Genomic DNA, 121896 nt, shown 5'->3' with positions numbered 1-121896 from the left:
ACTCATTGCATTGGCTTCCAATAGTGTAACAATTTAGCTGAATCTGGCCCTTACTACTGAAAATGACGGACCCTTTTGTTTGATCTGGCAGGGCACTCAATTTTTAATATGTCCCTTTGCCCACAATGAGCTCTTCTCCAGACTAGTTAATACTCCATGAAGCAGTCCGCCTTGTGGGATGCCCTCCTTTGTCACTTCTTACCATTTCAGCTTCAGTTCTGGGGTGAACATTCTGAGAATTTTATTATGGGTCTTGTCATTGTAATCATGAATAGGCAACAGGCATGGCGTGCTAAAGGGACGCGGGTAGTGCTGTGGGTTAAACCACAGAGCCTAGGACTTGCCGATCAGAAGGTCGGAGAGCTCCCGTTGCTTGGTCCCTGCTCCTGCCAACCTAGCAGTTCAAAAGCACATCAAAGTGCAAGTAGATAAATAGGTACCGCTCCGGAGGGAAGGTAAACGGTGTTTCCGTGCGCTGCTCTGGTTCACCACAAGTGGCTTAGTCATGCTGGCCACATGACCCGGAAGCTGTATGCCGGCTTCCTCGGCCAATAAAGCGAGATGAGCGCCGCAACCCCAGAATTGTCTGCAACTGGACCTAATGGTCAGGGGTCCCTTTACCTTTGCTTTATGGTGTGCTAAACCTTTAGCTAGCAATCAGTGTGCAGCACTATACACAACTTCTGGGATAAACTTTCTCCTTTCCACTATCTTGGGCATATTTCATCTCTGGAGGCAAGGTTGCCAGGAGGGGGGGAAGAGAGAGAGAGAGAGGGAGAGATGGAGGGAGAGAGATGCCCACAATAATCAGAAGAATACAGATCCAAAAGTCAGTGAGCATTATGTGTAAGCAAACCTGGAATGCAAGCTGACAGGAAAACTCTCTCGTCTGAGCACCAGCGTTCCTCTTGGGAGTGTGTGTTGAGCTCAGGTTTTACATTTGCCTTATCTGATGCACAAGTTGTGCTCGTCTTTTTCCAGTCCTCTCAGGTGTGTGTTGCAAAAACGGCTCTAACAAGTTTTGAAATAGCTACATTAGATGTTTAATTAAACTATCCAGACCTAGGCTATGTGACTGATGCTTTACAAATGAAACAGTGCCAAACCATTCTTCTTATGCCATAAGTAAAAACATTATGTCTGAAATGTAGCCATAAGGAGGCACTGAACATCAGGGGAGAGAAGACGCAATGGAGAGGCAAGACCTGGGAACTGAAATTTCCAAGGGATCAGAGATCACAGCAAGGAATTTACATAGGGCCCTTCCAGACCAGTGCTTTTTTTGGCAAATGCATTCTGCAACATGTCACTGGCGCAATATAGTCGTGGATTTATTTATACTGCACCATCCACACATCATTCTGCTCTGTTAATTGTTTTGTGATGCTTCCACGATGCTACTGCATTATTGCTGTCTGAAAGAGCACTTTTATGCTATATATCACAACAAAAGCAGGACACACACACACACACACACACACACACACACACACACAGAACATTTGTGGTGTAAAAAGTTGCAAGAGCTGAGCGGGAAGTTATGGGGCCTGCAGTGATTGGAAAGAAAGCTGTATGTCTGCACCAAAATCTTTGCAGGCATAAACAGTATTGAAAACTGGATCCCATATAACTACCCTGAGTCCCTCATGATGAGCACAAGTCATCATGAATGCAGAATAAAAAGGATGACTGGAGGGGCCCATACTATGAATTTTATGTACATTTCCTGAGAGCAGCTCAGGCATTCCCCGCTCAGGTGGCATATGAAGGTATCTTCATGCTTTGGCATATTGATTGTGCAGAACACGCAGCTCAGTTGTCACTTGCATTTGATGCTCCTTGACCTGTATTTTGTTTTACTTTTTAATCAATCAATCAATCAATCAATCAATCACAGCTCACCCAGTAGAGTACGGTCTACAGAGAGCTAAAAAAAGAGCATGGATTTTCTAAAGCACAACTGGATCGCTTGAGGCAGAAGCTCAAGACAAAGCCACTGAATCTGCCAAAAAAGGAAAAAGAAAGGGGAAAGAAGGTGGTTGGACTCTCTCGTCTAAAGTCATTTGCTGTCAGGAATGTCTATCCATCAGTCTCAAGCAGATCAACACACAGAATCCAGCCCCAAAGTATGCCACAAACAGAGAGCTGTGACCCAGAAAGTTTGACATGTTCACACACACACAGTACAAATCTGAAAGAGCCCTCTAAAAAATACCCAGGCTGGGATACAGACCACTACACAGCTAATACCATGCAAGTATAAGGATCCTTTGAGTTTCTATTTTTCAGATGGATTGCTTGTTAAATGTCAGGGATGTCTATTGTTCAAAGAGGTGGAAGGAGTCAGATTCCAAGAGCTATGCAGCTATCTTAGCCACTTGGCTACTGGCACCCATTATTCTTACTACTTTATCTGAAGCAATTTTTATCTCACTCGTCAGCTGAAAAAGGTTCCCACAGAGGCTTTCAAACGCAAGCAATAAAGAAGCCCTTGCCCTCAGCTTTACAATCTAAAAGACACAACACGAAAGGAAAAATGATTGGGAGAGAGGAGGAAAAACAAGCAAACTAGGCACCTTTTCTCAGTTTATGTAATGACAGAAGGAATGGAAAGTTTTCAGAGAGAGAGGAGCCAAAAGTTGCTGCTCTTTCAGCAGAGTGGATGGAGATCCCTCTCCTATAACATGATGGAAAGTTGCTATATATGACTAGCAGTCATTGGCCACTCCCAGGTGACCTCTTCCTCCAAAAAGATCTCTGCAGGAACTGGTCAGACAGAATCCTGATCCCTTCCCCTATTAGCACTGAGCCATGCCCATATCCAAATTTATATTCATTGGCAACCTATCATTTCCCTGCAAAAGATTTTCTGTCTTCTCTCACACACCAATATTACAAAGGCCCAACATGTTATCATTTAATTCTTAGAGAATGTCTCCTCTTAAAGATGCACCTGCTGCTACTGTGGAACATGTTATATTGACTTTACAAAGGACAATCAAATAAACTTCCATTTAGGAAAGGCAGCAAAGTCAACAGCACTGAGGAGCGTAGCAGCTGTTATGGCGGAGGCGCTGTCAAATATTGCATACTAAAGTTAACTAGTAACAAGCTTAGTCATCCAGGATCTTATCTCCACTTATAAAACATAAATGGGGAATCTGCCGCAGCACTTTCTCCATTTGAATTTAGCTCCAAAAAGTGCTGTAAGTTTGTCAAGCAGTCTGTTACATCTGAGGTGTTGGAGCCTCATGCCTATTACTAATTTGCGTGTGGCCTCTTTCAGATACCTGTCTGCACAATGCATCCCCCCAATGTCCTGCTGGCTACAGTTGCTCTTCTTTTTCTGATCCCTGTGACAAGCTCACTGAATGAGGAAAAACTGAGGAAACAACTCAGCGAAATTGTCAACCTAGACTTGGTCAAGAATGTCACTCAAATTCGGAACTGGAGAATTATTGTGCAAAGAAAAGGTAATTTATGTTTAATGATTTGTGAAGTCACACTGTTGTTTATTGCGCCTATGTGTTGCTGTTAAGTATTAAGGAGTGTGTGTTTGAGATGTAAAATCACTTTTTTAAAAAAGAAAAAAGATTAAGAACAACTCCAGCATTCTGAACTCTAGCATCTATGGAAAGAACAGACAAGAAAATCACTCATTCCCGATATAATTAGGATTCTGGAAAGCAAAAACAGGTAATTTGTGGACCTTCAGATGTTATGGGACTCCAGCTCCTATCATTCGTGACCGTTGGTCAGGCTGGCTTTGGCTGATGAGATTTGGAGTCCAGCAACATTTGGAGGGGCACATTTTTGTCATGTTGTTCTAAATATCTCACTGACTGGCTAATATGAGAGATAATTCTTCCCCCATAATAACTCTACTAGATTTATTTCTTCCTCCTTTCTAAAGTGGTGAATTCCAGTGAATGCAGACTGAATACGGGGATGACTTTGAACACCCAGTCTCAGTTCTGTTGGATTCCTCCTCACAAAAGTGTTTTCCATGCCCCCATCAAAAGCAGGTCTTCCAATAATTATTTTCAAGATGCTGTGTTTAAATTTCAGTTTGGGTTTTTTTCTTAATTTTATTATTAGTTTCCAAATGATGTTGCTTGAATTCACGTTTTCTGAGCCACTTGAAAATACAATCTCTGAAGAAACATTTAAATAACCTATTGGATTATTGGTCTTCCATTTTTCGATAACATTTCCCTCCTAACTCCTGAGTATCTAACAAATGTCCAAATATTAGAATGTGTGGCAATGCTTTAAATGGATAAAATTGTTGACCTTCATTAATGAGGAGTTATAAGAGTCTGGCAAGACTGGCAGGGGTACCTTTACCTTTACCTTTTATAAGGCACACTTTAAATGGTACACTCAGATTTCAGCAGCTTCACTGTATAAAATACTCCATACTTCGTTGGTATCCACTGAGAATTATATAACGTGTTTTATAACATCATCACAGAGAGGTTCATGTCACTGAAGATCAAGAATTATGAGGTTACAAACTACTCTTTCTAAAGAAGAATTCTTCCTCTATTCTTGTTTTAAAATATTTATATAGGTCTCTGGTTTTGTGACTGGATGAAAAAGCATTCCAAAGCTATTATGATTAAAATAAGGCACCATCGAATAGCCTCTTATGTAGTTAGGAGTAGAGGCAGAGGGAGAATTGATGGATTATGACAGCCTTCCTCAACCTGGTGCCCTCCAGATAGTTTGGGCTACAACTCCCATCAATCCTACACCTGCTAGTATGGTGAATGATCTGGGATTATAGGAATTGGGCCATAAAACAGAACAGGGATCTGGTTGATGCAACGCCCACCCCACTGCCCAGCAGCTTCCCTGGCAAAGGTAGTCTCAGACATGGTGCTGGAATACTGTTACAAATATATGTTCACTGAGAGAAGCTATGAACATTGTTATTATTTGCTTAATTTTTGTACATTGAGTGTCCCTGGTAGGTTTTTGCTTCTCTCTCTCTCTCTCTCTCTCTCTCACCCCCCCTCACATACTACAGATTTCTTTGCAATGTTTATGGGTGGCATTCAACTGAACCCAATCAGCAGAAGCTTCCACTTACACAACAGGTCTTTGTTGTGGTCCTTCCCCTCTTTCCCTTTGCACCCCTTGAAATTGGCTTTGGGGCAGATTAGAAGAACCCCCTGGGTATCAGCATGCAAAGGGAGAAAATGGGGGGGGGTCATTCTATGCTCACCCTGTTGGAACGGTTGTCTTTGTGTGACATTTGCATTTCTCCACATGCCTTTAAATGCAGAGTGAGGCAATTCACGAGATGTCGTTTCTGAAAATGTCGATCACATGCAGTAGTGTAAATCTGAATGAAACTGAGGCTTGCTTAGCAAATATGGCTCAGTCCTAACGAGCTGGTACCACACTTTGTTAAAAGAGTGTTCAAAGTGTCCCTGTCATGGAGTTCCTGGAAAACTAGGAGCGCCACTGAAGTGAATGGCGAGTACCCCTCCCTGCCAAAGAGATCTTCTGAAGGCGCAGCATGGATTTCAAGAGCTTGTATTTAGGAGGCCAAGTTAGCTGCAGAAGGGAAGCTTGTTAGAATGGCCTAAGCGGCACAAGTCAGTAGACAGTGGAGGTGATTTGCACAGTACAGTAAGAAGAGATGCGAAGGAAGCACGAGAACAGCTTTTCCATTCCCACCGGTGAGCCACTCCGACAGATGATAAGAATACATGTTGGCAGGAGGCATTGGGCCCATGCGAAGGAATGCTTCTCTGGAAATCCAGCACTAGAGAGTCATTAAAGGCATCCTTATACCATCAGCCTTAATGATTTGCTCTTCTCACGGCAGATAGAAAACGCTGTGTGCATTCAGTTCATTGGTTTTTGCTGCTATAACAGGCAGCGAACAATGGTATTTGTCACATTTTTAGATACATGAATAAATGCAGATGAGTAATAGCTGCTGCTTCACTGGCTGTTTTGGCAACTCAATCGCACACTGGCTGAGTTTTCACTTCACCTCACGTCAAGACCCTCTGCTGCCTAACTCAGTTTGCTAATCTCCCTGCCTTACCTCATTCTCACAACCGCCCTTCACTCTTTCCCCATAACCCTTTATAATTAAGACCCTTCATTGCAAGTACGCTTTCTTATACCACTGATTTTCTATATAAAACAACAACAACATACAGCTACGCTCTGCCTCCATTGTCAGAGGCTGTAATGCTTCATAATACTCATTGCTGGAAACAACAGCAGGGAAGAGTGCCCTTGTGGGCAGGTGGCGTTTGCACATTTCCCGAAAGGCACCTGCTTGGCTGCTGTGAGAACATGTTGCTGGACTGGACAAGAAAAACTTGAGTCCAATCCCAATGTCTTATATAACTTCCATCTATCACAGATTAGCAATTATTATGAGGGCGATCGGGACGCGGGCAGCGCTGTGGGTTAAACCACAGAGCCTAGGACTTGCCGATCAGAAGGTTGGCGGTTCGAATCCCCACGATGGGGTGAGCTCTCGTTGCTCAGTCCCTGCTCCTGCCAACCTAGCAGTTCGAAAGCACATCAAAGTTCAAGTAGATAAATAGGTACTGGTCTGGCGGGAAGGTAAACGGCGTTTCCATGCGCTGCTCTGGTTTGCCAGAAGCGGCTTAGTCATGCAGGCCACATGGCCCAGAAGCTGTCTGCAGACAAACGCCGGCGCCCCCGGCCTATAGAGCGCGATGAGCACGCAACCCCAGAGTCAGTCACGACTGGACCTAATGGTCAAGGGTCCCTTTACCTTTACGAGGGCGATAAAATATTTCAACATGTCAGATGTTTGTTTGACTAGGAATTCAAACTCACAAGGCTTGCACACATTTCTACAAGGATGCTGCAGAGAACTTGGCTGTGTGTTGAAACTCACCATCCAATCTTTTGTTCCCTAGCGATCCCTTACATGCGGGACTGTGACGAAATGTTCCAGGCAGGCCACACAGAGAGCGGCCTCTATATATTACGTCCCGAGAACGCCATCAAGCTCGTAGCCTGGTGCCACATGGACGGATGCAATGGGTGGACAGTTATCCAACACAACACCCACAACACTGAACTCACCTGGTCAGAGACCTGGACAACTTATAAATATGGGTTTGGCAACTTGGTGGGAGATCACTGGTTGGGCACCGAGTACATTTCCTTAATAAGCCAGCAGAAATGGTACAAAGTCAGAATAAATTTAGTAGATGCAGGTGGACACCATAGATATGCAGAATACGATAGCTTTGTCCTGAGAAATGAGAACGATGAATATATGCTCAAGTTAGGGACCTACGAGGGTAATGCAGGTGACTCTCTCACTTCTTCCAAGGCCAAAAACATGCACGACAACATGAGGTTTTCTTGTAAAGACAAGGACAATGACAGATCTACCAAACAAAACTGTGCAGACGTCCACGGTGGGGGCTGGTGGTACGACTCCTGCTTTGATGCACAGCTCAACCGCAAAGGTGGGCTTCACTGGGGCACATTATGCGATGAGAATTGCAGGAGCTCAGTTATAATGCTGAAGCCCATCCACATGTATTGCAGCAGGGTGTAGAAATGCACTCAGCCTCTCATGTCGCAAACTGCTGTAATGGGATGCAGGGGGTGCAACAAAACTGCAGATTCCTTTGCTTCCAGACCTTTCTATATAAATATATGAATAGTGGTTTCTTCTGCTACCTCTCACTGACATGGGAATGTATTTCTGACAGAATTGCAAGCCAATATTCCTGTATAACCTTTTCACTGATTGCAACACACTGAAGTCTTCCAGTTCTTTATTAAAATAGCTTTTCAGCCGCAACAGAGAGGTGTCTTTTTTTAAGAACAAAAAACCACAACCCTTAATTTTATTCTCACGTCAATCAAAGACTCACAGGAAAGGCCAAGTAAAGTACAGTGGTACCTCGGGTTAAGTACTTAATTCGTTCCGGAGGTCCTTTCTTAACCTAAAACTGTTCTTAACCTGAAGCACCACTTTAGCTAATGGGGCCTCCTGCTGCCGCCAGAGCACGATTTCTGTTCTTATCCTGAAGCAATGTTCTTAACCTGAGATACTATTTCTGGGTGCAGTCATGGGATTGTTGTCTATCACTTGATGGTGTATGTTTTCATTCCACAGAGTGGGAAGTGACAGAGACAGGATGTTTTGGTATTACTGTGTTCTGGAAAGTGGGACTATTGTCCTTTGCTTTTTCTCTCTGCTGTCTGATGAGAAAGAGGAAGGAGCTAAGTCAGAATGCTCTGAGTATATTATATGTAAATAAATGTAGATTAGCCAAAATGCTGACCTACTGAGTTCTGTTACGCAAACTGTGAATAGTCTGTGGATCCCTAAGTGTGCTGATGCTTCTTGGTATCAGTTGCTGTGATGTTTGGGCTGAAGAAAGCTTTTGAAGCTCCTGAACAACCGACCAGGAGGGAGAGAACATGCCAGTCGGGCATGTGTCTCTGCCAGGGCCCTACACGAGAGTAGGACGATCCTAACAGTGCAATGGGTCAGTGCATCTGACTGTTAATGTTAAGATTGTGGTTAGGATAACAACTGGCATTAAGGAATCAGAATGGGGGAACAGCATTTACACTAGATGCAGGTTTACACTGGGGAATAACATGGAACCATACAGGGCACCAGTAGCCTCATAGGCTCTGCTGTAAGTTTCAGCGTTCTCAACACATGGACCCAATATTTAGCTAAACTTTCCTCCATAATCCACGAGGACTAGAAACTTGCTTCCTCCATCTTTTCTTTAGATGTTCCTAAAGACACCAAGTTACATGGCAGTTCTGCACCTGCCCACAGCTCTGCACACCACCCGCTCTTTACATTAACAAGAGCACATCATGCTGCCCTCTGCATTTTATGTTCATTCAAAATAATATGCAAAATAAAGAAAATGCTAGCTCTTCCAGCTCTGTGCTTGGCAAGTAACACTCCCTCAGAGTTTTAAGAAGGAATTTAGAGGCATGTAGGACACAGAACCTTTGAAGCGAGGCTTTAATTTTTAAAGACAACCAGTGCATCCAGGACAGGGAGGAAAAATAAAATCAAGCCCCTTCTCCTCCCCACCCCCCAAATAATAATAATTGAAATGCTAATGAAATCATATGAAAAGTGAAACCAGGCTGCAGTGTTCCAAAGAGAATACATAATCTACAAGCTCAAAATTCAACAGTCTCTCTACTCCTATGCCTGGGGCATGCTTAAAATATTGATAATCAAGTCTCTTCTGGAAGTGTATGATGCGTGTTTTAATCTGAACCAGTATCTTGGGAAAAGATTGCCACTTGGGGCATATATCCGCTCTCCTTTCTTGCCCATGAGCGTGCGGAAAATCTTGTTCTGGGACAGAATTTTATTATAGAACTCCACTCCACCTCGAGCAAAGCTGGTGGAAACGGTGGCTGTATTTCTGTCTGTCCTGTAATCCATTGCCTGACTCACAGCGTCGTATGAGAGACAATAGCCTACAAATCCAATCGCCATTACAGCCACATTGTAAAGGCCTCGTAAGAGCACTGGACCCGAATACAAGCCCAGGAGCTGCTTTATGGCTACCCCAGAAATCCAAGTCCCAGCTAAACAAACGGGGGCAACAGCAGCACATATGAAGGGTCCATTGCTTTGCAAGTACATGAGCTCTCTTGCAATGGCAAACTTCTGAGCCTCCGGAGAAAGGGTCAGGGCCTCCTTCAAGGCCAGGCCTTCTGTGCTGTCCCAGTCCACTTCTTTGCCTTCAATCATAACAACGTGGCTGGCAGTCCTGTTATCATCAGTGGCTGCACCACTGAAATGGGCAGGAATGCCCACGACACAGCCTGCAGGCAACCATGGAAGCCCAGCGCTCACCGGGTGGAAGCTGTAGGCCACGAAGGCTTGGTAACGATTTGCTGATTTTACTCTGACGTCACTGATGATGTCACGGAACAGGATCTGTAATTTTCCTGAGAGCTCCATTGGTTTCCCCTTGGCCCAAGCCTGATACAATGGTCTGAATGTCTCCTCAGGAAAGATGTGAAAAGTCAGGTTAGCACCAAAGAGTCCAGCACAGGAAACTGCCAGGAAACCAGTCCTGTGCCTCTCCACCATGGCCACTGTCTTCCAAAGGAACCGAACTGCCATATTCAGCTGCTAGCCTGTTCAATTTCAAGACAAGTGATGAATTAGCATACTTACACATAAGCTCCGTTTACGCTATACAGTCATACTACGGGTTAAAGATGCTTTGGGTTAAATATTTTCAGGTTGCGTCCCGCGGCGACCCGGAAGTAAAGGAACGGGTTACTTCTGGGTTTCGCTGCTCGCGCATGCTCAGATGCTCAGAATGACGTCACGTGCATGTGCAGATGCGGCGAATCGCGACCCGCGCAGGTTGCGTTCTGCTCATGCTGCGAACGGGGCTCCGGAACGGATCCTGTTCACATCCAGAGGTATCACTGTACATTTAAAACAGTATCATGCCACTTTAAATGGTCATGGCTTTTCCCAAATCGTGCTGGGAAGTATAGTTTCTTAGGGGAGCTAAGAGTTGTTAGTAAAGGTAAAAGGACGCCTGACCATTAGGTCTAGTTGCGGACTCTGGGGTTGCGGCGCTCATCTTGTTTTATTGGCCGAGGGAGCTGGCATACAGCTTCCAGGTCATGTGGCCAGCATGACTAAGCCGCTTCTGGCGAAACCAGAGCAGCGCACGGAAACACCGTTTACCTTCCCGCCAGAGCGGTACCTATTTATCTATCTGCACTTTGATGTGCTTTTGAACTGCTAGGTTGGCAGAGTTGTTAGCACACCCCTATTCTCCTTACAGAGCTACAGTTCTCAGAATGGTTTAACAGTCAATACCTCTGAGAATTGTGAGGGGAATGGGGACTCCTAACAACACTCCGACAGTTCCCAGGAATCTTGGGGGGGGGGGGACGGGGACGGGGACGGACCATGACTGGTTAATCACAAAATGATGACAGCAGGAGCCTGGCTAATCAGAAAGGACAAAGGAACTTGTTCAAGCAGCTGAATACAAGGCAGAGTTTGGGTTCGAAACCACTCCTTTGGTCCCACAGTTTTCTGCTGCAAACTGAAAACCCATTTCAAAGGTGGTAAAAGTGAAATAAAACTTGTCCAAAAAATTGTGCACAGGGCAAAGCTGGAGCCCAGAACACAAAATCGAGTGTTCGGATGCTAAATACATTTTCCAAGGTTAACTTTTTGTCCTGAAATCAGAGTTCCCATTTCACAGGTAGGGATGTGAGCACTCACAAAAAAATCAGCATTAGTATTTATCTTCTTGGTCCCAGATGTTGTAGTGTAGTGTATATAACGAAATACTTTGTTGCTAGTTAGTCTCAGGCAGTAGATATAAAGAGAGTGGATATCAAGCTAGGACTTGCGAGACCCAGGTTCAAATCTCTATTCAGCTCACTGGTTTACTTTGGGTTAGTCATTATATCTCAGCCTAATCTACCATGCAGGGTTCTTGTGAAGATAAAAATGACAGAGAGACAGCTATGACATATGCATAATATGTTAAGGGTGCTTCTGGACTGCCTCTGTTTTGGGGGGTGGGATTCAATCACATACAAATTTGGGTTACAGTCTGGCACTATTGCACTACTCCTCCCCACCCCATCAGACTCTTTGCAATCAGGGAAGTGATAGGAAGATGGAATAATGCGACACTGTGGAAACCTCCTGCAAACAAATAATTTTGAATTCCCAAGACTGGTCATCTGAAAGCAACCTAAGTAACAATAATACATGCTTACAAGCAGTGCTATTTTTTTTTCTAGAAAAAGAGGTGCTGGAACTTGTCATTAATACCTCCCTTGTTCTCTTAAAATGGCAATGGTGTCCATCTGAGAGGTGCCGGAACTGAGTTCTGGTGAGTTCCAGCTGAAAAAAATCCTTGCCTACAAGGCCAGTATTATGCCCTTGCAGTGTAAGTATAAATGTCATGCTTTTTATAGCATACCACAGGCATAGCATAAAACAGATGCCACCCTAAACACTAATTTGCCAAAATAGCAGGTCATGCAACAAGCTACTAATTGCAGATCGCAGAATTTAGCTGGGGGGGGGGTGTGTGTGTGTGAAAGAACTCCTCTAATTTTAACTAATTTTGCATCTAACTGCAACTGCTTGTATCCATGCTTCGTTCTGTTTTTTGCCCCTTCCATTTACAAAGGCAATTCTGAAACACAATTAAACGCGCATAAAGGCATTCCGTTTTAAACCACTGGAAATGGGCACGCGCTAAGGATAAGGACCTGATCTCCTACCAGCAGAAAGGGCCAATACCTCTTTTAGCAACGCGGTGTTAAATCCCAACTCATTTCTACCTACCCACACTCCACCCGCAGCAGCAGCAGCAGCAGCTTGAATTAATATACCGGAAAGGGAAAACGCACGTGGGTGCCGTAAAGAAAGTCATCTGCTGAGAAAGCGGCGTGCTCAAGCTTAGCAGGAGAAAATAGCCGGCGGGAGTTCCGGGTTGCCTTGGCGACGAGGAACCCCTGCTGTTGCAAAAGGCATTGGCGCCCCCCCTCCCCACCGCCGGGCTATAATTGGACCTTTCCGCTGTCGTCTTCTTGTGGTTCTCGATTTTGCCTTAGCCCGCCCCGTTTTCCTGTCCAGGAGGATGGAGCGGGGAGGAAGACGCATATAATATATCCCACAAGGCAGCCAACCCGAAGAGGTTTATTGAGCAAAGCTGAAATGCAAATCCGGGGAGTTTGCAAATGCAAACTGAAATGCAAACGGAGAGAGAAAAGAAAGGGGGTTCCCTCGAAGTAATATATATGTGCAAATCATCCTTTGCAAGGGCGCGTTGCTCGGGCCAGTTACCCACGAGCCAGCTCCTTGGAGGGGCTTCTTTGCGAGCAGGGCTGCGCTGCTCATCTCCTCCCTGCAGCGAGGAGGGCCTGCCTGACTCATAGCTCCCCCGACCCCGACCCCTCTCGTTTCCGCCAAGCTGCAGGCATATAGGCAGCGTTTGGCTTCGCCCTGCCGCCCCAGAGGCGCGGAGAAAAAGCGCAGACTGGGCAGCTGCCGAGCTGGCTTGCCATGCCTGCTGCCCTCGCCTACTTACCGCGGACAGCTGCGCAGCCCGCCAGGAGCCTCGGAGGAACAGAGCAGCCATTGATCGTGGCCGGGCTGGGAGAGATCTCTCACAGGAGAGGCATTCTGCGAGAAGCGTCCCGCTCTCTCTCAAGCCCTTCTGCTTTGTTGCACCGCCTTGTTAGGGGGTTAAGGTTTTTAAAAGGAAGTGTGTATATGTGTGTGGCGGGTAGGCGGGGGTGATAAAGGCTACTCGCCTCTCAAAATAATCGCAATTACGTTCCCTTAATCGCAGTCAAGAGGGTCGTTGTTGGGGGCTTCTTCCCCCCTTTTCTTTTGCACAACAAATGCACGATTGTTATTTCTTGGGCCATGCAATTTCCTTGGAACTTGTGCTTCTGTTGTCATGATGATGTGGCCGAGTGTGTTACAACTAACTTTCCTCCCCAGGAATGCACTGGTTTTTGGAGAGAGCTATGAAGCGCGCTAATGTCTGGGAAGGCTATACAGTACTGATTTGCAAACTTCCGTTGTATAATATTAGCCGTGAAAATGATACAAAAAACCTGTTGGTGTGATACACACCGCAAAAGAGCAGCAAAATAAACCCACCTCTCTCTCAGCCACTCTTTTGTAGATCTTCTTTTAGAATAAATATATATTAAATTGTTTACAAATTGTATGCACTTTTCTGTGATTTGTCGTGTCTGACTTTGTGACTCCCATGGACCAGAGCATGCCAGGCACTCCTGTCTTCCTCTGCCTCCCGCAGCTTGGTCAAACTCATGTGCGTAGCTTCGAGAACACTGTTCAACCATCTCATCGTCTCTTCTGTGATAGAGTTTATGATTTCTCTAACGTGGATCATGCTAGCCTTTTATGGTCATTACGAGACTTGCACTTTGAGCCTGGAAGGATAAACACCCATCGTTTATGACACAATGCCTTGAGGACCATCCTGGCTACATTGGAAGATACTCATAGACATCTGTTTCATGTGGATACCCATATAAACAACTTATATATTAAACCAGAAGTAGCTAATGTGGTAACCACCTGCTATTGTTGGCCTGCAACTCCCATCATCCCTTACCATTTACCATACTGGCTGGGGCTGATGGGAGTTGGAGTGCAAAAACATCTGTAGGGCACCATATTGATTCCCCATGTACAGTGGTACCTCGGATTACAGACGTTTCAGGTTACAGACGCTTCAGGTTACAGATTCCGCTAACCCAGAAATAGTACCTCGGGTTAAGAACTTTGCTTCAGGATGAGAACAGAAATCGTGCGGTGGTGGCGGGAGGCCTCATTAGCTGAAGTGGTACCTCAGGTTAAGAACAGTTTCAGGTTAAGAACGGACCTCCAGAATAAATTAAGTTCTTAACCTGAGGTATCCCTGTATTAATGTTTAAGTTCAGATGGATGCATTGGTGGTTATTGTAGCCTTAATATGAGCCGTTGATGGTTTTTAATAAATTTGTTATTTTTCATATATTATTTCTTTTTCTTTCATAAAAAGGTGTTTATATTCCCTTAATATTTTTCCTCCCTCAGTTAAATTTGCAAATAAAAAATTAGTGTATGTTTTAATTTTTGATCAGTAGCAAGTTTCTTGCTATCATCCAAGTTTCTCACTACACTCATGAACAAAAGTGATGGCTAAAGATCCTGGTTTTTAAAGATTCTTTTATTTGCATTGTTGTATTTATTAGCAGTGCTACTCTTAGAAGTGGTGATGGGCTGCTTGTGGGCCAATGTATTAAAACTGAATCCTGATAAGACAGAAGTGTTGCATGTCTGAGGACTTGGGAATGAGAGGTGGAATAAGCAGGCCCGTAGATTAAGAATGCTCCTTGACCCAACATTGTCACTGAAGGCTTCAGGGGCCACAGTGGCTAGGAGTGCCTATTTCCAGCTATAGCTGGTTTGCTAGGTATGGCACCCTTTGGACAGAGATTACTTGGCCACTATGTTCCATGCTGTGTTAACTTTCAGATTGCTTCTAAAGTTATTACTAAAGCTTTGTGTTTGTTTTGTGTCACAAATACCCCCTTTTTTGCTTCCACACAGTGTGTATTGATACAATAATTAATTTCATAGTTAACATCTTAAACACAACACTCTCAAATTACCTCCAAACATGTATCAAAGTTCTGTCCTGAGTTTTTGATGCAACTCCCAGCAGTATCACTTTTTTTAAGCTCTCTTTTTAGATGTGCTGATAAAAACATAGGTACTGATTTAAAACTTTATAGGTTATTTCATACTGTTGGATTGCAGCTTGAAATTATTTGCTGTTGCCAGCTGCTTTGGACTTCCATTTGGATGGAAAAGTGAGGTAATCACTGAAATGAAATAAATAAACTATGCACAGTCTTCCAAATGCAGCTGTACCATAGATTTACATAAACAAACTGATATGTTAAATCTAACAGTGCTTCTTAATGGTACTGTACTGATTTTTGTTCAGACTGGCGTAACTTTTTCAGTCAGTCTGCTAGGTGGTGCTAGAGGACATGCTCTAAGCTAGTCATTTAGTGTGGAAAAAAATATATATATTGATGTATTAACTGAAAGCAAATCCGTGTAGGATTATGCCTGATCTTCTGTCTGCACTATTCTGCATAAGGCTTTGTTGACTGCTGCCACAATAATTAAGGTGTTGGCTCTTATGAATGATGAGGTAGGAAAACTCTGGCTGCATGAGTCCCTTTTTGGATAGTGAACGCCATTTGTTTATTTGGAATAGTTTTAATTGTCAAGCACTTGGTGCTCTTTATGGAGACATTTATTTGTTCTATTTTTTGAATGTACCCCCAAACACCTCCCCACATGGTTCTTTTCTTCCCACCTTCCCTATTTACTAAGGAATAAAAACCACCTGTGCCAAACCTTGATATTTGAAAACTGACAAATCTATAGAATGAGCAGCTGCTGTAATGCATTGGCTGTTTGATGGAAGAATTCAGGGTCATTGCTAGCACGAAGCCAGACCAATGTACCCAAAATATGAAGAGAAATTTGTCCTGTCATTCACACAATAATGCTTATTTTTCATACATGGAGATGCTTTGTGTAGGGAGGTTGTAGTGTAAAACAATCACTAGGTGACAAGTTTCATTTGCTTATGAATAGCAAGTTGCAAATGCTAGCATGCTATTGTAAGACATGTCAACACGTCATGCATGCCTATTTGTCATAAAGCTCAATGATCCTTGTGATGGCTGTCCACATATCACAAGGGTCTGAACATGGGAACATAGAAAGCTGTCAGACACCTGGTCGATTTAGTACTGTCTACACTGACTGGTGGCGCTGTGGGTTAAACCACAGAGCCTAGGAATTGCCGATCAGAAGGTCGGCGGTTTGAATACCCACAAGGGGGTGAGCTCCCGTTGCTTGGTCCCTGCTCCTGCCAACCTAGCAATTCGAAAGCACGTCAAAGTATAAGTAGATAAATAGGTACTGCTCCGGCAGGAAGGTAAACGGCATTTCCGTGCACTGCTCTGGTTCGCCAGAAGTGGCTTAGTCATGCTGGCCACATCACCCGGAAGCTGTACGCTGGCTCCCTCAGCCAATAAAGCGAGATGAGCGCCGCAACCCCAGAGTCGGCCACGACTGGACCTAATGGCCAGGGGTCCCTTTACCTTTACAATGACTGGTGGTGGCACTCCAGGAGAGTGCAGAAAGGTTTTAAAATCAGAAATGCAATGCAATGGCTAGCAAACCTACTGAATTAGCAAGTGTGTCAGTTCCTGCAGTTCATATACAGTACCTTGCAGTTTCACATCTGCCTTCAGGGATTAGGCAACTGATCTGCAGCACTGTTTAGGCTGTGAACACACCATACACTTAAAGTACATGGGAGAAAATATTGGGAACCATAGCCTACCCCCCTCACAGAGCTACAGTTCCCTGCACCAACTCTGGTGGTTCCCTCATTGTGAGAAGTGAGGTTACAGGGAACCAGACAGAGGGCCTTCTCAGTAGTGGCGCCCACCCTGTGGAACACCCTCCCTTCAGGTGTGAAGGAAATAAGCAGCTATCCTATCTTTAAAAGACATCTGAAGGCAGCCCTGTTCAGGGAAGTTTTTAATATTTAACGCCGTACTGTTTTTAACACTTGATTGGGAGCCGCCCAGAGTAGCTTGGGAAACTCAGCCAGATGGGTGGGGTATAAATAATAAATTATTGTTATTATTATTAACAAACTACAGTTTAGGGAAAGTCACATACTTCAAATAGAGTATACATTTCATTATGCCTCAGCAGTGTAGAAACCACTGCAAACTCCTGCCTTGGCAGCATAAGCCTAGCTGTCTTTTTCCTTCTAAGACGGCATTCCTCTTCCACCCCTGGCTCATGTTTTATTTGATTCCACAGGCCTTCCTGAAATGCAGCGTGTATAATAAATCTGTTGTTTTGAGTATTATGCGTTAAGTATTAGAAGAAAAACAGCCCTGAGTCTAAATTAAGAAGCTCCTTATTCCTGTTTCTCATTCCAGCTGGTTTTCAGAGAATGAATTAATGCCCATAAAAATCAGAAATAAAACTACGTTGGAGCACATAAATACGTTTAATTTGTACATGTACCATTTGCCACTACAGGAGCCCATCTAGTAAAGTGGCATTTGTAATAAACGCCAGTAAAGAATTAAAGAAAAGACGCTTTCGTTCAATCCTTCCCAGGAGTAATGTATATAAACGGACAAGAGCGAGGACCTGTAATGCTTCCTGAATACAGGTCACTTGTGATGCAAGCCATGGGTATTACAGTCTCCAATGTGCTGTGCTGCTTGCCATCTGCAGTTCACCATGCTGTTATGAGTCATTGTAACACCATCAGCAGCAGTCCTGACCCTCACATGGTATTGATCTCATACACATTTCTCATGGCAATCTGAGTCTACCAGTGTTCTGACACTTGTTTCCTGAGGGAGGAGGAAGCATCCTTTCCCAAATAGCCTGCGACAGCTGTGCATAAGAAAACAATCACATGCATCTCCCTATTGGCATGCCCATTATGTGTGAGGAAATTTCCCTCTCCACACTATGGCAAACACTGGTGGATTCAGTATACGGCGGAAAGAAGCGTCTCTTAGGCCTACACACCCACACCCACCCACATGCACACCCCGTGCTTTGGGGGTGAGGATGCTTTCCTGAGGTATTGTCTCATAAGGTTAATGGTATTCATGCAGCCAAGTGGAATAGACCCTTGGGTCAAAAATGGAATCTTTCATAGGTGGGCACAAGCTAGGGGCCCACAGGGATCTAAAGTTATGGTTAGAACTGGTGGAGAATTGTAGCCCTCAACTTGAACAGTGCAGTGTAAGAGGAAGGATTTAAACCAGAATTGGGGGACTTCTGGCCCTTGGCCATGCTAGCTGGGGCAGATGGTAGCTGGAGCCCAGCAACACCTGGAGGGCCACAGGTTCCCCACCCCTGGCTTAAACCCTTCCACTTCAAACCCTAAACCTGAGCACAGTTGTGCTGCAGCACTGTGGAGGTTTTTATGGGGTTGGCTGAATGGTACAGCTCCTGGTTTTGTGACATTTCACACACTGCATGATCACCTTAAGAAGCCCTCTGAGAGAAGCAGGTGGTCATGGATGAAGCCTGAATGTCCTATCAGCAGTGCGGGAAAATTGTGCACCAGCTACCCTAAAATGAGATCAATCAGAACCTGTCTGTTAATCCTCAGAAATCCTTTAAGAAAATATAATCTTAGCTAAAAAAATGTTCACAGGGGCTATTTACCCTAACTTGTTTTGCATCCCTTCCCTTTCTTTGTTTAACAACTACTGGCTCTATCACCAACACTTCTGTGCTTTAATCTGATTGGGTGTTTCCAGATGACCTTCTTATTGAGTATTCAACTTGTTTTGTTTGCAGGGAGATTAAATGATGTTGCACCACAGCAAGTGTTACCTCACACCTTCCAGTGCATTTTCCCTTTAGTCTCCTTATCTCAAAATGTCCAGTCTTTTGGAGAAGCAGATTTGTTGTGCAGGGCCGTTCAATTGACGTTAATTTCACAACTTGAATTTGCCAGTGTGTGACTGAATCCCACCTGAAAAAACAGTGACAGTGTGGAAGCGCTCCAATATTCAATTCACTTCTTGCACCAACACAGCTTCAGCAAGTTTGTAGTACCAGACTGCCTGCCGAATGCCATCTTGCAGATAAACCACTGGATTTTAAAAAAATAAAAATAAATAGATTTTATTTATCATTTAAAAATATATCACAAAATCCAGAAGAGAACAACAACAACAACAAAACCTCTTCACAGATCAATATTACTTAAATTTCAGTGCATATTACAGTGGTACCTCAGGTTACATACGCTTCAGGTTACAGACTCCGCTAACCCAGAAATAGTGCTTCAGGTTAAGAACTTTGCTTCAGGATGAAAACAGAAATCGTGCTCTGGCAGCACGGCGGCAGCAGGAGGCCCCATTGGCTAAAGTGGTGCTTCAGGTTAAGAACAGTTTCAGGTTAAGAACGCACCTCCGGAACGAATTAAGTACTTAACCCGAGGTACCACTGTACTTATACCCCATACCCAATGTTTAATTTACCTATTGTCATGGATAGATGGATGGAATGAAAGATAGATAAATAGATTGACAGATAGATATATAAATTTGGGACAGTTCCCCAAAAGACATTATCATTTTATGTTCTTTCTGACATTTGTGTTCACCTCATCCATCAGCTTTTACTGTCATCTGCTGGTCACCTTTTCCATTCATTCCAAATGCAAAATGGCTGCCTGTAACTCATCAGTCACTCCCAAACCTTCCATTTTAATTTCCAAACACAATGAACTAGGGCTGGTTATCTTTCAGCTTTGAAAAGCAATCAGTCAGGCCCTCTGTCTGAAATACTAAGGGAAAGACTAATCCCTCCCTTTGGCACTGGATTCAGCCTGTAATCACTGTCACTTCCCAGGGTCAAATTCTGAATTCCATTAGGGTAGGACATAACTACAGAGAAAATCCATTGAAAGAAGCACTTGTGGGAGAGCTGCACAGTCCTTTCCCTTAATTTTATCTCTCCAATGCATCCAAAAGTGACAATTTTCCTGAGCTGATTCGAAGTAGGAGACTGAGTAGTACCAGACACAACAAACCGCCTGACTTTCACCAGCAGGAAGAATGCATCAGTGATGAATTTCTGGCTTTTATTGGAAGAAATAATTGAACCCACTTCCTAATCCAAACTCGCTTAAAAAAATCAATTGACTCACATGCAAAATGTATGTTTATGAAACTGAAATCTCTGAAAATGTTTGTTACTGATCTCTCCCCCACTCATTGGCACTGTGGTGCAAACCACTGAGCCTTGGGCTTGCCGATCAGAAGGTCGGTGCTTCGAATCCCCGTGATGGGGTGAGCTCCCATTGTTTGGTCCCTGCTCTTGCCAACCTAGCAGTTCGAAAGCACGTCAAAGTGCAAGTAGATAAATAGGTGGCGGGAAGGTAAATGCCGTTTCCATGCGCTGCTCTGGTTTTGCCAGAAGTGGCTTAGGTCATGCTGGCCACATGACCCAGAAGTGTTGCTGTGCAATGCCAGGTCAATGATGAATAAAACCACTGCCATCCACGACCTGATTGTGGATGGAGGATTTGACCTGGCATGTGTAACAGAGACCTGGTTGGATGAAGCAGATGGGCCTGTCCTTGCCGCTGCTTGTCCACCAGGTTTCTCTTACGCACAGCAACCCAGGCCTTGTGGGCGGGGAGGGGGGGTTGCAGTGATTTTTAGGAAGTCATTAGTTTGCACCAGGCGTCCTACTGGAAAGACCCAGTTCTCTGAGTGCATGTTCTGGAAGTTGGGCAATAGGGGCAGTACAGGATTCCTATTGGTGTACCGACCTCCCCGCTGCACCAAGGATTCCCTGCCCGAGCTGCTTCAGGTCGTGGCGGATGTCCTCCTGGAGACACCTAGTTTGGTTGTCCTAGGGGATTTTAACATCCATGCCGACACGACCTTACAAGGGGCCGCTCGGGACTTCGTGGAAAGCATGGCCTCCATGGTGCTGTCCCTGAATAAGTCTGGCCCAACTCATAGCCACGGGCATGCCTTAGACCTGGTGTTCACCTCTATGGATGTTGGTGATCTGACACTAAGTAAAAGCGAAACCAAAGAAGTGCCATGGTCAGATCACTTCCTGGTGCAACTGGACTTCTCCGCGACCCTTCCCCTCTGCAGGGAGGCAGGACCGATTCAGATGGTCCGCCCCCGCCACTTAATGGATCCAAATGGTTTCCAGAGAGTGGTAGGGGATGTTTTATCCCATGTTGATGGCCTTTCAGCTGATTCCCTGGTGGCCTGCTGGAATGTGGAGTTAACCAGGGCTATTGACTGTTTGGCTCCAAAGCGCCCTCTCCGATTGCATGGAGCCCGGACAGCCCCGTGGTTTTCCACAGATCTGAGGGCAATGAAACAATCATTGAGATGTCTAGAGCGCCGGTGGCGGATAACCCATTCTGAATCTGACCGGACACGGGTTAGAGCTCAATGTCGAGCCTACCAAGTGGCGATAGCGACGGCGAAGAAGACTTTCTTCACCGCCTCTATTGCATCTGCGGAAAACAGCAGCAGGAGACTCTTTCAGGTGGTTCGCAATTTAGCGGAACCACCTGCTCCATCAGGGCCCAGTAGGGGCCACATGATCTCCTGCAATGACTTTGCAAAGTTTTTTGCAGATAAAATCGCTCAGATTCGATAAGAGGTAGACTCCACCGTGGGAGCAGGGCCGGGGCGGGAGAGTGCTAGAGTCCTGTCTAGTCAAGTTGTGTGGGATCAATTCCAATCTGTTACCCCAGAGGATGTGGACAGGCTGCTTTGACGAGTGAAACCAACCACTTGTCTCCTTGATCCTTGCCCATCCTGGCTTATAAAAGCTAGCCGGGAAGGACTGGGCGATGGGCTTCGTGGGCTGGTGAATGCTTTCCTCCGTGACGGAGCCTTCCCAGACTCGCTGAAAGAGGCGGTTATTAAACCGCTTCTTAAAAAAACATCTTTAGATGCGGCCACGATAGCCAACTATCGCCCAACCTCAAATCTTCCATTCGTGGGCAAGGTGATTGAGCGAGTGGTTGCTGAACAACTCCAGGCACGCCTGGAAGAAGCGGACCATTTGGATCCCTTCCAATCGGGACTCAGGCCTCACCATGGGACTGAAACTGCCTTGGTCGCACTGGTTGATGATCTCCGGCGGGCTAGGGACAAAGGTGAGAGCTGTTTCCTAGTTCTGCTGGATCTCTCAGCGGCGTTTGATACCATCGACCATAACATCCTTCTGGACCGTCTTGAGGGGCTGGGAGCTGGGGGCACTGTTATACAGTGGTTCCGCTCCTTCCTCCTGGGCCGTGTTCAGAAAATGGTGGTGGGGGATGAGTGTTCAGACCCCATGGCCCTCACTTGTGGGGTGCCTCAGGGTTCTGTCCTCTCCCCCATGCTTTTCAACATCTACATGAAGCCACTGGGAGAGATCATTGGGGGATTTGGGCTGGGTGTTCATCAGTATGCGGATGATACCCAGCTCTACCTCTCTTTCAAATCAGAACCAGTGAAGGCAGTGAAGGTCCTGTGTGAGTGCCTGGAGGCGGTTGGAGGTTGGATAGCGGCTAACAGATTGAGGTTGAATCCTGACAAGACAGTAGTACTGTTTTTGGGGGACAGGAGGCGGGCAGGTGTGGAGGATTCCCTGGTCCTGAATGGGGTAACTGTGCCCCTGAAGAACCAGGTGCGCAGCCCGGGAGTCATTTTGGACTCACAGCTGTCCATGGAGGCACAGGTCAAATCTGTGTCCAGGGCAGCTGTTTACCAGCTCCATCTGGTACGCAGGCTGAGACCCTATCTGCCTGCGGACTGTCTCGCCAGAGTGGTGCATGCTCTGGTTATCTCCCACTTGGATTACTGCAATGCGCTCTATGTGGGGCTACCTTTGAAGGTGACCCGGAAACTACAACTAATCCAGAACGCGGCAGCTAGACTGGTGACTGGGAGCGGCCGCAGAGACCACATAACACCAGTCTTGAAAGACCTACATTGGCTCCCAGTACGTTTCCGAGCACAATTCAAAGTGTTGGTGCTGACCTTTAAAGCCCTAAACGGCCTTGGTCCAGTATATCTGAAGGAGCGTCTCCACCCCCATCGTTCTACCCGGACACTGAGGTCCAGCACCGAGCACCTTCTGGCGGTTCCCTCACTGCGAGAAGCCAAGTTACAGGGAACCAGGCAGAGGGCCTTCTCGGTAGTGCCGCCTTCCCTGTGGAACACCCTCCCACCAGATGTCAAAGAGAACAACAACTACCAGGCTTTTAGAAGACATCTGAAGGCAGCCCTGTTTCGGGAAGCTTTTAATGTTTGATGTATTGTAGTATTTTAATATTCTTTTGGAAGCTGCCCAGAGTGGCTGGGGAAGCCCAGCCAGATGGGCGGGGTATAAATAATAAATTATTATTATTATTATTATAGAAAAACTGTCTGTGGACAAACGTCTGCTCCCTTGGCCAGTAAAGCGAGATGAGCGCTGCAACCCCAGAGTCGTTTGCGACTAGACTTAACTGTCAGGAGTCCTTTACCTTTTTACCCGACTCATAATATTTCCCGAGGAGAAGGCAGAGTAGAGCAAAAGGGCCATAGCTCAGTAGGAAGGCTCATTCTTTGCTTGCAGAAGTTTCCAGGTTCATCTCCTCCTGCCTGAAACAATGGAGAGCCTCTCCCAGTCAGTCAGTGTTGAGCATACTAAGCTACATGACCAATGGAATAAGGCAGCTTCCTATATATTACTATATTAAACTGTTTTAAATCTGTAGTGCTAATATACCCATAGATTAATCTATGGCCTAGTCTTCTGTTGTAAAGCAGTATCCTTGAAAATAGAGCCCCTACAAGTTGTCTAATACAAAGCTGATGCCTTTCTAGCCTGTCTGTGCAATGGTTTTGATGAAGAGCCATATATTGGTTTTTTAAATTCCTATTCTGGCTGTCTGGAGGCATGACACATGTGTGCATGATTTCATTGCTGCAATAAAGAAAAGAAGGAGTCAGAAGAGAATTAATTTATGGATAGCTCAGAAAGAGATGGATGCGGGTAGCGAAGGGAGAAGTGGAGCCAGAGATTATGCCGTTTTATCTTAATAGTGCTGGAGAACAGAACCAGCAAATGAGATTACAGTCCTATCTTTACATGCAAATACGATTCAGTTTCTTTGCATCTCTTAGTCATGATGCATTTGCTAGAGATGTGCATGTTTCTGATTGAAATGGACGGCATCCAGAGGTTAATATGAGCCAGAGCTCAGCTCCAGCATTTATTTTGAATGCTTGCCTTAGAACATAGGAAATATAGAAGAGAATGCTTCAGAGCATGAGCAGAGAGCCTTTCTTCAACTGCTGGATTTTTCAATCCATTTTTTTGGATTATGAGTATGCAGGGGCATTCCAAGGCGGAGGGTGTTAGTGGTGGTTTGCCCCAGGTGCCATTCCAAAGGGGGGGGGGACGACCAAAATGCTGCCCCCCAATTGGTGGCTCCACCCCTTTCGTACCTCTTCAGGTTCTGGAAGACCAGGGGGCAGGGGAGCTGGTCACAGCAGGAGCAGGAGACTCCCTGGCTTCTTCAGCAGCCTGACTCATTGCTGCCTCTCGGCCCCGCTCCTCTCCAGCCTCTGGACTGCTCTCTGCCACAGTCTCTTCTGCTTCTGGACTGCTCTCTGCCACAGTCTCTTCCTGCTCACTAAACTCTGCTACCTCTTCAGTTTCCAGCACCTTCTGTGATGGCCTGGGAATCTGATTCAGAGGATGAACCTGAGGAATCCCAGCCTGCACAGGAGTCTCCACTTCCAGGGTCGGCTGAGCTGGGGCAGGGGCTTGAACCTGAAGGGCCCTCACCTGTGCCGGATCCTCAGGAGCAGACACCAGCTGAATCCGCTCTGGCTCCGGAGGTGATCGAGGACACATTGCCTGCAGGTGCTCCTCTCCCAGCCCTGTCAGGGGAAGGTGAGGTTGCCTTTGGGTCCAGTAACCCTCCAGCCTCTCCTGAGCTGCAGAGGCTCAGGGCAGAGAGGCGGAGGGAACTAAGTTCTTGTAGGAGGAGTGCTCGCCTCCAGGCTAGGAGAGGCGAGTCACCTGTGGACCGGGGCCGCCCTATGCCTCAGAGGAGATAAAGGCTAGTCAGGCAACATCGTTGGTTACTTGTTCCTGCCGGCACCCTGTCCTGCTTTCTGCCAGAGTTCCTGACCACGCCCGACTCCCTGCCTTAAACCCCGCTTCAGCCTCAGACTACGCCGCATGGTAACCTCCCCCCCCCCCGGGACCAGCACACCTTCTCTTCCCAGTCTGCTCCCTCTTCTTCCTCTGATCACTTATCGTTGTCCCACCTCCAATCTCATGGCTCTGAGCCTTCTTGCCTTGGGATTTCCCTTGGGGATTCCCCAGCTGATGCCTCCCACCACTCTTCTGTATCCAGCCAGTTTCATGAACTCGGTCATGATAGAAAAGGATGAGCAGCTACTCTGCTCAGCAATGAAGTTTCCTCCTTAAGAAAGGTCTACATATAGACAGATGCATTGAGATTTCAGATGGTAAAGATAAATTTGACTAATTTATTTGTTTGCTAAATGTAAATACCACCCTTCCTCCCAAAGGAGTTCAGGAAGATATACTGGGCAACATAATTATAGAGAAAGATGATGCACAGGTTTATGTGCTTCTGGCATTGGTAATATCCTGGTATTGAATACATAAATTATCTTTCAGGTTAAATATTAACATTATACCAGTAAGCTCGCAGGAGACAAACTATCAACTCAGAGAACAGTTATTAAAGGTTGTTGATTGATTCTTTGGGAAAGAAGTGTACGCATGGTATATTGACAAGACCATCATAAACGATCAGTGAACTCAATTCTCTGAACGCCAATCCTTAGGTAGATGAACAGGCATGATTCATGCACAAGAGGAAGAGATCAGCAGGATTGGGGGAACACAAATATTTTCAGATGTACAAAAGATGGGAGGAGGCTTTAAAGGGGTGGTGGTGAGAAATCCAAACCAGCCCAATGAGGACTGTGCATGCTCAGTTAAAATGCTGACTGTTAGGGGGGTGGGATGGGACAGATTGTCCTGGAAAAAGGCATTGTTGTGTGGAGCACAAAACAGGAGCATTCCATGCTGCAACCTTCTGCTGAAGGTCCAGCTCAAATCCACTTAAACCACTCCTATCACTTTAATGGTCATGATAACCCCCCCCCCCGCACTAAGAATCCTGAGAACTGTATTTTGTTAAGGCTGCTGAGTGTTGTAGCTTCACAATGCTGCAATTCCCGTCACTCAGGAAGATTGTGGACCTTTGCTGTACAATGTTTTAAAGCACTGAATGCTTAATTCAATTAAACATATATTCACCCCACCTTCTTTTTTTGAAAAATAAAGGCCTAATTTGTTTTTTGAATGCTGAAAAACTGCCAGGGTGGTTCATGATATTACCAGTACAGTGGTACCTCGGGTTAAGAACTTAATTCATTCTGGAGGTCCATTCTTAACCTGAAACTGTTCTTAACCTGAGGTACCACTTTAGCTAATGGGGCCTCCCGCTGCCACCGTGCCGCCGGAGCACAATTTCTGTTCTCATCCTGAAGCAAAGTTCTTAACCTGAGGTAATATTTCTGGGTTAGCGGAGTCTGTAACCTGAAGCGTCTGTAACCCGAGGTACCACTGTACTATCCAGTCAGCTTTGCACTGGATACAGCTAGGGATACAGCTAGGTTCTCTTCTGTATGGATAGGCTCACAATAGCGTTGTACTCACTTTTATGAAGAATACACCATTGAAATGAATGAACCTACATTAGTCATGGTAATTACTTTCAATAGGTCCACCCTGAGTAAAAGTTAAATGAATAAAACTGATAGTATACTAGGTGGCACTTGACTTAAGAGTCATAGAATTGCAGAGTTGTGAGGGGTCCCAAGGGTCATCGACCCCCTGTGATGCCTCTTTAAGGCACTACACATTTAAAGCACATCCAAAGCACACACCCTGCTCACTGAGTTTTGGGAACTGCAGTTTGATAAGAATGTGAATATCTAGAGCCCTGTGAGGAAAACTACAGTTCCCATGATTATTGGGGTGTGTTTGGAAATGTACCTGTGTGAGTTTCATGTTGCTATTCTGTTCTTGAGATAATAAAGTTCCTGTCTAACTTTTTGGCAGAGATGCCCTCTAAGTCTTGAAAGGACAAAGGGAAGATTTGTCATGTGAACAAAATGGAGGATGTGCGCTTTCCATTGCTGAAATTATGTACATCTGTATGCATAACAAATATGGGCTTTAAACTGCTTCTTTGTCTTCATCTCATTGCATTCTCCCACTTTGTGTTCTGGCAGCTACTCACGTGCCTAGCAAACTCAGAGAATTTAGAAAAGAGGATGCCTTCGATTCCTCCCTCTCCAGACCCCACCATTTATCTGTTTTCCTTTACTTAAACTCCCTTTTCTGTCAAGCAAAAGAATACTGCTACCTTCCCATCTGCCAACTCTTACTAGAGACGATCGGCTGCTACACATTCCCTCTGAGCACAGCGTTGTCACTGCAAATGTGAGCCCAGAAGGCAGTTTCTGAAATGAAAGGAAATATGTATTTAAGGAGGGGGGGGGGAGAGAAAAGCTTTTAAGTTAAGCAATGCTCCCACTTCACAGAGACCCAGGGGCACAGTGGCAGCTGGTACAAACACTCCTGCTTGAAGTGAAATACTACCTGAGGCAGTTTCATGCACTAGATTTTCCTGACTTTGTTTAAAGTAGCCTGAATAAAACCTGGTGTCTTTGAGATGCATCTGTGACAACTGAGAGCTTTGCATTTGTTTGTTTGTTTATTCATACATATATACATACATACTCACAGCCTATCCGCATCATTCTATTGTGATATGAAGAGCCCATTTTGGACTCAATTCTGCTTTTTAACATCTATATGAAAGCACCAGGAGAGATCATCAGCGGGTTTGGGTTGGGTGTTCACCAATATGCAGATGATACCCAGCTCTAGCTCTTGTTTAAATTGGAATCAGTGAAGGTGGTGAACGTCCTGTGTCTGGAAGTGGTTGGGGGAATGGCAGTCAATGGATTGAGGTGGAATCCTGACAAGACAGAAGTAATATTTCTGGGGGACAAGTGGTAGGGAGGTGTGGAGGATTCTCTGGTCCTGAATGGGGTAACTGTTCCCCTGAAGGACCAGGTGTGCAGCCTGGGAGTCATTTTGGACTCACAGCTGTCCATGGAGGCACAGGTCAATTCTGTGTCCAAGGCAGCTGTCTACCAGCTCCATCTGGTACAATGGCTGAGACCCTATGAGCCTGCACACGGTTGCACCAAGGTGGTACATGCTTTGGTTACCTCCCGCTTAGACTACTGCAATGTGCTCTACATGGGGCTAACTTTAAAGGTGACTTGGAAACTACAACTAATCCAGAATGCAGCTGCCAGACTGGTGACTGGGAGGGGCCGCAGAGATCATATAACACTGGTCCTAAGAGATCTACACTGGCCCTCAGTATGTTTCTGACCGCAATTCAAAGACCTTTAAAAACAAACCTAGACATATGTTTTGTCAAAACTGCATGGCTTCCTTAGACCCTGAAACCATCTGTGTAAGGGCACCAGTAAACAACCCAGCATATAGACATACAGATCTTTAACTTGCACATTTCCACATAGATCAACTTTTGTAAATTTAAACTGAACAATGTATTCCTTTAAGAAAAAGACAATGTGTAAGAAGGAGGTGGAGAAGAGTGGGTGGTTAGTTATTTCTTTACTGCAGATTGACAGGCTGGCAGATTCAGAAAGAGAAAAAGGGCTTTTGTTCAGTTTCATATATACTACAATACAGGCAGCTGACATTTCCCCCCCCCCCCCCGACACCCACAACCTAGATAATCACACTGCATATTTTAGTTACTGTATGCAATGCAGCAAGAGAAACTTTAAGAGAAAGCATAAACACTTGAGAAAAGCTGTACACTTGATACTGATTAGCCAAGTAGTCAAACTATTAAACGATGAAACCAGCATTCATAAAAGACCAGTGGATCTTCTCTAAGGGTTCCAAAGAAGATACCCATATAGAATGAGTATGAAAAAAGTGCTTGTATGCATATAACATTACCTTTAATTATTGTTATTTTCAAAAATACTGTGGCAACTTAAAAACAGGCAGATTTATTGTGACATAAACCTCTGTAGGCTAGAGGACACTTTGTCAATATGCATCTTGTGTTTTCTACAGTTGGCAGATACATGTATTAGAACATAAATATATACAGCACGGGCTCGCTGAAATGCCCTATGCATTAATATTAGGCAGGTACCTTTACTATACTGCTTTCGGCATCTGCTAAAAAACTTTTTTGTTATGGCAAGCCTACCCAGGCATGGAATTTTTGGTATATAATTTGATTATTTGGAACTGTTTTGAAATTGCTGGTTTTATTTACATTTAAAAGATTTGCATTAACTTGCTTTTCATGTTTCTTTTTAACAGTAATTTTTAATTTCTGTTTTAGATTGCTCTAAAGAAAGAAATGAAACAAGTTCTTTGTAAAGCACAGAGGAAGGCCTTTTGTCAGGTCATTTCAGAGAAGAATCCCTGTTATCTCCTGGCAGGGCTAGGGAAGTCCCTTGTCTGAAACCCTGGACAGCTCCTGTCAGTCAGTGTTGACAACCCTCAGCTTGATGAGCTAATAATGGCTTCCTATTTTTCCATGTCTCAGATTGTTTCTGAGGTTCCTGCAGCACAGCGAACACCATCAAGTTCAAAGATAGAGTCTTATATAGTAGATTACTATATATCTACCAGTTTTCAGGTGTAAAGTTATAACTTTCCTATACTGCTGCTCTGTGTTTTATTTGCAGTTTTGTCCTCCGGAATTTCGCGTTTGCTTACATTTTCTTTTAAAGAGAAAGGAGTACTCCAGAGAGCTCTTTTACATTGCTAATAAGCCGTGAACACACTCAAGAAAGAAATGAGAGGGCTTTGTATACTTATTTGGAATACAAGTTGTAATTTAAGGGAATGCCTATTACTGGAAAATAATTAGGCTGGTCCCATTGAGGCACTAGACATCCTCCTCCAGTGTGTGTTTACACTTTTTAAATGTCAGCTTTAGTCATCATCCTCTTGCCTGGCTGCTGCAGAAAATCAAGCAGAGCAAGGCTGAGTCTGGGCCTGCAGATTGTCCAAGTATCAGCCCTGTGCTTACTTGAAGAACAATACTCCCTCTCTCCTTGCTTCCATAGGGAGGCCTGGCTTCAATATGATACTCTGCAGATGGATCTTTGGACTCCAGCTCATCACTCATAACCACTGTAAATAGATGTCACTGTGCAGAGCTCATTTATAAAGGCGGATCTATGGCTTTGCTCCTAAAATCTGTACGTCAGGTTTATCCTGAGTAATGCTTTAGTTACTGGGGAATATCTTTAAGAATTACCCAGTGCTGTCAAGGGACCTACTTTTCTTTGGCCCTTATCTTTCTCTAGAAATCAGGGGACCACTTAATCACGATGAGATATACGTTGCCTGTAATGGCCTCTTTGATTTATGTCCCGGTCCCTGCTCTTTATTTTGAACCCTCCAGCATTATTAGCTGGCAGAAGCAGGAAAGGACCCCGCGAAATGGGGAGACTTTGTGCTGAATTAGCTCTATAGTGGTGTGAATTATTCATGGCTCTGGGATGGCTCTACAGCTAAAGGACTGGTGAACCCCATGGCAATTGACAGTGATCGATCAGGAAGATGGGTAGCCACAATTAATCAGCCAAAGGTAGGTTGATGCACACCTGGCTACTAGAAGAGGGTCCTTGAGACAATACAGGGTAAGGAGCTGGTGGAATGATGACTTCTGGGTAAAGGAGATGAACTGGCAGGCAGACATTGAGTAAGGACAAAAACCAACAACAGTCTTGGTGTGTTCATTTAGTAATAAACCACTTAAAATCACTGAGAGGTTTTCCCTCCCTTTTAGTGAATATACAGATCCATGACTCTTACAGAGACGTTTGATGGGATTTGCTTGTCCTGCAGGTGTTTTCTTGGTAATTTGAGGCTGCAATTTCCTTGGTCAGTGCGTCCACGCAGCTTGAGAGTACATGACTGAGAGGTGAGGCTGCCAAATCCAATGTTCCAGCAAAAAGATCCAGTTGTACAAAACGTCTGGCAGGAACAGAAAAACTCTCAGTTTGACCTCATCATTCTGGTTATCTGTAGCTTGACTTTGCCAGAATGCAGTCCACTTTTTTCTCTTTCCATATTTACATATGGATAACACAAAGTCCTCTTGAGGGTTGTGTGGGTGTGTGTTTATGTATGATACCCTTAATTTCTAAAATGAAAACTGCTGAGTGTGGGTTTTTGTGGGGTGTGTCTATAAACAAGGACTGATAAAAAAGAAAGCTGTAATCTGTACATTGGTCCAGAAGACTCAAGCCTTCTTGCCTCCTAACAGTCTCATGTGACTTTAGGCGATTCCCTGCAATACCCTTTACTTAACATGGTTATTTAGTGTCTCATAGAAAGGAATCTCTCTGAATTATAAACCACAGTGAAGTTCCACCTGGAAGTCCTTCTCTGACAGTGTCTCCCACTGTTGGCTAATGCCCACTGGGACTGGGAGGATGGAAGACAAGGAGACAGACAGTAAGCAGAGCCAATGACAGCCAGAGCTAATTCTAGTTTTGCCCTATCTTCCTCCCTGGCAGAGTTCTATGCAAGAGCAACACTGAGGAAGCTGGCAGGCAATTCCACCCATTGGACTGGTTGTCAATATGAAAGCAGACACAGAGGCTGGCTAAGGGCGGGCTGATGTTGGTGGGGTCTTAAACAACTATTGCCCAGTGGCAAATACCACCTTTTAATGCGCAAGGTGCTTGAGAAGTTGAGCTTTAGGTATGCTCAAAGGAACTGATTATTTGCATCCATTCCAGTCCAGCTTCAGGTCTGGCCATGACATTGAAACTGCCTTGGTTGTTGTCCTGGTTGATAACATTTGCCAGAAGAGATAGGGGGAGCATGAGCCTGCTCGTTCTCCTTGATACCTCAGCGACTTGCAATACTGGTGACAACAATATCATTCTGGAGCATCTCAGAGAGGCGGGAACACTGTGCTTCTGTGCTTCCACATCCATCTCTGGGGCCTTTTCTGGTAAGCAGTTGTGCAAGGCTACTGTTTGGCACCATGGGAGTTGTCGCAGGGTTCTGTCTTGTTCCCCTTGCTGTATGAAGCCTCTGGAACTGTTGATCTGGAGTAGGGGTCAGGAAACTTTTTCAGCAGGGGGCCGGTCCACTGTCCCTCAGACCATGTGGGGGGCTGGACTACATTTTTTGGGGGAAAAAAAGAATGAATTCCTATGCCCCACAAATAACCCAAAGATGCATTTAAAATAAAAGTACACATTCTACTTGTGTAAAAACACACTGATTCCCGGACCATCTGCAGGCCGGATTGAGAAGGTGATTGGGCCGGATCTGGTCCCCGGGCCTTAGTTTGCCTACCCATGATCTGGAGTAAAGTGTCATCAATAGGCAGAGAACACCCAGCTTTGACCTGGGAGAGGTGACTGAGGTGTTAGTGGCTGGAGGTGGTGAAACGAAGAGGTGTTATAACACACAACTCGTGTGCCTCAGTCTCACATCCAGGAGGTGGGGAGATGGCTTCTCATAGTGAGTTTGCACTCCTCTGGAAGGAGAAGGTTCATAGCTTGGGGGTTGCTTCTGGATTCAGCATGGTCAGGCGGTCTCAGTGGCTAGGAATGCCTTTCTCTAGCTACAACTGGTTCACTAGATATGCCCCTTTTTGGACAGAGATGAGCAGGCCATTGTATTCCATGCTCTGGTAACTTCCAGATTGGATCATTACAATGCACCATGCTTAGGGCCAGTGCTTTTTCCCTAGGAAAACAGGTGCCTATACTCACCAAGAAGTTGTTACAGTAAGTGTAGCACCTTTTAACAACAACAAAAAAGAGGTGCTGGTACCCTGAAAAAAAGCACTACTTTGGGCTACTCTTGAATATGATTTAGAAACTTCAGTTGTTCCGAAATGCAGCAGCCAGATTGCTGGTCAGGGTTCCATTTAGCTGCTGTTTTAAAACAGCTGCATTTGTTCATTTCTGGGCCTGATTCGAAGTCTGCACATTAGTGTTTAAATATCTAAGTGACTCAGGCCCCAAATATCTGAGACTCCTTCTCTGTGGCCCCCTCCAGATATCATGAGACTCTATTTCCCACAGGCCCCAGCCAGCATGGCCAGATGCTATGGATGATGGGATTTGTAGTCCAGCAACACCTGAAGGTTCACAGTTTTCCCCATCCTCGCGTTCCATGGAGAAAATGGGGAATAAATGCAGAACCTCCCTGTTGTGTTTCAGCAGGAGGCAAATGGCATATAGGAACCTTCTCCTGCCTCCCCCATGCTTTTAATGACACAAAGTTATCCCACTTGGCCTTTTCATCGGCATCGCAGCCTTTGTTTCCAGTGGAAAAATACGATTACGCCATCACTGTCATTAGGGCTGAGCATGTGTCAGGTTGCACTTAACCTTGATGCCCTCTTGAGTATACGTATTTTTTAAAAATCACTTTCAAGCATATGCTAATGGAAACGGCTCCTGGAGCTGAGTACAGTGTATAGTGTAAGTTCCTCCTGCTCACGAGTTCATAAAAGCTAACTGAAATATTATTTGTATATACTTCTTCTGCTAATTTTGCTGCTAATGTCAAGCTGATGCATGCTTAACATTTCATGTATTGGGTGTTCATGATGGGTTATTTATTTAATGCCAGCAACTAATCCTCTTAAGTACAAATGAATGCACACTTAACTGCATGTGAAGGATGTGCCTGCGTATATAGTGGTTTTATTATGGCATGAGGTCAAGCCGATAATCTCCTGTTTTCCTCCCTGAATTAAAGCAGAACTGAATTTTCTTGTGCCCTTTGGGCAAACTGGGGGTGGGACTGCGTAGTTTCTGGAGTCTAAAAAAGCAGACTAGGGAGGAAAAATAGATGAGCTGGAGGAGACAGTACAAAACAGAAGGAAACATCTAGAAAAAAACAACAACAGCAGAGGTGGGCTTTTTGTGTATAAAAGCCAAAGCAAGAAGACTGATGCACCTCAGCACTCTCAGTCAATCGACAAGAATGTTAATGTGACCTTTGCAACCTTTCCATTAGGTCATTTTTGCCTTCATGCAACAGAAGCCCAGCACTGCAATAGATAGCCTGCAACACACACACACACAGCACAAAGAAAACCATAGATGCTGGCTGTGGTACATGTCATAGCCCTCATTTTAGAACCTTTTCATCTGGCTGGGTGGAGAGGAGAGGAGAGGAGAGGAGAGGAGAGAAGAGAAGAGAAGAGAAGAGAAGAGAAGAGAAGAGAAGAGAAGAGAAGGACACACTCATTGCCTCAGGGACCATCTCTCCCTGCAACCTTAATCTGAGCCCTTCTTCATGTGCTTCCTATGTGAGAGGTCTGGAGGGCAGCAACACGAGAATGGGCTTTTTATGGCTCCCCATTTGTGGAATGCTCTCACCAGGGAGACTCACTTGGCGCCTTCATTACATATCTTTAGTTGCCAGGCAAAAACATTGCTCTTCTCCCAGGCTTATTAAACCATCTATGACCTTTTAAACTGGGGTTGGGTTGTTGTTGTTTGTGGCATGTTGCTACGTTATGTATTTTTGTGCTTTTATATTGTAAATTGCCCTGTGCTCTTTGGATGAAAGGTGCTCTAGGAATTTAATTAATTAATTAATAATTGCAGTTGAAGTGGGTGAAGAAGAGCAGGCAGGGAGAGAAAGAGAGAGAGAGAGAGATGGCAAAAAGTTGAAGAGGACTATGTAGGTCAACAATGTGTGCATAATGTTCTTGTAGGAGGAATTTTCTTATGGCTGCAGCAGGATTTGTCACGTGCCACACCCGCTCTTGATAAAACACCCACTCTTTCAGCAGGGCTGCTGTGAAAAAGCACATCCAGCAATATTTTCATCTCCAGACAAAAATTAAAAGAAAATGTTAGCATCTTATTTGAAATTCCAGAGTGTGTCAATGCTTCCTGCATCCAGATCATGTTCAGTGAAGAATGGGGCATGTGATAAAAGGAACTTCGTTTTCTGACATGATGTTTGGCTCAAGCAGCCAAAAAGGCATTCTCTCTTTCGCCTGCTGACTACAATTTAGAATTCAAACTCAATTTAGGCAGAAGACATGTCATTCTTTTACAGCAGGCTTCCTCAAACTTGGCTGCCAGATGTTTTTGGCCTCCAGCTCCCATGATCCCTAGCTAGCAGGACCAGTGGTCAGGGATGATGGGAATTGTAGTCTCAAAACATCTGGAGGGTCGAGTTTGAGGAAGCCTGTTTTACAGGGACACACTGCCCAACTACTTTAGTAACTTAGAGCCAGCACAACTTCACCCTTGCATTTGTGGAGCTTATGGATCCCAAAGGCTTGTACCATACCATGCCAGGGCACATTTCATGCGGCTCATAGTGGAGAAATGGATCATGTTCTTAGAGCTGAATAGGGGGCACTTGTCCATCCTACCACAAAAGGAAACATGGGCATTCCAACATGCTCTGCTGCATATGGGGATGAGGGAGGGACAATCCAGGCATACTAGTGGATACCCAGTTTCACTGTGGACACCACACATGCACTGTTTCAGAGTCCAGTCCTGATCCACTCAGACCCAAACTTCATGCTAGGTGGAGACACACAGATGCTGCTGACCTGTATTTGCTCTGCCATGAAGGTGTGGAGTTTATGGGCAGAGGGAAGCAGTGGCATAACATGGGTTGCCAGTGCCCGGGGCCGTGTGGAGGGGGGTGGGAGGGAAATGGACAGAGCACACATGCACATTCAACTGCCTAATGGTGTCTGCAGAAGGGTGATTCCATTGTCTGGAGAGGTCACCTCCTGGTTTGCATGGAGAAGCTGTTTTCAACAGAGCCCAGCGACGGAAGCACACAGCACTGGGTGTTGAAATTCTGCGCCCGGGACAACCGCCCCTGTGGTCTCCTCATGCTATGCCACTGAGGGGAAGCAAGATGTGACATCCTCACATTTCCCTGAACTCTGCAAGCAGCAACTAATAAAGTAAAGCAGGGGAATACTCAAAATTGGTGTCAATACCTGACATCTTTATACAGCTGTTGGGTAGGCCACAGACTCTGGCAGCTGATCTGTGGCAACCAAATGTGCCAACAGATTCTGATTTATTCTGGAATCGGGCAACAATAGGGGTGCTTTCCTGTGTTGTCAATACACATGGATGGCACAATATTATTATTAATAATAATAAAGTTACCTATCCCTAGTGTGCAAACATACTGAGAATCACTTTTCAGCAATAAAACCTGGGAATGAAGAAATAGCCAGTTCTATCTGGGATGCTGCACAAACTACTTTCCCCATTATAAATATCAGCAGTAAATAAATTGCTGCTACAGACACACCCTTTCAACCTGTGGCTCTCTACATGCTGTTTGACACAATTTTCATTATCCCTGACTCTTGGCTGTGCTGGGTTTGGTGGCAGCTGATATCCAGCACCATCTGAAGGATCGCAGGCTCCTCACCTCTGCTCTCTCCTTTGCCTATTAGGTTATTAAATGCCTACCTATATTTTATTCTAAAAAGAGTCCATTTGTTACAGATCTGTCTATCTCTCAACAAAGTATCTTTGCACAGGACTCAGGATTCTTTTAACTGAACAAGAGGATGGTCAGAAATGAAAATACCCTCCACCAGGAATTTTTGTTGGCATCCATCTTTCTCAAAGACAATGGATTGTGCCTCTGGGGGCAAAGTCAAACCAGGAATTGTGGGCACATATATATGAGAGCATCAACCTCGAATGTACAGCAGTGAGGAGCATTCAGCTCAGAAACTAGGTCTTGGAAGTCAGCAGTGATGGAAGGCAGGAAGTTCAGAAAGGAAAGGGAGGATCCTGCTGGGTGCCCAATTCACACCATTGTGTTTTCTTCCCTCTTCACAATGGTGTGAGCTGGAACAGGGTGCAGTGGCCCTCATTTTGGATTTCCTGCTTTTTTGTTGCTGCTGGTCTTGTGTTGCATCCTTAACGCTGTCTTTGTTTGGAAAAAGTCAGTTTTCAGTCTAAAGTAGGCAAGAAAAGAGTGTGTGCTGTGCCAGAAGTGTATGCCCAGACTCTTTGGCTGGTTCCCACAGTTCAGGCGCTGGGGCTGCCGAGAGCAGAAAAGGCACTCATGCTATTAAGATGCAAAATGTGCACAGAAGACCCTCACTCTGTCTTAGAAATGCCTTGCCCTAATTGTTAAAGGCCAAAAACATACAGCCACTGCATGTTAATTGCTCCTTTGGCTGGAGGATTAGCGGTTTTAACTGGGCAGCAAGAGAAGGAAACCTGGAATGGGTCACCTCCACACCGTATATTTTGCACACCTTAAAAGCACATGGTTCCCCTCTTGGGAACGGTAGTTTATCTGCCACTGAGCTGCAATTTCCAGTACCCTGAACCAACAACAGTTCCCAGGATTCTTCGGGTCATGTCAACCCGCTACAAATCCACCTAAGAATATCATGGGGGACTTTGTCAAAAGCCTTACTGAAATTAAGATACACTATGTCCACAGCATTCCCCTGATCCACCACGCTTGTTACTCTATAAAATAAGAAATGAGCTTAGTCAGGCATGAATTGTTTTTGAGAAACCCATGCTGGGTCTTCGTAATCACAGCATCCTTTTGTAAGTGCTCATTGACTGTTTAATTATCTGTTCTAGGACCTTTCCTAGTACTGATGTCAAGCTGACTGGCTAGTAGCTACCTGGGTCTCCCCCCCCCCCCATTTTTGAAGATAGGGACAACATTTGCTCCCTCCAATCCACAGGGACCTCACCTGTTCTCCAAGAATTCTCAAAGATTTTAGAGAGAGGTTCTAAGTTCCTATAGTACTCTTGGGTGTAGCTCATCAGGCCCTGGAGATTTGAATTTATTTAATGTAGCTAGGTATACTCTTACTATCTCTTTTCCTATATTGGCCAGCAGCTCCCTCCTTGTATCATTTATTCTGCTATCACCAGGTTGGGCATTGCTTTCCCTTTGGGTGAAGACAGAGGCAAAGTAGGTATTGAGCAGTTTCACTGGTTTTTTCCTGCCACCCCAACAGCATTTCTCTGTCTTCTCCACACAAAGCACCTACCACTTGCTTGTTCTTCCTCTTGCTCTGAACATAGCCAAATAAACATTAATATATATATATATATATATATATATATATATATATATATATATGCTTTCGTAGATTTTCACGGGTACAGGAATGCAGGTTTTGGTGTCTTCGGGTGTCTTCCCGTGTAAGAGTTGGGGTGTATGTAATATATATATTGTTCACACGAGCAGGGCCTCATCATTCTCAGATTTGTTCCTGTTCGTTTCTGCACTTTGGGGGTTGACAGGACAGGGATGTCTCTATCCTATGCAAAGCTGTTCACACCTTGGCTGAAGACAAAATAGGAACTGCTTAAAGGGCTCCAGTTGGTGTGAAGTTGGAATAAGAAACAATCTGCAGAACAGCAGTATTTTGTACCAAAATACATATGCATTTGGGATAGCATTGTGTGACCACAGATTAAAAACTCAGCACTGGAAATGCAGTTAATGGGAGTGTAAACAAAGCCAATCTCTCTCTCTTACCTTACAGGGTTCTTGGAAAGATAAAAATAGGAAGAAGAACCCTGTGTGTTACTTGGACCTCCTTGGAGGAACGCTGGTATGTAAACATTCATTAAATGTCATAAAACTCATAAAACTCAAAACTATTTGACTTCATAAATGAAAGGCAAGGCAAAGGAATTAATAATCTGAACTGAGCCTCACCCTTACCTTTCAACACCAAAATGCATAGGCACACAACTGTATTCAATTTGAATCAGTATAAATTTTCTCTCTTAAAACCAATTGTACTCTTATTATTTTGTAAATAATGTTTTAATTTAAATATTGTCAGGATTAGCAAAATGGCTGCTTTTCTCTTTTTCCCCCCTCATGGCAGTTTGCTAACAGAAATACAGCCCCCCTCCCCAAACTGGGATTAACAAGAAGGACAATGACAACAAACAAACAAACAAACCCCTCCGTCCTCTTTCGCTGGCATTTTACAGACGGAGAGCTGGCTGCCCTCCAGGATCTGACACAATGTCTGGAGTCCCCAGAGCAGCTGGAAATCATTTTCTCCCTTCAAATCTATGCAATTTCATATGAAACTACAGTTTGGCTGCATAGCCAAGTACTTCTGGGAGTGTACAGTGCAAGAACACACACACACACACACACACACACACACACACACACACACCCCTCTGCTGTTTCTTCCTTACTCCACACTTGCTGAGCAAGGAAGTTCCGACTGCCAGTCACCTCCCCCCACCCCAAACAACTGTACAAAATGGAATCATTCATGACTGTATAGAAACAGGCTGTGCCCAGAAATGTGTGCAAGTATAACCGAGAACACTGTGTCTCCATTACAAAACAAAAGATTGCCGAGATGGTGAATATTCACAAATACTCCCAAGTCCTAGTAGTTTGCCCCCTGCTTTGGGGGCGCTTTCTTTTCTTCCTTTTCCTTTTTTTTAATAAAACCACCCTGTGCCGTTTGTCAAGCAGCCTTTTGGCTGAGCTTCAAAAATGCCTTTGAGGTTCTGCTCCCTGCCGAGTCCTTCCGTGCAAGGATTGCTGTTCTCAAAACATTACGTTGCAGTTAGGTGGCACAGGGCTTCAAGGCTGGATTCTTCCCTCCTGCTTCCTCCTTTTGGGTTTCAAATTAGGTTCAAGTTGGAATGGATTGAGAGAAAGATGGGAGAGACAGTCACAAAATCACACACTGCAGTTTGTGGGAGGTGGTTGCTCGGTCCCCACGCCACTTGGTCTTCCTCTTCTTCTTCTGACTTTTCTCTGGGACCTGTTGCCTGGACAGAAAAGAAAAGAAACAGGCTTTCAGGACATAAGGATTTCTTTCCCAAAAAGTTACATGTGTTTGGATCTGCGCTATTGGCATAGCAATTGGGTGTGGGTTTAGATCAGTGAATTGTAAGTTTCTTTGAGTTTACAGTTCATCAAAAAGACTCATTGGTCCTAATGATGATGATGATGATAAGAAGAAGTGGTGAATGTAGAAAAAGATAAGCAACTCACACATCCCTCCTGCTTCCCTGATCTCTCTTGAAGAAGGGTACATACAGATCATATATTTAATGAATACTTCCAACTCCCCCACCCTAAGAATCCTGGGAATGGTAGTTTGCTCAAGATGCTGGGCGCTGTAGTTCTGTGAGATGTAAACTACAGCTCCCAGGGATTCTTTGTTTGAAGGGGCAGAATTTGCCTTGAATGCACTTTAGATGTATGGTGTGGTCACAGCTGAAGCTTTCCCCCCTCTTTTAAAAAAAGTGGTTGACAGGGTTTCGCTACGCATACCTGTATGTGTGTGTACATTGAGTTAGGTCTTGAGCTTTCTGAGCTGGAGTCAATTAACAGGGTGTGCAAACAGTAGGGCTCACACTAGTCCGATAGCACTTTTCTCCTCCTCCAAATCCACTCTGGAGGGTTAAGAGTGTGGGTAATTGCAGTCAAACATAACTATGTGTAAGTGCTATTTTGTGCATGAAGTGGTTAACAAAGAGAAGCCTCTTCCTAGACACGACTAGGTTATGCCCCCTTACCTCCATGAAGGAGGAAGTAAAGCTGCTTCTCTTCCCTTACTCTCTTTCTCTCTCTGTACCATGTAATCAATCAACGTTTAGACCACATGTCTGAAAGTATATTGTGTATTTTGCGCCCAAGAGCAATCTACCACTGTTCTTCTTGCTGCAGCATGGAACAATGCTTGAATTGGATTTAGTAAGTAAAGTTTTTGGATTTAGTAAGTAAAGTTTTTAAACTTACTTAACAGGGTGTGGTGTATTCATTGCTAGAGTGGTAGAGAGAGGGGGCAAGCATTTTATTTTTTTTTTATAAAATTTTTATTGGTTTTACAACATTTTTGAGAAAAACAGACAAACATTAAAAATGACAAACATACACGTATAGTTTCAAACATATTTTCATAAACCTCCTTTCTAGGACTTCCCCATACCCCCCCTCTCTGCATCCCAATGTCCATAATTCAACTAGCAACTCCCAGTTATTACTTTCCAATCTCTATCATCTTAGTCCTCTCTTGCAATCTGACCTTATGTCCCTGTACCCCTTTGTTTCTGGAAACTACGACATTTTAACATTCATTAAGTTTATAGTAGTCCTTAAGATAGCTTTTAAATTTTCTCCATTCTTCTTCTACCGTCTCTTTTCGTTGGTCACGGATTCTGCCTGTCATCTCGGCCAATGTCATGTAGTCCATCACTTTCATCTGCCATTCTTCCAAAGTGGGTAGGTCCTGTGTCTTCCAATACTTTGCGATGAGTATTCTTGCTGCTGTTGTGGCATACATGAAAAAAGCTCTATCTTTCTTTGTCACCAATTGGCCGACAATGCCCAAGAGGAAGGCCTCTGGTTTTTTAGAAAAGGTACATTTAAGCACCTTTTTCATTTCATTATAGATCATTTCCCAGAAGGCCTTAATCTTCGGGCATGTCCACCAAAGGTGGTAAAAAGTACCTTCAGTCTCTTTACACTTCCAACATTTGTTATCGGGCAAATGATAGATTTTTGCCAGCTTGACTGGGGTCATGTACCACCTGTATACCATTTTCATAATGTTTTCCTTTAAGGCATTACATGCCGTAAATTTTATACCGGTGTTCCATAACCATTCCCAGTCAGCTGACATAATGTTATGTCCAACATCCTGAGCCCACTTAATCATAGCCGATTTAACTGTTTCATCCTGTGTATTCCATTTCAACAACAAGTTGTACATTCTAGATAAATTCTTAGTATTGGGTTCTAACAATTCGGTTTCTAATTTTGATTTTTCCACCTGGAAGCCGACTTTCCTGTCCTGTTTAAAAAATTCCATTATTTGACGATATTGGAACCAATTTTCCACTTTGTGCTTCAATTTCTCCTGACTTTGTAATTTGAACTTATCTCCATCCTGTTCTAAAATTTCCCAATACTTCGGCCATCCGACCTCCATATTGAGTTTCTTCACTGCATTAGCCTCCACTGGTGACACCCATCTAGGGGTTTTATTTTCCAATAAATCTTTATATCTTATCCAAACATTAAACAATGCTTTTCTGACAATGTGATTTTTGAAGACACTGTTAACTTTATCATACCAAAGATATGCATGCCAACCAAAAGCGTTATTGAAACCTTCCAGATCCAAGATGTCTGTATTCTCGAGGAGCATCCATTCTTTGAGCCAGCAAAAAGCTGCTGCCTCATAATACAATTTTAGGTCCGGCAGGGCAAAGCCCCCTCTTTCTTTAGCATCTGTCAATATTTTAAATTTAATTCGGGGCTTTTTGCCCTGCCAGACAAATTTCGAAATATCTTTGTGCCACCTCTTAAAACATTCCATCTTATCAATAATCTGCAAGGTCTGAAACAAAAATAGCATTCTAGGCAATACATTCATTTTAATTACTGCAATTCGGCCTAGCATTGACAGTTTCAAATTTGACCATATTTCTAAATCTTTTTTAATTTCTGACCAACATTTTTCATAATTGTCCTTATACAAATTCTGATTCTTGGATGTTAGATAAACCCCTAGATATTTGACCTTCTTGACCACAGTCAAACCTGTTTCCTCTTGAAATTTCTCCTTTTCCATATCTGTTAGATTTTTCCCTAAAACTTTGGTTTTTAACTTGTTCAACTTAAATCCAGCTACCTGGCCAAACTGTTGTATTATTTCTAATACCTTTTTCGTGCTAGTGTTTGGCTCTTGCAAAGTCAATACTAAGTCATCTGCGAACGCTCTTAACTTGTAATGTTTAGCTCCGACCTGCACACCTTTAACCTGCTGGTCATTTCTTATCATATTCAGCAACACCTCCAGAACTGAAATAAAGAGTAATGGGGAAATCGGGCACCCCTGTCGTGTTCCTTTTTCTATCTTAAGTTCCTCAGTCACAACATTATTTACAATCAGTTTGGCTTTTTGTTCAGAGTATATTGCAGCCATACCATTCTCAAAACCCCGGCCTACCCCCATCCTATGAAGGTTCTTCTTCATAAAACTCCAAGAAATATTGTCGAAGGCTTTCTCCGCGTCCACAAAGATCAATACTGCTTTAGTGTTTATATTCACCTCTAGCTTTTCCAGAATGTCTATAACATTCCTTACATTGTCTGCCAGGTGTCTTTTAGGGAGAAAGCCTGCTTGATCCCTATGAATCATCTCCATCAAAACTCTTTTGAGTCTTTTTGCCAAAATGTCTGCAAAAATTTTGTAATCCACATTGAGCAATGATATTGGGCGGTAGTTCTTGAGTTGGGTCTTTTCAGTCTCTGACTTTGGTATGAGTGAAATATATGCCTCTTTCCACGATTCAGGTGCCCTTTTTCCTTCAAGGATCTCATTACAAACTTCTCTTAATGGTTGAATCAACCATTCCTTCAGCGATTTGTAGTATCTAGAAGTCAGTCCATCTGGTCCCGGAGATTTACCCAGTTGCATATTCTGAATGGCAGCCTCTATCTCTTGTTCTGAGATTCTCTGGTTCAAGTCCATCTTACTTTGCTGAGAGATGTTTTGTAGTCCATATCTTCCAAGGAATTTGTCTATATCTTCTTCATTTTGCGGGCCTTGAGTGTAGAGTTTTTTGAAATAACTTAAAAAGCAATTTCTGATTTCATTGGGTTTAGATATGTTCTTTCCATCCACCTCTAGGCTTGTAACTGTATTTAGTTTCTGCCTTTTCTTCAATTGCCATGCCAAAAGTTTACCACATTTATTTGCTGATTCAAAAGTTTTTTGCTTCATTTGCTTTATCTTCCATTCAATCTCTTGGTTCATCAATTCCATATATTGAGTTTGATATAACTTGATCTCTCTTAAAATGTCCTGAGACTTTGGTTTTGTTCTTAATTTCCTCTCTCCTTCCTTTATCATTTCCAAGATCTTCTCTTTTTTCTCATTTTGTTTTTTCCTCTTTATTGAATTTTGTTGAATCAAAAATCCTCTCATAACCGCTTTACTTGCATCCCAGATCACTCTTTTCTCCACGTCGGTCCTCAAATTTATTTCAAAATAGTCTTTTAGGGTCTTTTGGGCCTTCGTGAGAATCTCCTTATCTCGAAAGAGGGCGTCATTCATTCTCCATCTAAATTGACCAGTTATTGTGAGTTTCATCTCCATCTTCACGGCGTTATGGTCGGAGCAAGTTTTTGGGCAGATTTCCACTTTCTTGATCTTTGGAGCCAGTCCACTAGTAACCCAGATTTGGTCAATTCTGGTCCAGGTCATCATTGCTTGGGAGAAAAAGGTTCCCTCTCTCTCCAGAGGGTTCCTTGTTCTCCAGATGTCTATCAAGTCCATATTTTCTGTCATTTCGAAAAAAGTCTTAGGGAGTCTCCCTTCTTTAGTAACTGTTAGTCTTTGTGCCTTGTCCATATTAGTGGAGACCACGCCATTCATGTCTCCCATAATTATCATATTGTAATCCAAATAGTCCGTCAAAGTTTCATGAAGTCTCTTAAAGAAGTCAGATTTGCCTTCATTTGGTGCATAAATTCCAACAACTAAGAATTTTTCTCCTTGTACTTTTATCTCCACAGCCAGATATCTCCCTTGTTCATCTTTGAATATCATTTTTGGAGCCCATTTCTCCTTCACATATATTACAACTCCTCTCTTCTTAACTTTGTCTGATGAAATAAATTCTTGTCCTAGCCTTTTATTTGAAAGTAATCTCCTGTGGGCTCTGGTTATGTGAGTTTCTTGTAAGCATATCAAGTCCAATTGTTCTTTATTCAATATATGAAATACTTGTCTTCTCTTCAAAGGCCCATTGAGCCCATTACAATTCCAACTAAGGAATTGCAGAGCCATCTTGTTATTTTCTTAAGGCTCCTCCAACAGCTCCAAGTTGTTGCTCTTCTTCTGATGGTGGTGGTTTTTGTCCAAACGAGAGATTCAGGATGTCCAGTGCTCTCCTCTGTTCTGCAAGTACGTCCACAGTCCCCTTCTGTAAATCCTCCTGGTATCTTGCCAAAAATTTGTCTTTATCTTGAATTGTCTTTATTTTCACTTTCTTTGCCTTGAAGTCAAATGACAGTCCTTGTGGGAACTCCCACCTAAATCGAATAGTGTTCTTCTTTAGCAAGAGAACCAAGTCCTTGTAAAAGTTTCTTAAATCCAAAATGTATTTTGGGATATCTTTAAAGATCTGTACAGCTGAATTTCCAATTTGCAGGGCCTTTTCAAAGTGTAATCCTAATATTTTGTCTCTTTCCTCCTTGGATCTGAGTGTAATCAAGCAGTCTCTCGGTGTCTTTCTATCTTGCTTTTTACCCAATCTGAAGGCAGTCGTAATTTTAAATTCGTCTTCCTCAAGGTCCCAACAATCCGCAAACTCCCGTGTCAAGTATTCCACAAGGCTGTCACTTTCGTTCTCCGGAATCAGTCTTAATTTTAAATTTCTCTCTTTCCTCTGTAACTCCCACAAGGCCAAAGTTGCATCATGCTCATAGACCTTCTTGGCAAGCGGCTCTAGCTTCTCCTGTGTCTCTCCGGCAGTGGCTTTGGCCTCCTCGGCAATTTGGCGCGTGGTGGCGTTCTCCTCTACCAATCTATTTATAGATTCTGTATTCTGGTTTAATCTTGCTGATATTTCTGTTAATTTTTGTGTGTTCTCTGAAGTCTGTTTTGTCAAAGACTCCAGGGTTTGGTTTATCTTGAGCAGGGCCTCTGTCACAGCTTCCATAGAAACGGCTGCTCCTTTGTCTTGACCTGTTGTTCCTGCTGATCCGACTGTTGTACCAGAGATTGAGCCTCTTTTCTTTGCCTGTTGCAGCTGCAACTGTTGTTGTTGCTGTTGTTGCTTAATCTTGGCTCTTGTGACTATCTCTTCTTGTGGGCCACTCATGTCAAGGTCAATTCCCACGGGATTTGTTCTCCCTTGGAAAATTCCACTGTCTTAAGCCGTGCCAAACTTTACTTTATCCTCTAGAGGGAGCAAATCAAAATGGCCATAGAGCGAGATTTCCAAGTACCAAAACAAAGGAGGCAATCCAAAAAGTAAGAAAAAGGGAGCTTAACACAGTCAAAGTCAATGTTACTAAATACTTGTAACTTCAAATTGCCACAGTTGCCCCAATTTATACTGTTTCTTCTTATAATATGCAATAGTCAGGCAGTGTGGAAACTTTGTATCAAAGTATCACTTCACAGGGAAAAGTCAGTTCAGTGTACTAAGAAGGCAGACCGTTTCGTACTTTCAAGCAAATGAGACAGCAGAGGTTTTTTTCCTCCAAATAAGTCATGCAGTTAATGGTCAGATTCGCCTCCCCTCTGCCCTGCTTGCTAGAGGGGAGATCAAAGGTTTAAATGTCCGGTTTAGCTGATCAAAGGACGGATTTAAACGGATGCAGGTTTAGAGCTCCGTTGCTTTCACTTTCATGCGGTCGGGGGGAGGCAGACTTCCTTTGTTTAAATCTCCCCCGTTTTTAGCCCAATTTTTAAAATTGAAAAAGTCCCGGTTATTTTTCAGTTCTTACTCACGGGGAATCAGTCCGAATTTCTTTTCAGGAAGGAATCGGCGCTCTCCGCTTATGGCGACGCGGCTTCACTTCGCAGGCTGGGTAGCGACTCTCAGCACCGCGCTCACTCCCGATGTCGATCCGTAGCCTTTAAAAAGGCTCTTTCACGGTACCGGGGGGCGCGAAGGTGCCCACCGAGTCTCCTTGTTCTCAGGCTTCAGCGCCTGGGATTTTAGGGGTCCCCCGCTTGCCGTAGCGGGTAAGACCCGAACTTGCGAAGCAGTCCTTCTCCGGAGCTCGGAGCTAGGACCGCCATTAAGCGCTGGCACCGACCGGAAGTCCCAGGGGGCAAGCATTTTAAGGGAGACTAAATGGGATATGCAAAAGGGTTTGACGACCTATATTCCACACTATGTTGCAGGTTAATTCTAATAGTGTTTTTAACTATGCTGGGGGCTCTCTCCCACTGGAGAGTGTGCAAAGCCCTGTGCTTTGAATCTAGACTCCAAGCCGATTCTTTTTGTTAATTACCAACACGTGGGTCAGATCTATTTTCCACCTCCACAAGGAGAACCCCCAGAACTGCACAGCGGGGGAGATCTTTCCATCTGGCAAGCAGAAATGCTTGAGCTGATGGAATGGTCATAAGAGTGTGATGCTGAATTCTTTCCCCTGTCTCCAGCATTCCGAGGCCCTTGGAGCGAAGCAGACTTCCCTCCCTAACAGCTGGTACAGAGTTGTGCCCTGAAGGGAGAGCAGATTTTAATCATTATGCTAAGTGCTCTACTAATTAGAGCCTGACTGAACTGGGGAACTTGCTGTGGCTAAATTCGCTCAGTGTGAAAAGTGGGCATGGCTTGCTCTGTGCACTTGGTCTCTTGAAAAAGAAGAAAATTGTCATAGGATCTGCTTAATCCTTTGTATTTGAGCACCACCTTCTGACCCCAGCTATTTCACTCTCCCTCTCCCAAGGAACAGAGATGGATTTCCTAGAGTGAAAAAAAGAAGAGGGTGGTGGATCAATCCCTTCTTCCCCTTCACTCTTTCTCCACTAGATCTCACAACCTTCTAAAGTGGCTTTGGATTTTTATTTTTATTTTAAAGTTGGTAGAAAGAGACACATGACCTGTATGCAATAGTGACTGTCCAAGGGAGGAGCTACCCTCTCAACAGCTTACTTGAACTGGACTCGGGTGGGGCAGAGCAGTGGTTTGGGTGGGGCTGCATGGACATACCAACAGAGCCAATCTGGCATTTGTGGCCTGCAGCTCTCCATTCAGGTAAGCTGCAGCTACGCTGGGGTCAGGAGTTATGGGGTTGCCATAGTTATGCTGCACCACCCTTCCTGCTATTCTTTTGAAACCTGTTGTGAGCAGAAGTGTAAGAAACATGCAAGAAACCAAGGAGAACAGCAACTCGCTCACACTACTTTCATTTCCCTCAAAAACTATTTTCTGTCTCTAGTCTTGAACTTTGACAGCCGAGAAAATTCATGTCATAGAAAAGGTGTGTTCTTATAATAAAGGAGCTGGTAGTTTCATCTAGTGGCTGCAAGCCCACAGCATCTAATGTGGTGAGTTGAGAGATGGGCTCCTCTACCCAGCCCTAGTCTCAAGAACAAGACACTGAATGTTGCTCCCCTCATCCTTGAACATTGGGCTGGGGTTGATGGAAGTTCAACAGCCTCTGGAGGGCTACAGGTTTCCCTTCTTTGCTTCACCCATTCCAAGGATGCCCTCTGTCGCTGATCTATAGCCCCCTCCATTTCCAGCTCAAGGTAGACCTTTGCCATTTTCTCCCATAGGACTTGGTACAAATCAGTGAACGCAGAAAGGTGCCAACGTAAGTATTTTCTGTATAGAATTTTGTTGAAAGGGCAGAACGAAATGTCACTATGGTGTGGCATGGCTGCAGCTCTGGTTCTGAAGTGTGTGTCATGCCGTTTAGATGTAACACCAAGAGAAGCAGCATTTCTCAAGCTTTTCCCTTCCACTGAATCCTCCTCCTATCTCACATCCCTTCTCTGCTAGCCAGAAAAAGCCGGAAGAGTCTTGCAATGACTGAAAAGCTTGTATGCTGGAGAAGAAGAGTCTATGCTGCCTCCTCTGTGCAAAACTGGGGCTGGCAGGCATACAGAGCCTCCATTCTAGCAGAGCTTCCTAGAGAACACAACTGCAAGGCAAGGCTGGGTTATCTTTCCTGGCTGAATGGGTCAGTGTGGCATAATGGACATATACAAATGCCAGATGTCCCATTCCAGTTAAAGGCCTACAGTTAATGAAGACGGGAAGGCAGCACAGAAATCCATTTTGAGATGGATTAATGCAGGGATGCCCAACAGGTCGATCACAATCTACTAGTAGATCCCCGGGAGGTTTTGGTTGGTCGTGGTCGATTGCTGGGTCCCTTTCCTTAGTGTAAAATAGAATTCTGCAGAACTGAAGACGGAGTTTGTTTTCCCAGCAATCTGTTGGTGAGTGGCTGTCCCCCTTTCTCCCTAAAAAAAGCTCAACATCTTTGCCCTGAACCCTCTAAAGGGGGTAGATCACTGCCAGTTTTTAATTCTGTGAGTAGATCGCAGTCTCTTGGGAGCTTGCCACCCCTGGATTAATGGATAGGAAGACAGTTGAGGGAAAGGATCTTACTTTATAGCTAATGTTACGTGGATGAATGAGGAATGGGTCATGCACAACATAGGGTGCAAAGTGACTTTGCCAGCTCAGAGTTGAGGACACTGCAAAACACAGCATTAAAAAGGAAAGGTTGCCCTTTTAAACCGCTCTGATGGGCAGCTAGGGAGAATGCCAGCTTCAGGGATATTCAGAGAAAGAGAGAGGCTTACAAATCAGCATTGCTTCACAGAAAGCAAAGAAATAAACAAAGAATAGCAGTTCTCCTTATTACCTAAGTTTGCAACAGATCTTACTATTTAAAACACACTTATTAGGAAGCATGTTCTATTGGACCCAATGGAACTTACTTCTTTGTCAACATGTTTTCCCCTCACTGGATAAAATCAGCTACCTGTCTTTAAGGACACGGCAGAGCATGTTAGTGACAGGTGCCACATCATCCCTATGAAATTCCAATTGAATGTGCAGAATTTCTTATGAGTCACAATGAAAATGAGGAAGATAATATTTATAGCATTTTATTTTCAGTGCAGAATGGAATTAATGGTCACCAACATTCTGATTCCATGCATCTGCATGACGTCATTCACATATGGGCTGGGAGGCTCCCAGTCCTTTTTTGCAGAAACATTGGCTATATACACACTATACCTTTAAAGCTCATTTGAAGCACATTCTGCCCCACCCCCGAATTATGGGCCCTGTAGTTTACTGAGTTGCAACTCCTAGCAACCATTCACAAACCACAATGACAATAATTCTTCGAGGCGGGGAGGACATATGCTTTGAATAGTGTGTACACAGCCCTTATGATGCCCAAGTTAAGCAAGTTAATGTTGTGCTGCTATAAAAATGGTTTGGCTTCTAACTGGTTAACTGCATGAGAAGAAAAGAATTGCAGTTTACTCTCAAGGCCTGAGAAATAAAATGTATAGGTGATTGAGTTGCCAGTGTGCAAAGAAACTGTCTGACACATAGTCACCTCTTTAGTAACTGTGTCTTGTGAGTTTGGTGTATGTGTGTGTGGAGATAAGAGAACCCTAACCAGAAGGAAGACTTTTAGGTTAAAGCCCTCTGGAAAGCCTGTGAACAAAAGGGGTGTTAGTTAAAAAAAACAGGAAAAAGGACAAAGAAACAGATTTCTTTGGAAGTAACTCTCATTTTGAAGATAATTTCAAAGTATCGTTAAACATCTAACTTGCAGACAAGCCTGTTATATGACATTCTAAACAAGTTTTAATAAATTGTTTGAATTTTAAATTAAAATTTAAAATTCTGGACGGTAGGACTCAAACCAATGGCTTCAAGTTGCAAGAAAGGAGATTCAGACTAAACATTCAAAAAAACTTTCTGACGGTAAGAGCTTTTCAGCAGTGGAACAGACTCCCACGAGAGGTGGTGGACTCTCCTTCCTTGGAGGTTATTAAGCAGAGGTTGGATGGCCATCTGTCAGGGATGCTTTAGCTGAGATCCCTGCATTGCAGGGGGTTGGACTAGATGACCATTGGGGTCTCTTCCAACTCTAAAATTCTATGATTCTAAGTCTCCCAGTCTGTTAGGGTGCTCCCAGACTGTTACTAATTTTGGGTAGGATTCAAGCACATAGCAGAAATTCCTGTTGCAAAGTTGCAGTTGACTGAGAAGTCTTGTGCAACACACCTGCTTCCCCAGAATGTCAGACTTTTGGCAATAAAGAAAGTGTCGGGAAAATGAAGTGGAAAGTGTGGGATAATACTTGCTTTGACGCAATGTCACCTAATCTCCCTGCTAGCAAATCAAGCTGATTGCTCAATAAGCAGGTCCTCTGGAAGTGCCCTCAGTCCTGTGCCTAGACCCAGCTACTGTGTGTGGGTGTGCAGTGATATGTGAACAGGGGAGTATTTAGAATTTATTTAATGGTGGCAGCAGAATTCAAAGGAATAAGGTAAGCAGGCACCATCATTGTATAAGGGTTAAATAGTGGGGATTCTACCTGTAAAAATACAAAGATGGAATGGTAAAACAGGAAGGCTTTCAGTTCTGTATCAGACACAGAAACACACACAGCATTGTGGCAAAATGGGGCAGAACTGTCACAGGTATTTTCATGCAAGGGGATCAAAAGCGATGCTTGCTTCAGGTATGGTTTACTATATGAATGTAAATCTGGCACTGATGGCATTCTCACTCACAAGTTAGGAATGGATGAATCTGTCCATTTCGGTCTCTCTCAGTTTACCATTATTCCAGTCTTAAATTCAATCTTAATTTCTTCAGCAGTTTGCCATTTTTTTCAAAGATCCTCATGAAAATGCATCATGGATCCATTCTCCACCAGATCAACTCCAACAGCAGAGATGCCCTAGAACAGGGGTCGGCAGACTAAGGTCCGAGGACCGGATCAGGCCCAATTGCCTTCAGGATCCGGCTTGCGGACTGTCCGTGTGGATTCTGTTTGGGCTGTGCCATTCCCCCCCTGCACCATTTTCCCCCCACCACGGTGGCGCCTCCTCCCTCCCTCCTCCTGGCTTCTCCCCGCCCTGCCTACGGAGGAAGGGGTCTGGGTTGAGCTGGCTGGGCGCCATTTTAAGCAGCCCCTCTCCGGAGCCAGCCCTTTCACGCCGCTCATTTTCCCGCCGCCACCCTGGTGCTCCTGTGGGCAGTCCAGGGCTCGCCCTGCTGGCTGCGGGGTGGCGATCTGGCCTCCGCTGCCAGCAGGAAGGCTCTGGACTGTGGGAAGGCCTCTGCAGACCTTCCTGCAGTCCAGAGCTCACCCCGCCGCCACGGCAGCTGCTGCAATTTGGCCTCCACTGCCAGCGGGAGGGCCCCCATCCCACCCCCTGAAGCACGGGAGATGTGCCAGCAGCAGGAGGCTCAGTAAGCTGCAATGCAGCCCCAAACCCAGGCGAGGACCCCCCACCCAAACAATGACTATCGTCAGTGCAGGCAAGAAAAAAAAAAAAATTAATTTTTATCATCTACAATACTGCCTGGCCTGCCTGGTGCTCTTGCATGGAATGTGTCCTTTTAAAATGCACCTGTGGGTTATTTGTGGGGCCTGCCTGGTGTGCATAGGAATTCATTCACCCCCCCCCCCAAATATAGTCCAGCCCCCCACAAAGTCTGAGGGACAGTGGACTGGCCCCCTGCTGAAAAAGTTTGCCGACTCCTAGAAGGCAATTAGCAAATGGAAAACCAGAGCAACCAGATGCTTCGCCATCCTTATGATGAAGATTCTTTGGGCAGAACCAGATGTTGCCCAATTTGCCATAGTGTCCTGCGTGCGCCTGTCCCTGACGCAAAAGATTTAAATGACGGGGGCTGCACCAGCTCAGCTCTGAGGGAGTCTTCTCAGTGCCAGCTTTACTAATGAGGAAAATGATTTGAAAACAACATGGCACAATTCCAGCTTGCATCTGTCCTCCCAAAGCGACTTCTCCTCGCCACCCACTCCCTATTTCTGCTGCCAAAGGAGATGATCTAGGATGAGTGGGTAGTGGCACCTGCTTTCCTGAGAAACAGGCATAAATCAGCAAAAGATATGACTGCAAGGAAGAAGGAAGCACCATGTATTTCTCTTTTTCTCTCCACTGCTTGGAAAAATGGCCATGATAATGGTAGCGTTTCTGCAGGCCTATATCCTCAGCTAAACTGAGTCGGGGGGGGGGGGGAGAGGCATCACACAACATGTTTTCCAACTCTCTTGTACATGAAATCTAGTAAAAGTGACCATTTCCATGGAAGCACATTTTCCAGGTGGAGTTATTTTTCAGCAGATTCATACTCATGCCAGTTCAGTGGGGCTTATACCCAGGTAAGCATTATAGTATTGCAGCTTTAGTAGGCAGGTTGTGTAGAAATTCAGCAAACAAACCCCCTTGAAGAAATCTGCAGCCAAACTGGAAATATAATCCCAGTTTAGACAGGACAGATTGACGGTTCATCCATTCCACCACAGTGGCTTCTCAACTTGAACTGGCAGTGCTTTTTCCACTCGATGGGCGAGTAAAACAACTCAGCAGCTAAATAAATGGACAAAGACATCCAGTGCTTTTGGACTTTTGCCAAAATAAGATATAGAGGAAAGCCAGACACTGTAATACAAGTAAGAGTAATGGAAACTTCCAAGCTAAGTGGGAAAGTTGAGAGGAGAGGCACATTAAGCCCATATTTTAGACTTTTGTTTACATAAAAGCCAACTGGACTTTCCCTAATTTTGCATGTGGCAGAATATGGGTTTATGTTACATTGGGCCACTGTTGCACATGAGATTCAATGGTTTAAAGCAGGTATTTCCAGTTCTGAGGAGCCTCTTCTATTCCAGAGAACGTTCTCAGGGGCTGTACTACCTAGCTGGTTTCTCATTCCCCCAGCTAAGCACTCACACCCAGTCCAACAGCTTTCAGGCTAGATTGGAGCTCAGCACCTCTCGTCTTAGAAATGGACAATTACCCTGAGCTAGTGGTTCTAAGCAGGGTTCTGAGAAAACCTGCAGCTTATTTGAAACTTCTTTAGGGTTTCAGCATAAGAGAGTCCTCTTCCTTGAAAGGCACCTTGCCCACCATTACTGATCAGGGTGCAGCTGTAGAAGAATGTTCCAGGAGCACAGTAAGTTTGATTGGAGGCTTAAGACGATTGGATGATACCCAATGAACACTGAGCATGGATCTTAGGACCTGGCCAAATTACCTAGCAGATAATTTCCCCCTCCCAGTTTTCAAAGAGAAGAAAGTTTGTAAGTCACCGCCGTAGACCATCTCAGAAGGCAACAACCTTCAAGGATCAGGTGATACAATGGCCTGGAAGGGGCATGTTGAGCTTAGATGACATCATCAGAACTCAAGGCTGACCAAGCCCACATGGGCCATTTGAGTTGATCATGTGGACCATTTGTGATAGAGAGAACAAATGATTCCACAACTGATCTGGGATAAGATGGTCATTTGTGTGCTGAAATATATATGTAAACAGTGCATTATATTAAAACTGGCATTTAGCAGTGAGATAAAAACTAGCTCTTGCTTCTAGCACGTGGATGATAGATTCATTAAACTCTTGCAAACTGTATCAGTATTTGGCCAACTCAATAGGATGATGGCTCACCTGATTACTCGAACGAGATCATGGAAGGCTTTGTCAACATTCAATGGGGGATCCTTTGCACTGGTTTCTATATATGGAATCTGGAAAATAAAGGCCCAGTAACTCTTAAATATGCATATTATTGGGGAAATGCTTTTATGTAATGATTCACGAGAAAGAAAACATTTGATTGCACAGTAGGAATTCCATTATAACAAAAAAGGAAGGTGGCTTGTACCGAATATAGAGTTTCATTTTTATTTCCCCAATCTGCCTGAAGACAGTTTGAATAACCAGAAGCTCAGAAAGATTAAAGAGCTGTTCACAGATAGAGCTTGTCACACTGATACTTGATAATGAAGACAAGAAGAGGGTGGGTTACATGTTCCAGGGTTTCTGCTGCTACATTTTGTACACTATTCCATGGCAGAAAATGACTTAATAAAGGTGCTCTCTAGTGGCATAGTTGCACTATAACCTTGCATCAGTTTTATACGAGTTTAACTGACATGGTCTCATGTAAAGAAACTTGGGAATGGGTAGTTTGGAGAGAGCTTTGCTGCCCCGCTCAAAATTACAGTTCCCAGAGTTTTCTGGGGAGAAGGAATGGCTGTCTGCAAAATATATATGTACTTACAAGGAGATCCATATTATTATTACTACTTCATTTTTAAACCACACTTCATCCTGTAACATCCCAGTGTGGGTCACAACATAATCAAATAAAATACAGTAGAACACAACAGAACAGCAGACCCTGGAAAAGGGATATTCAAAAGCATTAATATGAAATATAGAAATTTGCTGCTGATGTAGCCCAAGCAATGATAGTATATATTTAGAATACATGCAACGTCTTTATAGTACAGTTGTACCTCTGGTTATGAACTTAATTCGTTCCGGAGGTCCGTTCTTAACCTGAAAACGTTCTTAACCTGAGGTACCACTTTAGCTAATGGGGCCTCCTGCTGCTGCCGAGCTGCTGGCAAGCGATTTCTGTTCTCATCCTGAGGTAAAGTTCTTAACCCAAGGTACTACTTCCGGGTTAAAGGAGTCTGTAACCCGACATGTTTGTAACCTGAGGAGTTTGTAATCCAAGGTACCACTGTACCTTATTTTTTTAAAGCCACTGTGTGGAAATTTTTGGTGAAGGCACCATAGAAATTTCTGAAATAAATATATTCATATATTCCAGAAAAGACATATACTTGGTGGGTTTGGTGTACAAATGGGCACATGTGCATGCAAACAGTCAACCTAGTCATACAAAATATAGTGGGTTTTTTGCTGATGGAAGAACAGACCTAGCATCCTATATACTTCCAATAGGCCATAGGCTCTTACAGGCCATTGAATGGTCAAAGAAATCATCATGGAAAAAAACCAAAATACTTACATTGTGCTTTGCTGCCATTTCCTTTCCTTGCTCCCGGGTGATTTTCCGCAAATGCATTAAGTCTACTTTGTTGGCCACCAGGATCATTGGAAAAGATTCCCTGGAAGAAGCGAATAAAGAGAGAACATCAGTACAAAAACTTGCTGCTTCTTGGGTGTCACATTATTTCTAGTATCTGAAGAAGACAGAAACCACAAACCAAAGCACTTGCTGGTTAATTGAAGAACAGAGCTTGATCAAATCATGACTGAATGCCGTTGTGATCTACCAAGACTTTTCTTATCTTTTGCTTGTGCATTAAATAGCAAATGTTAATAGCAAATGTACTTGCAGTGGACACCTAAAACCAGTCTAGAAATCTGAGCGTTGGCCTGGTTCACACATGCAAGGACACTGCTTAATCACTCTTCTTGGTCATTGTCAGCAACTAGGAGCTGAATGTATGGACTGACTGCTCAGTTATAAATGTTATTTATTGATGACGTTTATATACTGCTTAACTATTCAAATTTCTAAGCAGTACACATAAAAACAATCCACAGAAAATAGGACAAGTCAGTGGACTGGAGGCTGGGACGGCAATTTACATTCAAGGAGGAAATAGTTTCCATTCTTCCTCCCTGCACTTGCAGTCACCCGTAACCCCCCAAAAGCTTATCTGGAGGGTGACTAGGCACTCCTGAACAATGTGGGATGAGGCATGTGCCTGCTGGGAGACTGGGGAATTTGAATTCGAGGGCAACTTAAGGAAACTCACTGAAGGGAACATTTCTCTCCCTTGCTCCCTCCAGCAGCTCTGCCACACCCCCAAATGTACCTGTGGTCAATGTAACATGTGAACAAGCATACTTTACACACAGGCTGGCAGCATAAAACTGAGGATGTCACTCTCAAAGATTTTATAAATGGGTATGAAATCTTATTGTTACAAGAGACCTGGGCTAGAGAGAATCTGGTTTTGAATGGCCACATCAGAAACACCAATGCTGTTCATTAAAAAATCTCCATAGGGCAACATGCAGATATTTTAAATATTCTGGCAACAATGAGATATTTTAAATATAACTAATGGGTTAAAGGATGGGTCATAAAAATATAAAGTCATAAAAAATGTAGGAGGTAAGGATGCAAATCAATTCAATGTCTACTCAGTCGAGAGCCATTCAAAAAAGTTAAGTCTCTGGAGGGAGGGCTCCGACATTTTTACTCCTCAAAAGAATCCATGGGAGTTCAGAGTACCGTACTTGCAGCTCAAATGCACTCACCTGTCTTTGACTCGGAGGATGAGCTGGTGGAACCTGTCCACATGCTCGAAGCTGGCTTTATCTGTGACTGAGTAAACTATGAGGAATCCATCCCCCGTCCTCATGTACTGCTCCCTCATTGCGCTGAATTCTTCTTGGCCTGCCGTGTCCAGAACTAGGGATGGCAAGGGAAAAGAGAAAGTAGAAGATACTCAGTTGGCCTGCACCCAAATTGTGTGTCCATACTGACTCTCCTGTCCTAAACATATCTACCTGAGAGCTAAGCCTCCTTTGTATACATTTCCAGGTCTATGCTAGAGGAAGGTGCGGCTGTACATGGCTAACCCTGCCCCACCTCCAGCCCTCCCTAAAGCTGCACACTGACCAAGAAAGGTAAAAAGATTTTAAGGGTGTCATGACTGCATGCATGTAGGTGCTCCTTGTGGCTATGCCCAGCTCAACATTTGGATGTTGGGAGGGTGTGCCAGGGCAGCGGGGTCCAGCTCTCCCCTACATGTGTTCAGTGCATGTGTGAAGTCACACACAAAGAGGGTGGCAGATGTGCTTAGGATGGCAGCTGAAGTCTCCCAGATTATTAGTTTTAGCAATGATGAACACCGCATTGTAACCCAAGAACTAGACTGAAAGGGGGATTGAGCCTTGCAACAGTAAGATTCCCTTCTGACAATCTTCTTCTCCCTTTGCATTACGGATGTACAGCCGTACCTTGGAAGTTGAACTGAATCTGTTCCGGAAGTCCGTTCTACTTCTAAAACATTAAAAAACCAAATCACAGCTTCTGATTGGCTGTAGGAAGCTCCTGCAGCCAATCAGAAGCTGCAGAAGCTCTGTCATACATTTGGGTTCCCAAAGAATGCTTGCAAACTGGAACAATCACTTCTGGCTTTGCGGCGTTCGGAAGCCAAAACGTCCGAGTTCCAGGGCGTTCGACCACCAAGATAAGACTTTATATATTAAAACTCAAACCCCAGCATTTGAGAACCAAGCTAGACAGGGCATTTTGTCACACCGTATGTTGTGTAACTGCATTTTGTTAAACACATAGGCAGCAAAGGAGTCCCTGGACCACGGAATAATCCATAGAGTCCAAGCCCAGGGCAGCTTCACATGGTACCCTTTTGGCAGATGCACTGGTATATTTCTGAAAAATAAACTATGTTCAAACACCTGTAGTGAAGAGCAGAGCAGAGGCCACTTCTACCTACCTCCATCCTGGGAACCAACAGAAGTTTGGCTCTTTCATGTTTTTATAGAAGTATTTAGATACTCACTGTTAGAAACAGGATACTGGTCTAGCGAACCCAACGGGCCTGTGGTTGTTGTTGTTGCTTTTTAAAACATCAGTCCCACTGTATGCTTAGTGTACGCTTGGTGAAATAAATATTGCTGTTACGATTATAACGTCTTTGTATTCTTTACCCTGCCCCTTCTGAAACATTAGCTTCTCTCCTTGGCTAGGAGGAGGGGAGGCGAACCCTGCTCCATATATTTGCAGTCTGCGTGGGTCCAATTCTGAGGCACCCTTTGGGGAGGGGATGGTTGAGAACATTCTTTCCTTCTTTTAAAAGTTATTTTCCATAACTCTTTGTTGCCAGACGGAGAAAGGCATGACCTCAAGGCTACTCCTGAATGACTGTTCTAAAGCCATTAAGCAAAAGCAAAGCAAAAGCCCAGGAAGAAAAGAAAAAAAAGGAATTATGCTATAATTGCTTTCTTTTAATATCGTGCCCTTGTTTCTCCGGCAGACCTTGTGAGTGGATTTAAGTGCCGAGGGATGGCACGTGGTACAGTCTTCTGGAACATGGAACAATGACAATTTCGGAATGCATACAAGTGGAGTTGTTTGAAACTGCCTCGTGTCAAGCTAGCGGGTTACTTGGGAAGCTAGCACACCAGAGAAGGCACCAAGCTTGGCCTTTATCCTGAAATGCTTTTCATATGCAGGGAGATTTTGACATGGAAGTACCTGACCTGCCCCCTGAAGCTTCAAATGGAACAGTTAGAATCATATTACTGCAGAGCTAGCAGGGACTGTGAGGGTCATCTAGTCCAACCCCCTGCAATGCAGGGATCTCAACACTTAAGGGTGTACCACATTTTCTCCTTAATATATAAAGTAAGGTTACCAGGCGTCCCCGTTTCCTGGGGACGGTCCCCGGATTTACAAACCAGTCCCCATACAAAATCCATTGAAGTTGAAATTGTCTCCAGATTCACTGAAAAAGATCTGGTAACCTTAAAGAGGTTCTTATGCCTCGGAGCATGTACAGAATGCATTTCCCCCCACTACAAACTATAGAGCCACAGCCAGCCTCTGTATATTTGGGATTAGGGAGCACAGAGGCTCCAGGTCAAAGACTGTGGCCTCCAGGCAAGTTTACACCTCTGTTTTTCAAAGTTAAGCCCTCTGCTGACTTGATATACAGTTCAACATGTTGCGCTAAGGTGATTGTTCCGTCAGTGCAAGCATTTCTGCTTGCCAGACAGAATGACCTCCCTTTTCCTCCCACTGTATACTGTTCTGGGAGTTTTCCCAATTCTCCCAATAGGATTTGGGGAGGATGAGGGGAAAAGCGGGAAAAGTCCTGATGCGCTAGCGGAACTCATTGCGCTTGCTTCTGCTAGGACAACTACTTAGTTGAATTTGGTCCACTGTATTCATTGCTTGGTGAAACGTAAAGGCAGGTACAAGCCCCTAGATATTAGCTCCCCCCATTAAAAATTAAAAAAGCAAAATGTAAGGTATATGCTTACACTATCTATTTAGAGCCCACTCAGATATTATTTTTATTGTGCATTCGTGATGATTTGTGCTCGTGATGGTATTGGGGTGGTTATATATGTTCTTGCTTTCAATACTTTCTGTGGCTACAAAATGTCAAAGTGGAAATACTGTTCCATTTCTAATTAGTGCATATCCCATAATATCCTATTGAAATCCCACAATTTTTTTTGTACCACAAATGTCTTGGTTTACTTTTCGTCCCTCAAGACAGCAATAATGACACAGCGTTGGGGAAGAATCTTAGAACAAATAATAGAGTAAAATGATGTGTGGACGGTCCAGTGTAAATCCATCACTAATATACTATGGTTGTGTCAAAGACATGTTATGGAATACACTCAGACACAAAAAACCAATTTGGAAGGCTTTGCAATTTCTGTATCATAAAATATCAGAGCAGCATGCAACACTTCTGAATCGCTGCTATGCTAATTTGTGATCTGTAGCTCTGATTCTGCATTTGCCATGATGTGACGGCATACCACATGATACGAGAAATCCTTAGAAGATTTACAACCAGTGAGGGTGGTGTGAAACAGCCAACGCTTTTTCCCCTTCAAAGAAAGAGAGAAAGGGATCTTATTTTGGGGAGAGGGGAGGGATTGATTCTAATACAAAAAAGCAAACACCAGGATTCAAAACTATCCCTCTCCTCTGTAAGGGAAGAAATAATTTCACTTCTGCTGAAGCATGGATTTGGAGTACTAAGAAGAGATGGCAGAACTAGGAACCTGTTCATTGACCCTGGTCCAAAAAGGGCCTGCAGAATAGAGGCAAAAACCTTAACTGTTTAGCTTATTTAGAAGTTGGATTTTAAAACTAAACAAGAAACCCAGGTACCAGCTCCTCAGTGACAGCGACTATGCAAGCATGAATGCTTTCAGAATGATCGCCGGCCCTTTAACCTTCTGGTTAGATTATTTCCAAGCTGTTTTTATGATCTTTGCAGAAGCGAGGCAGACGAACCAGCGTGATCTTGGTGTGAAGCAAGAGCACATTTGGAGGTGGGCCAAGCCAAACACAGCAAGAAACGCTGACAGAACTTATGGGAAGAATTTAGGCAACCAGCTTACACGTACTTGTTTAGGGGAAGGCTAAATTGACCCAAGTGGAATTCACTTCTGAGCCAACAGAAGCATACATACTTCTTCAGTTAGTACCAGAGCATAAATGCATAAGATTGTAATTCTAAATATCCCAGATGACTATGGTGTTGTGGGCATAGCGCCTTGTCTTAACCAGATTTGCTCAAGTCTCAGGGATTTTGATGGAATTTGCTTCCAATCAAGTAGGCTTACAATGCCAGCCAGAAATCAAAAGACTGTGAAGGTACCTCCCAAGCATCCTTTAAAACAAAATAAAATCCACACCTCTTCCTTCCCATTTTTTTACCTGCTCTGGTTCGCCAGAAGCAGCTTAGTCATGCTGGCCACATGACCCGGAAGCTGTACACCAGATTCCTCGGCCAATAAGTGAGATGAGCGCCCATCCCAGAGTCGGTCACGACTGGACCTAATGGTCAGGGGTCCCTTTACCTTTACCTTACCAAGGTGCTGACACTTGGTCGGTAGTTTGAAGGAGGGATGCAAGTACAGGCTGCAACTTTAGATTTGCACAGTTGAAGTTGATAAAATGGATTTGTCACCCTGGTGCAACAAATCCTACCCTGCAGCCCCCTTTTAAATCAAACAAAAAACCCCCCAAAAACTTTTTGCAGTTAGGAAAGTGAAAAGTGTGGAACAAATGAAGGATTAATGGGAAGACATATAAAACACCTTGCAAGCAAGTCGGGATGAATGCTCAATAAAGATTGGCTGGAGCCTAACTTTTGTTTAAGCTTTGTGCAAACAAATCAAGATGGAGGCTCAATGAACAGGTTGCCTGTGAGGGGCCAGTGCTCAGGTTCTTGTGAGCCAATAGGCTCAGTAGACTTCTGTTCGCTTGCCTTGTTAAAGCATTTTTCTTTGGCTTCAGATTTGGAGCACCAGCACCAGACTGGCCTAAATAAAATAAAATAAAATAAAATAAAATAAAATAAAATACTCTGTAAGCATCAGATTCAGCAGCAAATAGACAGAAGATGTTGGGTGGTTGCAGCAGCGGTGGGAGAAAACAGGAGACTAAAACAAGTTGTTTCATCCAAACTGCTCAGAACAAAGGTGGAATTAATTTAGTGTAGCAAGATTAATTCTTGGATTCCAGCCGTGTGTGCATAAACATTGCATGTATACAAATGCACTGAGTTTGTGAGCAACTGGACAAGCAGCCCCAGGAGAGAAATGATGAAAATAGCTACGTGCAGAGAAAGTGGTAGTGGTTATCAAAAAACATCCCTTGCATAATAATTCACAAGTTTATGAATAGCGCCTGCCTTGGTTACCTTTATTTTCCTACATTGTTCTCTAGTAAAAGTAAAAGTTCAAGAGGGGGTCGGATTTCTTTTCAGACCCATAAGAGTGCTTTTCAAGTGCACATGCCATCTGAAGCAAAAACAGCAATGACAACAACAATGCAAAATGTGAATCTGTAGCTGAGTCGATTTCAGGAATGGCTTCAGTTTGTTTGTGTAAATTTGGGAACACTTTGAAGGGCTATTGTGATGGATTGATAAAGAGGGTGTTTGAGGAGACGTGGGTTCAAATCTTCACTTCACAAAGCTCATGGAGTAACCTAGAACAAGCCACATTCTCTCCTTCTCTCTTCGCCTCACCTGTTCCATAGCATAGTTGTGAGAACTGAATCCCATATATGCCCCTCTCAGGTCCTTGAAGAAAAACCAGGAACTCAGCATGGCAAACAAATAAATACCATCAATCTCACCTTCATACCACTGCTCAGTCTTGGAGCCAGTACTGAGAGAAATACAGTACAGTGCTAATGTACTGAAATTCGCTCCTGGAACAACAGGTAGGAGAGAACTTCTGAGTTTCTTTATTTGAACTAGGGGAGGGTGTAGCACAGAAGTTTCACTGCTTCCAGCCAGGAAGGCAGAGCATAGCCATCATGCCTAGTAGCCATTGATAGCCTTCTCCTCCATGAATTTGTCCAATCCTTATTTAAAGTCATCGAAGTTGGTGGCCACCACTGCGCCCTGTGTCTCTAGCAAAATCTACTTCTATCCAAGTGTTTCATTCTTTTTGTGTGTGTTCTTGGCTTGACTTCTGTCTAATGCCTTTTTGTCTGTTGTATTGTTTTCTCTTTCTCTCAGTGGTTTTTATATTTTCTCTGTAGCACACTGCCTAGCAAGATAAACATATTTTTGAATACCTGGGCAAAACACTCCATTAAAGACCCAAACGCCTGTGTGTTCTGGCCATGATCCCCCAAACCAAAACTTCAGTGATTTAAATCATTATCATTAAAATAGCTTTCATTTGGAGAAGAAATACCAAGGCAGGTTGACAAATATACTCTGCATGGAATAAAGGGCAAATCGGAATAGCTCCACTTGATTCTTGATCTATCCGTACTGAGATATAACATATGCAATCAATAAGATATATGGAATTTATGCACACACAAAAGTTGAGCAGCATCAGATGAAAGCCCATCAATTCAAAATAGGTGGCTCACCATCTAGAATGGCCCACTGCCCATCTATCTCCGTATGCTTCAGGTAAGAGTCTTCAATAGTTGGATCATAGTCTGGCACAAAGATCTTCTGGAAAAACTGAATGGTGAGGGCACTCTTCCCCACACCCCCATCTCCGACCACCACCAACTTGTACGTGGGAAGGTTTTCACTTGGAACAGCACTTGTAGCCATGGTAGCGATAGGTTAGAACTGGAAAAGAGAGAGAGAATTCTTGTGTCACAACAAAACAGCATGCAAGCTTTCGAGTTCTCCGAAACTCTTTGTCAAGATGATGGTAAACAAAGAAACTTGGGGGTGGGTATTGAAAAAAGGTAGCTGGTAGTAAAGCTATGGATCTGGCTCTCATAAGAGCCTAATACGAAACACAGAAGGAGGTAGCAGTCATGCAGATGAGACTCTGCAGGTACCATGAAGGAACCAAGGAAGCCATATGTCTCCCTGAGGATGGCGTAAAAGTCAGAGATGAGAAAATGGCCACTACATGTTTCTCCTTCCCAAAAGGCCATGGTGCAACTCACTTCCACCTATCATCGTACAAAGCCTCATTTATATGTCTGCTACCTCCTCCCATGTTATGTCTTAAGACTCTGGCAAGATGATCTTCAGGTCTGAGTAGGTACATGTTGTAGTAACCTGCCTGATAAAGCACTGGTGTTAATAGGGTTGTATTGTATCATCCAGTCCCAGTTAGTGATCTCACAGCCTTATTCTAGGCCAGGAGTAGCCCATGTGGTTCTCCAGAAGTTCTTTGACCACAACTCCCATAATCCCTGGCCACTGGACACGTCAACTTCACCTGATGGGAGTTGTAGTCCAAGGACATCTGGAAGACACCAGGTTAGCCACTTCCATTCTAGGCTAACTGATGTTTCCAGATCCTTTTCAATGCAGCATCATGTACTGTTGTAATCCAGCTTGGAGGTACCAGGACTTGGATACACAACTGAAGCCAGGAAAGGTCATAGTTGGCACCCCATCCTAAGCTGCTAAGAGAGTTCTCCATTCCAGAGAGACCACATGTGTCTCATTGTCATCTGCAAACTACAAACCTGATCCTTATAAGGGAAGTATAACTCCACAATCTCCTTCAGAACAGCTGGAACCCCACTCACTAGGGGCAGGATGAACCTTCCACAAAGACCTCTCTGTCGTCTCTGACTTGGACTTCAGCTTACTTGCCTTCACCCATTACCACATCCAGGATTTAGCACTACCCCTAAATTTTCAGCGTCTAACCCAGGTGTCAGGGAACTGCCATCAGAGCATCAGGTGGTGGAGGGACTCAGGCAGGATGAAAGAGACTCAACTGCTGAAGCAGGGACCAGCAGGGGGAGGAGTGGGTCTCTGAGGGAATGCGAGCAGGAGGGAGGGCTCAGGGAGGCTTCCAGCGAGAACAGTGGGGAGGTATCGGAGTCTCCCATAGGGAGACCCATACCTCGCAGGAAACTGTCACGCCGTGAGTCCAGGAGACGCGTTTCCGTTAAGGAACTTCTTTGCTGGAAACGCTTCCGCAGACAGCCACTGTCGGACTCTACTAGTGACTAGAGCAGACATGTCTGAGGAGCTCCGTCACACACGGAGGTTTGTGGGGGCGCACAAACTCTGAGGGAGCACGTTTTTCACGCACAAGCAGCTAATCAAACCCTCACAGCAGTCCGACAGTCTTTGTACGCTGCCTGTGCAAGAGAAGGCATCATGAGCGAACCAACCGGAACCGGAGGAGCAGGGGCTGGAGCTGGTCCAAGCTTGGAAGATAGATACCGAGCGTTGGAGGTTCAACTGGCCCTGCAGACGGCGAGGCTGGAGGAGAGAAGGGCTCAGGATGCAGACAAGAAGGGGAGAGCCACTCAATTCCCCAGAAAGGTACCAGGATTGGTGCAGAAATTTGGGGGGGACCCCAAGGACTACCATGCTTTTAGGACAGAGATGCAATATGCCCTTAATGTGCAGTTCGATGAGTTCCCTGATGAGGAATCGCGAGTTGCTTTTGTAATTGGGCATCTTGAGAAAGGGGCTAGAGACTGGGTTCGACCCCTAATGGCAACGCACAATGACATACTAAAGGACACAATGAAGTTCTTTCGTGCAATGGATATCATGTTTTCCAGCGATATTGAGGAAGGGGTGGTGCGCAGACAGCTAATGGCTTGTAAGCAGGGGAGTCGATCTGTCCGTGAATATTGGACTGAGTTTACCATGCTGATTCACAGACTGAGTTGGGATTTATCGGCGGCACCCGTTCAAATGCTATTTGAAGAAGGTCTTTCTTCGGGGGTGAAAGACGAGCTGGCACGGAGCCCCAGGGCGGAGTCTATGGATCAGCTGACCAAATCTGCGCTGACCATAGGAGCGCGGCAGGAGGCAAGAGCCTTGGAGAGGCGGGAAGGGAGAGGGGAACGTTGGAAGGAGTTCCGCATTCCAGACATTCCTGAGCCAGCTTTCCCGCCGGCAGAGCCGATGGAAATCGGAACAGCGCGCGCGCGCGCATTTTCAAAAACCAGCGAGGGAGCTAAGAAGGAGGGAAAGGGCCCCCGGAAATGCTATCTCTGCCAACAGCCAGGCCACTTTGCCAGAGTCTGCCCCCAGAGGAAGGAATGGCAAGGGATGGTGGGAGCTGTTGAGGGGGGAGAAGAAGGGGGAGCGGAGCAGGTAAAAGCCAACGCCTGGTTGCCACAATTGGGGCACTGCAGCCAGGCCAAAGAGCAGTGAAAGTGCCCGTGCCAGAAGCTCCTCGACCTGCTCTAGTGATTGAAGTGTCGCTAGAGCTGCAGAATGGGCACCCCCTAAAAATAAAGGCGCTATTGGACTCAGGCAGCTCCTGCAATTTTATGAGCAAGGAGTTTGCTGCTGAACACCAGATACAGACCATCCCTTTAAGCAACCCCCTGCAGGTGACCACGATTGATGGCAGGGAGTTGTTGGGAGGAGGAGTCCGCTTGCAGACTGTCCCAATGATAATGAGGGTGGCAAGGCACACAGAACTGATAGCGTTTAATGTGGCCACCCTGGGAGGCGCTCCCATTATTTTGGGAATGAGCTGGCTAGCTCTACATGATCCGCTGGTTGGCTGGCATCAAAGAGTGGTGTCCTTTGGTTCAGCACATTGCCTAGAACACTGCAAAGGGGAGAAGGGTTCAGTAGGGGCCCAAGCCACCCTAGCAGGGACTGAAGTAATGGGGAAGGTGAAGGTACCACCACAGTATGCAGATCTCAGCGATGTGTTCAGCGAGAAGGAAGCTGACCAACTACCACCTCATAGACCCTTTGATTGTCAGATCAATTTACTCCCTGGAGCACAGCTTCCCGTGGGCAAGTTGTATGCCATGTCAGACAGGGAGATGCAGGAGTTGCGAGGGTTCATTGACAAGAACCTGAAGAGAGGCTTCATCAGAGAGTCCAAAGCAGCAGGGGGGAGCCCAGTGTTCTTTGTGGACAAAAAAAATGCGGACAAGCCGAGACTTGTATGTGATTTTAGGCGGCTGAATGCAGTGACTGAACCGGTGGCGTTCCCTATGCCCAGAATTGATGATATTTTGACCATGGTGAGGAAGGGAAAGATTTTCACAAAGCTGGATCTAAGGGGGGCGTACAACCTGATACGCATAAGGAAAGGGGATGAATGGAAAACCACCATGTTTACCCCTTTGGGGGCGTTTGAATACCTCGTTATGCCATTTGGATTACAAGCAGGCTCCGCGTGTTTTCAATCTTTTATGAACCACGTGCTGGGCCCTTTGCTCTACAAGAATTGCGTTGCCTTTCTAGATGATGTGTTGGTGTATTCTGAGAATGAGGAGCAACATGTGAGAGACGTCAGAGAAGTGTTGAGCAGACTGCAAGCCAACAGGCTGTGGGTCAAACTGGAGAAGTGTCGGTTCCATACCAAGGAGGTGGAATTCCTGGGGTACCGCCTGTCAGACAAGGGATTGGCCATGGATCCCGGCAAGGTACAGGCAGTGCTGGAATGGAAAACACCCAAAACCAAGAAGGATGTGCAGAGGTTCCTAGGGTTTGGAAACTTTTATCGTAAGTTCATCCGCAACTTCGCCCATCTGACGGCGCCCATCACTGACTGTCTCAGCAGTAAGAAGAAGTTTGTATGGACGGCGGAGGCGGAGCGAGCGTTTGAGGAACTGAAAAGGGCCTTCGCCTCTGAAGAACAACTTCTGCATGTGGATTTACGAAAGAAGCTAAGGGTTGAAACAGACGCATCTGACAGAGCCATAGGGGCGGTGCTTCTTCTGCAGCCGGGGAAGGAGGAGTCGGAGTGGCGTCCGTGTGCCTTCTTCTCGCGGAAGCTGAACAAATCCGAGAGGAACTACACGGTGTACGACCGAGAACTGCTTGCTATTCATGAGGCGTTCCGGAGATGGAGGCATCTGCTAGTTGGTGCACAACATAAAGTGCAAGTGTGCACGGACCATAAAAATCTAGAGTACTGGAGAACGGCGCGAGTGCTCAACCAAAGGCAGTTGAGATGGGCCCAAGAGTTCTCCAAATTTAACTTTGAGATTTGTTATGTGCCAGGCCCAGAGAATGTTAGGGCGGACGCTCTCTCACGCAAACCTGAATATTTGGAGGGGGAGGGAGCACCCGAAGAAACCCATATCATTCCAGAGGACCGCTGGGTGTGTGGGGCGACTTTGGTGGGGCAAAGGGAATTGGTAGAGGGTACGGTGCAGGATGCATACGCCCAGGGGAAACTCAGGGATCTCAGAGGGGAGGAAGACAAACCCGGTGGTTTTGAGGAGAGAAATGGGGCATTGTATTATAAGGGAGCGTTATATATACCTGAAGGGGAATTGAGGGAGAAAGTACTCAAGCAGCTGCACGATAGCCCCACAGCAGGGCACTTTGGGCAACACAAAACCATGTGGCTGGTTACCAGGGAATTTTGGTGGCCCAAGGTCAGGGAAGATGTGCGGGAGTATGTGAGAGGGTGTGAACAATGCCAAAGAGCCAAGGGGGAGAGGCAGGCGCCGGCTGGTTTATTAGAACCACTGCCCACACCTGAGAGACCGTGGGAAGCAGTGGCAATAGATTTCATGACTGATCTGCCAAGGTCTAGAGGGAAAACAGCCATCATGGTTGTAGTAGACCTGTTAACTAAAATGGCCCACTTCATAGCCTGCTCACATGCGGTTACAGCAGAAGAAACCGCCAAATTGTTTGTAGAGAATGTGTTTAGGTTGCATGGCGCCCCCTTGAGGGTGGTTTCAGACAGAGGGAAACAATTTACTTCCAGGTTCTGGAGGAAGCTCATGAGCTTACTGCATGTAGAGGTTAATTTCTCGACGGCCCGTCATCCTGAAACCAACGGGCAGGCGGAAAGAGCAAATGGGGTTCTCCAACAATATTTGAGGTGTTATGTTAATGACAGAGAGAATGATTGGGTGGAGAAGCTGGCGTTGGCAGAATTTGCCTACAACAATGCAGAGAACGTGTCCACGGGGATGAGCCCCTTTTTGGCTAATCACGGGTGCCATCCCAGAGCCTTCCCAGGGGGGGAGGGGGAGAACTGGAGCGTTCCAGCTGCAGAACAGTTCGTGGAAGAAATGGAAGCGATCCATCGCCAGCTCCAACTCAACTTAAACAGGGCTAAGGAGGAATATAAGAGGCAAGCAGACAAAAACAGAAGGGAAGGTGAAAGCATCAGGGTGGGGGACCAGGTGTGGCTGTCAACCCAAGGGTTGCCATTCAAAGGAGGTTGTAAGAAATTAAGACCCAAAAGGCTGGGTCCGTTTGAAGTCATACAGCAGGTCAATCCAGTGGCTTTCAGGCTCCGGTTACCGAACCACATGAAGCTGCACCCAGTTTTTCACAGGTCGTTGCTGTCACCGTATAGAGGAGACAGTGAGGGGAGGGTCACTAGGGGACCAGCAATGGAGGAGAAGGAACACAGCTACCATGTAGCGGAGATCCTCGATTCCAGGTGGAAGGGAGATCAAGTAGAGTATTTGGTAATGTGGGAAGGGGAACCGGAGTCGGAAAACACCTGGGTTAGGGCAGAGGATGTCAATGACGAGGTTTTAATAGAGACTTTTCATCAGAGGTTCCCACGTAAACCTCAGCCTGTAGCGAGGTTCCGAAGGGAATACTTTGCCACCACCGACGAGGAAGAGGAGTTGGAGGGGTTCCCAGATTCTGAAGAGGAGGAGGATTCAGCTGGCCAGGACGACGATCGATGGAGAGAATTGTTCGAGACGTCAGAAGATGAGGAAGATTCGTTTCGGGGTTTTAGCCCTTCACCTCCCAGGGGGGAGGAATTGGGAGGGGGTGAGGGGGGCCCTGGAGGGGAGGTGGATGTCAGGGAACTGCCATCAGAGCATCAGGTGGTGGAGGGACTCAGGCAGGATGAAAGAGACTCAACTGCTGAAGCAGGGACCAGCAGGGGGAGGAGTGGGTCTCTGAGGGAATGCGAGCAGGAGGGAGGGCTCAGGGAGGCTTCCAGCGAGAACAGTGGGGAGGTATCGGAGTCTCCCATAGGGAGACCCATACCTCGCAGGAAACTGTCACGCCGTGAGTCCAGGAGACGCGTTTCCGTTAAGGAACTTCTTTGCTGGAAACGCTTCCGCAGACAGCCACTGTCGGACTCTACTAGTGACTAGAGCAGACATGTCTGAGGAGCTCCGTCACACACGGAGGTTTGTGGGGGCGCACAAACTCTGAGGGAGCACGTTTTTCACGCACAAGCAGCTAATCAAACCCTCACAGCAGGTTTGGATTAGCCTGGCTTCATTTGCAAGACAAGCCTGATTCAAGGTCTGTAAGTGGGGGAGACAGAAGACAAAAGATGGCGGGAGACCTCAATTCTTCTTTTCCCTTCTGGTCAAAGTCAATACATAGTCCACGCCTTTTAGAAGAGAGCATGAAGCTCAGAACCAAAACATCTCATCTTGCCAAAAAAAAAGAAATAAAAAGTTATCTGGGGGGGGGAAAGCCTTTCTGAGTATGTATAAACTCCTCGGCTGAGAAAATGCCCATGACAATGATTTACAGTATCCATGGTAACCTGCGTGACGTTGAAATTGCCTAATCCTGTTATGAAACCTGCAAGTGAGGGGGGGGGGACACACACACTTAGATACAACAACAGCAGCTGGAGCTGCCTCGGTGTTCCTCCTTCTCTCTTCCAGATGGCTCTCTCTGTAGCTTTCATATTTAGCAACAGCTACAGGACGCTATTGCTGTTTAATTGTGGCCATGAAGCTGATAATAAAAAGAGAGAGAAACGTCCAGTGTTACAGACTAGGCACGAAATCCCTCAACAATACAACAGTGGTGGTGGGTCTGCACATGGCTTTCCTTAGGGACATGGAGCTCACCCAGTGCACCCAATCATTGCGAACCTGTATCTCCCAACCTGCTCTCTGTCCCAGCCCAATTGCACAGGAGATGGAAATGATAAATTATCACCAGTGAGCCATTTAGAGCAACCTTGTTTGTTCACGACACATGTCCGCAGATGTACTAAGCCTCTGAACATCGGGGTTAAACCAATCAGGAGAAGCCATCACCTTCCTGCCCCTGTTTCGGAATTGCCAGGGTCCCTGGGGCTGGTCTCCTTCGTAAATCAGACCTACATTCGTCTAGTCCGCAATTCTGTAGTCTCCAGCGTATTCTGGTTGGTTCTCACATATCAACCATTGCCCATTCCCCTAGCTCAAGGCAGCTTTGCTTGGAGCCCTAGGAAATCTTGTTGCTTCAGCTCAGGTTGGGAGCTTATACAGGAGCAGGAAGCTCCAGAGGAGATCAGGAGAACTCAGAGATGGAAGTAAAATTGGTGAGGGTCAATCATGACTTGAGGCCCAGATGGCTGAACAGGTGTCTCTCCCCATAACAGCCTACCCCTTATAGCTGGTATGGCAGAGGGAGGCCTTTCTTGTTATCACATCATTGAGGGAGATTCGCCTGGTGGTGACACAGGGTAGGGTCTTCTCTGTGGTGGTGCCCCATTGTGGATTGTTCTCCTGGAAGCAGTTCTGGTGCCAGAGCTTACAGCACACTGGCACCAGGAAAAGACCTGCCTGTTTGCCTGGGCATTCATGGGACATTAGCTGCAGCTGCCACTGGGAGCTGTAAGGAGCATTTTTATTAGTTGCTGGGCTGAAACCTGCCCTCCAGTTTATCAAAAGATTTATTTCAGTTCAAAAGTGGCTTCTGTTTTTTTGGTCTCATTCTAATGGTACTTTAGAATTCACTGGGTATGAGGTTTTTTTTATTATGCCTTGTTGCACGGTGGCCAAAGGTGGGGTGTGCATGCTCTCCACTTGAGTTTTTTTTTGTGTGTGTGTGTGTGTACTTCAGCAGCCTTCTTGATCTCAAAAATCACCATGGGAGGAGTTACTTTGTGGCATCTTCTCCTGAGTTTTAATGGAAGTGTGGAAAGCCAAGGAGGATGGCTACCAAACGCCTAAGATTGGTGCACTCACTAATACTGTTTAATTGAAGTCTTTCCTTTTGCATTTTGCGCACCCCAAAAAATGTTCCACGTGCATTTCTTTAAAAGTAAAAAACCCCAACGACTTTATTTTAAAACAACCATCAAAAAGCTGTCAGGTGTACCATCCAGCTGAGGTCTTCAGGGAAGGTGAGCGCTTAAGAATGCTGCAGAGTGCAGACCCCTGGAGAGATAATTTGCAGAACAAAACAACACTCACAGACCTCCCTCAGCCACCTTGAAAGTAGGGTCAGCTCAACACAGCTTGCATCCCATCCATGAGAATGTCACTGGCATTTTCTCTCCACCCTTTGAGAATTTTCAGATTAAATCTTTTTTCTCATTAATAGATGGGATTCTTTTTTATATTATTATTAAAAAAGGACTATTTTTTGGCACACCACTAGTTTTTATGAATGAATGTTAGTGGATTTTTTTTTAAAAAAAAATGTTCTTAATTGTTTAGAATTGATTTTTTTTTTTTAAATTGCATTGAAACTCTCCCTGGGTTCATACAACAAAAGTCAGGCTAAACTATACATTTAATAAATAAATAACAACAAATAATGGAGAGGGGCAAGCTTCCTCGAAAGATGGAGCTTGCTCTCTCTCTCCCATTGTCAATCTGCCCTTGCAATGTGCATCTCCAGCAGACTGGTGGGCAAAGGGGGAGGCCAAGTGATGGACTATCAGTATTGGTTTTTGCTTCCCTGGGTGTTTTAGCCTTATTAATGAAGGGTTTCAGACCCAGGGATGAATGCTGGAGTGAATGAGAAAGCTGTTCATTAGACCTAGAGGCACAGTCTCTATCTACTTCTATAGTTATTGCCAGCAGCTCAACACATGTCTAGGATAAAGCAATCAGTGGAACTACAGGGATGGTATCAGTGATAAATGGGAAATAAGAAAATGGGCACTTTAGAGTTGCCTTTCAGAATAAGAATGGACAATGACACCCATTTGTTAACTAAGTATGTGTCCTAGATGCACCCCAGAAATTGCTGTGTAATCCATAGTGGTTTCAAGGTAAGTACATAAAGGTACCAACAGTGGAAAAGATCTATGTGGAAAATGTACCTGGAGGACAAAAGGTTTGAAAACCATTGCTAAGTACAGTGGAAAACTTTGTTCAGGCTGCATTTAAATGAACCAACCAAATTCAAATGTCTTAGACTAATACATTGGTGAAACGCAACAATCCTTTGGATTCCTCTGAATTTTGAGATGCAGATCTTGGCTCAAAGAGGTGGCAAAGTGCATTAAAACACATATTTTAGGATTACATCTGTTTCAAATTGTGTACATCAAGAGAGAGAGAAAAATATGTTTTTAAGATTGTGATGAATATATATTTAAATGCAAGTTTTCACTTTTTAAAAAAAGTAATCACAAATTACTGCAAAAATGGGACAGAATGGACATGTGAACATGTGTAAAACTGACATGGTCTGTTCGTCCCAAACTATGGCTTGAATGACTGTTCAAGTTTGGCTGGTTTATTTTTTAAAAAACATATGGCTTATATCCAAAGCAGTGCCAAGTCCCCCATTCCATTAATGCAAGAATTTACACTTGTGCACCCAAACTTCTCTCCTCTCCCTAAATCTGTTCTTTTGTTTTCCCCAAAGCCCTGGATACATATGAGGGAAAGGGTGGTGGTGGGGAGAACTCTAATGAGCATGTGTTTATCCTTCCACTTTCGAAACAAGGGCAATGACTCCTGCCCCCACTCTCTCACTGCCGCCATTTCTAAAATTCTCACAAGTCAACTTGGTGGCTGAAATGAGAACACTTCTGTACATTTTCCTGTGAAGAGTGAATGACCCTTCAAGGCTGATTCATATGATGCTGGCAATTCTTAACCTCATTTTACGGTTGCCAGCTGTTCTCCCCCTGCCACCCCCCCAAATCTCACATAAGGGAACCAGAGCTCCTCACCTGATACCCTTTCCATCTCTGCTGAAAGAGCAGCACTTTCTCGCTTCACCATCTATGTGGAGTGCGTTTAAGAAGAAACACAGTCCTGGAATTGCACAAAGGAACAGCCAAAGGCCTTTGCTCCTTGATGAACATTTAACAGTTATTTCGGGAAACACAAAATTATAGCTTCGGCGATAAAGCCCACGTCACCGTAAATTACTGTGGTAGGCAGAATCAGAGTGTCACGGTGCTGCAAACTTTCCAAGAAGACAGGCAGCTAAAGGGCTGAGTGGAGAGTGCAATTTCACACACCCCTCCTGCTTATAGGTTAATTAGCATAACTAAAAAGTGTCCCAGGAGACCTTCAGTGTGAGGACAGAAGAGGCTCCTGGGATTGCACTTGCAAAAGCTTGTGGGATGGCTAGACGCCATTTTCATGCTCTTCTTTGCCCTTTTTCATGCCACTTCCAGTTTTGCGGTGATGTGTGCAGTCGCATGTAAAAAGGTAAAGGTAAAGGACCCCTGACAGTTAAGTCCAGTCGCAAACGACTCTGGGGTTGCGGCGCTCATTCTGCTTTAAGGGCCGAGGGAGCCAATGTTTGTCTGCAGACTAAGCCACTTTTGGGAAAACCAGAGCAGCGCATGGAAACATCGTTTACCTTCCCGCCGGAGCGGTACCTATTTATCTACTTGCACTTTGACGTACTTTAGAACTGCTAGGTTGGCAGGAGCAGGGATGCTCACCCCGTTGCGGGGATTCGAACCGCTGACTTTCTGATCAGCAAGCCCTAGCCTAGGCTCAGTGGTTTAGACCACAGTGCCACCCGCGTCCCACAGTCACATGTAAACATGAATAAATGGGTAATTGCCTGTAGGCATTTATATTCCCTCCACTCTGCCCCAGCTTTTAGATGATAACTTTCAAAAGGCAGCCCTGCCTTATTTCAGGGCCCACATGTTGAGTGTGGCCCTAGACCTCTGCCCCAAAGTCCTTCCTTGAGGGCCCCACTGTTCCCTGCGTGCAGGTCCAGAACTCAGGCCATTGCAGCACATTGCTTTTCTCATTAAGCGCTTTTTAAATCTCCTTACATCTCAATGAGACAGTGAAATTTGCACTTAGACCTCCCCCAGCAGAAATAAATGACACATAAAAGGGCTTAACTTTGGCTGCACTGTGCCCTATTCTTTCTTCCTTTATTATTATTATTATTTTAAAAAAATATTATTCTCCATTTTGCTCCTGGAGAAAATTATTATTGTTCCTTTTTTAAACAATAAAAGATACCGCCTTCAATGAAAGTACTTAATGCAAAGGAAGCGATTCTCATTTCAGCAGTACAGTAATCACCGACACAGTGGATTTGAATTAACTAGGCAGGAGAAAGAAATCAGATACTCGAGAAGTCCATATGCCTGCCTATGTAGACGTAACAGAAAGAAAGCTAATCCACACAAGGAGGAAATTGCTTGGAATTTCAAAATACCCCTGCCCTTCCTTTTAGCACAATCCCTGGAAATGGGCAAGTTCCCTCTTGGAAATCACAGCTTTCTAGTAAATGAATTAGTAATCCCTCCTGTTCACCACCCTTGGCTGTTCCAGATCAAATTTCCTCAAAACACCAGGAAATCAAGGGGAAACGTCTTAATTGCCTTTGATCACTGTTACAACTGTCACTATTTTGGATATTTCTTTTGGATGTTGCACAAAAAAGAAGACTTTATATGTGTGGTATGTCTATTGAACTTTATGGGAGGAGGGTGTAAAGATGCAATATTTTAAAAAGAGCTCATGCATCAAGACCTGGTGTCACAACCAAAATGACAGGCATCCAAAGCAGCAAACTGAGCAGCGGCTAAGAGCTTCTCCTATACAATTCAGACATCTATTATTTCACATATTTTTTAATGCCACACAAAGGTTTATCAATTAACTTATCACGTATTCACTGAATAACACAACTTCCCTTCCCCATGCAAACTTCTTCCCGGATGGGGAAATTAATGACGTCACAGACACCAGCCAATCAGTGCCATGCACAGACTACTTCTTATTCCACTTTGCTGAACTCACCCCCCCACCCCAGGCTGTACCTGCGAAGGGAAAATGTATTTTTGAATTTATTTTATTTTATTTATTATTGCTGAGTACAGGCCTTTCCCTGGTGTGCCAGCTTTACTGCATGCAGGAAGTTTTTGATGTGAAGCGGGGAAGGTGATTCAGAAATGTAAACTCCCTCCCCACCTCCTCCAAGCTACCCTTTCATTCCACAGGAATGGCTCCAGGATCCCACGGATAAACTGGTAGCTGAACTCAGGCTCTCAAATGTGCATCTATTAACACTTTCATTAGCCCTTTGTGGTTTGGCAGGGGATCTGCATTATGGATTTTAACATAGTAGGTGAGCACATTTAGACACTACTTTGGGACAAGGTGTAATCATTTTTAACGCTGCAAAGCTCCTTATGCGCATACACCTAAAGCTCTGAAATTCTGTACTCTGCTTGGAAGGTTTCAAAGCCTAGCAACAGCTCCAGGCTTGATCACTTACATAAACTGTAGCTGAGAAAGGTGCCTTCAGCTCTGAGAGCAGTAATTCTTATTTAAGCTCAAGACTCCCTGCTTTCATCTGTTCTCAGACTCTCAAAGGCATCTCACACTTGTTGCAAAGGAAGTTTCAATTCATTTTAGCTTTAGTCGACTACAAGCAAACAAAAACAGCAAATCACCAAGTTGTCAGAAAGGCCTATATGGACTTGTCCACCATTGCCACCTTCCTGTGAAATTGCAATCTAAGCAGCTGCATTTCGTAAAACAAAAGCCACCTGTAAACACAGATAACAGAACTACAGCTTGCTTGTTGTTCTATCGTTAGGTGTTGGAGCACAGGGCTGCATGCACACAACATTATATTCAACATTCAGTGTACACTGCCATCTTGATTTTGTTGCTTCGCGCACACATACAATCTAGATCTACTGCATACTTTACGTCCCCCCAAAAGAGCATTTTCACAAATTAGTTTCATTCCAGAAAAAAAATCTCAATGCAGGTTGATTCTACATTACAATCCATTGTGTCCGCAGGGGTGGATGTGCTTCCAGCAACGGGGGGTGCACCCCCACACCCATCTTGTGGGTGGGTGCAAATACCAAGGGAGAACTTCAACATCGTGCTGTTGATTGTTCTGTCTGGGCATGCATGTTAGCTCGCCAGATCCCCAACTCTGGCAGTTTTCCTGACCCCCACATAGTCAATTTCAGATGGGCATGGAGGAGGAAAGGTGAAATTGCACCATGGAGGGCTTCCACTGATGGGACTCATGAGCTGAATCCTGCCTCAAGATCACAATTACTTTCCTCCTTCTTCATTCACCTGGGGGATGTGCAGGGACAAAAAAGGCATGGATAACCTAATTACCATACTTTTCCTGCGTGTAAGACGCCCCCATGTATAAGACGCCCCCTATTTTTCGGGACTCCAAATTAAGAAAACACCGCTTAGCACTATCCATGTATAAGATGAGCCCCAATTTTAAACCTCACTTTTTTGGTAAAAAAATCTTATACACGGAAAAATACGGTATGTGGTGGCTTTTCACATAAGTGTCATGTAGCCACCACAGTGGTAGAAAGGATCTAGACTCAAAGAGGCATGTTGAGGATGAGAATGGAAGGTTCCGTATACAGGAAAAACTTATTTGTGTCACAAGTTCATGCACACTGCCAGTGGATATACTTTGTAACAGTAAGTTGTTATTGTTATGAATGCAAGGTCCCTCTGCCAATTGGCAAGAGGGGTTGGTTCACAAAAGAAAAGTGGCTTCAGGCCGCTTACGTGCCCTCAGAGAGTCGCATTAAATATTAAGAACCATCATTTAAAGGGAAAGCAGAGACTGCTGTACTAAAGGCAGGCCTCTGCAACTTGTGACCCACAAGAGCTCAATAAACCTTTGCTTTCTGTTTTGCTGTCGATCTGGGGCTGCAAAAATGTGTGTGTGTGTGTGTTCCTGAGCAGACAAGCGTCAGCAGCTTCTGGGGCTAAAAGAGGACTGGGCCACCATTTGACAGAGAGACGAGGGGCAGCAGCAAGGCGTTGATTCTTTGCGTGTCACACAGACTGCCCTACATCTCTCCAAAGCTGGATGGGGAAGGATGACAGCCACCTTGACAGCCAGGCTGACAGCCAGAGCACCTGCCTTGTACGCAGAAAAGCCCAGGTTCAGTCCTCTACATCTGGGCTGGGAATGTTCCCTGTCTGAAACGCTGGGGAGTTGTTGCCAGTCAGTGTGGACGGTACTGAGTTAGATGGACCAGTGGTCTGATTTGGTCTAAAGCAGCATACCCAACTCCTAAGCAAACCTACTATCCTCAGGTGTGCTACTTGCTGAGCATACCAGCGTGGAAAACAAACTCAACTCCTAGTCCAGTCAGCTTCTAAACTTGGAATGGGTGTGTTCATCTACTTCAGGCAGCCAAATGTTTTGGGCCAACCAAAACAATACTCTTCACATCAAAAGGTCCTAATCTTTGGTTCCTTTAGGACCAGCATGTGGAACTGTTTCAACAATTGTGCACACATGAAGGTGTATAAAGGACATCCACTTCTCCTCCCACTCTAAAACTGCATATATTCAATTTTTTGTGCTTCAACAGACTTCTAAACTTCAAGAACACAGCTAAGATCTGCCTCCAGAGGTTTATTTTCTCCTGACCTTAATGGATGTCGACAGTGTAATGTATTTTACCTTGACCACCAACCCAAGAAGGCCCACTCTTGACATTTCCTTGACAAGCTCCTGGACAGAAAATCCTCTCTGCTGAAAAGAAAAGCACAAAAGGAAACAGAGACGCGTGCCACTGCTTTTAAAACAGAGTTCCTTTAAAACAAACACATGAAATTATACAAAACCTCCTTGGGGGATGATTAAGAAAGGAATTGCTCTTGGCCTACCACAACATGTTTTCATTTAGCCACTAGTCACATTCAGCAGTTTTTGTACCTCCAAGTATTCACTGTCAAACCAAGTGAACAACATTATCTACACATTTATTTTAACCAATGGAAATAAAAACACAATTTTATATTTGTGGAAGGACTCCAGTCCCTGGAGGCTGATTGTGAAAATTATATAGTAAACAAGGGAAGGAAAAGAAAAGAAAAGGATCCAAAGTTACTAGGGGTGGAGGAGAAATTCAAAATGTTGAACTTTCCAACACAATAAGCAAACTGAAATGGACATCCCTCCTCCAAAGTTTGAAATGCACTTCTCCAGTCAAGTCATGTGTACAAAACTGTGTATAGAAGGGTAGAGCATGCATAAACACAAATATATTGGTGGAAGGAATATACGGAAATGCATTGTATTAGTGGAAATTGTTTTGTAAAATTGCATATATTAGGCAAAACTGCATACAAAAATGTCAGGAATGAATTCTCAACAAAATGCTGATGAATTTTCCTAAGGACTTTTGAAAAATCACAAACTGATTTGGAAACGTGGAGAACTGAACTTAAGGTTGGAAAAACCGGGAGAAATGGAAATTGACATCTTTGCCCATCCCTAACTTAAACCCAAGGTACAGTAAAAGGCATTCCATAACACAACATGGACCTTTAGTGACTAAGGAGGAAACTGCATTTCCCTGTAATAAAAGATACACCATTTACGTATATATTTTGAAGACAAAAGTGTGAAAAGGGGAATTGCTTGTGCAAGTACTTTTCAACCCTTCTTGTAACATGACAGTTACAAGAGGTGTAATGACAGGGTAGTGTAGCGATTACAGCAAAGAGACTTGGGACACCAGGTTCAAGTCCCCACTCTGTCACAAGGTGACACTGGACCAGATGCTATCCCAGTTTATCCTACCTCACAGGTTGTTGTATGGATTAAATGGATGGGTGCTGAAGGAAGAACCATGGATGATGATGGTGGTGGTGGTATATATATCACCCTAAGCTCCTTGGAGGAATGTTGGGCTCTGAGTGTAGTAACCCAATTAAAAACAGCTCAGTTTTATTTAGTTCAATCTTATTAGTTCATTTAATTCCTTTCATCTTTATTGGATTGGAAGTTAAGCTGTTATTTTGCTGGCATGTAAAAGACACATTTGGCACACAGGAACTAGGAAGCGGTATGCACTGTGTATACATCTTACAAATATGGACTCATCAATATGAGGGAAATGACCCACAAAACAAAGAGAACCCAAGTGAACACAACCACACTGTGAGTGGCAAGTATTTGGCAAAGCCATAAGAGTTGGTAGAACAACTTGGAAAAACAGAGGCAAATGTGTGATTTTTCTCAAAGCCATGCACTATAGAAGATTTAGCTTGCTTTTGATCTGGAGGAAAGCCCAAAAAATTCAATGTTGATTGGTGCAGCTATCACACAGGTTCTAGCGTTCAACTCCATCTCAACCATTTAAATGCATTATTCACACATTAAGTTTTGTGACGGAGTAATATCTCCTGGCGCTGTGGGTAAAACCTCAGTGCCTAGGACTTGCCGATCGTATGGTCGGCGGTTCGAATCCCTGCAGTGGGGTGAGCTCCCATCGTTCGGTCCCAGCTCCTGCCCACCTAGCAGTTCGAAAGCACCCCTAAGTGCAAGTAGATAAATAGGTACCACTTTATAGCGGAAAGGTAAACGGCGTTTCCGTGCGCTGCGCTGGTGCTGGCTCGCCAGAGCAGCTTTGTCACGCTGGCCACGTGACCCGGAAGTGTCTTCGGACAGCACTGGCTCCCGGCCTCTTAAGCAAGATGAGCGCACAACCCCAGAGTCGGTCACGACTGGCCCGTATGGGCAGGGGTACCTTCAGTGGCGTAGCGTGGGTTGTCAGCACCCGGGGCAAGGCAAGTAATTTGCGCCCCCTAGCCCATGGATTTGCGCCCCCTAACCCGTGGATTTGCGCCCCCTAACCCTAACCCCCAGATGTTGCGCCCGGTGCGGCCGGCCCCCCCTGCACCCCCCACGCTACGCCACTGGGTACCTTTACCTTTAATATCTCCTGGGGACCTTAACCCACATAAGAAGTGAACATCTGAACATTCTAAAGTAACATCCTAGCGAATTCCTAAAGAAAATGGGGGTTTAAATATTCCTCAGAAATTTGGGATAATAGCTTGTTGATAGTCATGGCAAAAGATTATAGCAACCAGAGCTGTCCCTTGAGTAGTGTGCAATTTATATTCCTGCTGAAATTGAGATGGAGTGGGGAGGTCTGACCGAAACAACCAGCACATGCAGTTTTTAAAAATATGGAATGGGATAGGGTTGCTCTGCCACATGTTTGTAAAACATCCCCATTTTGCTTTCATTATCCAATCTCTTAAAAAATAGGTCAATAATGGTCTGGCAGGCGCATTAGCTAGGGAACAAAAGCAGACAGAAACTGCTCTGTTATTTAATAATTCAAATCCCAAATGCTTAATTAAAAACAGTTTTGCTAGATGGGGAAAAAAGTGAGTAAGAAACCACATCTTCCTTCATGGGCTCCGCTGACTGGCATCAAATAGTTGCCTCCCTCTTTTTACAACACAACACAGAGCATGATTTGGGGAGAGGGAATGTGGGGGGCCTCTCAGGGAAAATAAGAGTGTAATAAAATACTCCTCACTTGGTATTCTTGTGGCACCTTTCTGCAACCTTGGTTTATACTTCAGACAACATAGTGCCAAGTTAAATTCACAGCCAGAATAGCATAAGCTGTAAAGACCCTTTAGTAGAATAATTCTAGGATGATGATTAATGTAAATTGCTTCTCCCCCAGCCCACATCCTATTTTTCCTGTGGAGAATATAAATTTGAACAGGATTACTGCTGCTTTGTTGCCTATTTGCACCATTCTTTCAGGTAGCTTGGAAAACAGCCAATGTCTGGGGTCTGCCATGCTGCCTTCTACGCAATATGCTGCTCATTAATAAGTTTGGCTTATTGACAGTAGACAACAGCACCCAAAATTATATACTATATAGACATTCATGGAACAGTCTCTCAAGAGAGAACAGAGTGCACATTTCACAGAAGAGTTGTGTGGCCAATAGCCCATAAGTGGTTTCTTGGGGGATCAGATGGAAAGGTCTATGCAGCCCAGATGTCTCTGGGAAGACCACAGATGGGAAATGAGGGCAATAGCACTCTCCTCCTTTCCAGCAGCTGCTTTTGACTGGTTATGAGTTGTGTTCTACTGCATTGTTTTCTTATTCTGTAGCCTACTCTGGGAAGTTCCGGTGAAGGGTATGAGTTGGAGGGTTGGTTGAAAAAAAGAGAAGGTGCTGGTACTCCTAGCTTGATAAAAGTGCCATGAATGCTAGAACTAAACAGCTACCACAGGCAGCAAACACACACTCACACACAAGGCAATGAACATCAACAAAAAGAAAGCACTGAGTTTGGAAGGATGAGTTTGGGAAGACAATTGGCTGGACACTGTGAGAACAGGATGCTGGCTTGATCCAGCAGGGCTCTTCTAATATTCTAGGTTAGATTACTGAAATGTGTTATATGTAGGGCTGCCTCTGAAGATGGTTCAGAAACTTCAACAAGGGCAGAATTCGGCAGCCAGGTTGCTCACCGGGTCAAGACGGTTTGAGCATATTACATCAATCCTGGCCCAACTGCAGTGGCTGCCAGTTAGTTTCCGGGCCCAATTCAAAGTGCTGGTTTTGACCTATAAATCCTTAAATGGCTCAGGACCGCAATACCTCAAGGACCACCTCTCCCCATATGAACCTACTCAGGCCCTGAGATCATCCTCGGAGGCCCTTCTTTGTGTGCCTCCTCCACATGAAGTACAGAGGGTGGCAGTGGCTCTCCATTTGTGGAACGTTCTCCTCAGGGAGGTTCAGCTATAGATTATAGATCTTTAGGAGCAAGGAAAAAATGTTCCTCTTCAACCAGACCTTTGGATGATTGGCATCCAATGCCCTTTTAAATATGCTGTGAGGGAGGGGAATTATTAGTTTGCTGTTGCTTTTATTTTTCCTATGTCTTTTGTGGGTTTTATATTGCAATTTTATGTTGTGAACCGCCCCGAGATCCGCGGATGAAGGGCAGTACACAAATTTAATGAAGAATATTAATAATGCATTTTCATTACTGGGAGGAGACGATGCACACCAAGTCAAAGTTCCTTCCTCCTGTCATGTAAGGCTTGGAGGATGCTCGACTCGGGAAGACAGACAAGAACATTATTGTATCTCCTAAACAAGAACAGCAAGAAGAAACTTCCGAGTCCATCTAGTGACTAACTTAGCAGCACTTTCAGCACCCCTCCCCATTCTAGTACCCATGGGTGCACTTGGACCTCTTGAAAGAAGCACGAAAAGGTTTTGGAACTGGCCTTCCACCAGGTACCATTTCTGAGCTGAATCTGGCAGTGACATTATAACACAGCCTTTCAGAATAGCTATAGTATAGATTAGAGCTAAGTATTGCAAAAAATGAAAGGGGATGATTGTTTTAATTGGAATGGGGGTGGGGGGAAGAGAAGAGGCATTTTAAAGTCAGATCTATTTTCCACAGAGAATAAAAATCTCCACTTTTTTCTATTTCTTTTTTTAAAACAGCCTGGAACATGAACATATTTGAAATGCAGACTCCCACATAAGTATGCCATCTGTGAAGAATTTGCAGCAAATCCCACCCCCATCCTGCCACAGTTTGATGGGGAGGGCAGGGAGAAATTGTATTACAATGTTGTATTGAGTTACACCGCAACTATTAGGGTTTTTTTTTTTTTTTTAACCAGACCTCTCACGGTTTCAAGCCTGGATATCAGGGAATGTTGAACAGTTCAGCTGCAGCTGAACTCTCTGGGCATCCCAAGGCAGGAAAAGGCAAGGAGGTTGCAGATTCGTGCTGCATGTTGCTGCATACGGAGCACCTTGCTCAAATCTAGGAGCCACATCCTTACGGACACGGGAGCATGTCCAGAGGAAGACCAGGGCAGGGTTCTGGAAACAGCTGAATGAGGAATGGTTGAAAGAGTTGGGTGTGCTTAGCCGGGAGATGTGACAACAGTCTTCAAATATCTGATCTGCTGTAATGGAGAAGATGGAACAGACTTAGGATGTTGTAGAGAGCAGGACTGCACTGGCTACCAATTAGTTGCTGGGACCAATGCAAGTACTGGTTTTGACCTATAAAGTCTTAAACGGCTCAGGACCACAATACCTCAAGGACTGCCTCTTTCCATTTGAACCTACTCAGACCCTGAGATCATTTTCTGAGGCCCTCCTTGATGTGCCTCCTCCTTGAGAGGTCCGGAGGGTGGCAACACAAGAACGGGCCTTCTCTGCAGTGGCTCCCCGTCTGTGGAATCCTCTCCCCAGGGAAGTTCACCTGGTGCCTTCATTGTACACCTTTAGGCGCCAGGCAAAAACATTCCTTTTTAACCAGGCCTTGGGTTGATCTGATTGGCATCCTATTCCTTTTTAAAATGGGGGGGGGGAGTTATTGGGTTGTGGGTTTTTTTATTATATATATTGTGGGTTTTATGTTGATCTTTTCTGTGAACTGTCCTGAGACCTCCGGGTATAAGCAGAATATAAATTCAATCAATCTATCAATCAATATTATTATTATTATTATTATTAATAATAATAATAATAATAATAATAATAATAATAATAATACTAGGAATGGAATGTATGGAAGTGAGAGCTGGACCATAAAGAAGGCTGATCACCGAAGAATAGATGCTTTTGAATTATGGTGCTGGAGGAAACCCTTGAGAGTTCCATGGACTGCAAGAAGATCAAACCTCTCCATTCTGAAGAAAATCAGCCCTCAGTGCTCACTGGAAGGACAGATGCTGAAGCTGAGACTCCAATACTTTGGCCACCTCATGAGAAGAGAAGACTCCCTGGAAAAGACCCTGATGTTGGGAAAGATGGAGGGCACAAGGAGAAGGGGATGACAGAGGACGAGATGGTTGGACAGTGTTCTTGAAGTGACAAACATGAGTCTGACCAAACTGTGGGAGGCAGTGGAAGACAGAAGTGCCTGGTGTGCTCTGGTCCATGGGGTCACGAAGAGTCAGACACGACTAAACGACTAAACAACAACAACAACAACAATAATACTAGGAAAACAGACTTCATCCATACATCAGGAGAAAATTTCTAACGGTAAAAACTGTTAGAGAGTGGGACAGACTGCTCAGTGAGTGGCAGGCTCCACATTACTGGAGTACTAAAGCAAAGGCAGGCAACCATCTGCTAGGGAAGCTCTGATTCCATCCTGCAATGCAGATCCTGCCTTGTGTGAGGGGTGGATTTGGACTAGATGACCACCGAGGTCCCTTCCAACTCAATGATTCTAAGGAGCTGAATAGGGGAAAACAGAACTTGCTGGAACAGGCCGGTGGTCCATCAAGTCCAGAATCCTATTCTCACAGTGGCTGATGAGATGTCTGTGAGAAGCCTGCAATCTGCACAACAGCACTCTGCCCACCTGAGATTCCCAGCAACTGGTATTCAGAGACATAATACCTCTGACAGTGCAGGTAAAACATAGCTATCATGGCCAGTAGCTGCTGGTAATATCAGAGGTAGCATCTCTGCCAGTCATATTTAGAAACGCAATGTGTCCAGCTTAGAAGGCCTCAACTGTCATGCTGCCTTCCACAAAACAGGCAGCATAGATAGGTAAGACTCCAAGTAGGGTTGCCATACGTCTGGGAATTCCTGGACATGTCCTCTTTTGGGGGTCCTACATGCCAATTTGGAGGAAATTTTACATTTTAAAGCAAATGCCCTGGACTTTGGGTTTCCATTTTTTTTGTTTGTGTGTGCACATGGGTGGTTTGGGTTCAGGCTCTGGCAACCCGGGCTCTGGCAGTGATTGCCCGAAAAAAGCTCAACAACTTTTTGTGTCCGCATTTTTACTTCTTGAAATATGGTCCTGGATATGTTGGTCTTTCTGCAAGAGTCCATAGCAGATACTCCGGAAGGAAGACACAGAACATGTTTTGCGTGATTGATCTTTCCCCCCTCCTCTCCCATCGCCTGCCAGATTTCCACAGCAAGTCTAAACTGCCGCAACAAATGCTGTCCCAAAACCCACCCCGCTTTTGCCCGCTCTCTTATCTCCTGCTTTTGCACAAGTTCTGTTTCAAATTGGGACTCAGTCCCTTGTGTTCTTTACTTTCTCAGCATTTCACAGGAGTCCGGCCTCTTTGATCTTTAAAGCAATAGTTCTGAGTGATGTTTCCTTAACCTTTCAAGTTCCTTCTCAAGCTTGTGGATAATATGATCCCCTTGTAGCCTTGAAAGTGAATTACTTATCAGATTTGCCTTACACACACACACACACACACACACACACACACACGTGTGTTATTATAGCACAGATTAGAAAAACACTTTCGCATACCCTTCTACTCTTATTATTTCCACAGCTCATACCAATCTTCAGAAATCAAGTACAAATACATTGGATTCCAAAACTCTGCACAAGGAAAACTCAGCTGTTCTTTTTTTCCTTTTCCTTTTTTCACATTTAGATTTCCACAGAGTTGCGTCACACCGAAATGTCACAAATGACTGTTTTAAGTAACTGAAAGGGCATTCACGCTAAGGCAGCTTGCCATTTTTACACAGCTTTGGAAGAGCAGGAATCATCTACCCTTCTCAAGCGCCTTCAGTCTGCAAACCTGTGTAAGCCCCACTGAACACCATTGTGGAGCAGATCCTGCACTTTGCTGGCATGACATATTACTATCAGTGTTGCTGCAGGGATCTCAGATAATAGGGATGGGAAATACTTGTTTCTGAAATGTTGGAAAGCTGGATTTGTTATACCGGACTGTGGGAAGTATGTGTCTGGCTGGTATGTGGAGACTTCTGCCTTGGGATGGAGAGTTGGCCAGATGACATCTTGGGTTCCTTCTAGCTTTGCAATATACCTATGGTCCATCCAGACTATGACCAACTCAGAGGAAGACTCTAGAGTCTAAGAAGCTGCTTTCTATATGTTGCCATATAAGTGAAAGACAAACAGGATGGTGCTGGACCAGGTTGGGATTTGGGTCTGATCCAGCAGGGAACTCCTCAAGTACAGACAGAATTTGAATTATGAAAAATGAATCAATTATAAATAAGGAGAAGGGCTTTATTATATTTGGTGCTATGGTATGGTATTGTAAGATGCAGTAAGGTAATGGTAAAGGGACCCCTGACCATTAGGTCCAGTTGTGGCCGACTCTGGTGTTGCGGCACTCATCTCACTTTATTGGCCAAGGGAGCCGGCGTACAGCTTCTGGGTCATGTGGCCAGCATGACTAAGCCGCTTCTGGCAAACCAGAGCAGTGCACGGAAACGCCGCTTACCTTCCCACCGGAGAGGTACCTATTTATCTACTTGCACTTTGACGTGCTTTCGAACTGCTAGGTTGGCAGGAGCAGGGACCGAGCAATGGGAGCTCACCCCGTCGTGGGGATTCAAACCACCGACCTTCTGATCGGCAAGCCCTAGGCTCTGTGGTTTAACCCACAGCGTCACCCGCGTCTCTTAAGATGCAGTAGTCTAGAATTAAAATCTGGGTCTTAAGGAAGTGATGAAATTTGAAGTAATATTATGTTTAAACTAAGCAGTTAAATTTTATGCTAAAGTTATTTTAAAATCGGGACATAATATTCTGAAATCTATAGAATAAGAATTGAAATAAGGTAATAAATTGCTGTCTATAATTATGACCAAGAACGCAGGGAAGGGCGATGTGAGGAAGTCCAAAGATTAAGAAAATATAACCTATGAACAACTGTACTCTATATGTACTTTTCTTTTACTCTTTGTTTATTTCTTAATTTTGCTTTGATTTTTTTCTGTATCTATGGTGATGGTATTTTATATTTTTTTGGTGGTTTCTATGTTGTTTAAAAAATTGCAATAAATATATTTTAAAAAAATAGAATTAAAATCTGAGTAAGGATATACACAGATGGAATGATAAGAACACAAGAGTCTGCTGGATCAGGCCAGTGGCCCATCATCGTGCCCCTTCCTGTTTTCACAGATGCCCCAAATGGAAAACAGCAAGCAGCATGATTTCCAGCAACTGGTGTTCAGAAGGATTTCTCCGCTAGCCATGGAAGCAGAGCACAGTCTCCAGAATGGCTAGCAGCCATTGACAGACTTATCCTCCACGATTTTGTCTCGTCTTTTTATATATATATATAAAACCATCCAAACTGGAGGTCATCACTGCCTCCTGTGGAAGTGAGTTCCATATTTTAACTACAACACCGAAGAACTCAGAATAATGAGTTGATCATATTATTAATGGATGCCCCCTTTGATATATGGTGCGTGATGGATGCTTTTAACTGAATTCTTCTTCTTGCATTACATATATAGATGGAAAATAATTATGCACATACACACATACTTGCCTGCCTCAATTCTATTTGCAAGAACTCAGGTAGGGGGTGATCACATGGCTGAGCACCTCATTCCCCGCCCTCCCCCCCATTCAGCCATCAACACACCCAATAATGACTTATTTGTTCCACACGGAATAGCACGAAGTTTCCGAGGCACACACAGAGCAGTTCTTGCAGTCCTAGCCTCCTGTTGCTGCATCTTCTGCTAGGAAGCACACGCGAGGCGCTGTGCCAGTTACAAGCGTGATTCATCATCTCCATGCTCTCCACTTACATCACGATGCACCGCTGCCAATTAAAAGCACAAGCCTGCGTATGGCCGGGGCTGGCGTCCAGCTGCTTGGGCAGACGGAACCCATCAGGTTTGATTTTTGTTCATGTCTCTCTGGTGTCTCTTTGGCAGCCCCACCCTCACACTGTTAACATTTCTTGGGCCGATAAAGGCAGAAAAAGCAAAAAGCAAAACCCCTTTGCTGTTTCAGATTGCAGATCAGTTGTTCATCCATCCCCTTTCACTTTCTTGGGATGTTCCACCCAGTTTAAGAATCTCTCTCTCTCTCTCTCTCTCTCTCTCTCTCTCTCTCTCTCTCTCTCATAAGGAAAAAAGGGGAAAGGCGTTTTATTTTATGCAATGTTCACTTCCTCTGTAAAACTGTGAGTAAGTGAAATCAGCCTGCAAGTCTGCTAGTAAACAGAAATTGGGTTTCACATCCTTCCTGGACAAATAAAGTCGTGAGTGTGTGTGTGGTCACCAAAGCTATTCTTGATATGATAAGAATGACAAGATCTCACTCTGCAACAGATTACACGGAAGTTCAATCAGACTCATTATTACTTAAGGTCAAACTACATGTAGCTTGCCTTTGCATTGTTTATAGCCTGCACACAGAGCAGACTGGGATGCATGGCACTGGGGTAGGGGGCTTTAACCCTTTGCCCCCCTCTCCCTGTCCTGTAATCCCAAATACAGCCCTCTCTTATGCCTGCTACTAGCAATGAGAGGAAAACTGTGCAGTTATCCCTCTTTGGGGAAAGGGACATAGGCTAGCAGGCAGAGGAGGACTTGGAGTGTAAGCAGAATTGAGGAGTGAAGCTTGTCTTGATGGGCTAGGGCCTACCTTGATCAGGCAGGGGTGATCACATAGTCAAGCACCCCAGTCCGTAGCTATAGAGCTTTGTTCCAACTAAGCAAGCATAGGGTTGCTTTGTGAACCTAGTAATACAAGACTCCCATCTTCTTTCTATAGGCTGCATGATAACCTCTGACCTTGCTGTTAAGAGTATGAGTCAGTGGGTCGGAACCCAGATCCGAGGGAGTGAACTTCCTTCTGTTCCTCTCCATTTTTATGGTTATAATAAATGCAGCTCCACCAGCAAAAGTCACACCATGCCAAAGTTGAAGACACAACCCTCTTTGTCCAGACATAGCAAAACCAACAACTCTTGTGTGCTTTACCAGAATTGAAAAATAAAATATCCAAAGCTAGGAGACAGGCAAATTAGTAATATCTAAAGAATTTGAGGGCAAGATTTATCTAACCAGCCCCATCAGCAAAAGCCCTGTGCAATGACCTCTACTTGCATCATGGGGCTTTCCTCCCCCCTGCAACTGGCCCTGGGGGCAGCGGTTGGGAGAAGCCCAAAACAGCACATGGGGGGGGGGCATTGTTCTGTCAGGCAAGCTGGAATGCTTCTGCAGGCATGAACGATTGGAACAGCGTGAAGTTGAATTCTACCTTCAGTATTTAGAACACCCACAAAGTATATATTTCATGAGCTCCTATCTGTATTTGCCAAAATTTAAGATTGGTTGGCAGGCCACCCCTTCAGCAGGCAGAGTGTTCTGGGTGCCAATTCTGATGAGATGCTCTTTCTCCATAGGTCAGCAGGCAGGAAAAAAGAGGCATGAATCTGACAGGAAGGCATCATTCCTATAATAACATACCTGCAGTAGCTTCAAGGGCAGCCCCACATACAGTGCATTGCAGTAATCTAACCAAGAGATTATCAGAGTGGTGGCCATAGCTGGCTAACCACTGGGCACCCAGGGTCAAAGCATGATCTAAAGTGCTCCTGAACTACGTGTGTGTGTGTGTGTATGTGTATGTGTGTGTAACCATGTTCAGAGCCGGGCTACCTAATTCCCAGACCAGAGAAGCACCTAGCCACAGCATCTCCATCTTGTTGAGATTCAGCTTCAGCTTATAGGTCCTCATCCACTCCATTACAATGGTCTGGCACCTCCCTGGTCTCGTCTCCGGGCTGATGGATATGACCCCCTATAATAGGGGGCAGCAACTTTTTGTGCGTGTACCCATGGTAACTATTCATTAGTTGCCTGACTCATTAGTCCCAAGCAGACGCTGCAGTTGTAGAGCACACCTTATTCCATACTGAGAGTTTTGGCAGCCAGAAGTATTTCACTGCCGTGGGCAAATTGGACTTCTTTGCCAGTTAACTTTTCCCTTGCTAATTTCTCTTAATTGCATCCATCCTGAAACCCAGCCCCACACAAATGGATTTTTGCAGCCATTTAAAATGTCCATTGATTTCCAGCAAATGTTATGGGAAGATTCAGTTTCAGGGTCAGGACCTTTTATGTTGTATTGAATATATTTAGGGTATAAATGCTTCTTTTTGATGCTGACAGTGTCCCCCTAACACTACACGTGCATTTTTTAAATTATTATTATCAAGGGACTGATTCCTAATAGGGAAATACGTTTCATTAATGCATTTTTTAAAATTAAAATACTTCTATACCACTTTCATACCACTTTCACAGCAATTCAGAGTTGTTCATAGTGAATGTCTTTAAAAAACCCCAATTAAAACTGAAAACACAACAACATAAGTACATTACTACAGAATTTCTTAAAGAACTATAGAAAACAGTTTTTTAAAAAATTAAAAAATCCAGAGCTAAATGGATGAGGAGGGTCTTACACCACCTCCAAACAGATGGAAAGAATTCACAGAAAGGCAGGATGGAAATATTTAGAACAAAGAGTTGTCCTAACTTCAGGGAAGAAGATCCATAGTTTGTAAGGATCCAACAAGATCTGGAGGTTCACAGGGTCCCCACCCCTGCAGGAGGAGATCAGGAGACCTCATTTGGCAAGTGGGCTCAAATCTTAATCTGAAACATTTTGTCCAACTGGTTTGGTGGGGCAGTGCAATAGATCTTAGAAGATTACAAACTTGATTACAGCTTTTGGCATAGCACAATGAACAATAAAAGGTGGCAACATGCAGAATACAAGCTGCCAAAAAGGAAAACATAAAAGCACACACCATACAATACCACGAAGGCATAAATGCCTGTGAAAACAAGAAAGCTAATAGCTATATAAGTCATGAATCTCACTAGGAGGTCTTGCTTAACAATAACCTACCATGCAAGAATGTTCCAATGATAAAGGTGTGTGTGTGTGTGTGGGGGGGGGTGTAATAGGAACACAGGAAGCTCAGAACAGAAAGACTCATGTGGTCCTATTTAACCTTTAGGGAGATCAGGGCAGCCCATGGAAGGTTATCCTCATTCATCCGCCCAGCAACCCAGTGAGTTGGTTAGGCTAGGACACAGTAAATGGGCCAAGGCCGTCCAAAGAGTTTAGTGCAACCTTTCGTGACCACCAGGTATTTTGGACTACAACTCCCATCAGTCCCAGGAAGCATGGCCAATGATTAAGGATGATGGGAGTTGTAGTCCAAAACATTGGGAGGACCCAGGTTGGTGAAATACTGTATGGCTTAGTGGCTGAATCAGCAGTTGAACGCAGTCAAGCACTCTATCCACTACAGCACGCTTGACTTGATTGTCACACACTGCATTCACAATGGATTCCTTCATACATCTCTTGTCTTTGGGGAAAATGAACCATCTATTTAGTTGTATCAATCGACTCTTCACCAAGACTTGATACTCTTGTGTGCATGTGTGAGGCATTTTGGCTGTGAGTCCTGGAAGACCTGCTCCTGGCCTTGCAGGCCTTTTCCCACCTGGCCTGGGATGGCAGAGCCCTGAGTGACTCCAATGACAAAACCAGAGGCTGTTGCACTCTTGTTGGTTTTTTGTATCTTTATTTTAGATCTTGTTGTGAGTTATGTGGAAATTGTTCAGTTTGGCTGCGTATTTTTGATGTTTGGTTTACTGATTATGACTGCTTTTGTTATGTTGCAGTAATTATTATTATTTTCATGTTGCAAGCCACCCTGAACATGGATAAACTGTGGAAACGTGGCATACAAACAACTTGATATATGTATCTTCTGATCCTCCAGTGTGTTAAAGTCTTTGCGTTTTATTTATTGAAAATACTTATACCCACAGTCCTCTCAATGGATACTAAGTTAACAAATAAGGCAACCATACAACAGAGTTACTAAATGTAGCAACAGCAAATTAAGGCAGCTAAAATCTGCCAATCGCAGAGCAGGTTAAAGAATCCAGACTGAATACTCAGAGCAGACAAATATGTCATAAAACCTTGGACTAAATCAGTGTTGGCTCAAGTTGCTCCACTTAGTGGAGGGCATTCCACATCACTGCAGAGAAATCTCTCCCCACCACAAAATAATACTTTTACTTTCTTGTGAAAGTGATGTAAACTGCTAGACAAAAAACAACAACACAAAAACCCCCAGCTACAAACAGGCAATGCATTTAAAATTATGAATAAGCCTTGGTTTAAAAGTTCATTTACTTATACTATGCCATTCTTCCAAATCCAAATCCACTTTACAATAGTCGCGTGAGAAAGATTAATCTAAAACAAGGGTAAGCAACATGGTGCCCTCCAGATGTTGCCAATGGCAACTTCTATCATTCCCAACTATTGGCCATGCTAGCTGATGGGAGTGGAGCTCACACCTGGAGGGTACCAGTGGCTACTGTGGAACTAAGGATAGTGACTGGTCCAAGAACTGTCTGCAAGTTTGATGAGGTGGCTATAGTTCCTCCCATCCATCTCCTCTCTAGTCTTTTCACAAAAGGAAACATGCTTGCAAACCTTCCATATCTCTTCTATATTCCATCATGCATCAGAAACATTCATGCAAGGCACAAATATGAGTTTCAAAAGTGCCTTTTAGTCCTGTGACAAAATGGGCTAGCAATAATTTGCATTCTGAATTGATCCAGCTGAGAATATGGAAGTAGTGAATCCGGGCAGAAACATGGCATGTGGTGAATGGGGGTGCAGGGAGGGCAGCTGCCCCCCTAAACCATGTAAATAAATAAAAAATTATGTCGCAGATAACTCGGTTCTGTCCCCCCCTCAAATCCTGGCTATGCCCGTGATGTGGCGTATGTAGTCATACAGTTTCCCCTCTTACAGGCTCAAGTTTGCAGCTCCACTTGCAATGTGGCTGAAGCGTTGTTGTGACAAAGGGGTGACGGTTTCCATGCACGCCACTGCAGGAGACGCAAATGCATAGAATAGGCATAACACATTGTGCTAATTCCCCCCGCCCCCCACGTACATGTCATATTTGTGCAGGAAAATCACGTGTAAAGAAGCCCTAAATGTTGCAAGCTGGCTGTGTGGCAATGCTGTCACATGGCTACATGCCAAAGAGTCAAGTCACATGCAACTTTTTGAGAGAAGCAGTTCATCACAAAGTTATTTTACCTCATCCATTTCACATTTCGACCCTCAGAGGGATAACCATATTAGTCTATTACTTTGTGCGTGACACAAAAGAAGTAGCTCCTTAAAAAGGCTGAAAAGTTTACTGTGACAAAAGCTTCTGAGGATGAGAGTCCATTCCATCTTATGCACTGAAAAACTATTCTTGTCTTGTTTTGACATTGTCAAGCACAGATACACCTTCTGAACTCTTAACAATGACCAGTATCAGTTACTTTCTTAAGGCTGCAATCCTATGCATACTTTCCTGAGAATAAGACTGACAGGGGCTTGCTTTAAGAGCAGAAGAACAGAAGCTTCGGCTGTAAACTCCTACAATAAATTGGGCAAAGATGGGGTAATCCACTTTCCAACTATTCACATTTTCACTTAGCCAAGTCCACAGTGCCAGATTCTGGACAAACCCAACACTACACAACACAACACAGAATCAATCTGGTAGATCAGCCTTATGTTGCTTATATGAATTGGCTTAACTACTGACTGGGTTTTTCCACATGAAATCTGTTTCATACCTAGCTAGAGACCAGATTTTCAGTCAGGACATTACATTCCATATGCTAGTTGTTCTTTGTGTACAAAAAAAAATATTTGTTAAGGCTGCAACCCTAGAACCACTTACTTGGGAGCAAGTCCCATTGAACAAAGTGAGACTTATTTCTGAGTAAACGTGCATGCTACTGTGGTATAAGCTTGCTATTCATTCATTTCCTTCATCTTCCCCTGCTGTGAAGCAGCTTTTTGTTTTTGTTTCCAGCTCTTTATTATGTACCTTTCAGGCCAATAGCTTCAGTTCTGAGGCTTTCGGTTTTTGAGCCAATGATCTTTTAGAAAAGAGAGGTGTATGCATTTTCCTTTATATATATATATATATATATATAAGTATATTCTTGAAAGGAATCTCCAAAAGCAGCCAGAGAAGAATCCAAGCATAAAGGTCAGGCATGTGAAATATACTATGATCAACGGAGGCTGCAGTTCTGTACAAATTTAGCTTGGAAACAAACCGCACTTAGTACAATGGGACATGCTTCTGAGTAAACACAGAACCGACGCGGGGGGGAGCGGGAGCATTCCTAAGTATACTGCATAAATTATTATTGCTCACGAATAACTGTACTGCTAAACAGTTACCAAAAAAGAGGCTTCTCCCTATATCGCCCAACAAATTAGGTCATCCGAACAGAACTATATTTAGTCATTTAAAGAACAGAAAATAGTTTGCAGGAAAGTGGCGAACTACACAGGCGAAGTTCTTCACTGGCACCTCTTCGAAGGGGTAGAATTATAACTCTGGCCAGGCTAGTTAATACGAAGAGAGATCTACATTTTTGGAAATGAGAGATCTTCAAGTTACAGGGTGTGCAGCGTTTGACAATCGCAAGCTTTGATAGCAGAACTCTGCTCAAGAGTCACATGCATCGCCTCTCGGTGGGGGAAAACAAAACAAAAAAGATTGCGCTTTATGCAGCCCAGAAGTCACTCACCGCCAGCACCCGGCTTGGCCCAAGCCTCGCCCGTCCCAGGACAAGCTGCTCTCTGGCTCCAGTTGGCGCTTCTTTCTCTTCAAAGTAAATCCATCCCTTTGGAAAAGCACTCCGAGGAGAAGATGGTCATGAAACCGCCCCCTCCCCGTCAGTCACGCCTTCTCCTGCCCCCTCCCCGTCCGCGTCCAATCAGCCCAGCTCTACCCTCTTAAAGCTACAACGACCTCCCTGTAGGGTTCTTTAAAGGCCGACCGGGACGATTATAAATACAATCGGCTCAAACGCGCGCAGGAAGGCGGCGGGGAGGGAAGAAAGCGATTGGCAGGCTTTATTTTTCTGAACGGGTTTGTTTAAGACTGACAGAGACGGAGACGGTCTTTTTGGCATCGGGGTCAGCAAGAGCGGACCCACCTCCTTCAGGAAAATGGTTCGGTCCTTCCCCCAGTTCCCTCCATGAATTGGCTTTTAAGGTGGACTTACAAGGTGCAGGCGTTTGGGGGGGGGGCGGCGGCGGCACCTTAAGGGGGCATTAGACGCGCTGCTCCTTCAGTCGTTTGGGATCCCTGGCCGTTTGCGCGTGGGCTTGCTGGAGGGATCGTCCAGCAACGGTTGAGAAGGGAGGGGCGGCTTTATTCCGCAAATAAAGCCAAGCTAGCGCTTCCCATCATCGGTGCCAAAGAACGGCACCCGCCGCTCCCAGCTCGGCGCATTCCAGATCCCTGCCCTGTGTACGCGCTGCTATTTGATCCTGGCTACCCTTCGCTCCATCTTTTTTCCCCCTCCTTAATGGGAGGGAAAGATCCATTTCGCCCACCTACGCCCACCTTGTCTTTAGTGCATCGTTGTTGCGGGCTAGCATTGCGCGTCAGGACTCCAGAAGAGCCGTGCCGGGTCCCACCTAGTCAGTGCAGCATCCTGTTCTCACACCTGGCCGGCCAGATGCCGCTGGGAAGCCCACGATCTGAGCGCAGCATCGCATGCCACACTTGGCAGGGCCCAGCACCTGGTATTCAGAAGTATTCTGCCTCTGAGAGTGGAGGGGGGACATAGCCCTTGCGCTAAAAAACAAGAAAGCCAGAGATACTGCTATAGGCTGAAAGCAGTGCTGGATTGATGTATAAGCTAAACAAGCTATAGCTTAGGGCTCCACTCTCTTGGGGCTCCCCCAAAAAACATTAGAGGGGGAAAAAACACCTGGATGTACATTTCCAAAATATAAGATAAAAAACAAATAAACCTACATACAGCAACAGTGTTTTGTGTTGTGTAGGCTCCTATGATGTACATATTTTGTTATGTGCAAATGGCTTTAGATACCAATTAGGTCCATCAGTTAACATATATATTCAACACAAAAAACAGTGGCAATTTGTTGTTGACAAAGGACAGCTGGACATACAAAGGGTCCCATTACTGTACCTTAGGGCCTCATCAAACCTAAATCCGGCCCTGGCTGAAAGCAACTGAAACAATAAACTGAGAAGGTACCTGGTTTAAATACCGTTTCTGCCACGTTATCATTAGGTTGACCTAACTAGGCCAGGAATTCTCAGCCTCAGTGCCCACCCCCCATAGCATTAATACTACTAGATCTATCACAGAGGCCAGCTCATTAGTGGCTTCTAGTTATGATGGCTATGTAGTATCTCCAGAACCATTATCAGTTGCTGGGGGTCACAAGATGGAGAAGCCAGTTGTGCTCATGTCCTCCTTGTTGGCTAGTTGAAACCAGGGTTAGGATTGCATCCTTCATCTGGATTTACGATTTCTAGTTATTGGGTTGTTTTTTTTAATTAAAAAAATAAATACCAGATTTTTCCATGGAAAAAGTAAATCCAGCTTTAAATGAGAAAATATTGTCATAGGATCGAGGAACTGCTGAACTGGTTAAGCTAGTTTCTTTGTCAAACTGATGGCCAGTTAAATATCCTTATCTCTGTAACTGGAGGTATGACCATGTTGTTATAGAGATTAACAGGAGATGCTCCCAGGAGGAGTGGGGTGGGCCTTTTCCTACCTCACCTGGATGGATGCCTTACCACCCTAGGAAGGAGAGCCATAGCCAGGAGGGTTAGCGTATGTGGGTGAGTTTTGCTGATGCTGGGAGCTCAAAGCTGACTTTCTTTGTGGGCTGAATCCAAAGCTATGGTTTGTGGGGCACCCCGGGAACTTAATCGAGAGGTGAGATCTGTTGGAGTGTTAATACAGTCTCACACACACACAACATTTTTATTCAAGTTTTTTGGGGTTACAAAAGTGTGTGCATTGTCTATTTTCAGGTCATAGTATCTTTTTTAAAAATCAGTTTTGTCCTATGTGAGACATTGATGTTGCATACAGTATAAGGTTGGGGGATAAGAGAGGTGGGTGGCAAACTTGCATTCTTTTACATAGTGTATGTGTGAGGTTTTGTGTCAGCGAGCGTCACTTGAGTAGATTCTCTTTCTATTCATTCATTATATTTCCTTGGCGGGGGGGGGGGGACAAAGCATGGTTGGTTGTCTTTAGTTGGCTGCAGTGAGATTTGTTTGCATGGAGAGGGCAGGGAGAGATTGTTGGGTCAAGTTAGTCTTTGGAACGTGAGATGTCATGTGCTAACAGAGTTGTACTCATTTAAATGCAAAAATCCTGTGCTTGTTCTATCCAAAATTAACTTTCCAAAACATGTTGTGGACCACAACATGGGAACCTCCCAACGGGATGCTTTTCCTTGGCTGCGTAACTTGTGCCTTTGGCATCAGGATGACTAGACGTTGCGCCAACTCACTTTCCTGCCACTTGGCATATCTGCACAGCAGGGAATATCCGGGAACTTGTAGTTCTCTGCGGGTGTGCAGGAGGGATGGTGACAGAGAATTCTCAACACCATCATTAAGGAACACAATCTTGGAATTGTTTGAGGGAAGCCATGACAATTACGGTGGTACAATATGATGTACATTTGCAGTGTAAATATGCCTCCAGGGCTCCAATGCTTGTATCCATTGTTGACTTATACACCAACTTGCAGCCATAGCAAAGGTGCTTTCACATACAAAAACCAAAAACACTGTCCTTCTCGGCATGTCATGAATGTAGCCTGGGTTTGGAAGGGGACCCAGGCAATGGTACCAGTTTTCAATAATTCATTAGTTCTATCTGTTCAAGAGTTCTCATCCATGCATACATGTTTGGCAGGGATAGCAAACCCCCCCCCCACCTTTGCTCCGAGCCTCTTTCTCTGCTTACTCTGATGAGACAAGTTGGCATCATGATTACAGGGCTCTCTGGCCCTCTCAGGATGCTTTTGTAAGACTTCCTCGATTGACGCCAATTCATGCCTTGCTGATTCGTAGCTTGCAAGGAAAGTAGCTCATCTTCTCAGAGGCAAAGTCCTGTTTATTTGAGATAGCTAAACTGCTGAAAGCTATTAATGGCTAACATCCATTTAAACATTCTCTCACTCCTTCAGTTCATAATTGATTACATTAAAAATAGTAAGAAGAATAGAAGGACAAGGATTAAGAAAACGTATCCGAACTTTGGTACAAAATAATATCTGATTTATCACGATGTTCGACAGGCAGCTGGTTGCTCATGTCCATGACAATCCCTATTTTGGAAAACTTCAGTCTAGCCATGTCAGAAGTGGGAATTCTTTGTTACTGGTGGAATAATGCAACATCCCATGTGCTAAGTTGTGGGTGAACATATCAGACGACACAGCAATTCTTCAAACAGCTCTTGTTTATTCACAGGCCAGGACAGAACTGAACTGAAGGGTTCAGTCAGCCTGCTTATATAGAGCTCCAGTACAACGTTACTGCAACAACTTTCTAAAACTATCCAATCACTGAACGTCACTTTCAATCCCTTATTTGAATAACTATCTACAGTATCCCCCTGCTGGCCCAGGGTGAGAACTTCAGTACATAACACCATGTTTGTCCTTGCAACAACCCTGTGAGGAGGTACGTTAGGCTAACAGATTGTGACTGGCCCAAGTGAACTTAACAGATAAGTGGGGATTTGGACCCGGGGTTTTCTACTCCAAGTCTGACCCTCTAACCGTTGTGTCACACTGGCCATTAACAGAAGTGGAAGCTCACTTCTTCCAGTTTCTTGCTTCATTCTGGCTAGCTTTACTTCTGTATATTTTATTTAACAGCTTAGATATTTAGACTTTTCTAAATGTCTTGCCCCGTTGATTGGATTTCTTTCAGCTTTGCATATAATCTGTCTGGGAGCATTTCTGGATGAGTCAACACAGGGTTCACTTAGTGTCCTGTTCTTCCTATTCACCTTGATGTGTGCAGCATTTCAGCCCATGATTGTGCTGGGGGAAGAATGGGAGCTTCTTCTGACCCCCCCCCCATCACTTCTTCTACACATGCCCCTCTGTACTTGCATGGGGAGGGATCAGATCTGCTCAGATCTGGTGGTTGGCTTAGGATTATTAACGCCAATGTAACTCTGCATTAGGGGGTGCGGGTGGCGCTGTGGGTTAAACCACAGAGCCTAGGGCTTGCCGATTAGAAGGTTAGCAGTTCGAATCCCCGTGACGGGGTGAGCTCCCATTGCTCGGTCCCTGCGCCTGCCAACCTAGCAGTTCAAAAGCATGTCAAAGTGCAGGTAGCTAAATAGGTACTGCTCTGGCGGGAAGGTAAATGGCGTTTCCATGCGCTGCTCTGGTTCGCCAGAAGCAGCTTAGTCATGCTGGCCACATGACCCGGAAGCTGTACGCCGGCTCCCTCGTCCAATAAAGCGAGATGAGCGCCGCAACCCCAGAGTCATCAGCGACTGGACCTAATGGTCGGGGGTCCCTTTACCTTTAGCTCTGCATTACAGTCACGATTTTTACGCAGTGCTTGTCTTTGGATGGCTTTGCACAAATACTTCTGGTTTTCTTTTCTCTGCATCACATTAGCAGTCACACACACAGAGAAATGCCCATGTGAAAAGGGGATGTCGTGATTCATTTTAGAAAAAATGCCTCCGCAAACAGTCCCAGGGGGAAACGAACAGCGAACCTGCTGTTTGCCTTTACGATTGAGCCTGGCACGTTGCTGAACAACCAGATGTGGCATTTGACCGTGGCCTACGCAGTGTCATACGTGGAATAGAAATATTAAGGCGAGCACGAACGCTCCTTTTGTGTTGCCATCGAGAGTCGTGAAAGCCAGTGGAGAAGAAGTCAGCGACACCTAGTGGCCGTCAAATGTAACAGAAAATGCCTTGTACAAGGAGCAGCGATATGAAGATACCTCGGGTTACATACGCTTCAGGTTACAGACTCCGCTAACCCAGAATAGTGCTTCAGGTTAAGAACTTTGCTTCAGGATGAGAACAGAAATTGTGCTCCAGCAGCGCGGCAGCAGTGGGAGGCCCCATTGGCTAAAGTGGTGCTTCAGGTTAAGAACAGTTTCAGGTTAAGAATGGACCTCCAGAACGAATTAAGTAGTTAATCCGAGGTACCACTGTAGAGTTCAAGCAATGTTGGAACATTGTGGGCAGCACATGCCTTTAATGTAGATGATTATGGGATGGGCAGGAGCATCAGTAGCCCTCGTTGTGGCAATAGGGGAGTTCTAAGCACAGAAATGTGTTTTCAAGTGAAATGGTGGATGATAGACAAACAGGCTCATTTTCTTCTACCAGAAACACATTGATGATGAAGGGGCCAATGCGAAGACACAGATTTCACCACTCTGTTAGGCACCTGAGCTTGAGTTTCTTGCGTACTAGACATGATGGCTGTGTTCTGCCTCCATTGTTAGAAGCAGTCATGCTTCTGAACACCAGCTGCTGTGGACCACAAGGGGGGAGAGTGCGCTTGTGCTCAAATCCTGCTTGCTGGTTTCCCACAGGCATCTGGTTGGCTGCTGTGAGAACAGGATTCTGGACTAGATGGGCCATTAGCCGGATCCAGCAGCTTCTTCTCAGGTCCATACAGAGTCTGCCGGTCACCTAGATAGGCTCCTTGTAGAAGAGGAGAAACCAACTGTCTTGTGGCAGCATAAACACGGACAAATTTATTGTGGCCAAAGCCTTTGAGGTCTAGAGTCAGTGCATGAAGATGCATTGCTCAGAATGCACGGGTGTAAGGGACAAGAAGTATAAAGGCCGGAGGTAAATGACAATGAAACACACAAAGAACAGAACGTGACAATTGCATTAGAACTTGAATGCATGCAAAACAAACTTAAAATACCATTGACCACAGTAATCTTCTGGAGCAGCTGTCCTAGTTGTATGGCCATCTCCGGGGAGGGAGGTGTTGCTTGGGTGATGCTGTTTGGTCCTGTAGATCCCCCAGTGTGGGGTGCCACATAAATCAGTTTTATCCCCCATGCTGTTTAACATCTACATGGAACCACTGAGATGGGTTATCTGGGGATTTGGAGCACAACAATATAAAGATAAAATACAGCTCCATTTCTCCTTTGCATCTGTGGCAGTGGATGTGCCAGACCAGAGTCTGGTCTTGGCAGTGGACTGGCAGAGAACCAATAAACTGAAGCTCAATCCAGGAGACTGAGGCACTGTTAGTGGGTGATTCCCTAGCTTGTTCTGCACTGGGCTACTGTGGAAGAGGTGAAGATTGTCAGATAGCAATATATAAACCCGTTCTGTTTCTGACCTTACATGTACCCCCCACCCTGCTGGGTGGGTGGCTTCAGCTTCTAGCCAGCCAAATATGTGATGGTTAAAAAACACATGAGATGCATCCCAAGAGGTTCTTAATAGTGATAATACATTTGATTTGCTTCAGTCTTCTGCCATTAAGCTCTGAAAGCCCTAGTTAGATTGACACGTGCTATATCGTGGTGGGGGAATCATATTAGTCTGCGATGTGAGTAGCAAGACAAAGGAGATGTGGGAATTAATCATCCAGAGAGAACAAAAGCGATAATATCTAATGTAGCCCACTGATGAAATTTCCATGCAGTTTGCTTGCACTCTCTTCAGCAAACCCCATGGGCTGAGAAAGAATCTTGTAAGATGATGCAAGACACATTTGAACAATATCTCAGTGAATAATGCCATACAAAAACCATAATGTTTAATTTGTTTTTGCTAGCTATAGAAATTGGCTGCCTCTAAAGTTAAGGGGTTTTATTTATTTATTTATTTTGCAAACCATTAGCTTCTAGTTTTAGGAATTGACAAACACAGCATGGGAGCAAAAGCACAGCCTCAATTGGATCCATGATTTGGGGGATAATTTATGGACAAGGGCTGTAGTTCAGTGGTGGTGCAATTGCTTTACATACAGAAAGCCCAAGGTACAATCCCCAGCATGTTCAAGGAGGGCTGGGGGAAAAGTATCTGAACCCCTATGCTGCCAGTCAGTGGAGACAATACTGAGGCCAATAGACCAATAGTCTGACTTGGTAGAAGCCAGCCTCTGAGTTCCCTTTTTGACTAAGTGAAATCTTACTGGTGAATCTGAATAGGGTTTTAGGTGTTTGCTTATTTGCTAACTATATCTGCCACACTGCCCAATGACATATGTTCTCTTTGCTGATCACAAAGAAGTAGAAGAAAGAATAGATTTCAATATTAAAATATAATATAAACCTCAGCAGAAAGCAATGCAAACATTTGTGGCTTTTTCCAGTAGAGGAATAAATAAGACAGTTAATAATGTGGACGTACAAATACAGTAGGAATCATAAATTGAGAAGCGCAGGATGTAAAAACAGAAGGTCTCTATATCTGGCACTGAAAAGGCAAGTTTGCTGCAACACTTTTTACAAAGTAAAAACAACAGCATTGACAAAAACTTTCCCTTTCAGGCACTTAATTTAGAAATAAAGTAAGCCACAACCTCTGGAAAACTTTGGGGATTTCTTTTTGCCACATCCCCCCAAAGCAACAGAAATTTCCCTCCATATTTTTCAGAGAGGGGTAAATGATTTCATGGGCGTGCCATAATTTCATGACACCACTCCATTTCCATCTAGGTACTGCTGCAGCTGGCATATCAGCCAAAGCTGATTAAAAAGGTGCTTTGTCATGGAGGCCACTTGAGCGGCAGCTCTGCAGATGGCTCAGTTTGTAGAGCATGAGACTCTTAGTCTCAGGGTTGTGGGTTCCAGCCCCACATGGAGCAAAAGATCCCTGCACTGCATGGGATTGGACTAATTGATCCCCCGTGGTCCCTTCCAACTCTACAATTCTATGACGACAACGCCTGGTTGAATAAGCACCTTCGGACTGTGAACTTGATCCAGTAGCACAAGCCCATCCAGAAGGAGTGGAACACCATTCATTTGGGTGGATAAACCTCCGCCTTGTCTATACTGAATCTCAGTTTGTTCACCCCCATCTATTACTGTGCACAAACACTGATTCTGGACATCAGCAGCCTCCCCTGTATCTGATGAAATAAGAGAAAAAGGTGGGTGCCACTCAAATACTGATGACATCTCAGACAGAAGGCCCATATGATCTCTGCCAGCAGCTTCGTGTAGATGCTACATAGCACAGGGAAGAGAAGAGAATCCTGTGGGGAAAACATCTTTCATGGTAACATAATGTATTGTTTATACAGAGGTACCTCGGGATGCGAACGGGATCCGTTCCGGAGCCCCGTTCGCATCCTGAATGGAATGTAAGATGCGATGGTGCGTCTGTGCGGGTCGCATTTTGCTGCTTCCGTGCATGTGCATGACGTCATTTTGAGCATCTGCGCGAGTGGCGAAACCCGGAAGTAACGTGCACCATTACTTCCGGGTTGCCGCGGACCACAACCCGAAAGCGCTCAGCCTGAAGCACATTCAACCTGAGGTATGACTGTATTGTAAATATAATATCTCTGTGATTTGTTCATTCTCAGAAAAACCAGTTTTCATGGGATTCCAGATTGCAAGCTGATTCACACGCCGCCCTGGTATGTAGACTGAAGATTTGGTGGTGGGTGGGAAGGGGTCTTGGGCTCATATTCTAATGTACGTTTTGTATTATTTGTAAACTGCTTAGAGCAGGGGTCAGCGACCTTTTTCAGTAGGGGGCCGGTCCACCGTCCCTCAGACCGTGTGGTTGGCTGGATTATATTTGGGGGGGGGGAATGAACGAATTCCTATGTCCCACAAATAACCCAGAGATGCATTTTAAATAAAAGGGCACATTCTACTCATGTAAAAACACGCTGATTCCTGGACCGTCCGCGGGCTGGATTGAGAGGGTGATTGGGCCACATCCGGCCTCTAGGCCTTAGGTTGCCTGCCCCTGGCTTAGAGACTTAATTTACAATTAAGCAGTATACAAGTTTTGTTAACTAAATGAATAAATAGGCCCTCTGATGCCTGTAAAACATATTGTGAAGCTGAGTGTGTTCCGAATGTCTTCGCCCATGGATCATGCTGTTTCTTTTTCATTAGATACTTCGACTAGCCACCTGACTAAAGCTATGTTTGTTTGTAGGTTTTGGCTCTGTGTCTTGGGACTTGGTTATGATCCCCATTGTTCAGTGGTCTTGAATACTGGGGCAAATGCTGCCCTTATGATGCTTTTCCTCTCCATCACCCACCTAGTAAGAAAGGAAAGGAGAGGTCGATTATTGGAAATGACAACCTGTTTTAGAATTTCATAGTACAGATTGGGCCACTTCTAACCACTTGCTTTTGAATTTTAGTTTTCTGTATGCAAATGGCTAGCCCAGTTATGATCCGGTTGCCTATGGTAGGACCCATCCATCTTTGAAACAATTCTTCCGATATTAGTAGTTCCACTAGCATACAGTGGAAGAGACTGACTTTCATTTCACAGCATGTGGAATAAGAGTAACCAAGATAACCGACCTCAGCGGCCCCCACTTTTGGCCTTAACAACATACGAATCTCTCCTTGACTGTTGTGGATGGTTGAAGAGATGGAATGCAATGGGCCTGAATCTCCCATATCTGCTCAAGAGAGTGTGGAGGCCGTTTGGCAGCTTATCTTTAGCTGGAACAAGGCCATTATGAAGCTCTGCCAGATTGAATGAGGCTGAGTGAGCTGTAGAATCGCAGGAGAGAAGGCAGACCAGATGACCTCCCCCATTCTAGCTTCTGGCAAGTTGTGACACAAGACAGAACTTGGAAGATCCACAGGCTGAAAATGCCCATTGGCTGAGTGCAGGGAGGAGAGGCCTGTCCATTTCCTCCCCAGCAGGCAAAGGACCTGTCAAGATGCATCTGTGGGTTACTCTTGGCAAGCCATCTCCCCAGTTTATGCTCCAGTGACCGAAATTAGCTTTCTAAAACCAATATGCAAAGGTACAGTCAAGTGAGAATAGCTGGTTTCGTTAAAAATGAGCAACACCTGTTCAAAATTTACAACTTAGTCAAAAGTGAAGGCAGACATAACTTGACACTACTTATCCCCGTCCCCCAACTGGTTTGATGTAGTAGAGTTTCTGTTCAAATCCTCTCCAACCTGGTGCCTTCCAGTAATGGATGGAACCCTAACCATGACCAATAGCCATGGATAATGGGAGATGAAATCCAAAACACAAGGTTGATGCATCAGGTCGGAAAAGGTTGCCCTACACATTCTGGATGGTTTCAACGGCTACTTCAACTTGAGGCAAGAAGGAGGACTGAATGGGGTGGAGAGACATAAGCCTACTGAATTCTCCCAGGATTCCCTGCACCCTGAGTGGACTGTATCATGTCCTTAGTATCTCCCATCCATCATACACAGTAGTGTAGTGTTGGATTAAGACCTAGGAGACCAGGGTTCTAGTCTCTACTCAGCCATGAAGCTCACTGGGTGACCTTGGGTCAGTTGCTGTCTTTCAGCATACCCTACCTCACAGGGTTGTTGTGAGGATAAAATGGGGAGAGGGAAGACCCTGGATACCCCCTTGAGTTCGTTAGAGGAAAGGTGAGATATAATATAATAATAATTAATAATAATTTATTATTTATACCCTGCCCATCTGGCTGGGTTTCCCCAGCCACTCTGGGCGGCTTCCAACTGAATATGAAAAACAATACAGCGTCAGACATTAAAAGCTTCCCTAAATGTAACAAATAAATAAATACATGCTACAAAACATACATAGTGATGATGCACACACAACATAGGCATATAATAATTCATTCCAATGATTATAGTCCCCAACCATTATATTCACTAGCCAGTAGAGGAAACAAATGGAGTTTGTATCTGGCATGGAAATGTCAGGAAAAGGGTGCAGTGATTTTCTTCTCCTTTCTGACATTTTCTGCAGCTTTCCAAAAGACTAATGTTTTGATCCTCACAGTTCAAGTGAAAGCACTGACCTTGTCACATTAGCTTGGCTCATCTTCTCTGGAATATGGAGAGTGCTGGGAGTCAAAAGCCATGCTGGTTAAATAAATTGTCATCATGTTTGCCTTTTGTTGCAGAATGCTTGCCTGCTGGAGTGAAAGCACCCAGAAATCAGGTGTTGTTGTTTTTTTGGAGGGGGGAGGGCAGTGGACTATCAAGCGCAAAGTTAAGACAGGAGGCTTGCAAGTTCTGCTTTGCATTGTGAGGCAGCTCCTTTACACAAGCTAGTTAGATGGATGGAAGGAAAATGTTTCTTTGCTGATGCCAAGGTGGCTGATCGCAAGATGCAGACACTGACTGAGTCAGGTGAAGGAACGGAAGGAGTATAGTACAGTATCAAGAGGCGATGAAGCTGGTAGGAGGAAGAAGTTGCTGGGAGAAACTTGTTGCAAGGAGATTCTGCATGCTGCAACAACCAGGTATGAAGTCTACAAATAAGAGTCACAGGATTGGGTGCTAAAAGCAAAGTAGCCAGCGTTCCTCTGCTTTCAACAGCAGCTAATGTGTGTGACCCTGTATAACTGGAATGATGTAATAAATCAATATTTCGGCGTAGCAGCAGCTACACTATGGAACTCCCTGCCTATTGACATCAGGAGAGAATTAAAAACATTCCTGTTTGCCCAGGCATCCAGTGGCTGAAAGTTCTAGCCTGGCAACCTTGAAATTATTAGTTTGAGAGTAGGGAATTGCTTTTAGGATTCTCAAATTGTTGCTTTTAGAAGTTTAATTGGTGACTGGTATGCCTGGATTACTGAAGGATCATGTGACATAGCTGTCAACTTTTCCCTTTCCTTGCGAGGAATCCTATTCGGAATAAGGGAATTTCCCTTAAAAAAAAGGGAAACGTTGACAGCTATGTCATGTGACCATTTCCATGACTACTGCAAGAGCAGATAGCTCCCCACAGTGCTTCACCTCTCCCATATGACTGACCACTTTATGAGTGCTTCCGAACTGTTGCTATTTTCAGGTGATATTCAGTAACACGCAGGCAAATTCAGGATGCTCAGTTAAAGATGATATGATGCTCTTATGCAACAAACCTGTTTCAGTTTGAACGGCAAAATCACGCTTTTTACAATAAGGAAAGTGATGAGGAAATGTTCTGGAAAGTATGGCATAACAATTGCTTGGTGTGGCATCATCTAACCTTCCCACAAAGTTTGTGCAAACAAATTGGGATGGATGCTCAATAAACAAGTCATCTAGAACCATTGGGGGAGTGTGTCTTCATAGACTGATTTGAAGGGCACATGTCTGTTGCATCCTCCTCATACCACCCTCCCAGCACCCCCCAGAAACACCCAGGGCCATCGCCCCAGCAGCTCCCCCATGGTATATCCCTGTCTGGAATGCTTCCTGTCAGGAAGAAGTTTGTGCATTGTCCAGCAACCAATAACTTGCAAGCTCTGCTAAGGTTACAGTTACCCAAACTTTTCAGGTAAATGTCTAGATCAGAAGACCAAGAAAAGATTGCAGTCCCAGAGAAGCCAAGTTAACTAGTCGTTTTTCTAGTGGCATTTGCCTTACTCCTCCAAAACTGTGCCCCCCCACTCTCTCAGTGACTCCCTGCGAATGTCCACTATTTCTATAAACTCCCACAATAAAGACCAGCAGGTTTTAAAGCTAGAGTTATGCAAGATACTTCTTGAATGGTGGGTTCTTCTTTATGGAACGTTTTTAGGAAAATATGTTTTCTGGGGGGAAGTGGCAGGGCAGAGGCCAAACTTCTTGGACCCATGCTTTTCAGGCACGGAACAAGGGGAAGTGTGAACGACCCCTAATACGTAGTGGTTTGTGTTGCTTTTTCTGAGAAATGTCAGTATAAACTTGGTTTTTTTCTATGTACCGTGCCCAAATTCTCAACGTTTCTATTTGGATCATTGTGCAGAAGGAAATATAATATTTTGATCCTTCTAGCGGGAAACAAATTAGCTTAATGTTAATTTCCATCCTCAAGCATCTGATTACAGATAATTTCCCCAAACAGTTTCTCCTAGAGTGGCACCCTTGTTATTTCCCCCTCTTTTCCAGGAAGAAAAATCACCATATGACTACTTTTCTTGATTACAAAATCAATGCAATCCATAGTGAAGGGGCAATATTGAACGAGAGGCGAATAATGAAAGGAAACCCTGATGTGAACCCATCAGGAGTCTGACATCCCCTCTTGCAGAGCTTTCAAAATAATTATATTAGCCATACATTATTTAGATGTACGACTCTTTCTTGATTTCCAGATTAAATTCAAAGCCCAGCGCTGTACTTGCAAGCTAGTGCCACGTTTATATATCTCCACCCCCATTCTTCTTCTTCTGGAAGAAGTTATGCCTTGAAGATGTGACTGTTTTTGCACCGACAGATTGTCTGTGCACACATTACAGTAAGCAGTAAAGTGACCACCATCTTAACACTGACTGTAACATCTATATATACTCAGTGTTGCTATAGTAATATAATGCTTTGTTAGAAGGGGAGAAGAAGGGAACATGAAAGCCAGACCCAAGACCTGACAAACACATGCAAAATCATACAGGTTGCAGGCATGGTGCAGTATGCACATGTTGAATCAATGGTGTTGCATTTTGAATGTGGGTGTTGGACTCGATGGATTCGCTCCTCCCCCAGTAGCCTCCAGGATCAAAGAAGAAACAAGGAAGTTCGTATTTATGGTTTTATTTAGCAATTGTGGAGCAAGGCAACAAATCTAGTTCTGGACGCCATGGTGACCTTGCTCACTCTGATCCCCTCCCTTTCATTCCCCAGCAACACCCTGTGTCCCTACAGGAGGTCAGGAGTCAAATCTTGTTGCGCTCTTTGCTCTTGAATTCTAAGTGACTTGTGAGTCTGTGGAGAGGGAGTTCCCAGACTCTCCAAGGATGCTCTCAGTTCTCCAACTCCTCCCCCTCCTCCCAATTCCTCATAACTTGGCAGTTCAGCATCCTGTTGTAATTCAATCCTGTCTCCTCTTCCTCTTGCAGCTACTGGGGATGGGGGTGGGTGGGGTGATTCTTCCCCTCCCCTCCCCCTCTGAAGGAAGCAGAGGGGGAGCGGAGGGGGCAATTCCCAGCCCTCCTCTTCAGTCCAGTCCCTGACAGTGGGGGATTGGGGAAAATCCCACACGGTATCAATTAAGTTCAGCCCTCAGCCCTTGTGATCCTGCCCCCACACAATAGGGAATGGGATTAGCCTTGGGAGTGTGTGATCCTGGCACGATGCAAATATGCACCCCATGCCAGCTCGCCGGACACGCACAATGCTCCCCACTTTTTGGCAAGGAAGGATTACATATATTGGACAAATCAGACTAGCTAACATAGTGTAATGTCATACACATGAGCTCATGAAACTTGGCTGCAATCCTGACCCAACTAAAGGTTCTATTGCACAGGCCCATGGTCGCTCTGAAATGGCAGAAGTGTCACCATGGGTAAACAGCATCATCTGTATTAGCAAATCAAACTCTTAATGGTTGCATTGGTCCCACAGACCGGGAACAGAAAGCAGCAAGCACATCCTTTTGTCTAAATTGAGAAAGAGAGACACTGAGTTATGTACGCCTCGGCTTCCAGATTTCTGCTCCTAAAGCAAATAGTATATGCTGTGTTGACAGGCGGCTGTGTTTATCTAGCCATGTCTGCCGTCTTTCAGTGTCAAGACGGAGGAAGTGAGTTGAAGCATTAATTTAATTACAAAAAGGCCCCACTGATAATTTGTTTTTAACATAAAGGGCCTCCAGGGACAAATGTCTTCATGGGATCAACGTAACGGAACTCTAATCCAATTAGCTCCAGTGAGCTTGCTGAAGAATTTATATTGTCTTGATGCAAACACATGGCAAGGCAACAAGCATGGACACACAACCTATTTTGTCACGAATGCTTCATTCTGAGGCTGGATGCTTCAAAAATGTGCACGTGGAAAATTAAATGGTAATTTGATCTTAACTTTAGCTATGGAAAGCATGTATCGGAAAGAGGCAAGAAGCCCCTCAATAAAAAAACAAATCATATTTTAAAAATAAGCTGATGCTACAAAACTGCTTTTATGTACAGGTGAATTATAAGCCGCTGAAAAATAGTTTCAAAAACTTTGTGGTTATCTTGCATGCCCTACTACAAAGAAACAGCCCAGTCCAATGTAAGGGCTATGCAGCAGAAACCTATGGCTGTTTTCTCAGACCCACTGTGTTCAGTTAGGGCAATACTCCCTAGTTATGGTGGCTGTGAAAAAGAAGACAGGGATCAAGTGGCAAGTTTTGAAACTCAGGATCTCGCCATGACAGTCTACATAGCCATGCCCCTAACGAGTCTTTAAAAGCTGAGCATCTTTGTCAGTCCTTAAAATACACAAACCCAAAGAGCAGCAAGATACTGCACAATACCCACTTGATTAGGATCAGCATGATTACAATCCTATGCACCGTTTCCAGGGAGTAAGCTCCTACTTCTGAATGCATAGGTTAAACTTATTTTTTTTTAATGCTGATCTTTAGGGAAAGCTCTTCTGCTTTTATATTAGACTAGGGGCTGCACCTCTGCTCACTCCTCTCACCAACTCTGCTGCCATTCCCCGTACAATAACTCCCTGAAGCGTCTCCTTCCAACCCCATGCAACTACTAGCCTCATTTTTCACCTTCCCAACTCCATTTCTGAAGCCTCTCTTCTGTTCTGCAGCCCCACTTTGCACCCATTTTCACCTCCCCCCTGATGACTATGTCTTCCCCCTTATTTAGTGGACCCCCACCAAGCACACAAACCACCCCATGGTAACCTCTTGCATCTTCCTCCTCCCTCACATTGCAACTACCAAGTATCCTTATAACCTTTTGCCTGGCTATGAAGTCACCCTTCCATGCCCCTGCTCTCGTCTTCATCCTTTTTGCCCATTCTTACTACAGTCATACCTCATGTTACGTCTGCTTCGTGTTACGTTCTTTCAGGTTATGTCCCGCGGCGACCCATAAGTACTGGAAAGGGTAACTTCCGGGTTTCGCCACTCGTGCATGTGCAGAAGCGGAAAATGATGTCACGTGCATGCGCAGAAGCGGCAGATTGCAACCCGCACGTGCGCAGACACGCCGCTGCGGGTTGTGCTCTTTTCATGTTGTGAATGGGCCTCCGGAACGGATCCCGTTCGCAACCAGAGGTACCACTGTACTCCCTCCTTTTGTGCAACCATCCTTTGACTCCTGTGTTCACCTTCATTTCCTCCCCCAATTTCTTTACTTTTCTCAATGCCCCCTTACCCATAGACTACCCCAATTTTCATGCTGTCCCTAATTCTATGTCATTGTATTTTTTTAAGATGGATAGGCTCGTAAGCTTGTTAGCTTGTTCTGTCAGAGAAGGTTAAGTCCAGTTGCTGGATGTTGTGCACACTTGGGTGTTAGCTTCTTAATAAATTCTAAATTACTACACTGAATTTGAAGAAGAAGAAGAGGAGGAGGAGGAGTTTGGATTTGATATCCCGCTTTATCACTACCCAAAGGAGTCTCAAAATGGCTAACATTCTCCTTTCCCTTCCTCCCCCACAACAAACACTCTGTGAGGTGAGTGGGGCTGAGAGACTTCAGAGAAGTGTGACTGGCCCAAGGTCACCCAGCAGCTGCATCTGGAGGAGTGGAGACGTGAACCTGGTTCCCCAGATTATGAATCTACCGCTCTTAACCACTACACCACACTGGCTTGAAGTTTTATGTTGAGGACAACACATGGTACCAAGAGTGAAATCCATTGTGTGAAGGTACTATGGAAAATTTGAGGTTTTCCCATGAAGAATGGAAGCGTGAGATGTTTGAGTACGGCAAAAAGCTAGAGACAATGAAAGGAAAAAAATGGCTGTTTCAAACAACAGCAGAAGTTTAAGTAAAGCTGAGTGGAGGTACATTGAGGAAATGTGTGGCTTTAAACAAGGGCAAAGTAAAGGAGGGATGGGGAAACAATAAGAGAGGAAAACTGACTGTTTTAAACAGGTTGGAGTAGAACGAGGAGGGGGTGATGCTGAAGGAGGGAAGTGGCATTTTAAAACAAGGTTTGAGTGCAGTGAGAAAGGAGTTTGGAAAGGCTGTGTTGTGTTAGATTTTTGGTGTTAGCTTCTGTGTTGTACCCATCTCTGTTATTCCTCCTTATTAAAACTGGTTTGTTTATTTGCTTTTAAATTTTTAGGAGGATATTTTTTTAAAGTAATTGCAAAATGATGTGGAACTGTGAAGAAATGAATGCTGGAATGAGTGAAACCAAAATCCACCCAGCCCTACCCCCAGGCAAGTGTGTATAGGATTCCAGCTTTGAAGTCCCAGTGAAGTCCCAAGGGAACTGCAAGCATATTTTAAGCTTTCCCATTGAAATCAATCAGACCTGGAAGTGCTTAACTTTCTTGGATCGTGTTCTAGATTCACAAACTGGGCAGAAAACACTGTTGCATCTGGCCACCCTGAGCAAACTTGTGGCATCCAGCTGCTCAAACGCAGCTTTCCTTAAACTAAATAGATATAAAAAAAGAATTCCCCATTCCCCCATTTCTAAAGTGAGTAAATGAGGACACCAAGTGGAAGATCTTAGGAATTACACGCCAACGATTGGGAAAGACTTCCATAGCAGCCTGTGGTTTGAAACAGAAGCAAAGGCGTCATCTCATTCATCAGCATCTGCAAATCACTGCACGGACTGATTCTGACAGCTTTGTGAGAATATAACACCTGCGGTCAGAGATCTGCACTGGTTGCTGATTTGCTACTGTGACAAGTTCAAGGTGTTACTATTAGCATATAAAGGCCTTAACAACTTGGGACCAGCTCGCCTGAGAGATCGCCTCAACCCATATATGCACACTTGACTGCTTCAATTGGCAGAACTGGTGCTACTACAGGCGCCATATAATACCCATTCCAAACTGATAAGATCACTTTGGAACTCCTTGCCTATTGAGATCAATCAGATGCCTTCACTTCACTCTTTTCAGCACCTGCTAAAAACATTCTTGTTTAGACAAACTTAACCAGAAGTTGTTGGGATGTGGGTGACGCTGTGGGTTAAACCACAGAGCCTAGGACTTGCAGATCAGAAGGTCAGAGGTTTGAATCCCTGCGACGGGGTGAGCTCCCATTGCTCAGTCCCTGCTCCTGCCAACCTAGCAGTTCGAAAGCATGTCAAAGTGCAAGTAGATAAATAGGTACCACTCTGGCGGGAAGGTAAACAGTGTTTCCGTGTGCTGCTCTGGTTCACCAGAAGCGGCTTAGTCATGCTGGCCACATGGAAAAAAACTTATCAGTCATGGAAAAGGAAAAGTTCCAGAATGAAACAGGTTTGACGGTCGTTAAGAAGGTGAAATATTTAGGGGTTCATATGACATCTAAGAATTTGAACTTATTTAAAGATAATTATGAGAAATGTTGATCAGAAGTTAAAAAGGATTTGGAAACATGGTCAAATTTGAAGCTTTCAATGTTGGGCCGAATTGCAGTTATAAAGATGAATGTATTGCCTAGAATGTTATTTTTATTTCAAACATTGCAAATTCTAGACAAGATGGACTGTTTCAAGAGAGGTGGCAGAAAGATATTTCGAAATTTGTCTGGCAGGGCAAAAAGCCCAGAATAAAATTTAAGATACTAACGGATGCAAAGGAAAGAGGGGAATTTGCCCTGCCGGACTTAAAACTGTACTATGAAGCAGCAGCGTTCTGCTGGATGAAAGAGTGGATGCTCCTCGAGAATACAGACATCTTGGATTTAGAAGGTTTTAATAATGCATTTGGATGGCATGCATATTTATGGTATGACAAAGTTAAAGTGCATAAGGCCTTTAAAAATCATATTGTCAGAAAAGCATTATATAATGATTGGACTAGATATAAGGATTTGCTGGAAAACAAAACTCCTAGATGGTTGTCACCTTTGGAGGCTAAAGCGGTGAAAAAACTCAATATGGAGGCCAAGTGGCCAAAGTATTGGGAAATTTTGGAACAAGAAGGAGATAAACTGAAATTACAGAGTCATGAGAAACTAAAAACAAAAGTACGAGATTGGCTCCATTATTTTCAAATAATGGAGGTATACAAACAAGACAGGAAAATTGGCTTCCAGGTGGAGAAATCAAAATTAGAGACAGAATTGTTAGAACCCAATGTTAAGAATTTGTCAAGAATGTACAACTTGTTGCTGAAGTGGAATACACAAGATGAAACAGTTAAATCAGCTATGATTAAGTGGGCACAGGACATTGGTCATAACATTATGTTTGCTGACTGGGAATGGTTGTGGAACACCGGTATAAAATTTACGGCATGTAATGCCTTAAAGGAAAATATTATGAAAATGATTTATAGGTGGTACATGACCCCAGTCAAGCTTGCAAAAATCTATCATTTGCCTGACAATAAATGTTGGAAGTGTAAAGAAACTGAAGGTACTTTCTACCACCTTTGGTGGACGTGCCCGAAGATCAAGGCTTTCTGGGAAATGATATATAATGAAATCAAAAAGGTACTAAAATGTACTTTTCCTAAGAAACCAGAGGCCTTCCTCTTGGGCATTGTTAACCAATTGGTGTTGAAGAAAGATAGAATTTTTTTTATGTACGCTACTACAGCAGCAAGAATACTTATCGCAAAGCATTGGAAGACTCAAGATCTACCCACTCTGGAAGAATGGCAGATGAAGGTGATGGACTACATGACAGTGGCTGAAATGACCGACAGAATCCGTGAACAGGGGAAGGAGACGGCGGATGAAGACTGGAAGAAATTTAAAACTTATCTCAAGAAATATTATAAAATTAATGAATGCTAAAATGTTGAGGTTTTTAGTAAGAAAAGGAGATTACAGCGACCAAAGATTAAGTAAAAGAAAAGAACAAATAAGGGACAAATTTGATAAAATTAAGTTTAGGATTTGCTGAAATAATTTTGGAAATTGGGATGTAGAAAGGGGAGGTTTGGGGGAGTCAGAGAAGTGAGGTTTATGAAAAAAGGAGATGAAATTATACATGTTTGTTTTGTCTTTTTATTTGTTTGTATTGTTTATAAAAATTTTTGTAAAACCAATAAAATTTTTTATATAAAAAAAATAGTCATGCTGGCCACATGACCCGGAAGCTGTACGCTGGCTCCCTCGGCCAATAAAGCGAGATGAGCGCCGCAACCCCAGAGTCGGCCACGACTGGACCTAATGGTCAGGGGTCCCTTTACCTTTACCTTTTACCCAGAAGTTATTTTGGGTTATTTTAATCTGTTTTAGTATTTTAACCTTTGTATGTTTTAAAGTAGAGTTGTGAATTCTTCAAAATGTTATTGTTTTATCTTTTTGTAAACCGCTTTAAAGGTTTTTTTTGGGTTTTTTGTAATCAACTGGTGTATAAATTTTGTCAAATAAAATTATGTAAGAGTCATCTAGCGAAAGTTAGTCTGCCCTTCTTCTTCACTGTGTGAATGTGCCCTTTCTTTAACAGTGAACTATAATGGCTAATTATTATTATTTAAACATTAAAAACACAATGTGCTCAGAAGCAGTTTGTTTCCGCTTCAAACATGATGCTTCTGCATTTAAAGAAGAGTATCAGCCCATCAAATGCACTTTGTTTATATCCTTTTAAATTCTTAATTTAGATACAATATTTGTTTTATTTTATAAGATACTCAGCATACATTTAAGAGAAGGGCAAAGTTTCCATTTCATAATCAAATTGTTTACTTAAATATGTGTGAAATCATCAGAATATGTACATAGCTACCTTGTCCCAGTTCTGTCATTTTGTACACATTTACCAGGAAAGAAAACTATGAAAGAACAAGTGCTTCCAGATGACCTATTTATTGAGCATTCCTATTATTATAATATTTATTTATTTATTACATTTTTATACTGCCCTTCATCTGCAGATCGCAGGGCAATTCATAACATAAAAATACAGAATGAGAACACAAAATACATAATCAAATAAAAGCAAATAGAAATGTGTTTGTGGGGGGAGCTTATACTATCCCACCTTTTCCAGCACACTTTCCCCATCACTTTTCTTATTGCAGAAAGTGCAATTTTGGGCGGGAGGTGGTGGTGGAATATTTTGGTTTGCAGAACAAGAGCCCCAAATTAACTGTAATTGTGAAGCTTGAATTTGCCAGTATGTAACTGAACCCCACTCCCAGTGGTGTGCAGGATTTTTTTGGGGGGTAGGGAATAGTTAGGGCCAGAGGCACCAGCTTATGAAACCAATGGGGTGGGGGGACATCGTGTGCACAATGTCCGCACATCCTGATATTGCGTGTGTGAGCATCATACCTCCCTAAGACATTTCCTGGGCTTTGTGAAGGAGACACCAAGGCTCTGTCAGGATGCTGGTGCCCTTCTGCCTCCTTCCAAAAGCTGGATGGCTGGACAGCTCTTGGACCCATCAGAGTCTCATGCCTCCCTCCCTAAGCTGGGCAGAAGCTTCTCAGGCTTTGGGAAGTAGGTGCCAGGGGAACATTTAGGAGCCAACAACAACAACAACAACAATTTATTACTTATCCTCCACCCATCTGGGCTTGCCAGCCCCTCTGGGCGGCTTCCATCAGGATATTAAAAACACAATAAAACATCAAACATTAAAAACTTCCCTAAACAGGGCTGCCTTCAGATGTCTTCTAAAAGTCAGATAGTTGTTTATTTCCTTGACATCTGGTGGGAGAGCGTTCCACAGGGCAGGCACCACTACCGAGAAGGCCCTCTGCCTGGTTCCCTGTAACTTCGCTTCTCACAGTGAGGGAACTGCCAGAAGGCCCTTGGAGCTGGACCTCAGTGTCCGGGCTGAAAGATGGGGGTGGAGACGCTCCTTCAGGTACACTGGGCTGAGGCCGTTTAAGGCTTTAAAGGTCAGCACCAACACTTTGGGTTGTGCTCAGACTAGCCTAGTCCCCCTAGTCCACTTACCTCGCACCACTGCCCACCCCAAAATAGCAGCAGTTTGGAAGTGCCTTTGCTCTACCCAGCATTCACACTGATTATACTAGAAAGCGAATGGCATTTATGCCACCCACCTTCCCACAAGGCCTCTGATTGCACAACCCCCATGATACTCTCTTGCCATAAGTGGCTGGAGGTGAGAGGGTTCCCTGACTGTTTAGGTCATGCACCTCTCGTTCCGTCCTAAGGCTGCCTCCGATGATTTAATAATACTCCTATGGTATTATGGCTCCGAAGCACAGCAGATAAATAAATGAGCAGTGACAGCTCTTCCTTTCCCTTTAAGTGAACAGTTTGCACTGATGGCTGCCAGTTCTGGTTATCTGCATCACAAGCCAGAGGACTGACAAGAGCATTTGTGCTGACATGTTGAACGAACCCCGGGAGATTTGATAAGTGTCCTTTGTGCTGCTTCACATCCCTCCAGCCTGCAGCTGAAATGATATTCTGCCTTTGACATCATTATTCCTTGGAACACGAGGCAGAAAAGGATCTCCCCTCCCCAGTTCTCCAGCACATATGAGCTGCCTTCTATGCAAGGCTACAGTAAACTGTATGCATAAAGAGGATTGAGAGGGAAACACAGAGACAGGTGACCAGGGACCACAGCCCAACACAGAGAGGGGTCCTGATGAATGCTCTCTCACATAAAAGAAGATGCAATGAGAATATAGCCTTGCCTGATGGACCGTTGGCCATGCCTTCTGCCAGCTGCATGTCCAATGGCCTGAGGCACATCATGATATACAGTGGTACCTCTGGTTACGTACTTAATTTGTTCTGCATGTTCGTTCTTAACCTGAAACTGTTCTTAACCTGAAGCACCACTTTAGCTAATGGGGCCTCCCACTGCCGCCATGCCGCTGGAGCACGATTTCTGTTCTCATCCTGAAGCAAAGTTCTTAACCCGAGGTACTATTTCTGGGTTAGCGGAGTCTGTAACCTGAAGCGTATGTAACCTGAGGTACCACTGTACATGCATAGAGCCCCTTCATGCATGTTGTGTGTGTGGATAGAAATCCTGAGCCAATAGGATCTTCTGCCATGTGGAGGAGCTCCATGTATACACAGGCACGTAGGCCTTTTTCACAGTGGCTGTGGCTGGTGGAGGCATTGGCTGGGAGTAGTCTGTGCAGCCCTGCACAAAGCTCTGATGGATTTAATCATTGGAAGCTGATTGATGGGCACTGTCCCAATCACTGATCGGCACTGCCCCATCAACTTAAGTCCAGTCCCTGGCTGTCAGCTTTGTCCTCTTCAGTCTCAGTCAGGTAAAAACCAGTCAATAGCAGTCATACGTATATTGATAAAATTGCCAAGAGGGCCGGAATCCTCTCCTCACTTCCCAACATTTAAAATACTGTTATATGACTGCACCCCAGTTCTCCTAGCTATGAGAACACCAGGGCTGCAGCATGTACTTAGGAGATTGGTTTCCTTTGGGTTGGGATGAGATGGCTGGAGTCTTGTGATCTATGGCTTGCTTAGACATCTATACAGATTGAGCACAGGCCACGGTTTTTGTGCATGGATATTGCATCACAGAGGATATTAGTGTGGTGCCTGCAGGTTCCAGTGGGCCCACTTCCGTGGAAGTTCTCAGTAAATATTCCCTCAAAAATCTACAATGCTGGTGAGACTGTTTAATGCATCCCTTCATACATAATACTAAACAGGGCTGCCTTCAGATGTCTTCTAAAAGTCAGATAGTTGTTTATTTCCTTGACGTCTGATGGGAGGGTGTTCCACAGGGCGGGCGCCACTACCTAGAAGGCCTTGTAACCTCACTTCTCACAGTTTAGAGTAGATAGTTTTAGAGCAGTGATGTGACATACAGTGGTACCTTGGGTTACATATGCTTCAGGTTACATATGCTTCAGGTTACAGACTCCGCTAACCCAGAAATAGTGCTTCAGGTTAAGAACTTTGCTTCAGGATGAGAACAGAAATTATGCTTCAGCAGCGCGGCAGCAGCAGGAGGCCCCATTAGCTAAAGTGGTGCTTCAGGTTAAGAACAGTTTCAGGTTAAGAACAGACCTCTGGAACGAACCAAGTACTTAACCTGAGGTACTACTGTAGAAGGAAAAAGCAGTAAACTGGAGAGAGGGTCAGAGAGCAATGTTTGATGACTGTTTGAATCCAAGGCTGTGGCTATGGGAGAAACAAGACCCTTTTGGTTGTATATATGAAATGTGTAAATAAATGGTGTATCATGAAGACACCAAGCCTCCATTGTGCCTCCTTCCCCAAAGGAAACATGGACCCTGGGTAAGTGCCTGGAACCCCTGGAATCTTGCACCACTCGGAGATTGGGTTGGGGTGTAACAATACTGTGGTCCTGTTTTAGGACTTGTAAGACCTTGTGCCCTATATATTTACCTTGCTGTAATGGGAAGCACATTTTGTATCTTGTGTTCATATTTTCCTTTACCAGCTTCAGAATACATCTCCTGCCTGCTATTAGTGCCAATGATTACTTGAGAAATAAAAAGAGGCAGGTAACAGGTAGATATTTAATGGGGAACCTGAACTTCACAAAACCAGGTGGGCAATTTAATGAACGTTGCAAAGGAGTCCTGCTGATTCTACTTGCCTCAAGTGGAGTGAGACTAGAACTAATTGGGAGTAAAGGGTTTGAAGCTTGAATGAAGTCTTGCCTTGTGAGCTGATTGAGCAAGTTTCCTGCTTCTTCCTAACTAGGCTGAGGGAACGTGAAGTTCAGGCATCAACTAATGCTTCAAAGTGGACCACACTGGGTATTTTTTAATTGAGTCTGCCTGCAAGAAGAATCCTAAACTGAAACATAGACAAAATGGCTAAAGTCACGTTCAGAGTCTCACATGTTTTCTCTGTGCATGCTTCCTGAATCCATTTCAGATTTTCTGGGTAAACCATAGGTACTTTGCAATTTTCTGATATTTTCTCCATGACCATAATTTCATGGTTCATGTTCCTGGCAGAACCATCTTGCTGCAGCTTGCTTCAGACAGAGTGAGGCAACTGCCTCAGGCAGAAGGTGATAGGAGACATTGGTGGAGGCCCCCACTCCTTTCTCCTGAGGACCCCAGCCCGTTCATCCCCCCCTGTTGGAGGAGAGAGAGAGGTGTGTGTCACATGGCCTGTTTGAGATCTCTGAAAATAGCATGCTATCTCAAGTGTGGTGCCATAACTATGCTGAAGTAAGATTCATCTGCTAGTCCAGTTGTCTTCTACAGGTGGAATGAAGGGGCACCATCTTGCCGCACACTGCAACAGTCTTGGTTGGGTGATCCTTGGATCTTGCTGTCTAGAAGATATAAGGTGGACTTACATTTTCCTCATGGCTTCCTTAATTGTGTACCACGTGCCAGCTTCTGGTTTTCAAGTCTCAGTGCTTAGCAGAATTCTGGGGAAGACTGGCTCTCATTCAAGGCAATCGACCCTCCTAGAGAGGGTCAGAGTCACTACTGGTCTGAAGAACAACCACCCAAGATTAGCAAGCCAATATCTACTAGATGTCCAAAAATGTATCAAGCCAAATAAAATAAAATAAAATAAATCAGTGTGCAATGGTCCCCTGATATCATGCATTGCTGCTGGTATAAACTGGATCCTGCTAATTCAGTAGATTAAAAATACAAATTGCCACACATTTCAGTGCTAGTATATAGATGTTTAATTTAATTTATTATTCATACCTCTGAGGTGTAAGTGGAGTGAGTGGGTGGTTGTTACAATTTAGTGGAATGCCATAAAGATAGTGTTGCTGCCACACATTGTATCACCACATTTATTTATTTGTTTGTTACATTTTTACACCATCCATCAAAGGGGTCCTCTGACCAGTTTTTACAAAATGTATACATCAGCAGAATGTAAAATACCATCAAAACACTGTTTTTTTTAAAAAAAGCACAAAAGCAAAACAACTAGCATAAAATCAGTACAAGATCAGCATAAAAACAATACTGTATAAAGAAGTTGTGTGTCGTTCTAGACTGATATATTTAGCCAAGATAAAATGGTTCCTTGAGTATCTTACCATTCTCCAGTGTGATTGCCACAGCCTGAATGCTTCCCCAAGTCAGGACATTAAACTATCAAGCAGCTATGTGATGTCTTTTACATATGAACCCAAATTAAAATGAGTGGCAGACTGAATTAATAACCAATATGCTTAATGTTACACATGCACAAATGCGTCCTTAGTCAGACTCCAATATGGCCTGGAGTTTATCATGTGTTCATTCGTCTTCCTTGTTTGGAGCATTTCTAATGT

General features: G+C 44.4%; 3 protein-coding genes across 6 annotated transcripts; 1 reads left to right on the top strand and 2 right to left on the bottom strand.

The window, feature by feature from the left end:
- The first annotated feature begins 3140 nt into the window (after nucleotides 1-3140).
- Nucleotides 3141-7627, top strand: LOC308593839 (fibrinogen-like protein 1-like protein). The gene is made up of 3 exons (XM_081206581.1): nucleotides 3141-3206; nucleotides 3287-3473; nucleotides 6921-7627. The coding sequence occupies exons 1-3, from the start codon at nucleotides 3153-3155 to the stop codon at nucleotides 7571-7573; spliced, it is 894 nt and encodes a 297-aa protein (XP_081062707.1). The 5' UTR covers nucleotides 3141-3152; the 3' UTR covers nucleotides 7574-7627.
- A 1372-nt stretch (nucleotides 7628-8999) lies between these two features.
- TMEM177 (transmembrane protein 177) lies at nucleotides 9000-13673 on the bottom strand. Of its 2 annotated transcripts, XM_081206565.1 has the most exons (3): nucleotides 13595-13673; nucleotides 12356-13562; nucleotides 9000-10155 (listed from the first exon to the last, which is right to left on the bottom strand). In XM_081206565.1, exon 3 carries the CDS (start codon nucleotides 10139-10141, stop codon nucleotides 9206-9208), a length of 936 nt encoding a protein of 311 aa, XP_081062691.1. In that variant the 5' UTR covers nucleotides 10142-10155; nucleotides 12356-13562; nucleotides 13595-13673; the 3' UTR covers nucleotides 9000-9205. The 2 variants fall into 2 exon arrangements, with proteins under 2 accessions (XP_081062691.1, XP_081062692.1); XM_081206566.1 differs by lacking the exon at nucleotides 13595-13673 and having other exon boundaries at nucleotides 12311-12375.
- A 26104-nt stretch (nucleotides 13674-39777) lies between these two features.
- On the bottom strand, nucleotides 39778-95572 carry MRAS (muscle RAS oncogene homolog). Of its 3 annotated transcripts, none has more exons than XM_081206611.1 (6): nucleotides 95414-95572; nucleotides 63503-63713; nucleotides 57145-57298; nucleotides 55880-55979; nucleotides 54505-54584; nucleotides 39778-40104 (listed from the first exon to the last, which is right to left on the bottom strand). In XM_081206611.1, the coding sequence occupies exons 2-6, from the start codon at nucleotides 63693-63695 to the stop codon at nucleotides 40005-40007; spliced, it is 627 nt and encodes a 208-aa protein (XP_081062737.1). In that variant the 5' UTR covers nucleotides 63696-63713; nucleotides 95414-95572; the 3' UTR covers nucleotides 39778-40004. The 3 variants fall into 3 exon arrangements, with proteins under 3 accessions (XP_081062737.1, XP_081062738.1, XP_081062739.1); XM_081206612.1 differs by lacking the exon at nucleotides 95414-95572 and adding an exon at nucleotides 78630-78652; XM_081206613.1 differs by lacking the exon at nucleotides 63503-63713 and having other exon boundaries at nucleotides 95414-95537.
- Between the last annotated feature and the right edge of the window lie 26324 nt (nucleotides 95573-121896).

The sequence above is a fragment of the Podarcis bocagei genome (genome assembly GCF_964188305.1).
Source record: "Podarcis bocagei genome assembly, chromosome: 1".
In the NCBI taxonomy this organism is placed as follows: Eukaryota; Metazoa; Chordata; class Lepidosauria; order Squamata; family Lacertidae; genus Podarcis; species Podarcis bocagei.
Note: the sequence above shows the minus strand (reverse complement) of the source record. Positions and strands in the feature narration are given on the sequence as shown.

Coding starts and splice junctions, on each gene's coding strand:
- LOC308593839 (XM_081206581.1), top strand. CDS start 3,153: ATGGGGAATCTGCCGCAGCACTTTCTCCATTTGAATTTAGCTCCAAAA. Junction 3,207..3,286: donor ATTTAGCTCCAAAAAGTGCT/GTAAGTTTGTCA, acceptor GGCCTCTTTCAG/ATACCTGTCTGCACAATGCA. Junction 3,474..6,920: donor AATTATTGTGCAAAGAAAAG/GTAATTTATGTT, acceptor TTTGTTCCCTAG/CGATCCCTTACATGCGGGAC.
- MRAS (XM_081206611.1), bottom strand. CDS start 63,695: ATGGCTACAAGTGCTGTTCCAAGTGAAAACCTTCCCACGTACAAGTTG. Junction 57,299..63,502: donor GCAGTGGGCCATTCTAGATG/GTGAGCCACCTA, acceptor TGCCATCCCTAG/TTCTGGACACGGCAGGCCAA. Junction 40,105..54,504: donor GATCTCGTTCGAGTAATCAG/GTGAGCCATCAT, acceptor TTTTCTGTCCAG/GCAACAGGTCCCAGAGAAAA.
- TMEM177 (XM_081206565.1), bottom strand. CDS start 10,141: ATGGCAGTTCGGTTCCTTTGGAAGACAGTGGCCATGGTGGAGAGGCAC.